At 32.3% G+C, this 144,179-nt stretch overlaps 3 protein-coding genes across 3 annotated transcripts; 1 reads left to right on the top strand and 2 right to left on the bottom strand.

The window, feature by feature from the left end:
- Positions 1-6,319: 6,319 nt before the first annotated feature.
- On the bottom strand, positions 6,320-7,234 carry LOC148273086 (uncharacterized). The gene is made up of 2 exons (XM_088239165.1): positions 7,124-7,234; positions 6,320-7,031 (listed from the first exon to the last, which is right to left on the bottom strand). Exon 2 carries the CDS (start codon positions 7,017-7,019, stop codon positions 6,366-6,368), a length of 654 nt encoding a protein of 217 aa, XP_088095291.1. The 5' UTR covers positions 7,020-7,031; positions 7,124-7,234; the 3' UTR covers positions 6,320-6,365.
- Positions 7,235-8,375: 1,141 nt separating this feature from the next.
- cm (AP-3 complex subunit carmine) lies at positions 8,376-21,838 on the top strand. Its single transcript, XM_088239162.1, has 10 exons — positions 8,376-8,619; positions 9,684-9,771; positions 12,357-12,500; positions 13,612-13,671; positions 15,196-15,317; positions 16,789-16,948; positions 18,251-18,364; positions 18,844-19,030; positions 20,328-20,479; positions 21,582-21,838. Exons 1-10 carry the CDS (start codon positions 8,585-8,587, stop codon positions 21,765-21,767), a joined length of 1,248 nt encoding a protein of 415 aa, XP_088095288.1. The 5' UTR covers positions 8,376-8,584; the 3' UTR covers positions 21,768-21,838.
- Positions 21,839-35,567: 13,729 nt separating this feature from the next.
- On the bottom strand, positions 35,568-133,463 carry LOC148273084 (arrestin homolog). Its single transcript, XM_088239161.1, has 10 exons — positions 133,432-133,463; positions 130,484-130,648; positions 118,689-118,812; positions 74,249-74,396; positions 44,926-45,067; positions 43,635-43,757; positions 42,714-42,791; positions 41,968-42,076; positions 40,317-40,461; positions 35,568-36,169 (listed from the first exon to the last, which is right to left on the bottom strand). Exons 1-10 carry the CDS (start codon positions 133,461-133,463, stop codon positions 35,568-35,570), a joined length of 1,668 nt encoding a protein of 555 aa, XP_088095287.1.
- Between the last annotated feature and the right edge of the window lie 10,716 nt (positions 133,464-144,179).

Genomic DNA, 144,179 nt, shown 5'->3' with positions numbered 1-144,179 from the left:
CTGTAATCAACTGTCATTATCAACAGTAAACATACTTTAATTCACAAATTTATCTCCTAAATCGAGAAAAAATAGTATCTGAAGTAAATATGTTGATGTAAGGTAAGTTTTTCAGTAACATAATACATGTGTCGGGACAATAAATGCCACAAATCAATGAAAATCATGAGAAAATATTCTAAATCAATCACCTGTGAAAACAGACTTTTTTAACACCCTTGATGCTCCTACTGCTGCAACCAAACATACTGCAATTCACCATAGTCGATTTTTATTTATTATAACATGTATGGAAGTGAAACATGGAACTGGCAGAGGAAGGATGAAAGCCGAGTGAACGCGGTTGAAATGCGATCTCTTAGACGAATGTGTGGGAAATCAATGTATGACAGGGTTACGAATGGTGAAATCAGGCGAGAGTGTAAATCTGAGACAAGTATAATTGATAAGATTAAGAAAGGGTCTGGAGATGGTTTGGTCACGTAGAACGAATGGACGACAAGAGAATGGTAAAACAAGTATATATGGCAAAAATGAACGGCGACGGTAGACGAGGACGACCAAGGAAGACGTGGCATGATCAGATAAACCAAAATCTTAAGTCTGGTCATGTCAAAAGCAGACAGAACCGAAGGGCATGTATGACAAGATGTATGAATGTGGAAGAGGCTAGGATTGTATGCCAGGATAGACGTGTGTGGCGGTCCATTCTCTCTGCCTACCCCTACGGGGAAATGGCGTGATGGTAGTAGTAGTAGTAGTAATAACATAAATATCTAAGTTATTTACAAACAAAGCCAAGAACATCAAGAAAAGCATCCGATCGAACCGTTATGTTTATGTTGTCAAACAAAACAAAATGGCTACCAATTGGATGCTAACCAACAAACCAACATTGCTTGCGATCTATGAAACATAATGATAGGGCTTCTCTATAGGTTCACGCATTATTACTCTGAGGAACTAGCACTGTTATTTAAAACATCCTTTCCATAGATTCATTTTCTATGGTTGCACAATGAATTATTATAATATGAATAATGATTATATTTTGATAAATTTAAAAACGCCTAAATGGAAGGCCTTGGTACATAATTTATTTTATTACAATAAACTAATGATAATTATTTCTGAATCGACCTAAATGAGATATTAAATAAAAGTATATTTTAGCTTAGTGCCAATTACAATGTAATAGTTTGAAAATGCAAGTTTATTATTTAGTAGTTACAAGTTTTGTAAGAAATATGTGTTTATTTTTATTTCTAGAAATAAGAGATGGGTTGAAGCATAGAAAAGATTGTCTTTCGAATTCAGACATTCATTTTTTATTGACTAACTGTAAAAATAATTAAGACCCTAGCAGTAGCTAATACAAATTGATTTTTTGTGACAGTGTTTAAATTATTGAAAATTACTGTTATATTTTTGTAACAATAAGTTTTAATGAAGCTTTTGTTAATGAGTGTGAGAATTATATAAATTATTTCACAAACTAGGCAACACCTGATAATACTTTTGAAAAAATGTACTTCTTCCACAAGATATTAGAAAAAAATTGCAAAAAAAGGAAAACATTTTTGAGAAGGGAATATGGAAGTCTAGGCATATACAGGGCTTATGTCCTGTCGTTGACTGATAGAAGTGGCCACGTGCTGTGTAACATTCACTTTTCTGCCTGTTATTTTTTAAATTATTTCCCAAAATGCTATCTTAAAAGAAGCAAACATAGTATTTTTGTTCTCGCAAAGCCGGGGGTCGTCTGCGGGTTACTTTTTTTCCACATTTCCTCAACTCTTACATCTGTTGGCTGAAAAATTGTTGCATTTTCGTCAAAATGGGTTATCATAATTATACATTCTCAAGAATCTCGAGCAACAAATTTTGTCTAACAATTATTTTACATTAAAGTTTCTGTGAAGAATCGAAGAATAGTCAAAGTTTTTTTTCTTTTTTATTTCAATATTTTTTGTAATATTTGCAATTTGCAGCCAGACTTTTAAATTACCCTGATTTAAATTCGATCTTCCCGTCCAAAATGCCCATATGATGCTGTTTTAAGATAAATTGAATTATATAAGATAGTTTCAATTGCTACGAATATACTAGTACAATTAATTGAACTAAGCTCACCTGTTTGAGTGTTTTCAATACAAGAATCAACAAATACATCATGGAAGTTGGGATGGAAGTGGGTTTCATATGATCGCCTTGCATTACTTTTATATTTTCAATACTTTTTATTTAGGAGAGTAATTTATTGAAATTATTTTTTCCCTCAAAGGAATAATAAGGAAAGGTTAATTGACTAAATTTTCATATTTCCTTTTTTAAATGTTCTTAATATTTGAGTTGATAAATATCATACGCCAGTATGTCCGCCCAATTTTTTTTGTTGATATTTCTACAAAATGTAGTGAAAAAAAAAAGATCATTTCAGTACTGTTCAAATTAACACATGTCCTCATTATTACAATTCAGAAGCTAGTAGGTCTAGATTGACGCTGTGGTGGATGATTGTGGACATACCTGCGTTTGATATTTATCAACTCGTTTGGTCTACATGAAAACTTTAATTCAGTTCAATTTCAAACAGTTCTTATTTTTTTATTCAGTTGCAAATGTTTCAATAATTTCTACTATTATTTTGTATCATAGCGATTTAGTCCTAAGCTTTTATAATTTGCAAAATTCCTAGGTGTCTAATGGTCTTTGAAAACATCTTAAATATTATTTTATATGCTTCAACCACAGTTTGTGAGTGTCATGAATGTAATAGTTATTAATAATAGTAATTTTATACAATAGAAGTAAATAAAAGGCCTTGGGTTATGGACGTAGGACCAACGTGCGACTGGTATTGGAAAGAGTAACTTAAAACAATTAATAGTTTAAATTAGTTTGTTTTCTTTGCGCCTTTCTTTAAAAACCACAGTTCATAATTTTCTATGATATCGCAGGGTAATTACTAAAACAAGGTAACTTCCAAATCAGCATTTTTTAATTACCTGCTACAAACACATGTTTGTGTCTTCCTCCATGAAAGCTACAAATAGACGAGCCGTGATTAATTATAATCATATTATGATGATTTTAATGCATGACTTGTCTATTTGTAGTATTTATGGAGAAGTATAAAAAACGTGTTATAACGGGTAATTCACAAATGCTGATTTTGAAGTTACCTGGTTGAAGTAATTACCCCGCGATATGTGAAAAAAATAAAACATCCGTGATCTATTAAATTATCATGGAATAAAAAAACTTGGTAAATTTTGTTTACTATGTTGTTACAACACTGAAAACAAAGATTATCTCATAATTTTTCTATGAAATATTATGGAGTGAATCCTAACTCATTAAATAAAGTTAACTAGATGCATTAAAAAATATATATACATAAAATAAAACTGTCTTCTTCTTTTTCTTACGCCGCTCCTACCGGAGGTCGGTAATTGAATAAATTATAAGTGGTTAAAAACAAAATTTATATAATTTATTTTTTCGTGCAAATGGCCATAGGGCAATAGTAATAGGTTTGAAATTGTGCGAAGGAATGTCACTATAAGAAATCAATTACCAAGACATTATTGTATTTATATATTTGCTGATATGTGTGTAACCATTTAGTAAATTATACACCAATAAATAGGAAAAATTCTATTGATACGTGTTACCTAAATGTATTTTTTTTATATTGTTGTGCCAAATACTAAATTGAAATTATTGAACTGTTATCATTCTTAGGATAATATTGTGCGAGTTTACAACTTTGCATAATCTCTAAATTGTATTTTAATATATTCTGCATATGTTATTATAAAACACTCGCTATGGTTATAAAACTGATTAATAAATCTGTTGCAAATGTAAGACTGTTGTTATTTTTCCCCATTTCAAAAAAAAAAATGTTTTTTTTTGGTCATAGAACTTTTAATTGGTAATTTTTCTTTTACATTTCTATGGCATTTAGATAAAGAAGTAAATAGCGGAGGTTCACGTCGCTAAACTCGAGACCACGAGTTAAGTATGCAACTATATAAAGGTCTAAAAAATGGTTTATTTGAATAACAAAATTGTTTAATGTCGTATAACTACAGTCCTATTAGGTAAACAAGTACATGTAACTAGTATCAAAATTAACTCTTTAACGACAAAAAAATAGCAAATATCAAAAGCAACACAATATGATTTGTACCGCTTCATCTAATTTATTCTTAAGTTTAAGCATTTAATAAAATAAATATAAAACTAAAAGAAACTGCAATATTAGAGTAAAAGAAAACTTAAGATGCCTGAATGATAATAATTTTTCTGGATTCGCAAACCATCTGATAGAAAATAATCGTAATTTTAATAAAGGCACTGTTCAAGTTCTTCATATTGAAAATAAAATATTAAAATAAGACATATCGGAAATCTTAAAAATTAAAAACGCGATTCATAATTAGAAAAAATAACCAAATAAACAATGTTTCCTTTAGCCCACTCCTGTCTAGTTTTAAAGATCGTGTCCAGCTTACATTACGCTTCCCATCCTTACAGGATAAAAATATTTGATTCTTAGTATTTAGTAAACATGGATAAAATAAAATAGGATAGAATTCATTAGTCAAAATTTATTTCAACAGAGGGAAAACATTTTTGAAAAGGGAATATGGACGTCTACAGGGCTTATGACCTGCCAGCCAGTCTGCAAGCATTTGGACATACTCAAACATTGTTAAAGCTTGTATAGCTTTGAAACCCGCAGTAGAAAGAATATAAAATAAGCGGTTAAAAACAAAGTTGTTTTTATATAATTTATTATAACGAATCACCACAAAGTTAGTGCTTCAAATATAAAATTTATCTTAAGTTCTTTTGTCATGCGCATGTGGATTTTTGCCATGGTGTGAAATGTGTCTGTCAACCATTGCATAGAACAAAAGCACACAAATGTTTGGTTTGGTTTTTAGTCTAACAACGTGTAATGGACGGTTTCAGTTTGCGCTTGCAATTCTCAACTCAAGTACTTATTGCCTGTTGTATTGCTGTAGCTAAGTTTGCGGTCAACAATCATGGAATGTTTTTTTTCCATATGGGCGACATTATTACTAAAGGCATAAATAAATGATAGCCAAGCATAAGGACTCTAGAATTTAGTCAGTATTTTTATCAGTCTCGTGATGTGATGGTCAGCGCGTTTGCCTACCATGCGAGAGGTCTCGGGTTCGATTCCCGACATGTTTGATATGAAATATTAATTTAAAATGGTGTTTTCGCACTTGAATATTTCGTAGTCCCTTGACTGGTACCTAAAGTGTAAGACTGATCATCTTACCTTCATGTAACAAAAAAATTATCAATATACGCTGCAATTGGTGCACCATTGGGTGCGGGAAGGGAATAATGATGATTTTTAGATAAAACGAAATTATCTGAATAAGTAGGGACTTACATATTTATAACAATGAAGAAGTTCAGAGCTACAGGAAATTGGATATAAAAAATGTTTCCATACTGCAGTAAAAATTAGATTATTTAATTGTATCGCAGTGTCTCAAAAACATACAAAAAATCTAAAAATGAACTACTCTGTCGTCACAAGTTCTTTAGAATCAACCGATGACTGTTGTGATAGATTTCCAGTTTCCACGAAGTCATTCATAAATCAGCAGAACTCAGACTAGAACTTGTGACATCACTGGCAGAGTAATTTCAAAATCATATCTGACATACAATCATGCTGATAATATGATACATGAAAAATTTAGCTTGGTTGGTAGTCTATAAAAAAACCATTTTAAAAAACAACTTCTTCATTAAATAAATATTTAACCATCATCAGACTGGATTTCGACTACGTCGAAAAACCCTGTCAGTAGGAAATCCAAAATTAAAGTATTTAGAAATGTTCCTGAATGTATTTCCTATTCACACAATTAACAGCCTAATTCTTTAAAATGTTAATGCGGCATTAAACGCCAAAGTCATACTTTAATTTTTTACTCAAATTCAAGAAATAATAGTGGAACATTGATCATTATGTCACTGCTCTATGAAAACATTTTAACTTGGCGGTGAGCTAAACGTTGCGCTATTGTTTTCGCAAATGAAAGTAAGTTTAATGACAGCGCGGATGTGTGGCTACTACAATTGAATTCCACTGGGAAATATCAAACGATAAGCTCAATATAAGAAGTTAGTTGGGTTAGAAATTCACTGCAGATTTTAAATTTTTCACGAGTGTCACAGTGACAGATGTATTTCAAACGGTTTCATGTTTCACTAAAGAAAACACTTAATACACAAAATTGAAATAATAGAAAAAACAAACTTACAGTGTGATCAACACTTTTATTATCTGGTAAAAATACATAAATTTAACGGTTGGACTTTGCCACTCTCTCGAGTTCGTCCTTCTTCTTGATGGCGTAGGAGTTGGAGGATCCCTTCTCGGCGTTGATGAGTTCGTCAGCCAAACACTCCGCAATGGTCTTAATGTTCCTGAAGGCGGCTTCGCGAGACCCGGTGCACAGCAGCCAGATAGCCTGGTTCACTCTGCGGAGGGGAGACACGTCCACGGCCTGTCTCCTCACGGTACCGGCGCGCCCGATACGCGTCGAGTCCTCGCGGGGCCCGGAGTTGATGATGGCCGTCACCAGCACTTGCAGGGGGTTCATCCCGGTCAGCAAATGGATGATCTCGAAAGCGTGTTTCACGATCCTCACAGCCATTAACTTTTTCCCGTTGTTTCTCCCGTGCATCATCAAGGAATTGGTGAGTCGCTCCACGATCGGGCACTGCGCTTTGCGGAACCGCTTCTGAGCGTAGCGACCGGCCGAATGCGGGAGGTATTTCGCGTGTTTATCTTTCACGGCGATGTAATCCTGAAGGGACATGTCTGATACTTCGACTCCGTCGCAGCTCCATCTGCCAAACAGCTTGATTTCTGGAAGTTCGGCGGGCTGTGCGGTTGCCACGGCCTCCACCGTCGAATCCTCCATTATTTCATTCCAGTTTTCTCCGTCCGCCATGGTGAATCGTACCTAAAATGCGCACATCCAATTAGAAAAAGGTTCCACGAACTCGGATTAACTTATTATGCCCGATTACACGCGAAAACAACACGAATACTCACTTGTCAAAGCGTAAACCACGCTGAATATCCACGCTGACGGGAGGTTAGTTAAAAAGAAAGCACATTTCCGTGCGACACGAGTAGGAAACACAAAACTATTGCCAGTATAACAAATTGATTTAACAAAAAAAGTACTTACGTACAATTACAAATTTATTGAAAAAAAAAAAATATTTTTGTTATCCAAAAGAAAAAACTAAGATGTTTTATGAAAAAATACGTGAGTTAAGGAAAAAAAATTTTTATGATAAAAAAGTATGACAGCTATAAAAAGAGTATTTGGGCTACATACCATCATTTGTGCAACAAATAAAACTGTCAATACTGTATTTCAATATTATCGCTACAAATACTTTGTTTACACGTTTATAAATAAAAATTTACCGCTTACATTTCTACTAACCGAGAGTATTAAAAGCATTATTTTGGTTAGAAAAAGTCTTGCTTGTATAAATTACAAGCCAATCACCATATTTAAAATACGATTTATAATGGAAAACATTTTTTAATTACAATCACTATTCGTCTTCTTATGGATAAAAAGACGTTAAATGATTGAGTTACAATGGTATTCCAATTGCAAAGTATCAGGAAACATATAAATATAAATATGTGAAAGTAAAATGATCAGTTTCACGCTACAGTCCCTACTCCAGCCATTTTAAAATATTAAAACTGAATTTAAAAAAAACACATTGACTTTGCCAGGAATTAAATACAATACCTTAGTCATGGTAGTGAACGCGTTATCTACATTTAACCACGAGAATGGACAAATCTCTTTTTGATTTCCCGTTTCAGGATTTCTGCATTGTTTTTTCTGGTATAAAGAAATCGCTCTATTAACGTGTATTTATTATGTAAATTCACATTAAAAATGCGTTTTCTACGCGCGTTTTTGCGTTCAAAATATTACCCCTGGGCGTTGATAAATTATTATACCCAGAGCTATATATTTATTTAACTTGGACGTGGAAAATATTATAAAATACAGTTACCTTTAATTGAGCACTATGCCACTATTAATTTTAATATTTGATAAATAGGACTAAGCATTATAAAATAATGCATTGGATTTCAAAAGTTTATTGTTAACAAATATAATATTACCTTTTCGTAGTAATAAGAGCGAAAAAAATGATACGGAGTATATTACAAATATGTATTATATTATATTATGAAAGCACGTATTTCTAAAAATTTCTGAAGATCAAAGTATTTTTTACGTTTGCGGAAGTATGGTAATGGCAACAGTTTAACTCTTGCAACGTCATATTGACAGTTCGTATGCAAAAATTTATCCATGGTTCAGTGTTCAGCAAGAAGTTGTTGATGTAGAAGTAATATTTCCAATGTTTGACAGAAGCTAATAATATTTTATTAAAATCATATTATTGCACCAATTATCACGACACTAACGTGATTCTTGTGTTGTGGATGATTTGAAACACACAAACCACAATGATTCACAGTTTGTTTATTATAAACTCCTCAGGGTAAGAACAAAATAAACATATTTTAGATTTTCAAATATTATTTTACGTTTTTTCTAATGAATATTTGATAATTTACAAACTATTTCCTACAAATATCTATTACTACTATCGATTTGGCATGTGTCTCCATTTGATTAAATATATAAATAATAATAAATTGCATTCTTAGTATTTTGCATCTGGTTTATTATTTAAACAAGATAATAAAAAAAATAAAAAATTGAGTGTTATGTAAAAATAATATCTCTGTCTGATTGTCTTTTACGTAGTTCTACGTCGTTCACCATGGCAAAGACACTTAAAATCCTTTACTGTACATTAGTGCAAAGCAACTTTGAATATGCATCACAAATATGGAATCCTATGTACAATGTGCAGATATCACGCATTGAAAATATTGAAAAGATATTCGCAAAGTACATGTATTTCCGGTTGAAACTTGAGTTTAAATCCGATCAATATATTCAAATATGTAAAAAACATCACCTTATTACCCCTAATTTAAAAAAATGCCTCTGGTTCAATCGACTGTCCTGAACTACTATGGAAACTCTCTATTAATGTTCCCTCTAAAGTTCTAAGGAATAACCTTCTTCTTCATATACCTATTGTTTCATCTAATTATAGCCAAAATTCATATTTATGGCGAACTTTCAATAATTTCAATGTAATAACTAAATCATTGAACATGGATTTATTTGTGAATAATCATAATGGCATGCGGTGTTTGCTTTCGAAATAATTTGTAGCGTTTTTTCTTTTCTTATAGATTTACATTAGATTACTGTTTATTTTGTGTTCGAGAATCTTTTTTAACTTACTGTGATGCTACTTGTGTAAACCTGTAACTGGCTCATTTGTAATTTGTTTTGTTTTATATTTAAGATAAATATATCCGTTGGTTATCCAAATAAAGAAAAAATAATAGAATAACTGTTAGAAAATGAGAAACAAGATGTGGTAGAGGGGAGTTGAATTTCGAACCACCTGATTTGGAGTCTGCAATATTACCCCTATACCACAACCCGACATTAGTTTAAAATTGTTATTTTTTTATGTTGCAGCGATGTTTTCCTTGAAAAGCACTGGAGGAGCTTTATATCTAGATCTGTATGTGATTATTTTCTGGAGGCTCAACGTGCTAATCCAAATGTAAGTGTTTAATAAAACATAAAGTTTATATTATTTTTATCAAAAACATTTTTCACTTTGTGGTATGACATTTTACACTTATTTATTTATACATTTGTATAAACCACTTTAATTTTTATAATTACACTTCAACCGGTTTCGAGGTTACTACCCCATCGTCAGGAATTTAACTAACTTATAATTACACGCGTTGCTATTTATATAATAAAATATTGTTATATAAATAACAACGATAATAAAATATTGGGAATTTATAAATTAAATTCTTTAAATTGCCCAAATTTCTATATTGGAAAAACTTCAAGTAAATTTAAAGTTAGAATCAAAGAACATATAAGATGTCTGAGTAATAATAATTTTTCAGAATTCGCAAATCATCTTATATCCGAAAACCATGAATTTAATCAAGAAACGTGTGTAGAAATTTTGCATGTCAATAAAAATGGTTTTCGTTTAGATAATTTAGAACAATTAGAAATTAGTAAAGCCATTAATCAAAAACTTCAAATAATAAATAATCAATTAAATTTAACTTTGAGTCCTCTTTTAAAACTATTCCCGTTATGATTTATTTTATCTTTTTTCTCTCTCTTTCTTTCAATTTTCTGTCTCTTTCATACAATATTTTATTATATAAATAGCAACGCGTGTAATTATAAGTTAGTTAAATTGCTGACAATGAGGTAGTAACCTCGAAACCGGTCGAAGTGTAATTAAAAAAATTAAAGTGGTTTATACAAATTTATAAACAAATAAGCATAAAGTTTATATTTGAAGCACTAACATTGTGATTATTCATTATAATAAAATAAATAAAACAACTTTAAATTCGTGGTTTTAAACAAAGTTGTTTTATTTAGTTTATTAAAACATTTAAGTTTATAATAATAAAAATACTTTATAGTTTTATTCCACTTTTATTTATAATTTTTTAAAAATATTTTTTTTACCAGTGACCGGGTTTCGTCGTGACCGACATCGTCAGACTGGCAAAACAAATTTGTAAAAAAAAAATTATAAATAAAAGTGGAATAAAACTATAAAGTATTTTTATTATTATAATTAACATGCAGTTCCACCAAGAAATGTCACTAGAAAAACTCAATACTTTTAAGTTTGTTAGTGATGGAAGTTCACTGTAATTTATTATAGAAATAAGTGTATTTACTTGGTAACAAAAAGGTTCTTCAGGCAAAAATAATTTAATATCTTTGATATAAGTTTAAATTTTTTACCTTATTTCATATATATCATCTTATTTCTTATCTATTTTTTACATAGGATTTGTAGAAACTTCAGCAAATGTCATCACTCTCAAAAAAGACCTCTCTGGCATGCGTTGCCCCGAACAACTCTTCCACACGTCTCATTCCGGTCCAGACTATTATGTTGTGCAGCTGAGACGTTTGCCTTCTGCAAGGTCCACGTTGTCCCTCGATCTCGCCCATTAGTATAAGTTGGAGGATTTTATTTGTCTCCACGCAGGATGTGACCCAGATAGGAGATCTTACGGACCTTTATACATTTCAACAACTGTCTGTTGTAATTAGCTCTCCTCAGGACCTCTTCATTTTTGACTAAATCTGTCCATGGTATACGAAACATTCTTCTGTGAAGCTACGTGATGAATGCCTCCAACCGGTTCATAACAGACCAAACATAAAACTTCACCATTCTTTGCCTAAGTTTTAAATTCAATTTATCACTGAAGAATATTGTTCTCATTTTGTTGAATGTGCTATGGGCTATTTTGATCCTGCATTTCACCTCAACATCTGGGTCTACAGACTTTGTAATAATACTGCCGAGGTATTGAAATTGGTCCACCATCTCTCAGAGTTCATTTCTTAGCAATAAAGTAATGCTAGAGTGTTCTGCTCTGCCAGATGCCATCCACTTCGTCTTTTTGACTACATAATTCAAATCAGCAATTTGATACCGAAGAACTCAAATCTAATGCCAAGCTGTTTTGTCTTCCAAATATTCTACGATCCTATAATAGCTCTTTTCAAATGGCCTGTACATGACAATACCTTTTATTATAATTATAAGATGGCTGATGGTTTTTTGAAGCATAGCCCGGAAACCGAGAACCTGGGAGTGATCTTCATTTGATACTTCATTGTTTCTCACAGTCACATTTTCAATGTGAGTCGTTCTGCATCCAAGATGTTGGGATTTGTAATACATAATTCTAAACACTTTGCAGAGTTGAATACCATCAAAATTTTGTATATAGTTTAAGTGCGTAGCATTCTGGAGAGTAGTGCGGTGATGTGTGGGCCTGAAGAAGCCATTTACTCACTAATGGTGGAGAGAATTCAGAAGAAGTTTCTTCGTTACCTGTACATGAGAGAGTGTGGATACTACGCATTGCAGTATCCAGCATTGTTCCTTTTAGGTATGCTTGGTATTACAAGTTTGCGGGCCAAAAGGAGCATTACCTAGCTTATGATGGCCTTTAAACTTCTGAACGGGTTAATTTATAAACTTCCTCATTGGTATTTTCAAAATTGGAACCAAATAATTTCTAGAGTTGCGATTTGGTATGTGAATTCGGTATAGTTGTTTATTTTATGATATAGGATGTGCCTCCAGTGATCGCCGCCCCCCACCACTATCTCCTGTCCATACAGCGCGGCGGGGTCAGCCTCGTTGCAGTGTGCAAGCAAGAGGTCCAGCCTCTGTTTGTAATAGAGTTCCTCCACAGAGTTGTTGACACATTCCAGGTAAATATCCCTGTTAACTAAGTACTATGATAATAATATTCAAACAATAACAACAATAATTATTATTGTTTGTATCCTTTTTTTTAAATCTTCTATTTATTCAAATAATTTATACAATTATTGTTTATTTGTTTTTTTTACAATTTATGCAATCTGCGTTTTAACAAATAGTCAACAATGATTAAATAACACAATAAAGATAAGGTTTCAACAGACCAGCAAAGTTTCTAAATAAAAATCATACTTACATATAAAATTGTGGTACAACAAAAGGGTGTGTTTGTGTGTATTTGTATGAGAGTAATACCCGTATGCAGAGACAAACCTTAAGGTGAGGAGAGTACATTCTATTGTCTTCACCTTCGGGTTATTCTCTGCATTTGAAATTAGAATGTACTTTCCTCACCTTAAGTTTTGTCTCTGCATACGGGTATAAGTGTAGAGTTGTGAGGGTGTGTATTTGTGTGGGAGTAAGTGTTTGGGTGTGTGTAAGCGTGAGCCTACACTTCTGTTTTGCCTTCTCAAAAGAGTTCTCTACTCCCGTTGATATGTCTAATCGAGGTATATCAATAAACACAAAAAAGCAGTTAATGGTAGCCCTGGTATTCTCCGTTTTCCTATATGGGGCTGAAACGTTGACAATGCGTGTCTACGAGAGGAAGAGGATCAATGCATTTGAGATGTGGTGTTGGAGAAGGCTGCTTGGACAGCCAGAAGGACGAATGCATCTATACTGGAAAAGCTCCACATTACAACTCGTCTGTCAGCGGTGTGTTTGAGGAGGTACGGTCTTTCTTTGGACATATTGCGAGACGTGAGCCAGACAATTTAGAAAAGGCAATAATGTCTGGCCGAGTTGAAGGTAGGAGAAGCTGGGGTAGAATCCCATATTGATGGACTGACCAAATAAAGGAGGCTATGGGGCTTAAATTTGATGTTTCGGGCTGAGGACAGATTGGAGTGGAACAGGCTAATCAGAAGTGTTCACGGTGGTCACGATCCTCAGCATTGAGGGACCGACTTGGAAGAAGAAGAAGTGTACAGTGGCACTGCATAACTTACCTGTATATAGCGCACATGGAATTATTAAGTGGATTTGTTTTGATTTCAGGATTACTTTTCAGACTGCACGGAAAGTATCATTAAAGAAAATTATGTTATTGTTTATGAGGTAAGTCCTTTTATTTTATAAACCATAAAATTCATTGCAATTACTGGCGTCGTAGCTAGGGGCTGGCTAGGCGGGCCGCTGCCAGGGGGCAACCCTCAGGGGGGCGTACTTTGCAGACCCACTGCCTTCTTTTCTCTTTCTCTTCTTTTTTTCAATAAGTCTTGTGGGGCGCAAAATTCAAATCTATCCCGGGGCGCTCGTGACCCTAGCTACGATGCTGATAATTACATTCATGTACAAAATTGTTTCACCGTTATAAATGTCAGTATACATCAGCGGCTTTCAATCTTTTTGCTTTTTTTGTTTGTTATTAGCAAATAACACCAATTTTTTTAATTTTAAATAGCAAATTAGCTATTGCAGAAACCTTTCAATAGCCTTTTAAATTATTCTTGAAAGCCAATAGACCTGTATATCCACCAGGACCTTTAAACAAGCCGCGGATGGTAGCAAAAAGTTCCATATAGTATTAAAAAAAGAGGGAAAGGAACTAGACCACAGAATATGTTCAGAAGGTTGATAAGGATATCCTCAACAGCATAAAGGGAATAAAAAATATCAACCATCTTTTGTCTCAATTGTGCATTTAAAATTATCTTGAAATGCTCTTCTTAATACTTGGCAATAGGGAAATATATTTTTTTTTTTACAATTATGAATTAATAAGTGTGATGAATGATGATCAATGAGAGACTTTTATGTATAAAAAAATTTTCTTACATAAAAGAAATTTTTTCTTCGTTAATAATAGTATTTATTGTAGTATTTGTCGGCCTCGTGGTGTAATGGTCAGCGCGTTAGCCTGCCATGCAAGAGGTCTCAGGCTCGATTCCCGACATGGTTGATATGAAATATTTATTTAAAGGGGTGTTTTCACACTAAAATATTTCATAGTCCCTGTACTGGTACCTGAAGCGTGAGACTGATCATCTTGCCTTCATGAAACAAAAATGATCAAGATACGGTGCGATTGGTGTACCAATGCAGTGCCCTATGCACCATTAGGTGCGGAAAGGGAATGATGATGAAGAATAATAGTAACATAAAAATATTTTTGAATTCCCTCAAAAATGCTTCATTGCATTGGCCATGCCCCTTTACATGTATTTTGTGACCGTCGTATATTATTTCATTCGCATTTATTTACAACTACAACTATTTTTATGTATAATGTCTGGAAGAAAAGGTTATAAAAACAGTATAATAGTACCCAGATGCACAGCAAATATATGATTCACAATGTTGAAATCCTTCGTAAAAAACATGCGACAATAATGACCCATACAAATAGTAAGAAAAAATGCCAAGCATTGTAGACGAACATGAATCTTGATGTCACAATCAATCATGGCGGATTTTCGTGAAGGCGTATTTATTAACAATTTTATTTTTTAAATTATGCTATAAGAAAATTCCCCAGAGAAGGAAGATAATCTTTGCTTTTTTTTTCTCTTTGCTCGATGACTCGGTCTTTATTAGGTCACGGTAAATTGAATAGAAAATTATGAATATTTCTGTTTTCAGTTGCTGGATGAGATGCTGGACAATGGGTTCCCTCTCGCTACCGAGAGTAATATTCTTAAGGAGTTAATCAAGCCACCAAATATTCTCCGATCCATCACCAATACCCTTACCGGGAAATCCAAGTAAGTATGAGTTTTGCAAGCATTATCAGTACAGTCAGGCTGTATTTCCGCTGATTAAAAAAAAAAAAAAATGTTTGAAAATTTGCCTAGTTGTGAAGCTAACTCTGTTTATTTATTGTAAAGAAAGAACAGATAAATCTATATATTATTATATTAAAACAGAAACGAAGAAAATTTTAGGGAAGGTAATATAGAAGCCTAGGCATCTACAGGGCTTATGGCCTGTCAATAGCTGGTTTAAGGTTGAACATCTATATTCCTTCAATTCTTTCATCTGTTGATGTTTGTGAAGTTAAAGAGCTGTATTACTATATTACCTTCTATAAAATGTTCTTCATTTCTGTTGTAATATGTTCATGTTAACAGCTCCCCAGGGAGTTAAATCCAGTCCTTGTCTACAAAAATTTGGACAAAATCAAAATATTGCTGATAAATCCACCTGGTCCATGAAGAAGTATAGAAATTGAAAAAATAAAATTTTCAGGCGTTGCCTAGTATGTAGGTGAAATAATTCAATTAATTGAATCTCACCCGCATAAATAAAGGTTTCAGCTCTTTAACTTCACAAACATCAACAGATGAAAGAATTGAAGGAATATAGATGTTCAAATATGGATAGAATGGTGAATGTTACACAGCGTGTAAAGTGGCCACTTAAACCAGCCAATGACAGGTCATAAGCCCTGTAGATGCCTAGACTTCTAAATTACCTTCTCTAAAATGTTCTTCATTTTTGTTGTAATATGTTAACGTTAACAGCTCCCCAGAGAGTTGAATCCAGTCCTTGTCTACAAAAATTGGGACAAACTTAAAATATTGTTGATGAATCTATATATATAAAAAAAGCAATGTTCCTATGTGTGTACTCAATATACTAAAAAACTACTGGACCGATTTACGTGCGGTTTTTAGGGAAATGATGAGCTTTGGGGTGGAAATGTTTATAGCTCTTAAAATCTTCAATCTGTTAAGTAGAAAAAAAGTTAGGGGCGTAAATGTTTTATTAATCTTTCACAAGGCCTGCATTTGATGAAAATGCATAGACTAAAAATTTGGGAGGAAGTTATTTTTTGTACACAAAAAAAGTTTGCATTTAAATGTTTACATCCAACATTTGATTTTTGTGGATCCTATTCAGATTATTTTTTTTAATTCCTTTTAATTCCTACACATTTATTATTTTCATTTTCGTAATTCCAAAATAATATTAACTGACGTAATACATTTTTGAAAATCACATTCCTACATAAAGTGCACCCCTGTTGGTAGAAGAGCAAAGTTTGACATTAGCAAAAATTATTCTAAATTTGAATAATTATTAGTTTAAGTTATGGAATTCAATCATAGTTATTGTAAATTAATGTAACTTGTTTTTGGCTGATGTTATCATGTTTTGGTAAACACTGTTGACTTGTTGGGTTCTTGATCATCTCTGTTTGTATATCTATCAATCATGTGTTTATGTTGATAGTTTATCGGTAACACTACCTTCTGGACAACTCTCCAACGTCCCATGGCGCAGAACTGGTGTCAAGTATACTAGCAACGAGGCATACTTCGACGTAATAGAAGAGGTTGAGGGCATTGTCAACAAAAATGGAGCCTTCGTCTTCTCAGAGATACAGGGATACGTGAGTCTATTTCATTTTATTGTATTTTGTGGCAAGGTCAAAAATGTATGAATTTGAGCATAGATGCACAATATGGTTTTCTGGGTTATTATGCCGTATGTCATTCGTATTATTTACCGATGTCGACGAATCCCACTAGAACATCCGTCATCAGGGCTTGATGTTATTTTTGAACTAGATGTTTAATCTTTAGTATTAATAATTTGTACCATGTCACAGTCGTTGCTGTCTACAGCTTGTTGTTGCTGTCTACAGTTTGTCGTTGCTGTAGACAGCTATAGATAGCTTGTCGTTGCTGTCTGTCCTTAAGCTCTATTGCCTAGAACAAAAGCATTCCAAATTTTTGGTTTAGTTTTAGTTTTATTTTAGTTTTTAGTTTAACAATAAACAAATGGACAGTTTCGGTTAGAGCTTAAAATTCTCAACCCAAGTATCTATGGCCCGTTGTATTGCTGTACTCTGCAGCTAACTTTGTGGTCAATAATCACATAATGCTTCTTCTGTATGGGCGACTCTATTAGGTAATTACTCTAAGGCAGTGGTCGGCAAACTCATAATTCAAAAGAGCCAAAGATTAGCATTACGACAATTAAGATTTATTTTGAGAGCCGAATTTCTTTTCGTTAAACTGTTTCCTCTTCAAAGCCAACGAACGAGCCTTATTATGCAGTTAAGATCTCCGTATTTACTCTCTGTTATTGAGTAAACATTCTTTAAATAAGCGATGTAAAGGAGATTTAACGACAATTGTGTAGACAATCTTGATCACCAAATCCATAACATTAGAAATTTTTCGCCTCTTGGTGAATGATGCAATGGTAAAAAAGCATCTCGCCATTAATTTTTGCTTCGAAATTATAAAAAAAACCATTCTCACTTCAGTCATAATTAATTATGATAATTGATCATAATATTATGTCATCATTACTCCATATGTTAAAATTGAAATAATTTCATCAAGTTTAATATGATGCTTCTCCATGCATTCGATTACAGTATTTGCAATATCCTCAATAATTCAAAAGGCAATAGTCCTAGAAGTTCTTCTGTAGAATCTGTAGACTAAATAATTTGAACAAAAAGTGTAACATGCGCTGTGTGAACCGCACTCGAGTGGCTAAAGAGCCGCATGCGGTTTGCCGACCACTGCTCTAAGGGTATAACATTTAGAATTTTCAAAACATTTGGTCCTAATTTTTAATTTGTAAAACAACAGACACAACTTACAATAACTGAGCTAAATTTCTCAAAGGAATTTCTGAATTTTTCTTTTAAGATAAATGTATTTTTTTTGTTCTGTAGATCGATTGCTGCATTAAACTCAGCGGAATGCCGGACTTGACTCTCTCCTTTATGAACACTCGCATATTTGAAGATGTGTCACTCCATCCTTGCGTCAGATTTAAACGCTGGAAGGTAATCTTTACTATCGTCATGATATGTCACAAATTATTATTATTATACATATTAGACTATTATTACATTATGAATGGTCAGTGTTCGGGCAAATAAGAATCCCGTTCCGTCTGTGAAATTGAACCGAAATATTTTGTTTATACATTATGTACTTGTATGTACCTACTTTTTCACCCGTTGGACGCGAAAAACTCACTCGTGAGTCGCCACGGTTTGCCCTGTACGCGGGTGACTCACATATGAGTTGCAAGTTTCTTCTGCGATAACTGAGTGAAAATGTACTAGAAGATGGCAACTTAAGCAAAAAAAATCTCTGTTTTTCCAGAATCGAATAATCTTTTTTATAGTAAGACTTTTTTGCTGTGCGAAGTGCGTAGTTACAGAGCGGCCGGACTAAGCGCGGCATGAAACGTTACAGTTCAGAAAATATTTTACATCGCACCTTTGATTTGAACGTTAGATTTTTGTATATTTTTCAGTCTGAGCGCATTCTCTCCTTTATCCCTCCCGACGGCAACTTCAGGCTGATGTCGTACCACATATCCTCCAGTGCGGCGAGCATCCCTCTCTACGTGCGTCACAGTCTCACCCTCAGGGCGGCCGGAGACCAGGGGAAGATGGATATTACTGTCGGACCGAAGCAGACCTTCGGGAGAGCTTTGGAAGGTAAGTTTAGGGCACAATCTACCCATAGAATAGTTTTTTGAAGGAGTTTACTGTTAGTTTGATAGAAAGAAAGTAAAATAGAAACCAGAGGCAATATTTTCTTCAAATCGGTTCAGCTGCTCGCCTATGCGGACGATATTGACATTATAGGAAGATCTCTCCAAGCCTCCCGTGATGCGTTTTTAGCGCTTGAACTGAGTGCAAGGAAAATCGGACTCGTCATTAATGAGGACAAAAGAAAATTGATGATTGCCTCCCAAACCTTCGGCATTATCTCCCACACCTTCACAGCGGGAAACTACAAACTTGAGGTGATAAAGTCATTTACATACTTCTACAGTCTTTTTCTACAGTCTTCTACAGTCCTTTCTACAGTCTACAGTCACCTTACAGGTCGCCATACAGGTTCTACAGTCACCTTACAGGTCGCCATACAGGTTCTACAGTCACCAGTGACAACAATACACAGGAAGAAATCATGAGGAGAATAATGGCTGCCAGCCGTTGCTACTACGCGCTTTAGAAACAATTACGGTCCAAACTAGTACAAAAAATACTAAGATAATACTGCGCAAAATTCTGACTAAACCAATCCTGAGATAATATGCAAAACCTGGGTTAAGACAAAGAATATTGAGGAAACCATTGCAGCTTTGGAAAGAAGAATCCTCAGTTGTCTATGGCCCTGTGAGAGAAAACAACCATTGGCGCCGTCGCTACAGTGGGGAGCTATATGAAATCTACGGAGCGCCCGATGTAATCAACTCCATCTTTAGGCGGTCTGGCCATATGATTAGAATGAACGACGAAAACCCCATAAAACGCCCAACTCTGTCTGTGCTATAAGGACGACGAAGACCAGGAAGGCCCAAAATTCGATGGATGGACTGCATCAGTGCAGATGCGACAATATCGGAAGTAAGGAACTGAAGATGAAGGGCAACAGACCGCAGAGTGGAGGAGACTCCTGGATTTGGCCAAGGCCCACCCAGGGCTGTAGAGCTTATTATGATGTACTGTTAGTATCAGAACGATTAGGGTTTTTGAACAGGATTGAGAGAGAATTATCCAAGGGTTTGAAAGGTTAGGTTGGGTTTGTCTCGATAATTTGATGTTTTGGAATTCAAATTGTATTTTTATTTGCATGCGTGTTGTATTGGAAAAAAACTGTGAATGTCTTACCCTTAAAAAGGTTTGAATTAATCATCAGCATAATTTTCTACGCTGTAACAGATTTCTGATTTGTCTTCTGGGCTGATATTTGATTTGATAAATGTGGATGATTGACTTTTTTTAGGTGTGCTATTGGAGATTGCCATGCCAAAATGTGTTTTAAACTGCTCTCTTATAACCAATCAAGGGAAATATTCCTTCGATCCTGTCAGCAAGATGCTAATTTGGGAAATCGGAAGAATTGATGTTATGAAACTCCCCAATATTCGAGGATCTGTAAGTACACATGTAAATTTAAATAAATGTTTCATGAACTTTATTGATTTATTTTAAGTTTGAGACCCAGCGTTCATTAACGCATTGTACCTACGCTTCCCTACAATTTAATAGATTAATGCAGCGGAAAAAAATCAGCATAACATGGAAAAAAGTACTCTTACCAAAATTGCTATTTTTTAATGAAATTTTGAACACACTACACTTTAAATTTATTTTAACAGAGAGGGAAAACATTTTTGACAAGGGAATATGAAAGTCTAGGCATTTACAGGGCTTATGACCTGTCATTGGCTGGTTTAAGTGGCCACTTTACACACTGTGTAACATTCACCATTCTGCCCATGTTTGAACATCCACATTTCCTCAACTCTTCCATCTGTTGACTTTTGTGAAGTAAAAGAGCTGAAACCTTTATCACGTGGGTGAGATTCATCCGGCTGAACCAAATCACCTACTAGGCAACGCCTGAAAACAATTTTCCATTTTTTATACTTCTTCTTTTACCCGTTAGTTAATTCAACAATGTTTGAGTCTGTCCAAATGCTTGCAGACTGGCCAGATTTCCTCCCTAGGGAGTTATTCATTGAAAGTCAACAGATGGAAGATATGGACAGATCTGATAAAAATATGGTATTTACAGTGTAATATGTCAATATCACTAAAACTGTCACTATAGGTAATCTGTATTCTTCGAAGAGTGCTATTTTTTATATAATTTGGTCATTGAGTTAGGAATGTCGAATAGTACAGATTGATGAGTTCTACGGTCATATTATTGCACGATCATAAACACTTCCAACGTTTTATTCTCCTGACGCCATATACAAGTAGGCGCTGGGGTCGTTTGGTCCCCCCGTTCGGATCATGTGTAATTTTTGGATGCTTAGTGAGGAAAAGGTTAAAGTGGATCCCAGTGTAAGGGTTATTTTTTATACCCTTTTGGAAAAATACTTTTCTCGCATAAAACGTGTTAAAAATGAATATGAATTTTTTTTAAAGTATAAAAGATAACATGATAATGAAAACACTTTGTACAAAATATTTTTTATATAGCAGGAATTAATTCAGGTCTGAACGAGTTTGTTATTTTGTCCACCAGGTGGCGGTTGTATCAGGGGCTGATACAAACGGGTGCGATCCGACCATCAGTGTGCATTTCAACATTCAACAGTTGGCTGTGAGCGGCCTCAGAGTCAACCGCCTCGACATGTACGGAGAGAAATACAAGCCTTTCAAAGGTGTCAAGTACGTCACCAAGGCCGGAAACCTGCAGTTTAGAATGTAGTCAAATTATACGCAAATAATATTATAATGTTATATTGTATCAATAAAATGAACAAAATTTTTGATGTTTAACATTCTTCATTTATTATGTTTACGGCAAGTACAAGAAACTGAAAAAAATAGAACATTCGAGGGTCGTCCGGAAAGTAGTACCCATTTGGGAATATTAAAATATTTAGTATGTATAAACAAATATGAATTGATTGATTTGGTGTTTATTTTGTAGAACTCCATATTTAAACTCATAATATTAGAAATCAAACACTGATTTGAGTCTACTGAACACTTTATTTTATTTTTACAAATATAAAAACAAAATTTCGTGACAATTATTTCGCCTTGTAAGGGCATTTTCAAACTAATGTGAAGATTGATGGATTGAATGTCCTTATTATCGGCCTCGTGGTGTAGTGGTCAGCGCGTTGGCCTGCCATGCAAGAGGTCGCGGGTTCGATTCCCGACATGGTTGATGTGAAATATTTATTTAAAAGGTGTTTTCCCACCAGAATATTTCATAGTCCCTGGACTGGTACCTAAAGCATAAGACTGATCATCTTACCTTCATGTAACAAAAATGATCAAGATACGCTGCGATTGGTGTACCAATGCACCATTAGGTGCGGAAAGGGAACGATGATGATGATGAATGTCCTTATATAGTTATATAATTCAATATTATATTATCTAAAGATATAAAACTATATAGCTTCATTAATTATCTCACAACACATACATGTATTAACATATTACAACAGAGATGAAGAACATTTAAGAAAAGGTAATATAGAAGTCTAGGCATCTACAGGGCTTATGACCTGTCAATGGCTGGTTTAACTTCACAAACATCAACAGATGAAAGAATTGAAGGAATATAGATGTTCAAATATAGGCAGAATGGTGAATGTTACACAGTGTGTAAAGTGGCCACTTAAACCAGCCATTGACAGGTCATAAGCCCTGTAGATGCCTAGACTTCTATATTACCTTCTCTTAAATGTTCTTCATCTCTGTTGTAATATGTTAATTGAAAAAATAAGTATTTTAATCAGTCTTTTATAACTATATAGGTCAGAAAAGCCTTTTATATTTAGTAATCTTCAAGATTTTTTGCAGTCAAGTCTCATTTATTAGTGAAAATAATAGGGTTGTGGTTATTTGAGGAAGATAATTCAAGTGCCAGTAGATGCGTATTTTTTTCTTGATTCCGAATATGTACTCATTTTCGAAAAAATGTTAGATGCTCTTATGACGGCAGTATTGTCTGTTATGTTTTTATAGTGTAAATATGGTAAATATATTAATAATTTAGAAATGAGTTCATTAATAAATAATCAAAGTTTTTTTTATTCAATACTATTTATTAAAATTCCATTCAAATACATACAATTGATTATAATTATTATATATAAATTCATGATTCGGTGCAATTGTGCTCTGTACAATATTAATACATTACCTCTAGTTTTATACAACATTATATTTAAATCAGCCAGTTATATAATGGTTTTGTCCCATTAGTAATTCCATGAGAAATTGACATGCTTTTTACAACTCATAGTGCCTTACAAACTATACCAAGCTTAATTTATTTTTAATATGTACATAACGTTACAATTAAACTTTTAATATAAAATCAACCACTGATTTGAGTCTATTGAACACTGAATTGAAATAAAACTTTGTTATAAGTCAAAAATATTTTGAGTTTGTCCAAATTTCTGTAGACAAGGACTAGATTCAACTCCCTGGGGAGCTGTTTATATTAACATATTACAACAGAGATAAATAACATTTAAGAGAAGGTAATATAGAAGTCTAGGCATCTACAGGGCTTATGACCTATCATTGGCTGGTTTAAGTGGATAAATCCATCTGGTCCATGAAGTAGTGTAGAAATTGAAAAAATAACATTTTCAGGCGTTGCCTAGTAAGTCAACAATATTTTGAGTTTGTCCAAATTTCTGTAGGCAAAGACTGGATTCAAGTCCCTGGGGAGCTGTTTATATCAACATATTACAACAGAGATGAAGAACATTTAAGAGAAGGTAATATAGAAGTCTAGGCATCTACAGGGCTTATGACCTATCATTGGCTGGTTTAAGTTGATAAATTTACCTGGTCCATGAAGAAGAATAGAAATTGGAAAAATAACATTTTCAGGCGTTGCCTAGTAAGTCAACAATATTTTGAGTTTGTCCAAATTTCTGTAGACAAGGACTAGATTCAACTCCCTGGGGAGCTGTTTATATTAACATATTACAACAGAGATAAATAACATTTAAGAGAAGGTAATATAGAAGTCTAGGCATCTACAGGGCTTATGACCTATCATTGGCTGGTTTAAGTGGATAAATCCATCTGGTCCATGAAGTAGTGTAGAAATTTAAAAAATAACATTTTCAGGCGTTGCCTAGTAAGTCAACAATATTTTGAGTTTGTCCAAATTTCTGTAGGCAAAGACTGGATTCAACTCCCTGGGGAGCTGTTTATATCAACATATTACAACAGAGATGAAGAACATTTAAGAGAAGGTAATATAGAAGTCTAGGCATCTACAGGGCTTATGACCTATCATTGGCTGGTTTAAGTGGATAAATCCACCTGGTCCATGAAGAAGTATAGAAATTGGAAAAATAACATTTTCAGGCGTTGCCTAGTATGCAGGTAAAATAATTCAATCATGTGAATCTCACCCGCATAAATAAAGGTTTCAGCTCTTTAACTTCACAAACATCAAAAGATGAAAGAATTGAAGGAATACAGATGTTCAAATATGGGCAGAATGGTGAATGTTACACAGTGTGTAAAGTGGCCACTTAAACCAGCCAATGATAGGTCATAAGCCCTGTAGATGCCTAGACTTCTATATTACCTTCTCTTAAATGTTCTTCATCTCTGTTGTAATATGTTTGTTATAAGTGTTACACAATTTTGATTTATTTATACTTTTTGTGCATAATTTTATTTGTACATTGGCAGGCTTATTGCCAAATGGAAATTTCTTCCAACCAACCAATAAAATAAAAGTTTTATTTTTACAATTCAAGTTACAGAACATATTCAATAGAAAAAAAATTATTAAAAAGCTAAAGATGTATAAAAATAGAAATAAACGTATTTGTTTATAAATTACCTTAAATCAAAACTATTACTCGATGGGAAAAAGGAAAAAAGAGGAAAAAGGAAAGGAGGAGAGATTAAGGAAGAGAAAGGAGATGTTTCTTCAGACGTGATTTAAACAGAGATAATGCAGTAACATCTTTGATGGTGGATGGGAGATGATTCCACAGTCGAGCCGCATGGACACTATATGAGTTAAAGAAGAAAGAGGAATTTTTATTTTTTTACAAGAACACTACTCTCATATCTGTACTTTAGATAACTATCCATTTATATATATTAACACCTTAGATAATTGGAAAATAACCCCCCTGCTCTAAGTTTCACTGATTAATTAGTTCATTTTTTGTTTAAATTCTATGACTTTGTGAACAATATTCTGTGTTTACTATATTAGTTTTATACCATCCGTCGATGGGAGGAGTGCTCTCCCGAAACTGTAGTAGTGTTCTTGTAAAATAATAAAACTTGTGTAACAATAATAACAAAGTTTTATTTTCATAATAATTTATAATAAAGTGTTACGAAGTGAATGCCGATTCAATTTTTAATATAACATAATTTTATTTTCACAATATAAAAACAAAAAATCTGTGACAATTGTTTCGCATTGCTAGGGAATTTTCAAACGAATGTGAAGATTAAATGGATTGAAATTCTTAAATAGCTAGGTATATAATAATTCTAGGTACTAAAGTAAATAAATTAATATTATTAAGTATGGCATGAACAGTAATGATTACTGTTCGTGTTAGTTCGTAAAACAAAGTGATAACTTCCCTATCATAATAATAGGGAAGTATGGCGTTTTTTTTTTTTTTTTAAATTAAAGTAATAAAGGTCTACGAAATGCTGTCCAGCAAAAAAACATTTTTTTGCTAATTATTAGTAGCATAAAAAGTGCTTTTAAATTTTGAATTTTGAATTCCCGCGAAAACGGTCATTCCATTGGCCACGCCCATAATACGTCACGATTCATGTTTATTTGTTCCTGCCATTGAAATTTGTGTAGAACAATTTCACGAAGCTTGACGTCACAACAACCAAGCACGTCGCGTTTTTCTACAAAAGTATTTTTATTGAATTTCTTTTTTACATTTATTTATGAAAATATTTCTCCACGAAATCCATATTGATTTTGAAAACACAATTAATTAAAAAATAGTTTATTACTCAACTGTACAATCTTTGTTACAATATGGTATTGTAGGATGGGGTGGTGCATATGCCAATACATTAAACCCTTTTAAAATAGTACAAAGATTAATTATTAAAGTGATTTTAAAGAAACCCTCAACATTCAATACGGAAAGTGTACATAAAATATTTAAGGTTCATACAGTAGACACTCCTTATAAAACAAATTCTATTATAAAAATTTATAAAGAAGAAAAAATAAAAGAATTTGAGATGAATAAGTCACTCAGATACCAACATAATATTATAATTCCTAAATTCCATACAAGTCATGGTCAAAATAGCTTTGTCTTTAAAGGTGTAAAAAATTATAATAATCTTACCGATGAACTAAAAACAATTAAAAATAATATATCAAAAAATAAATTTAAAGTTAATCTAATGAATTTTTTTGAAAACGTGTAAAAATAACATTAAATTTAAATTAGTATTATTGTTTTATGTTTTTTCCTATGTTTTAATTTTTCTTTTCCATGTACTCGTATTTAAAAATATATAAACTCCTATAAATAAACAACTAAAACAGTGTAAGTCACTCTCCAAGCACAAGAGTTAGTCTCTTGTTTTGGAGAGTTACAGTGATAACATTTACTAGATGTGTAAAAGTAGATATGTTTAGAATTTAAAAAAAATATTTTCTTTTTATGAAATTTATTAATAAAAAAAATAATTCTAAATCCATTTCATATGTTTTTATCGGTATTCGTAGTATGTGATATTTCCCTATTGTGGAAATAATATTAACAATATTATAATATGATTATATAATAATTATGATTACTGTACATACTTATTAATGATTAATTTATTTACTTAAGAACCAAAAATTATATAGCTATATAAAGACCTTCAATTCATTCAATCTTCACATTCGTTTGAAAATGCCCTAACAAGGCGAAACAATTGTCGCAGAATTTTTGTTTTTATATTGTAAAAATATAATAAAATGTTCAGTAGACTCAAATCGGTGTTTGATTTTTATATTAATAGTATAAACATGGAGTTCTACAAAATAAAGGCAAAATCAATAAATAAAAACAAATAATTATACCTTATATAATTACAATAATTTTAAAATACACACCATCAGTGAAAAACAGTGTTATTAATACGCATTTTGTAAATAAAATCAACTTAACTGTTACATCTTGGAACAGAATATTCATAATACTATAACAGTTAAAAATATCTACTCATTGTATCTACTGAACAAAAGTCGTTAATTAATTTGACTTATACAAGAAGATTTGGTCAGGGAAGGTTAGATTAGTTTTTTTAAATATTCATTTGGCGTTAATACAAAAAATTCACTAATAATTATTCCAGGGGGGCGAAAAAAGCCCTACCTTCATCAAAATCCATCGACACTGGATAATTTTTACTATCACTATCTCGGTATTACGAAGCCGGCTCTACCGACATGTCGAAACTTGTTTTCAGGAAGATATGGATATTGATGAAAAAAAAATGTTTTTCATAGTGGCAACATTTCTTCGGAAGTGTCTTAAATGTCGAACTGCATTTTTGCACTCTTTGTCAAATTAAAATACAGGTAAACGTCGTTTTGCGCCGGTTTGATTTACGCCGATTTACAATAATTACGCCGGTTGGCGCCGGCGTGGGATTCCCAGGTTCAGCCGACACCAGCCGACAGACAGCAGACACACTTTACACGTTGTTTTATTCTATTACCGTGTACGCGAGCAGCCTATTGTGTATGTGAAATTGTTTCCGAGTTGGCTTTCGTTTTGTTTTTAAGAAAAATAAAAAGGTATGATTATATTTTTTATTTTATTATTATTAAAATTAAAAGAATATTTAAATATTTGTAGTTCATGCTATGCTATGATTCTGCAAGAAAGGAAGCAACAATCAAAGCAAATGAAATTCGATGTTTTTTTTTAAAAAATGTGAGAATTTAATTTAGTACCGACGAACTGGTAATTTAGTATTTACTATAAAAAAATATTATTTATTTCAAGAGATTATTAGAGATTAGAATTTAAACTGTATTTATTAAATATATTTTTAATTTATTTTGAATATAATATAAATAGGATACGTATTAAAATAAAGATGTTAGATTGTTTATAGAATTTTGACACGGAACCTAACCTTAAATCTTCCATTATATTTGTGTTCATTTTACGCCGATTTTTTTTACGCCGGTGTCTCTCGGAACGAAACCCCAGAGTAAAACAACGTTTACTTGTATACTTATTTCTCTTACATATTTTTATTCGCAATTAAAACAAAACGTGTTTGCTTGAACATGATTTTTGTCACTTCCAGTGTGAAGATATATGTACCGTAGGATTTCTTCCTCTTCTTCAGCCTTCTGTCTCCACTGCTGGATATAGGCCTCTTCCATATCCTTCCATTTTTTCGGTCGGTTTCTGCTTGCAGCCAATTTTCCCCCAAAACGACTATGTTGTCGGACCATCTTTTTCAAGATCTTCGCTTATTCTCAAGGTATCTATCTAACAATTTTAGGGGTCCATCTTGTGGAGTCTTGTCTCGCAACATGTCCTGCCCATTGCCACTTCAGTTTTGCTACGCGATCCATGATATCCGCCATCCACCGTAGAGTATGGGTGTCCTTAATAGCTATCGATGTACTTACCTCGAAATTTGAAGATACAGGTGGATATTGTATCTTTGTTTTTCATAGTGAAGGTGTGGCTTCCGTATCTTCCGATTGTAATCGCCCCCCTGACCTTACTTTAGAAATTTAATTATCTATAATTCGGTAGCATTTTAAGGAAAAGGCAATGAAGATATTTCGAAAGACATATTTCTTATTTTTAATGCATAAATTTTCATTCATCTTTACCTCGATTAATTGCTCTAAACATGTATGTATTGTATAATATATAATTACCAGCAAAAGTGCAAAATATTAATACTTTACATTTTATTAATGTTTTTATTTATAAGATGTAAAAAAATATATTACAAATCATGTTTATTTTTCAGATTAAATTTATTGTTTATTTAATTTAATAATTACTTACATTTACTTTAATTTAAGAATTTAATTCTGGGTGTTGTTTTTTATTAATCTTTTGATGATTGTAACTGAAAAACTAACCTCGCTTTATTTCTACTTATCTTATTCGCTCAAGTTAGGCGGAAGGAATGATAAGGCAAATGCCTCGATTTACACGGTATACAAACGGTTTGTATACCGTGTAAATCGCGGGTTCCCAACCCGTGGGGCGCGCCCAACTTGGGGGGCGTAGAGTGACCCACGGGGGGGGCGCGACGGCTCTAAAAATAATCTGCATTTAAAAAAATACGTCAGTTATCCTACTGTCGGCAAAGAAGCACTGCGTGTCCTTTTGCCATCCTCAACTACTTATCTTTGTGAATGTGGTTTTTCATCTCTGGCGAAACAAAGAAATAGACTACATGTTAAAAATGATCTCTGCTGTGAGCTGATTACTGAACAAAGCCTTCTATGAAGCTAACAGGTCGAGATTAGAGACTAAAGAGTTATTCTTGATATAGATTGCTGTTCGGGTCTCATATAAATTCTATTGTTGAAAAAGCTTACCAAATGCTAGGCTTCATTTTAAGAATTTCCAAACCTTTTAAAAAACCAAATACATAAAAAACTTTAAACAACACTTTTGTACGTCATACTTTCATTTCTTAAAAAAAAACATCACATTTGATTTATCGACATTCATCAGCAAATAGCTTCCTTTGCATACATCGTAGACCTTTGTTACCAAGAATTGCAGTTCCTCTTTGTTGTTAGCATGCTGAACTGGCACTTGACGCGTAAGATGATCATAATGGTTGAGATGCGTTGCATTTACATTACCAATGATGTCCCCTATGCACCATCGGGTGCAGATAAGGGTTTAATGATGATGATTTTGAAGATAAATATTTATATCTCAAAGAGCTGAACGTAGATGTCAGACATTTAAAGTGTGTCCATCAGTTTTTCACACACCTCGCAAGAAGAGACGAGAATGGCCTTGAAAAATTAATGGTTGTGAGATTACCAAAAGTCTTGCAGCTACAAAGCGCATGGACGAGTGGAATTCTAGCAACCTAAGAATGATTTCAATAAAGACATAAAAATAAACATTGCGCAGAATAGCAAGTTTGTCAAGTGTTCATGATAAGAAGTAAACAATAAATAAAGCACTGTTTTAACATTATGGTTAACAAAATAAGGAAACCGATGACTGATGTCCGAAGGGTAGCTATTGCAAGTTACCGCAGACATGTGGCTTACAGGCTGGTTGCTAATCCCTGGCGGATGGCAGATACACATGTGTAGTTACGGAGGGAAGATGCCTATTGTTCCATCGACTTCAAAAGAAATAGCAAACAAGACACCTGAGGGTTATGAACTTCTGATTTATTACCGTATTTCTATCGGGTTGTGGTCCCGTGGCTAGTGTCTCGGACTCACAGACCAAAGGTCCGTGGTTCGAATCCCACTCTACCCCAACTTGATTCCATTTTCTAATAGTGAGAATGTTAAAATGGCCCTCAAAATTAAATATTTGGGTAAATCATAAGAACGCAAATGATTTTAAAAAAAATAATTATACTCTATTTAAGCAAATCAATCGTTGGTTATTATTGCCAATACTGAAAAAAAACTATTTGAATGTTTGGTTCAACCAGAGTCTTTTCTGGTCTTCTTTATTCATATTTTGGACATGATTGATCGCGCCACTTGCCCGTTAGCGGTGCGCGCTCGAAAATAGCTGATTCGTTGGATGCGGTATCCTTTGTTCACTTTACCACAGAACCCTAGATACGCTTGCAATTCCTACCTTATTCTAGGTTCTGGCACCTCTATTGCTGTTACTTCTGTCGCGGCAGTCAGGATCAGATCCTACCTTGGTGTCAGGGAGAAGGGGCACTTGACGAATTATACACACAGTAGATTTAATACTTATTGATGGCGAAATATCTTTTTGCAATCGCGATGACAATATGAGAAATCACATGTGCACACGGTCGGTTCAGTCGTTGTTCTGGCGCCGGAACAATAAAGGTATCCACGGTAGGAAAAATGCAACATCTTAACCAGGGTCCCGTAGGTAGCAAACAAATCCGAACGCCCCATCCCAGCAAATGTGCTAGATATATAATATATTTCAATGTGTGCACATGTGGCGTAACCATGATACATACACATTAAACCATCTCAGATCCTTTAAATTTTAAAATTGTTTCAATAGATGAGATTTAAAAAAAACATTACACCAGAAAACATTTTTTTTACAAGTTCTTTTAGCAGATGTTAAGGTATCTAATATTATACTGTTTTTGAAAAAGCTAAGTGAATTTCCTCCTTAAATACAAGTAGTCTGTTTTCATTAAACTAATGTTACTCGTATTTAAAGAGTTATGTATTTTTTTGTTTTTTAATCTAAATAAATGCTATGAAATTGGTATGGACGTGACATTAAAATAAAAAATATTACTAATCACATGTTTTATAGCTTTTCATTCATTCACATTTGGCCGAACTGGCAGGTCAAACATAGGCTAAAGCAGACTGTAACTCGATATAACTCGATTAATAATTCACTCACTACTGACAGATAATTAATATTTTGCTAGCACATAAACACCTGGAGAACGCAAGTGCAGAAAAATTACTTACACATTTAAAATTTAAATATTTTTTTTTACCTATTAACACAGTGCTTAAAACCAAACTCAATAACTTATCAAATAAATAATATAACTAGGTACTATTACGTTTCTGTAAAATCACCAATATAAATATAATCGACGGTTCCTTTGTCAAAGATTAAGAATAAACTAAAATTAAATAATGTTTGAAAATTAATAGGGAATTGAACAAATTCTCGCTCTTTCCCGATAGATCATCTTAGCCTTTTTTTATCAGGTAATACTACAGCCAACTTCATAATGAGGCTTTACCATTAGGCTTGAAATGACCAGTGTATGCAGCGTTGCCAGATCTACCGATTTTTCAGTAGATCTACCGATTTTAGTAGCAATCTACCGATCTACCGAATTCGATTGAAATTCTACCGATTTTTATACATTTCCTTGTTTTTTCCACAGAGCAAAATTTCAATGCAAATTAAACGAATTTATATTATAATAATTTATTGCTTGCTTGCTCACTTCGATTGCCATCAGTTGCTTATTTAAAAAACTGTTTATCTATCGTTCGTAAGTATACAATTATGTACAGTTAATATAATGATGGAATTGGCTAGTATTGTTGAATATAATATGGTAAAATAAATCATGGCATAGAATTTCAATTGAAAAATGTATATATGTCTATTTTATGAAGTGAAATGTAGAGGGATCACTTTTCATATTAAAAATAATATAAATGGTTTTATCTTCAGTTAAATATCTATTTAAATTTAATTGATCATTGTTTTAATAATTTGTTCAGTACTTCACCAGTTAGCAGTTTTTATTAAGTTTTAAGTTGCACTGAAATAACTTTAAAACGTTAATTATTTCGTTGCTTGACAATAAAAATACTATACATTTGGATAAAATTGTGTCATTCATTCAATAAAATAATATTTTGAATTTTAATCTATGTATTAAATTATTATTTTTTATAAGAACCAACATTGAAATTGAAATGAAATATTGTAATTTAGATTTTTTTGTAAAAAAAAGAAGACATTATTAATCACTATATTTTGGTGATTCACTTATTGCAGTCCTTTTGGTTTTCAATTGTTCATTTACCGAGCGTTTTCAACTATTTAAAGCAACGGCCTTAGGCAAAACGGCGCTTTAATTTCGAACAACTGTCAAATTTATTTTTGCCCTCCTCCTCCCCTCCTACCCCCTCTCCCGAATCTACCGAAATCTACCGATTTATTTTTCTGAATCTACCTTTTTTCGCTTGATCGGGTCTGGCAACGCTGAGTGTATGTTATTACTCCGAAGAGCAAGTAACACATTTTTTCATGGCGTTAAACATGTCGAATTTCGTGACAAAAAAGAGTATTCGCGGGGAATTTTACTGCATTACTTTGATTTTTTTTAAATCAGCAGTTGAAGCTCATAGTATTCTTGTGGAGATTTACGGTGATATACTCTAATAGAAACAACACGCAGAGATTGGTTTCGACGCTTCAAAAGTCATGGTTTTGATGTTGAAGATAAAGAGCGCTCTGGCGAATCGAAAAAGTTCGAAGACGAATAATTTGATGCATTACTCAATGAAGACACTTACGGATGCAAAATGAACTTGCAGAGTCATTAGCAGTTGATCACACAACAATTGCCGAACGTTTAAAAGCATTAAGAATTATTCAAAAGCAAGGAAATTGGGTGCCGTACAAGTTGAAGCCGAGAGACGTCGAACGAAAAACAGCGAGACAGTCCCAAATAGATAATTATGAAAATTTAGAAATCCAAATGATTGTAAACGGAGGAGAGTGCGATACAGAAATCGAGAGAAATGCTATGTCTCGCTCTGCTATGGAGAAGCTGAAAAAAGTTTGGCGACAACGAAGTACAACCACAAAAAAAAAGGTAAAAGTCTTAATTATTTCCGCATTTCTGTAGGCCGCCGAAACATGGACCTTTAGAGAAAGACAACGAAGATAGATAAACGTGTTTAAAATGTGGTGCTGGCGTAGAATGTTGCGAACAACATGGGCAGCTCATGAAACTAATATGTCTATAATCCAAGAATTGGATATTGAACAGCGTCTTTCTTCCACTGTAAATTTCGTATTTTCAGTTACTTTGACTACGTTACGAGGCAAAGAGAAAACGTGGAAAAATTTGTGGTACCAGGTCTACAAGGATAAGTAGAGGGAACTCGATCTCGTGGACACGGTCCTACAAGATGGACAGAGATGGTGACAGAAGCTACTGGCGTCTCTCTTCAGGAGGCGCTGAAGACAGAGGCAGATGAAGGCGGATTCTAACAACGTGCTTCTCTTTTGCCAAAGTGATCACGACTGCTCTGAGCAACCGAGAGCAAACGAAGAGAAAAAAAAATCCAAAAGTGTCAATAATAATTTTCTTATAATTAATAACCAAATTAAATAATCAAACAACAGTCCTTTATTAAAAATGTTTCTACTACTACTATTACTACCATCACGCCATTTCCTCTTAGAGGTAGGCAGAGAGATAGACCGCCAAACACGCCTATACTGATATACATTAGCTTCTTCCTCATTCATACGTCTCGTCATACATACCCTTCGGTTGTGTCTACTTTTCACATGACTAGACTTAAGATTTTGGTTTACCTGATCATGCCATGTCTTTCTTGATCGCCTTCGTCCTACGTTATAGTTTATTTTTGCTATATATATATATCTGTTTTACCATTTTTTCATCATCCATTCATTCTACATGACCAAGCCATTGCAGAGACCTTTTCTTAATCTTATAAATTATACCTGTCTCAGATTTTCACATTCACCTGATTTCATCATTCGTAACCCTGTCATACATTGATTTCCCACACATTGGTCTAAGAGGATCTTATTTTGACCGCACTCTATTTCCATCCTTCTTTTGCCAGTTCCATAGGTGTTGGGACTAAAACTTCTTTGTGGACTGCCAGTGTAGCTTCGATTGATATATTTTTATTAGCTATTACTGTGTTACAATGAGTACATCATTCATTTTGCTGCCCGCAATTGAAAACTAAAAATATTATTCAACCTGATCCTACTACTCATTCTTTTCTGAGAATTTGTAGCCAGGACTTGAAATATCAAATATTGAACTTATGATAACAGAGGATGTTTTTTAAGTATCTACTTGTTATTTGGTAAGATTTGAAATATTTAGTGTTATTTGTGTTGTTGAAGGAAGACGCAGTGCAGATAGAAGGTGCATTTCTTGGCTAAAGAACTTGCGTGACTGGTTCCATTGCAGCACTCGATCCTTGTTCAGGGCAGCTGCCAACAAAGTGAGAATTGCTACGATGATATCCAACCTCCATCGGAGAGAGAAACGATAAGAATAATATGTGTTAGCCTATTTTTAAGCCTTGACAAAGGAAATGTCATGCTCTGAAATCGGTAGCCATATTAAATTAATTTTGGTGGTTTTACATAAACTAAATACGTAGCTACAATACTTAACATAGAAAATCACAAAGTTAGTGCTTCAAATACTATTCTATTAATTTAACTTATATTTAATCATAGTCTCACTGGTGATTCAATATTAATATTAAAGGTGTAATACAGTTACTTGCATTTTACGAACACCTCCTTCCACTGGCGTTCAAACAACACACGACTTTTCTTATATTTGCTGTAAAATTATTATGTTCTATGTCTTCGGTAGTGATTTTCATAACGCCTGTAACCGTTTCATTATTTTTACCTGTCAGTCTTGATATAATATCCTTTTTTGTGACTTGCTTGCACTTTACTACTTTTCGATCGCCACGCGTTTCCGAGTATTGGTTGCATATGACTATATCATCTTTGGCGTCAGGAGGGAGGGGTATGTGTTCTTTGGATCATGTATTATCGCAATCGTAGTTAGTGATCAGGTTGAGATCTTCCTCCAGAGGATTTTCGTCACCCAGGTGGGTTTTCGTGACTGCTACGTCGCAATTTTCTTGAGAGGTGTTGCGTTCTAGTTTCCTACGATGAGCTTCTTCGCTCGGAGGTGGGTGATCTTCAACGCTGACTGTGATTTTTCCCGCAACCGATGCGGCGTCGCTCGGTGTTATGTGTCCGAGTACCAACTCGTCTGGTTCTCCTTTGGCATCCGTGTGGTAGCTTTTGATGAGCTGACTGCCATCCTTACTTTTGAAATTTTCTAGATTAGTATCGCGACATTCCGTTATGATGTCGTCTGTGATGAGTTCTTGGGTGTTGGCGTTGGGGGAAATGGGTTCCTCGTCTCTGCAGGAGTGCTGTAGGGTGAAAGGCAGTTTGAGGGAAAGCTTAGAGGCAATGGCGCTGAAAGACAACTTTACCTTGACGTAGTAAGACACGTATATAGCGAAGACATTTCTATCGTCGGTATTGTTGGAGTTACAGAGAACTGTAGATGCGAGGCTGGCTCCACTTTTGGCGTACGAGTCTTCTAAAGCTATCCAGTTTTTGGTTGTTCCTGAAAAAATATGATAATCAATTATGTACAAATCTAATTTACAAAACACAAATTAACTCAGGCACTCAAGGGGGGGGTTTTGGAGAATTTATATATTTTAATCTAATGTATATCAAATTAAAATGTATAAATCACCTAAATGAATTTGCGCACATACGTAATCATATTAATGCAATATTATATAATTTTGTATGCACTTGACACTGAGTAATATGATTTAATATTAACAATTATTTACAGTCATTTAGCGCTTATGCGCACATGCGCGGATAGAGTTCAAAACCAACCAATCAAGAGAAATGCTTTTCAATTATGCGGTGTACCGCGGTTGAGGCAGAATAGTTCAGGGCTGGTATTCCAAACGCTCTCGCGGGCGTATTATCTCGTGTATTTACACAACAAATACACGAGAAAGACTGTTTTCTCGTGCCGCGAGAGTGGTTCAGAATAGCACCTCAGAGCCGCGATTATCTCTATCGGTATATACTGTCTATATCTGTCATCGGTCTAATTTTCTTGCCTCCTCTTTCACAGTAGTAGCCGCTCGATTGTGGAATAATCTACCCACTAATGTTAGAGACGCCCCTTCTTTATTTACATTTAAGTCAAGATTGAAATGTCACTATCCAAATATTAAATTTTTTCCTTTATCCTTCGTCTTTCCTTCCCATCCCCTCTCCACTCTTCATAGTATGGTGTTAATTTTTATATATATGTAAATATTTTTTTGTTAATCTTTGCTTTTAATTTTTGTATAAAATTGTAAGATTCAATATGTCAATGTATTTATAATTTTCTCAAACTGAACGGTTTGGGAAGGTAAGAAGAAATTACCTTAGGGCAATATGCCCGCCCTTATATGTATATAAATTGTATATGTATATAAAGTGTCAAATAAATAAATAAATAAATAAAAATATATACAGAGACGGTATAAACTAATATCGATATTTATGTACGAAGGTGTGTATATTTGTATGAAAATTCAAAGAATCTTCGCCGGTAACCGGTAATTGAACATATTTAGAAAAAAAACGTAAACACATTATATTTTTGTACAAAAAACGTTATTTTACTTTGTAGATAAAATTGAAGATAAATTTTGACTTCCCATCAGAATACGTACCCAGGGGGTTTTAGATTACGTTGCAAAATTGATAACTACAAAACATTTTACGACACAAGTATTGTACAGTTTTCCTCAAGGAAAAAGAAAAAAACACAAATTGTTTAACAATGTAACATGATTTCGGATATTTTTCTTCAGATATAAAATACCATAATTTTGTATCAGATGCCGTGGCTTTAAGATGTATATCTGATATAATCTGCACTAACTGATTTTTAACAGAACATGAGGTCATGTTAAACTGACTTGCTATTTAAGTAGCTTATTCCTCAATGTTTTTACACGAAATAGAATAACGCATAAATGATATAGTATTTGCCAATTGACTGAAATAAAAAAAACGTATTTCGAATTGGCCCAAAATATTGAATAATTCTGCCTCATATGTGGCATTATATTTTTCTTATTTAATTTTATTTGGGAAATAAACAGTTCTACATGCATATTTATAGTAAACAAACAGATAATGTGTATAAACTCAGAACCAATAACAGATTTCCACAAAGTATACGAAGTTAGAAAAGAAAATAAATTACATATTATATAAATACATGTAAGTTTATACATATAAAAATGTTATTTTCATGTACTCATATATATTTTTCTATAATCAAAGTTTTTTTTTTAAGAACATTAAGTTATTGTAAATTAGGCGGGATTAGAACAATAATGCATGAAGAGAGGAGAAGGAGGTCAAGGGAGATGAACATATTTTTTATTATATTTATTTAACTTTTTGTGCTTAATGTTATTTTTTCATTGGCGGGCTTATTGCCAAATAGCAATTTCTTCCAACCAACCAATAAAATAAAAGTTTTATTTTTATAATTCAAGTTACAGAACATATTCAATAGAAAAAAATATTAAAAAGCTAAAGATATATAAAAATAGAAAAAAACGTATTTGTTTATAAATTACCATAAATCAAAACTATTACTCAATGAGAAAAAGGTCTTATGTTATGGTCTTAAATTATAATGTCTACTAAGTTACATAATGTATTTTTAGTGTAAAATTTAAATCTGACAGAGTGATATTTGTGTAGTCTGCGTCTTTAAATTTTGTATTGCACACTGAAAAAGTCCAACGAAAAAAAACATTTTTAACATACGATGTTTTACTTATTGGTACATAAAACAGGTGGTACCGTCTACAAATCCTAGCTGGCACATGTATTGTTATTAAACTAAGTAGTTCTGCACAGTCAACTATTCCTGTCATAATTTTGTAAAGCAGTAGTTGGTCCGCACACACTCTGCGGTATTGTAGAGAAGTGATTTCATGGTAGGTGGAGGCAGCGAGAGTTGATACATAAGAAACACCGGTTTTGTATTTTAGGTACTTTATAAATTTGTTTTGAATTTTTCTATTATTGTTATATATATTATTGTTATATACTGGGGATTCCATATCTGAGATGCGTATTCCAAATGGCTTCTAACAAACGTATAATATAATGAAATTAGGGCCTTTGGATTATCAAAGTGTTTACTCATTCGAATTATGAAACCTAAAATGCTCAATGCTTTGGAGGTAATTTTATTGATATGCGATTCAAAAAGTAGTTTCGAGTCTAAAACAATAATGACATTTATATGATATTTATATATTATATTTATATATAGTACAAATGTTAAACTACTGGGTGTTCCATTTAGATTCAGATCTTTATCTTCATTCTCAGGCCAATAAAACGGTAAGTGCTGGTTTCTTCCATCTCCGACAGATCAAATCCGTGCGGAGAAATATTCCTATAGATGCTACTAAAGCTCTTGTAAATGCCTATGTCGTTTCGCGTCTAGATTACTGTAATGGAATATACGCAAATCTCCCAAAATATCAAACTAATAAACTTGAATCTGTTTTCAATGCAGCAGCAAGGCTTATTACGGGAGTAAAAAAATATTCTCACATCTCACATCTTCGAGATTTGCACTGGTTAAAAAGCCCAGAGAGAATAAAATACAAGCTGTGCTGGACAGTATTCAAATCCCTTCATGAAATGGCTCCAAAATACCCATCGGACCTTCATGAAATGTCAAAGAAAATCTACTCTTAGGTCAGCATTTGATTCAGGAAGAGGAAAACTTGTCGAAATCCGGCGCTCCCCAAACACTAGATTTGGAGATATTGCTTTTGCCGTCGCCGGCCCCTTAGCCTGTAACCAATTGCCTCCAAACTTACGAATCATCGACAGTCCCAGTCAGTTCAGATCCCAACTAAAATCCCACTTCTTTAAACTATCATACCCTCAATTTTAAATCTGGAAATATAATATATCACTTAAGTTTAGTTAGAATGTAAGTTTAGATATACAATTGTAAAGCGCCTTTGCGGTGATTTTTCACAAAAATGGCGCTATGTAAATCAGCCAAATATTACTATTATTATAATTCAATTGAGAAATCCTCGCTCTCAAAGACGGAACATGTTTCAGATCCATTCTTTTCAGTTGATCTATCATAAATTGCAATTTACTTTTGAATGCGTTTACTGCGCTAATCATCTCCATAATAGTTTTGCCTTTACCTTGAAGCTCCAAGACAATGGTGTTTGTAAATGCATTGTGATGTCTGTCAAAAATGCCAAATCAATCAGCCATTTCCCGCTTTTCAGCATCTGAATGTCATCACCTCTTTCGTTCAGAAAACGTGGCTTCTCTTTGACAAGTACCGCGCGTTCCTTTGATAAACCTACCCTTTGCCGCTAGGAGGGGGTTATTACGATAAAAGAAAGTGCTGAGGGGGTTATCCTGGCCTAATTGTGGATCGAATAAATTTTTGTTGTTTATTCCTTACATTTTAGTTACTTACCTACCAAAACAAAATCTGTGAATAGTTCTATATCGGATAATCTAGATCTACTCAAAAAGCTCTCGCGATCGACCGTCTGAGCGCCCTGCCCTAGATTTTTGAGTTACCAGGTACCCAAATCAATGCTACGCTGTTGCACTTTTTGACACAATTTAGCGCCTGTAGCAAGGTTGAAATGGTTTTTATCGTCATACTAATAATTTACCTTTGGCTGGACGGAGGGTATAGCACGTAGTTACGTTGTTCCCAGGGCTAACAGGACACTCATCCTTGGAATTAGTAATGGCCACAACATTTTTGAATTTTCCATTGGAGAACATGCAAACATCCACATGTTGGACTACGAAAACCTAAAAAAAATAAAATATATAAAATTGTTTTTTTTTTTTGTTTTTTACAATATACATAAGAGGTAAAACAGAGTATTTAAAAAATAAATCATAATTACATAGCAAAGAAATACACATTAATAGTAAAAATAGTAACAAATTACAACAGGGATGGAGAATACCTTAATGAAGGGAATATGCAAGGCTTATGACCTGTCAATGGCTAGTTTAAGTGGTCACTTTACACACTGTGTAACATTCACCATTTTGCCTATGTTTGAGCATCCATATTTCTTCAATTCTTCCATTTATTGATTTTAGTGAAGTTGAAGAGCTGAAACCTTTATTGTCGTGAAGAGATTCATTTCAGCTCTTCAACTTCACTAAAATCAAATGGTTAAAAAAAAAGTGGGTCAAAATAGACCCAGTTTAAAAAGTCACTTTTTGGGCCTGTTTCGTGGTGTTTTTTATTTAAAAAAAAAATAGAAATATACTAAAGCAAGGGTTTCCTAGGACAGCCGCAGTGAACGGTGATGCGGTGGACAGCCGTCGTAACGGTGACTAGAGAGTGGTTTTCTAGGAAAACGGTTTTATCAACACCATTTAACACCGTTTTCCTAGGAAACCACTCTCTGATCACCGTTACGACGGCTGTCCACCGCATCACCGTTCACTACGGCCGTTAAGATACGGGCACTGCTGTCCTAGGAAACCCTAGCTTTAGAAGCAATGAGATGACATATCATAAGTTTTTTTGCGAGATTTATCTATTTTTTGTTGATAAACATAAAAAGCGACGGCCATCAGGCGTTATAAAATTCACGGCGACGATAAGCACCTATTGAAGAAAAAATATTTTTATTCGTGTTTTTTATTTTTTTATTTTGTCTTTAAATAGTACAAACATAATAAATGAATGTCCTAATATTGACTTATATCTAATTATTATTAAAACATATACTAATTATTAACCTCTGATAAATCTGGTCCGATAATTTTCATTTATGTCTCGAATTTAAGCGAATTTTTTTAAAAGATTAAACTGAACGAAATCACGTATAAAATGTATTACGTAATGGATAATTTTCGTATTCATAGGGTCTGAGAATCCCATCTCCGGTGGGTATGAGTTAAAGCCATTGCCTGTGAATGTTGCATTTTTCAGGTTTTAAATCCCTCATTTTTGTATGTGTATTGACTACACAGCACCGGAATGCGCGGATTTTTTTAGCACAGTGAGGAAAGGGTTAGTAAACGTTGTGAACCAGAACCCTGGACGAGTGTTTTAGACCAGATGGCTACTCTTCGCCAAAAATACTGAAAACGGAAAAAGTGTGAAGATAAGTCCGTTTCGTAGTTTAGTTCGTACGACTGATCACGTTATTTTTCACGTAAGAAAAATGATCAAGATACTCTGCCATTGGAATGCCATTGCAGTGCCCTATGCACCAGTGAGTGCCGATAAAAAAATGGCGATGAAGTAATACATTGTAATTGAATAATACTAAACTTAGAAAAAAAACTTACCTTCACTCTTCGAACAGTTTTGTGAGATCTGTTGTCGATGGTAACATTAACGTTGATCGGTTCTCCATGTGAGTAAATAGCTTTATCAAGTGATGCGTACAAGTCGACTCTGAAAATAAAATATTTTAAAGCAAACAGTATGATAATATAACAATATTCTGTAAAATGTCTAACACAAAATTCATCGCTAAACGTTAGTCTGACAAGACTTCATTCCTCCGACATTTTCGGTGTTTAAAGCAGAGTTCAGGCGAGGACAATACAAAAGACAGGATAATTCTGTCTTGTCCGAGCTCCGTAAACAGCCTTGACCCCGCAAGGCAGGACAGTGGGATAACAAAACAATTTGACCGTAGCTCAAACGAGAAGCGCTGGAAAATGGATACACGATGACGAGGGTGGTGATAAGGGCTAATCATTGTCCTGCGGAGATAGCCTGTTTGTCTGTCTCTAGGACAATGCCTCGGTTCACTGTCCTGTCGTTCATACTAATACAATAAGTCCGACTGCTCCGCTTGTTCAGTAATCGGTATACACAAAGTGAACGTTACCCACAATGTATCGCAAGGTAGTATCTTAGGGCCAGTCTTATTTTTAGTATACTAATTGTGAAAACGCGAATGTTGTAGTTATTTATTCGCAGACAAACCGAGAAAATAAAGTTTTTAATTAATTTAAAAACTACGAAAGTTTATGAATAAATAAAAATAAATCTTCAAGATTGAAGATTTATTATAATTGCTTACTTTCCTTCGGAGAGCATAAAAAGCTTTTCCACTGTGTCGTGTGGTGGCGGGGGCAGCATATTCAAAATGGTTTGATTTCTGTCAACTCCTGAAAATAGTTTTGGAACACATAAGGGAAAAAAGAAAAAAAACCGGCTATTGATTATACACCGTTTCTTACCAAATTTCTAATGATTTATATTTTTTGCAAGTTTATTTTTAAAATGCAACAACAACAGGAACAAAAAAGATGCTCAATTTTAAGGATAAACATGACAAAAATGTGCCAAAAAACGGTTTTCTTTGTAATGGTGTTTTTTTTTATAGTGATCTTTCGATTGGTTGTACTGTCTTTTACCAAACTATAATAATTAAGTTTTTTTTTTTTACATTTGTGCTCCGTAACAATAATAAAATTGATATTGGAACACCTTACACCCGAAAAACGTTTCCAAATTGAAGAAATTTGTTCAGTTCGCCAAAATTCCTTCGTGAAATCACGAATTTACTACGTGACAAGTTTGCCAGCAATGTTATTTCCAGAAATAGTTCTGTTGATCAGCCACCATAACGCTACGCTAAGCTCACGATCTTTGGAACAAACCAACAACCATTACTCGTGAAGCGTTATAAGCCAATATAACAAGCATCACTCCAGAAATAGAGCCGGATTTGTTGGAAAAAGTGGCAATAAATTGAATCGATAGAATGCGCTACGTAACTGCAAGGCTCCAAAGATATATTTTGTAGAATATCTTTTTCAAAAAAAGTATGTGTGTATTTTCATTCTTTCGAATACAATAAAAAACAAACTTATCCCAAAAAAAGGAATATTTGCTTCTATTATTTAAATTTAAAGTTTTATTAGGCTTAAAAAATCATCAGCTATCTAAAACATAGGATGGAGAATTTGTCAGTTTCTTTTGGTTGTCGATAGTCTACGTACCTTCTGAGAAACAAGTTTCCTGAAGGGAGTCTGTCTCTTCAGGAAGAACTGGAGGTCTGAGCTGAGTGCTTGGTCTTCTTCCTGGAGATGTAGATCCCTTGAAACTCTTGGGAGATAGTCTGAAACATTTCAAGTTTAGCTTTTTTAGTATTGCAAGAACAATGTCACTCTTACTCTAGCAGACGAATCATTCGGTTTTAGAGTTTATTGACAAACTAGCAGGCAACAGTCGGCTGCCGCTGACTGTTACATGCTGAGGTCGGGGGTCTGCGGCTTAGTTTGCCCATGTTGACCGGACGTCTAGCGGGCAAAATGCGCCCGTGCAAAGAGGACAGATGCAATCAATCCTTGAGTAATAATATATAGATACCCAAATTCAGATTACATACAATACAGTTTTGGGTATCAACAGAATGCTAGTAAAAATATCATGTTTGCATCGAAAAGTATTAAGTCGCTTAGGAAAGGAAAGCGAAGTATTTAACAAAATAATAAAAGCTAAAGTAAGTACTTTGGACATTTTATGCGGGAAGAAAAGTACGAAATAGTAAAAGTAGAAGGAAGATACAGAATAGGAAGAAGGCGTATCTCCTGGTTCAGATAGGTTCCGCCGTAACTTCAAATTTATTCGGGAGGCCGCGGCTGGGGAAAATTAAAACTGTCATGGTGTTAACTTTTGTATAATACCAGTACTTCTATAAGAGTACAAATTCTGGCACCTTACCAAAACTTAAAGCACTCATTTTTTTTTACTCACTGGATATTCCAAATTTGTGGATTAAAGTATCACTCGTGTTTTATTTATATAATAAATTACAATGAACTTCCATCAAGAATTTTCACTTACAAACTTAAATGTTTTGTTAAAGCACTCAGTTTATAGAATAAGTGCCTGTGGAAAATATTCGTTACAAGTCGTTTGATTATATAACCAACATTGAACCCTGAGAACGGACGCAACAGCTTCCCATGACGAGCTTTTTGAAAGTGCGGCGGTGGATTGGAATTGGCCACGTGCTGAAGATGCCTCAGGAGAGCCTTAACCCAAGTTGCCTCTTCTTCACACCTGCGGGTTCCTGCCGTCCTACAAGGCCATTGATGACAATTTTTAGGCTGTATTCGGTGGAATTTAGGAACGCGGGATTGACGTAGAAGGAGGCGAGAGTGCTGGCTGGCGGTAGGGTCTTCTGGAGGTATCTGGTGATGTGCACATGCTCCACTTTAAAGATGTTTGCGAACCCTTGCCGCGGAGTTATACAGTAAGAAGTGCGTAGGATAATTGCGTACCTCAGAAGTCTGGACTCCCTGGCGGGGTGGTTTGATAGAGTATTAGCGGGGTCAGAGTAGAGTGGACAACTTCCTCCCTGGACCACTCTAACTCCCATCCTTACTGTGGTCCTCTTTTCCAACTTGGCTTCAGTCGCTTCCGCTGTAACAAATAATTCTTATGTAATCGCTTTCAGGAGAGGTCTAGTGGAAAGCCTTTCTGCTAGATATATTTTGATTTTAACGCAGTAATGGTTTTAAGGGAATAAACATGATAAAAAAAACATTGTTATATAGAACTATTAGGTACTAGCTTCTCCTACCTATGAAATACAGGAGAAGGGCCGCCCTGTAGGTACTAAACTTCACATGGAATGAATCATCAACGTCTTGGCACTTATTGTCTAGAGTGTGAAGTCTATTGATGACTGCATTTTTACCATATGAAGTCAAAGTATTGTTGCCACAGTATTGGTAGGTTTGTCGAGTTGTCCTTTTCGGTACATTAAAATTAATTAGTAATAAAATTGCGGGGGTATCAAACATTATTTACAAAACTCCCCTCAGACCGGTTATTGCATATGGTGCCGAATGCTGGGCTATGACCAAATGATATAAAAACATGGCATTAGTATTTGAACGAAAGATATTAAGGTAGATATTTGGTGCTGTAAACCAAAACGGAGTGTGTAGGAGACGGTTTAATCATAAATTAGAGGCACTGTATGGCGAACTCAACATTGCACAATTCATAAAAATAAGAAGATTACAATGGATGGGCCATGTGCACAGAATGAATGATAATCGTACTCCAATTATGATTCTTTATACCACTCTGAAAGGTAGACGAAGCAGTATTAGACCAAAATTAAGATGGCTGGATAATGTGGAAAGCGACATTAGAGCATTTGGCCTGACGAACTGGAAAAGAGCCGCAGGGTGCAGAAAGGAATGGAGACAGATTCTGGAGGAAGCCAGGGCCCACAACGGGCTGTAGTGCCATTGATGATGATGATCAAACATGGAATTAATTATTTTATATAAATCTAGTATGCATATGTGTTAATTTTTTGTTTTTAAATACCCGTATTTCAAAACATGTCTTTTGCACACTGTAAGACGACGTTACAACACCGTCTCCAGTAGCTCAATCACAAATAACTTTCGACCTGCTTAAAAACATGCTAAGCATTTAAGAGATCACAATGAACAATAATGAACATGCTTAAGTTATCACAGTCATAAGTAAACGCGTATGTAATCTTTACGTCAACGCTCGTGTCGGTTTGTTTTTTGTTTTTCTCGTAAATAAATCCAATTCACTGGCTAAAAATCAGCGTTTACTTTAAAAAATAATACAATATATTGAATTTGCAAAATAGTAAGGAGTATTTAATACAAAAAAGTGAAAATTAAATTACAATTACTATGGCGACTGCTTTTCTTGACATTTAAAAAAAAAATATTTACTTAAAATTTTAAAAAACCCGTTAGGGTTACATTATAAATTTAATATTGTCTAGTCATTTTATTTCTCTTCTAGTCTAGTTAGTTCAGTCATCATGTGCTTTTTCAGATTTATTTTAAATTTGTCTCCAGTAAAAGTTTTCAAGTAGTAAGGTAAGTCGTTGTAGTGTTCAAGTCCATTATGTAGTATTTTTGACTGTCCTGTGTTTGTCTTTGCTTTTTCAATATGATAGTGTTGTGGTTGTCTGGTGTTATATTTGTGTATGTCAGAATTTTTGGCTAATATTAATAGTATGTTTCCCAGTGTTATTTTGTGCACAATTTTTAAGGTCTCAATTTTAGTCAAGTAGTTTATGTCAAACTGGTGTGTTTTTTTGTACAGTTCAGTCGTAGAGGTCAGGTAGGGTAGGTTGTATGTTAGTTTGAGAATTTTATTTTGTTGTCTTTGTATTCTTGTTATGTCTGTCTTGTTACCAGTTCCCCAGAAGGCGATCATGTAACTCAATTTACTTTTGACATAGGCTTTGTACATCATAATTTTTTCCTTTCTTGGAATAAAATCCTTAATTTTGTAGAAGAGGCTATGTAGTGATGCCATTACTTTAGTGAGTCCGTCTATGTGTTTTGTCCATTTTAATTGTCTGTCCACTGTGAGTCCTAGGTAAGTCACATGTTCTAGTTCTTTAAGAGTTTCGTTGTTTATTTTTATGTTCATGTTATGGTTCTTCTTTTGTGTTTCGAAATTTATTATATTGCATTTCTTGGCATTTAGTGTTAAAAAGTTTTTGTTTGTCCATTCTAATAGTTTTTGCACGTCATTGTTGATGGTTTTAGTCGTTTCAATGTCATTTTTGTTTTCAAATAAAATTCCTAAGTCGTCCGCATAGATTGTTTTTTTTCCCATTATGTCGTTAATGTATATTATATAAAACAATGGTCCTAATATTGATCCCTGAGGTACTCCGAATTGCATTGTTGTTTGGCTTGCCAACCGCCGGCTAAATGTAATAAAATAAAACGAAGAGTAAATAAATAGACAATAATAGCAGTTTTAGAATATTTTCCATATTTACACCGGTGAAATTCAAATATGTCGTAAAACGTAAATATTTTGACATTTAATATATATTAGGTGTTCACGAATGTTCCATTGTGATCGCAAATACGATAAACGATCATGGTGAGAAATTGTTATCACGTCGCTTATTAGCACGTCAATAGTTATTTGTGATGGAGCTATTGAAGGATTTTTCGGCAAAGTATTATTTTAAGAGGTAGGGTCGTTCACACTGTCAGGCAACCTCCGAGAATATTCTTGTCGGATTCGGCGCGTTAATCAAAATGTCCGAATGATTAATAGGCAACGTATTTGCGTCAACTGAGCACCTATAAAGGGACGTCTGTCGGGGTTTATGGCTCATGGCTTCTACCACTGGCTGGTATTAGGTGGCGCGAAACTTCAGCACTTAAATAATAATAACTAACCAGCTAATTTACGAAACGTCACTCCATTTCCCGGTAGGGGTAGGAGAATTTAAGGGAAATACGAGGAGGTACGGAGAAAAAACAAATAGTATATTTTCACGCCTAATTTAACACAATAATAGGGAAGCATCACATACAACGAATACAGGTAAAAACATGTGAATCAGATTTAGAAAAATGAATTGAATTTTCAATATGAAAATTGTAGAGAAATGTTTTCATACATGATTTTTAAAATAAAAATGTTAAAAACCATGTCTTCACAAAAACGTGTTACGTTTGGCCTTGACGACGAGGAACTTCAGTCCTACAAATTAGATACAAAAATTCTTTTCTTGCGCGCGGTAAAAAATAGAGCATTAAATTGTACGGTAGTATCTTGAAATAGTACAAAAAAAGAATATTTTTTAAAAAATAAAATCGCATTACTTTGAACGACGTCACTGGTTCATATGAATCTACAAATGATATGAGAGCTGTGAAGGATATCTGGTTGGCTTACCGTAAACGGACCGATCGGAAGAACTGACAGAGAAAAACCTCTGACGTCACGAGTTATTTCAGAAATACAAAGCTTTAAAAAATCATAGCGCTGATATATTTTTTTTTGTCTTTTTTTAATGGCCAAATAAAAAAAATGTTTTAAAAAAGGCACTGAAATTCCTTATTGTGATGTCAAGATTTGTGACGATGTTCTATTTAAATTGAAACGGTCACAAAAGAAGTTCGAAATTTAACCGAATCGAGGCGTGACCAATGCAGTTAATGGTTTTCTGGAATTTAAAATTAAAAAATATTTTTTTATGCTACTAATGAGTGTAAAATATTTTTTTTACTGGACAGTATTTTACAGACCCTTAATTATTCAAAACTGTAAAAAAAAACGAGAATTTCCCTATTCAATTTCTAAAAAAGAAAAAAAACGGGGGTTATGTCTTTCATTTGAATAAGAGTAGTTTTTGAATCTATAAGTGAGTATTGTTTTAGCGTATAATTGTTTTGGTGTCATAAGTTGTGATTTGTGGAATATTCCTTCAGTAGATGTCTGTATCGGGACTCTTGAGTATTATTTTAATTATGTATTTTTGTGCAACAAATGCACTATTTAAAACTGTGTCACTCGCACCACCCCATATGCCTATATACTTGAATTTTTTTCAAGCTGAACGGTTTGGGCAGGTAGAAAAGAATTGTCTTTTGTCAAATTCTTTTCTTCGTAACTTTAATAAGAGATCTCGGGGTGATTCTAGACAACAAACTAAATTTTCATGAACGCATTAACTATATCATTAACAAATCTCTTCAATTCTTTGGATTTGTTAATAGAGCTACATCCGATTTTGAAAACATATTTACTCTAAAAAAACTTTACGGCTCATTGGCTCGTTCCATTCTTGAATACACCTCCGTAATTTGGTCCCCTTCACATGTTACTCATACTCGTATATCAATATTACGATAAGGCATAAAAAATATTTTTATTATTTCGTAATATTTTTTTTTGCATATTTCGTGACGAAAAAATATTATTTGTATATTTCATGATAAAAAAATATATTTTTTGTATATTTGTGATGAAATTTTTTTTTTCGTATTTTTTGCGATAGACTAAACCGCACTCGAACGGCACTGAGCGGTGCGTCGCGGCAACACGAAATATTATTTCCACTATTTTGCATGAAACAGCTGATGTGCAGCGACGCTGTAGTGCTTTTTAACCTTTACGACGACGAATCATTTTATTCATTTTTAAATTTATAAATTTATTTATTTATTTATTTTTTACATATTTATTACAGCAATTTACAAGTAATTATTTATACACTAAATTAATTAAGGATTAAAAGTAAACATATATATATTTTTTATTTTTGCTGTTGGTTCATCTAAACTGCCTAACTAGGGATAGCTTCCCCGTTCTAAGGCAGCAAATTATGTATTTTATAATAATATTGATTGTTTGTACAGGAGATCATTATTACTTTATTGTTCGTAAATCTCTGCAGGTACAATTCGCTTAACTATAGAATACTGTAGACCCTGGATCATTTTAATATTAGTTTTAGTCGAATGTACCCACGACTTTATACCATATCTTATTATTGATTCTACTAAAGAAAAATAAATAATTTTAAGAGTGATTTTAGGCAAAATAAAAGATAACTTATAAAAAGTACTTACAAGAGTCCGCAATCGATCACAAAGTTTAAAAAGTAATTACAGTTTTATCATTATGTGTGCTTTTTCAGTCTTAAAAGTAAACAATAAATATCCAGAGAAAACATAAATAATACCAAAATCTCTATATCCTAAGTCATTACTAGTAAAACAAGAAATCAGCTTACGTCTTTCTACATTGGACAACAATTTCTCTGACTCCCTCATTGATAGGACTTGTAGGTTATAAGTATCTGTATAATAATTAAAAGTACAAATAATATAAAATACGATGTTATTTGTGTTTATTATTTTTATTTAAAAAAAACACAGAATTTTTGAAAAAAAATGAAGAGAAAATATAAAAATCAGACTCCCATTGAGGAAAAAGGCAGTCACAACATTAAATTTTAAATGAGACAGTTGGTTACGCCACATTTACTTTGTTGGATTTATTTGCGGCCTACTGGGCCCCGGTTAAGATGCTGCGCTTCTTACTGTGGGTAGGTACCACATTTTGTCTCCGGCCCAACATGTTCAATATTCAAAATTATTCAAATGCGTTAAACAAAAAAAAATTGTAAATATAACCGAACTGTCAGTATTCATGTGCTCGGATAATTTTCACTTCTCACCGCGATCGCGAACCAGTTGCTTTTAAGATTAATAATTAATTTAATCAACTGTGTCATAAAATAATAATAATCAAGAAACCATCTCAAGTGCCCATCCTTCGTGACCCCACGATCTGATCTGATCCTGACTGCCGTGAGAAAAGTTACAAACAATAAGGAACCTGAATTTGAATCACAAACAAACAAAGCATCACGCCGTTTCTCCGTAAGGGTAGGCAAAAAGGATAGAACGCCACAACACTCTATCTTTGCATACAGATCTCGCTTCCTCTACATTCATACATATTCTCATGCACGCGCGCCGTTTATTCCGACTTTTGACATATCCATCTTTAAGAATTTGTTGGATTTGGTCATGCCATGTCTTTCTCGATCTTCGTCTATTTCTGCATCCATCAACATTCGCATTGTAAATATTCTTAGCCGTTCTCTCGCTGTCCATTCGTTCTACATGTCCAAACCAGCGCAGAGCTCCTTTCTTGATTTTGTCGATAATGCTTGTCTCAGCCTTACATAAGGTACGGATCTCAACATTTGTGCATCTATCGTACATTGTTTTACCATTCGTCTGAGAGATCGTATTTCGACAGCATTCAGCCTTCTTTCATCCCTATTTTTCCAAGTCCATACTTCGCTCTCATACATCAGGGACGGGACCAGGACTCTGTTGTGAACTGCCAATTTTGGCTCTTGTGACAAACATTTATTTGCCAAGGTCGATTTAAGTGCACCGTTTACTCTGTTCCATGCACTCACCCTCCTTTCAATATCTTTCTCAGTCATTCCAACCCTAGTGAACATACTTCCCAGATACACAAAATCCTCTACTTGTTTTAGTATAATCTCCCCATCTCCCATCTCCCATCTCCCCCCCCTCCTTATCCTCTCTTCAAGCATTTTTGTCCTTATCCCGCCCAATTTACAGTAACTTAATGTTCTTAAAATTAATATTTAAAAAATCTTTGATTATTGAGTACTTGAAAATAACATTTTTATATGTATAAATTGTATGTATTTATTTGATTTGTAATATATATTTTCTTTATTAACTTTGTATACTATGCGGAAATCTGTTATAAGTTCTGAGTTTATACACTATATCTGTTTGTTTACTAAAAATATGTATGTAGAACTGTTGATTTCCCTAATAAAATAAAATAAAAAATAAAATATAAAATAAAATAAAAATAACTCCATTCACAGTGATTCCACATTTAGTCATACTTTCATTTCTTTCAAAAACCATCACATTCGATTTATCACAATCATTACAATTTAATTAGTATATGCCAGATTTATTATATTTATGGACTTAGTCTTTGTGATTTTTTAACAATTTTCGTATTTTATAAGTTATGTAGAATGCGGCTTTAATGTTTAGTATTTGAGTTGGGTTCTGGTCCTGTGGCTAGTGTCTCGGACTCACGGATCAAAGGTCCGTAGTTAGAATCCCACTCTACCCCAACTTAATTCCCATTTTGTAATAGTGAGTTATTTTTACAACTCGTTGAAAATGGCCCTCAAAATGAAATATTTGAGTAAATCATAAGAACGCAAATATTTCTTTAAAAAAAATATGTATATAAATATATTTATGTAAAACATGAGACGCGACGTTAAAAATTGAGACGAAAAAAAATGTGAACAGCGGTAAAATCCGAATGTTAGAACCTAAACCCAAAAGTTTATCTTTTAGGCCCGTTAGTTAGAGAGTATCTTATGTTTTGGAGGTTCTAATAAAGACCGATTACTTTATTACGATGAACGGTGGTAATCTGGTAATAAAGATTGATGACATGTGGTTGCTGTTTTCTGGGACTGGAAATGTCGTGAGCAGCCACGAAACCAACACGTGGAACCGTAGATAAACCACGAAACGAATATAGTGTATCGCCATAATATACAATTTTGCTACTGCTACCATAAATTTCCATAACCTTATTCTCCATAACAATAATAATACCGGGTGTTTTTTTTGTCATGATGGAACTTTTGATTGCTACTGTCTCTTGTCAAACTAATTATGGCATTTTTTTATACATAGATATGAGCTATGTCCTCAACTCAATTTTATTTTTTAATTTTTTTTTTTATTATCATTATATTACATACACAAAATTATAATTTTTGTAAAGTTGCTTTGACTGTCTAACTAGGGTTATTTACCCCGTTCTAAAACAATAAAAAAATATAAAAAAACAGTAATCAATTTATAGAAACAGTTATAAAGATACATGACAAAGTGAAAAATGGAGTAAAAACATGGTAAAAAATGTAGTAAAAACATAGTAAAATGTAATAAAAACATAGTAAAATTTTAGTAAAAACATAGTAAAAATGTAGTAAAAACATAGTAAAAATGTAATAAAAAAAACGTAGCAAAAAAATAAATTATAAAAAAAACTAATAAATGCAGTGAAAACATAGTAAAAAAAAAACAAAAATGGAACATTAAAAAATTAAAATGGAACATCTTACCCCCAAACAATTTAATGGGAGGGGCTAGGAAGCTGAAAGTTACACGATTGGTTAATTTTGAAATAAAATAATGGGCTTTATTGAAAACATATTTGATTTTAAATTACAGAAATATTATTTTTTAAAGCTTTTTAATATGAAACACCTCTATGTTTTTTTAATTTTTAGTCCTTTTTTAATATCTAAATGTAATATTTAAACTCCTGTATCCTTAATAAAATTCTTTTTTTTTTTTTTCTTTTTTTTTTTTTAATTCTTTAATGAGATGATTGGGAAACTCAGTAGCTCAATCACAAATAACTTTCGACGTGCTTAAAAACATGCTAAGCATTCGAGCAATCACAATGCTCAATAATGAACGTGCTTAAGTTATCGCAGTCATAAGTCAACGCGTGTGAAATCTCTAAGTCAACGCTCGTGTCGGTTTGTTTTTTTGTTTTCCTCGTAAATAAAAACAGTTCACTGGCAAAAAATCGGTGTTTACCTTAAAAAATAATACAATATATTGCATTTGCAAAATAGTAAGGAGTATCTTATACAAAAAAGTAAAAATTTAATTATAGGTACAATTACTATGGCGACTGCTTTTCTTGGCAATTGGCTTGCCAACCGTCGGCCAAATGAAATAAATAGCATGACAAATAATAAATAAACATAGCAGTTTTGGAATATTTTCCAAATTTACACCGGTGAAATTCAAATACGTGATTGCGCAGCAGGATTATACAACGTGAAATGCGCATATTTTGACATTTAATATTAGGTGTTCAAGGATGTTATATTGTGATCGCGAATACGATAAATAACCATGGTGAGAAATTGTTATCACATCGCTTATTAGCACGTCGATAGTTATTTGTGATTGAGCTACAGGCTTCTTATTCCATTTATGTATGTACTAAAATGAACAGGGTTCTGTGCTCGGGTGCATGTACATAAAAACCTGCCAGTACTTGTCAGCATGTACACAAGCAGTGACGCTGCGGCTACATCTGCAAACCAAACGCTCTTTTATAGAGGTCGCCGTTTCTGCTCTCTTTTAAATAGAGCTCAGTTCAGATAGAACGACTCTTTTACTTATAGTTTTCCCCGTTCTCATTTATAAAAAAATTACAGAAATAATCACACCGGTGAGATTAAAATATGTGATTGCGCAGCAGGATTATACGTCGCGAAACGTAAATATTTTGACATTTAATATTAGGTAATCACAGATGTTCCATTGTGATCGTGAATACGATAAACAAACATGCTGAGAAATTGTTATCACGTCGCTTAATAGCACGTCGATAGTTATTTGTGATTAAGCTACTGGAACATTATCATTATTTAACCAACCCGTGTGCTATTTAATGCGAATATTAAACCTACGCGGCGTGACTTACTAAAATGCAAACGTGTCCATCGAGGCATATTGGGAGAGCTAACAGTATTTGAAGTTAATGATTTAAGAATAAAAAAAAGCAAACAAAATGGCTGGATTTATCATGCGGCTGTGTAAATCTTTTAAAAACTTAGGTTCATTTATAACGCTATACATAACATACGTACGTATGTCTGTCAAATTTCTGAAACAAGTAGAAGACAAATTTCATTTGCATTTTCCAAATTATATAGCTATTTTAAAATTTCATAACCTTGATTCATTAGTATACAGAAGAGATCAGTAGCCTTTTGCTGGAAAGATGTGACATTTTGTCACCCACTCGACAATAGTCGATTGGGCATCTCCATTGCTTTGTCATAATGCTATTCTTGAAAACCCTCCGACAATTTAATTACAAAGACCAATAAGAAAGTGGCAACACTAACAAATCCGTATTTATCTATGGCTCCCCTGCCACACGCCACACGTAAACCTTTAGAGTATATATGTATATACTCTAAGCGTAAACCTTTACTGTTTGTTGTCAGACTTCTTCCATTGTATATTTTGTGTATGGAATATTATTTAAAAAATATGAGAAAATGTTTTACTGAGACACTGCAACATTGATAATTATTATTTGCCTTTGACATAACACACATCTACATGTTATTAGAAATATTTCGTATTTATTTAATGGATTTTAACAACATATTGTATAATATCGCATAAATCACATTGAATCAGTCCAACATCGCTTGCTTCGAAAAATAGCATGGATGCTTGGACTAGAGAGAGATAATTATTCTTATGCTGAAATAGAGTCAATGTTAAATATTTCTAGTCTACAAAAACGTAGAACTAATATTGACTCCATATATATGTTCGGCATACTAAATGGTATAATCGATGTTCCATCATTACTGGGACAAGTAAAATTCAATATTCCGACTCGTAGATTGAGAAACAATGAAGTACTGTTCATCGATCAGCATAGAACAAACTATGGCCTAAATTCTCCAATGACCCGCCTTTGTCGTATTGTTAACTCAAGACAGGATCTGGACTTTTTTGGTTTAAGTTTACAACGATTTAAACGAGCACTAAATAAATAGTCCAGATCTTGTCTCGATGTCCCTTATGTTTGTCAATGCTTCTTTCTTTTTTTTTTTAAATGTTTTAAACTATTCTTTTATTGTAATATTTAAACCTTATAAATTGTATACATGGACAATGTCCGTTAATAAATAAATAAATAAATAAATAAATAAATAAATAAATAAATAAATAAATAAATAAATAAATAAATAAATAAATAAATAAATAAATAAATAAATAAATAAATAAATAAATAAATAAATAAATAAATAAATAAATAAATAAATAAATAAATAAATAAATAAATAAATAAATAAATAAATAAATAAATAAATAAATAAATAAATAAATAAATAAATAAATAAATAAATAAATAAATAAATAAATAAATAAATAAATAAATAAATAAATAAATAAATAAATAAATAAATAAATAAATAAATAAATAAATAAATAAATAAATAAATAAATAAATAAATAAATAAATAAATAAATAAATAAATAAATAAATAAATAAATAAATAAATAAATAAATAAATAAATAAATAAATAAATAAATAAATAAATAAATAAATAAATAAATAAATAAATAAATAAATAAATAAATAAATGAATGAATGAATGAATGAATGAATGAATGAATGAATGAATGAATGAATGAATGAATGAATAAATAAATAAATAAATAAATAAATAAATAAATGAATAAATAAATGAATAAATAAATAAATAAATAAATAAATAAATAAATATCTCAAACACGTATTTTGACATTGACATTGAATTTTGAAATCATGTTTCTAGTGAAACGTCATTTGATAATGGATTGACAATAAGTACAGTTATATTTGTTGCACATTTGTTGATACGCCATCATCATAACATTGATCAGTGTTGTAAATTTAAAGTTAAAATACAACAAAAATACCCACTCTTCTTTCAAGCAGAATGCCGAGCGTTTTACAAGAAGGAAGTTTGAAAGCTGAAGTTACGAGGTCGCATTCGATTGTCGAGTGCTTTGGGGCATTCGAGATAAAGCCGATTGGTTTTCGACCGACTGCATTCGTATGGGTGGTTCAAGAATGCTGTCACTCGTCGAATTACGGAAGTCGCATACGATTCTAAAGACGAATGCGCCCAGCATAAGGCCCCAGATCCTGCTCTACAAAATTGTAAATAATAAATATGATTCTCCAGAGCTCATTCATCTACTTGCTTACCGTGTCCCCTCCAGACCAACTATTCTGTCGAATATTTTCTATATTTGTAATATTAAAACTAACCATCGGAAACATTCTACGATCCCTCGTATATGTAAAGGATTTAACAAGAATTTGAATAGTCTTGATATATTTAACACTTCATGTAATACATACAGAAGAGAACTTACAGGCTTGATTCAGAATAACAGAGAATAGACGTTCTGTCTCTTTTCTTGCTCTTGATCATTAAATCAAATGCAATTTTCCACTCCTACTTTCCTTCAATCATCCTTAATCACTCCTTATTAATTTCCTTTCCACTATCTCCTTGTTTTGTCCATTTTTCTTTTATTTTAAGACATAGTATATTTATGCTTTATATTGTTTAAATTTTAAGCCGTGGTCGCTTTATTAAAGTATAATTTGGTGAATACATATAATTGGATGGCAGGCCCTACTATGTTTATATATATTTTTTTGTTTTAATTTATATCAATTTAACCTGTACATCATTCGAAATAAACAAAAAAATAAATGTATTTATTTTTAAGGCATGTTGCGACGGCTTTAACTTTTGTAATATGGGCAAACTTTTCATGCGCAAAGGAATTCCAGCCTTTATTAAACCGTATACCACAAAACATGTCTCAAATCCTTCGAAAATTTGTGAATATCGTCTTCAAAGGTCTCCATTGTTGAAGGTTTCTTAGCGCGTCTTATTAAATTTATTCATAATATGCAGAGCCGAGTTCTAATTAATAATTTCGTCGCGTCGGACAAGAAAGGCCCAAAGAATGGACAGGGTTATAATATTGGGGTGAAGGTTAAGAGCGAACAGATGAAGAAAAACGGGTAAAAACGCGAATGCGATATTCTTATTGTTTGTTTGAAAGGAAAGTAGAACGAGGACGTCCTAAAAAGATGGCGTCTCAGGAGGAACAAAAACCTGTTGAACACAAAACAACAATGGAAGCTTTTTAAAAATGGATTTTGCGAAGATGTAACGTCGTGTTACCACACGCAAAATACGTAATATTATCTAAAGTTCAGACAATTCAACAGACAGAATTCTAAATTTGAAAACGAATTTATTTACGTTTTGGAATTCAAACATAAACAAGTACTTGGGTACCTACTTAAATCTTCTTTATACGAAGGTATTCCCGTATTTTCTTTCTGGATTATGGCACTTGAACCGCGATTTTTAAATCGGTTCAGTTTTGAGGTGCGGAAAACGGGACAACGAAACGTCGATTTTGTCTATTCTAACCAAAGGTCTGACATGCAGTTGTCTTTTTCGCACAGCATCGGGAGGCATCTGCGAGACAGTGACAGGAAAACAATGTTCCGATGCCTATTTATCAAAATTCTCTGTCCTCACAATTTATGTAAACCGAAACCCAAAAAGAATAATGTATACGTACATAATTTTTATTATGGAATATTTCATAGTCCCTGGACTGGCCCATGGAGCGTCAGACTGATCATCTTACCTTCATGTAGCAAATATGATCAAGATACGCTGCAATGGATGTACTAATGTAGTGCCCAATGCACCATTAGGTGCGGGAAGGGAACGATGAAGATGATGCTTTCGTTTATTCCTTATTTAATTCGCAGTGAATAAAGTCTTATAAATATATTATTCACTGCAATTCTATCATTCAATCAAAGATAACCTACAAAAGTATTTTTCGTGTGGTAAAAAATACAAAAGGCATTCGTCGTTTGAAGATAAATTATTTAAGTATATAAAACTTGTTTGAACTTCCTCATTCTGTATTTCTGGATTAATTTCGTATCATATTACCTACTTTTGTACGGAGAAAACATAAAAGAACATTTCTAAGAAATCAAAAAGTCCCTATTCTTATTTCTTCAAGCTATGAAATGAATTATTGTAGAATATTCATATGTTTTTTTTTCATTTGAAATTTATTTATAAACCCTTACGGATTACATTCATTCAACAAAATATTTTTTGTTAATGATTGATCGCGCCACTCGACCACCAGAAGCTGATGAACGATCGAATATTGTTAGTTCGCGGATTTGCGTTATCTTTAAATTCTTTGCCACTGAACCCCGATACAAATAAATGTAATTACTTATCTTGTACTGGGCTTCACACGAAATAATTTATTTCCCTCTTTTCTCAATCAAATAAAGTGCATATTATGTACTTCTGGATTTTCTTCTTTCAGCAGAAATATGTTAAGGCTACCAAATTTATTTATTTATTTAAACTCTTTATCAAAATACAAATTTAACGTTCACTTTGCCCAGCTCACAAGGGTACATACCCCGTTCCAAGCTAGGCAATTACATTCTAATATATTATATACACATATATATACATATATACACACATATATACACACAAACATACATACACCCATGCGCATACACAAACATACATTCATAAAAACATAGACAATTTATTTATGCGAAACTTCGTGGTTGCCATCTATAAATATATATTTATTAATTATTCCTTCTTATTTTCAACGTCCAGTAAGAATCTCCAATCCGTGGCATGCATCAACTTTTCTGACTCCCTACGACCAATGTCATGAAAGAGCGAGGTCAACTCTTTTCGCAACTTGACAACACTCCCGTCTTTCCACGATTCTGGCAAAAGGTTATGGACCTTTTTGCCTACGTAAAAGTGTTGTCTCGATGCCAAAACAGTGTTGACCCCTTCCCTTAGTATCAGATTCCTATTGGAGTATCTTGTATTATGGTTGTGGTTAACGCTCGGGTAAATGTCTCTATTTATGTGTGTAACCACTATCGTTCTCAATATATACTGTTGAATAATATTCAGTACTCTGAATTCTTTGAAGAGCAAGTCACTGGGATAACGAAATGTGTTTTTTAAATAAATTACAGAGTACTCCTTCGGGCAGCTTTTCTCGTTCGGCAACAAGCAACTTTCCCGTGTATGTGGGCACCGCCAAGGAGACTTATGTCCTCAGATGCGGTGTGCGGTATGTAGTGGGCAAGCTGTACCTTGTACTGGGCTTCTTCCAACCTTAATGTTCGGACTTCTCTCGCGGCAGGCAGGATCAGATCCTGTCGTCGGGATCGGCACTTGTCAGTTTCTTAAATAATAATCTGCGATAACACGACACAATGCCTTATTGATCGCTGAAACAAATTATTTGCGATCGCGCTGGGAATACCAAAAATCACGTGTACACTCGCTGACAGTTTGGTTGTTATTAGGGCCGGAGAGAAAAATATTGTACCGATGATAGTAAAATCGTAACATCGAAACTAGGGCCCAGTAGGTAGCAAAAAAATTCATCGCCGCAACCTTGTAAATGTGCTGCACACAAACACATATAGTAAATGTGGCGTAACCAATAAAAATATTTGAAATATCTTTTGTTAAGGTTGTCTGAGTCTTTTGTTTTGTTTTGTCCGGTAGTTTATTGTATAATTTTAGTCCCTGGTTCATAAGTCTTAAGTGTCGTTGTCTCGTTTTAAAATGTTGTTAATAATATTTTTTTGATATTCACGTATAGTCTCCATTTTTAACATTTTTAAAAAGATTTAGTTCTTCGTTTACAATTACATCAGTGGCTAATTTATAAATAAATTTTAAGGATTCTAGTTTAAAGAGTTCAGTTATATTTAGTTGTTTAAAGAGTTCTTTAGTGGCCGTTACATGATGGAGGTGATAAACTAACGCTGTCTACGTCGTCTGCTTATGTCATTTTGATTTCCTTTTCCCCATAGTAGATGCATATAACATATTTTAGTTTTTACATAGGCTTCATACATTACAATTTTTTCCGTTTTTGGAACAAAATTTTATATTTTGATAAAAAGACCCAGCAATTTCGCCACTTTATTAATTCAATTATTGATATTTTATTTTATTTTATTTTATTTTATTTTGGAAAGCCAACAGATTACAATATTTATTAATTACAGTGTAGGTTAAATTATATATTAAGATCCAATTACAGGCCTTCTCGTAAGCTAAAAGATAAATATTACTAATAAGAAGTTAAGAATAGATATTAAATTTAGATATGTATGTACATTTTACAGTGCGGATAACATAATAATAAGTATACATACATATGCAGCGAGTATAACATTTGCGATAATTATCGAGCCTTATAAGAAGAACAACTTAATTGAAGAAAATAATAATTATAAAAATAAAATAAAAAACTCAAAAACTAAAATAAAATAAAGTGTTTATAATAATTAACCAAATATCAAATGAAATGTCCATGTCAATGGTCTGTCTATTGTAAGTCCTAAGTATTTAACATGTTCAATTTCAATTCGTCGTTCGTCATTCATGTAAGCATCTATTGTTAATTATGCTTGAGGATGCAAGGGAGCTCCCACCTGAGGAGGTTGACAGAATAAATCGATATTGATATTTCGAGCGTGTTTATTACATGTTGAATAAGCAGAATAACTGAGTACTGATAATTAAACTGACTGTCAGACACTTGAAACTAACTAGACGAACTAGCTGTATGCTTGAACAAACTTGACAGACCAAGTAATTAAGGATGCTATCGCTTATACATTTAAATTATCCAGCGTTCATTTTACTTCCTAGTGGGAACTTGAGGTCGTGTACTATTTATTTCCATAGTTCTCAACAATTCAATTAAATTTTCAATTCAATTCAATTTGATCAATTTATTTGAAATAATACATACATTACAAATTAAAATTTAATACGTTCATATAAAAAAAGACAAAAAATACATAAAGAGACTCTTGTCAAATTAGTAAGAGAATTCTGCTCCAGAAAACCCCTTTGGATACATGGAACAGATCAAAATCTAGAGCGATGTTGTTCAGTATAGCGGTAGCCCTTTAAACGGGTAAAAAATAAAGGAAATAGAAAAAATCTAAATATTTAAAATTAATTTGAAAAAATATGTTATTGAGAAATTATGATAAAAAAATTGTAATATTATTAAAAGTTTATATTCGTTCTTAAGATGTTATGAACTAATTTAATAAAGCATAAATAAATAAATAAATAATCATCGGCAGGTTGGTCCTGTATATCGGAATATGAAACAATCTATGCTGACGCTGTCTTAGATAATTATTAGGAACATACAAACCAATGCTAATCATAATCTCAGAATTATCGATCATACCGCGCAACAATCGATAAAAATGTGTAGTCAAATACATATTCCTTCTAGTCTCTAAACTGTTGTAGCCACGCATACTGATACCAAGGATAATAACCGCACTCTCTTATTATTTATTTGACACTTTATATACATATACAATAAATATACATATAAGGGCGGGCATATTGCCTTAAGGCAATATCTCTCTTATGTAGAGATATCTAAGAAACTTATTTTTGATTTTCTCCATCATAAGAGAGTACTTCAGTTCATGTGGCTCCCAAATCGTCGAGCCACTCTCGAGTCTACGTCGCACCGAGGAGTCGTAAAGAGTTCTCAGCACGCAGGTATTTTCAAAAACCCTGGCAGTATGCAGAACAAATCCTAACATTTTCAATGCATTACAATGTTCATGAAATGTTAGAGTGCTCACAAATCTAACGCCCAGGATATGTGACATTTTATTATGAAAAAATGTGACATTTTGTCACGCTCTCGACAATAATCGATTGGGCATCTTGATTGCTTTGTCATAATGCTATTCTTGAAAACCCTCCGACAATTTAATTACAAAGACGAATGAGAAATTGGCAACACTAACAAATCCGTATTTATCCATGGCCTATGGCTCTCCTGACACACGTAAACTTTTATGGTTTCTTGTCAGACTTCTTCCGTTGAATATTTTGTGTATGGAATATTATGAAAAAATATAAAAAAATGTTTTACTGAGACACTGCAACATTTATAACTATTTTTTGCCTTTGACATAACACACATCTACGTGTTATTAGAAATATTTTATATGCATTTAATGGATTTTAAAAACATATTGTATAATATACGAATATATCTCAAATACGACGAGCGATAAAATAATTTTAAAATAATGTTTCTAGTAAAACTTCATTTGATAATGGATTGAAAATACGTACAGTTGTTTTTTCTCCCGCGATTTTCTTAATTTTTTTTCATAAAACTGTGAGAGTAATTTTTATTTTAGGCATAGCATAAAGTTTGAAATCAACAGTTTGCACCTATATGCACAACATCATTATACTTACAGAGGAATATTTTTCTTTAATGAAATGAACAAAGATAATAAAAAGTACAGTCAGGAATACAATATATTTCAGAGAGAAGTAAAAAATTACATCTATAATTCTTCTTTATGTAACACTGATTGAAAACATCGTTTGTATCTTTTTTGTAATTTATTTATGTTTTTCTAAAAATATTATTGATTAAAATAAAATAATCTATTGTAAGACGTCACTCCCCATTATGTTCACGAGAATTATTTATTTCTTTTACGTAATGGGAAACGTTAATGTAAATATATGTATTTAATTATTGTAAAAGTTTTGTATTTAATTGTAATATTGTATTTTTATTTATTACCTGAATAAAATAAAAAAAATAAAAAATGTACCTTAAAATATCAAATAAACGCTGCTATTCAGCACTGAAACTGAAAATCGTAAAAATCGAAAGAATATTCATTGTGACAATGAAGACATATCGGGATTTTTTTTTTTAACCTTTTTCTTACTATCCCAAAAACATCCACGCGTCACGGTGCTGTGTAGTCATGTAAAATTGTATTTGGTTGTAATATTGTATTTTTATTTGTTATAAATAAAAAATAAAATATTAAACAATATTTGGAATATATAAAGACCGTTGACTTAATGCATTCTGTCAGTATAGCCTGGATATTCCATTCCAGTTTAAATATCCATTAATAAATCAATTTATTCATCGTTAATAATCTTTTAAATCCGAAGTTTTCCACAAAATTACGATGGATATTTCCAGTATTACTTTTATCTCACCACCCCATTTTTATCCAATTGCCTTCTATCCTAAGTCTTTGCCCATGTAAATGCCAAAATTTGTCAATCTGTCAACAGAGATTGAGTGATATTAGAATCGATCGATTTCGCTGACGGTTTTAGATTCAAAGGAGTTAATATCACTATTTGAAGTGTAAAAAACTTCCCTATAAAAAGCTTACATTGAATGTAACAAGACCCTTTAAAAAAAATGTTAAGATGGATTTGAGTTAAAATTCCTCGATCATTTTCAGAGATTTAAATTGGTGTTTGGTGATTTTAAGATTTTTAAATAAAATAACGTATACATGTTCACATTTTTTTTAAAACACTTGTTTGTTTATATATACGTATTTAATTATTTCGTAAAATTACGCAAATAAATTATTATATTTGTTAATGAACTACTACCTAACTAACTAACTAACCATCACGCCATTTCCCCGGAGGGGTAGGCAGAGAGGATAGCACGCCACACCACTCTGTCCTGGCACACTTCCTTTGCTTCCTTCACATTCATACATCTTCTCATGCACGCACGTCGATTATTCCGACTTTTCACATGACCTCTCATGACTTTTCACATGATCTCTCTCTTAATGAACTAAAAAAAATATAATTAATTAGCAGCCCTGGAAGTTGAACTTTGAGAGCTAAAATATTTTTTTTTCAAACAGAGTCATATGTTTTTATGCTCCAACACTTATTTTAGTTTTTTTTTATAAATCTAGCCAAATAATGAATACTGTATTTACTAGAAATTCTGTGTCGTAAATCAAGATTCGCGCAAAATCATTTATTTTTTATATCATTAAAACTGTTTCATTAAAAGATGAACTATTTAAATTTGTTTCAATTGATTTTTAAAAAATTATGAATAAAAAAAATTGAACTTGTTTTTTTTCTTTATGGATAAAAAATATTTTGATGTACTATTTTATTTTATTTTTTATATACGTTTTAATATAAGTACATTAAAAAAATGATATCCATAGTATTCTTCCACAAGCCTTGAAATAAATTAAAAAATATATATATTCTGATATAACCCATGCCTCTGTGGGATGTTTTTGTTCATGTAATAGTTTATTTTGTATTTGTATCATACATTTTCTGTATGAAAAAAATAAATTGTCAAAACATTCAAATAACGAATAATAAAGTGCTGAAACGAGCGGATATAAAATCGCTGAGAAATACGTTAGAACACGACTTCAAGCTCCAACTTGGAAATAAAATGATTGCTGGAAAATTACTATGCATAAGTAACTTATGTTTGTCAGTTTAGACATTCACACGGTTATTTTATAGAGTTAGTTCCCATCATGTAATCCAAGTTACTAACGTAAAATGTTTACGCAGTTACTCTTACTGTTATTTTGTTTGTACGACATGTAATAAACACGCATCGAAGCGAAACATTGTTTTCTTCTGTCACCTCCAACTGGGTAGGAGCTCACATGCTTTTATCAAACAATGATTCCTACTTATTTATTGTAAAAATCTAAACACTATGATAGTAAAAATAAAATAATAAATAAAACAAAAATGAATGTAACATTAAATTTAACGACTTTAATGAATTACAGCAAAATTCTGATTGCAAAGTTAAATAATGTCAGCATATTTCACAGCCAGAAAAATTTATAGGATAGTAAATAAAAGCCATGCACTTAAATAAAGCTATTAAGAATTCTAAGATGATTTTTTATGGCCCAAAATAAGGTCTGCAGAGAAAACGGGCTAAGTCAGAAAATCAAAAATATTGCGTTTTAATATCCAATTGTCTGGTGTCCAAGGGTGCTATTCTAAACCGCTCTCGCGGCACGAGAAAACCGTTTTTCTCATGTATTTTGTATGTAAATACACTAGATAATACGGCCGCGAGAGCGTTTGGAATAGCACCATAGGCGAGACGGGTGAAGAATACATTGAAAGCCCCTTAACTTATCCGGATCGTTTCTAAAGGTCTTTTGGCCTCTTTTTAAATCCACACTTTGCAACAAAAAAAATGTTTCAATGTAAGGATAATTACTTTAAATTACTTTTTTATATATTTCTATACCAAGTGCATTTCTAAACTCTGTTCTATCTTTTATTTCTTTAACCTGTATATTTTATTGTATGTAAAATCCTTATGGGCGTTAAAAATTAATAAATAAATAAATTAAAAGAAATTAAAATAGAGCAAATCCAGCCTGTCTACAAACATTTGGTTATCCTTTTTTGGGCGTTGCCTAGTAGGTGAATTGGTTCAGCAGGATGAATCTCACCCATATGATAAAGGTTACAGCCCTTTTATTTCACAAAAGTCAACATATGGAAGAGTTGAGAAAATGTGGATATTTGAACTCAAACCACGCAAACCAGCCAATGACAGGTTGTAAACATGGTAAATGCCCAGATTTCCATATTCCCCCCCTCTCAAAAATATTTCCCTATCTGTTGCGATAAATTTAGATCTATTTTTTTTTGCACCACAACAGGCTAGGAGGCCTAATGACAGTGGTAAATCCAGCCTGTCTACAAACATTTGGACATGATCAAAACATTGTTTAAAAAGTAGAATCGATATAACTCGGTTTTCTAAATAATTTTACACTTGTACTCGAAGCAATAAGATATGTCATATATTTTTCAAGTTTATCGTCAAATTTCTGCTGAAACATCTTTTATGACGCTGTAAAACAGTTTTTAGGAACCTCATCATTGTATACATTTTATTGGTTTCAGAAACGCGTCATTCGTGGAATGGAAGGGGAAATTGGCTTTTCATGCGTAAAAAAATGTTTTTATTGTCATTTCTATTTTTCAATGTGAAGTCAATTGGAACGAAATGTCTAAAATACCTAACTGACAAGCAAAGGCACCCAAGGGTAGGAACTCGAAGTAATATAGAATTATTACAATAATTTTTGCAGTTGACAGTTTTCTTGTAGCTCGAGCCATTTTTGTAGAAAATTATGAAAACCACGGACAGGGACATATTTAGGGGGGGTGAAGCGGACACCCGAGAGGTGGAGATTTAGTAGGGGATACTTTTTTTTTTTACATTTTATATACATATACAATTTATATATCTATATAAGGGTGGGCATATTGCCTTAAAGCAATTTCTTCCTACTTACCCAAGCCGTTCAGTTTGAAAAAATTACAAGTACATGAACATATTTTAAAAGAATTTTATAATTTTAAACAACAATTTGAAACAAAATCAACTAAAAAATACACTATACCATGAAGAGAGGAGAGGAGACGTGATAGGATGGAAAAAATAGAGGAGCAATTGAAACATTTAGATAGTAACATTTCAATCTTGATTTGAATGTGAATAAAGAAGGGGCGTCTCTCACATCAATGGGTAGATTATTCCACAATCGAGCAGCTACTACTGTGACAGACGAGGCAAGAAAATCAGAGTGGTGAAGGGGGATTAATAGGATTCTCTCGTTACTGGAGCGAAGAGATGGTCCATGTTGTGATAGAGGTTGGAAGAGCTCTCTCAGATAAACAGGCGAAGTGGGACTATTCAAAATGTTGTGAAGAAGTGATTGAATGTGAATGTATCTTCTATGTATTCGATTATGTGGTAAGATATAACGTATACAAACATTCTGCAATCGTTCCAACTTATCAAACAGTTGAGAATTGCCATTTGGGTAACATCTGCATAATCAAGAAGTGGGAGAAGTAAGCTCTTGACTAATATTTGCCTAACATTGATTGGCAAGAAATTATGCAATCTTTTAAGTGAGTGCAAACTGCCATAAAGTTTACGACTAACTTTGTTAACTTGATCGTGCCACTCTAAATGGTTATTAATGATACTACCTAAGTTTTTGACGGAATTCATGAAAGTAATTTCTGTGCCATTTATTTTGAAAAGGGTAGGATACTTCTAAGGTCCTAAGGAATATTTATGCCAATTTTTTTTTTTTTAAATTGAGGATTGGGTGCAAGCCACTTTTTGGTCTAAATTGACCAATGAATGCAGTTTTGTAAAAAACATTTGTTAATATGAAATAGAAAAACAAATAGCAGAAAAAAATTATAGTCAATGAAATATTACCACTTAAAATATGGCATGAATATACTTAGATTATACCAAATGTTTTTTAATGCGAAGTCTTTTAAGTTTAAAGAAAAGCTCGCGAGTCAGACCATTTCCTTTTGATGTCATTGAGGCTGGTATATCCACTTTCAGATTAAGGAAAACTCTTTTATCATCGTGAGAAAAAAATACATTTCCCAATTCGCGTATTGCAAATTGAAAAAGAAAATCCTAAATTGATATCTCATAGAAGTCATTAGCCATTTCCTGGAAAATAAAAGTTGTGATAGAGATTGAGAAATAGGCAAAGCACTGAAGATTTAACGTTAGTACTGGAGAATTCATCTTGCATAACCAAATACAAACATATAGATACTTTAAAAATCGCAAAAAATATATAAAGATGTTTTGGATGAAATACGTACGTAGGTTTTTAAATGTATATTTTTTTGGTGATCCATTGTAAGTCCAGGCTATCGTTACAGTTGCCACCTTCAGGGTAAACTGTGTGTTTTGTAGAAAAAAATATGTGTTTGTGTGCTAGTAATTTGTACCGTGTCGCAGTCGGCAGCAGGCGCATTCCGTGTCATTTTTGTAGTGTGTAGTGCCGGTAACCATGTTGAGTTTAATTTCAGCCCGTCATCTTTATTTACGTTATTTGGGTGTTAGTGTATTTCGATTGCCTCTTCTCTTATTCGTGCACCAGAATTTAAGGTTTGCGCAATATATTTTTATTTAAAAATCATATAACACAAAGTATTTTACAAGTATAATACGTTTAATTACATCCCCAGGAGTTACAACAACTTGATTCGGGACATAAATAATATTAGCATTTAGAAAATAACACATATTGAGAGCAACAAAGAAACAAAGCAAGTTTAGCACCTTTATAACTAAATATACAACAACAATATATATGCTTAAAACCTTTTCTTACACAAGCAGAATAAATATATATAAAAAAACGCTTTTAAGAATAAAAAAAGTGGTGAATCTACTAAGGGAGATAAGGTCATTAACATCACATGCCATGCAGATGATGTTGCCATAGTGATGATGAGAACATATCCATCTCAGTTAGTAAACATCTGGATGCCTAAGAAATGTCGTATAGTACAATGAACACATGATTATTGGAAACATAATTCGGATCTACAAAATGTGTGTCAGACCAAATCATGGTGTATACAACAGAGGCGAGGATAGAGAGAAAATATAAAATACGAAAAACCAAGTAGAAAAACTAAATAGAAAAACCAAATAACTGCTTAGATCGTCAGAGATGAAAGCACTAAAGGCAATCGCAGGGAAACCCAAAAGAGACAGAATCTAGAGTCAAGAAGTTAGACGGATTTGCGATACCCATTGCATAGTTAATAGATTATGGAGAGATTCTGTCAATAATTCCATTAATCGACAGCTCTAAAATCCCCTTTACTATTGCTCACGAAATCCCGGCCGTTCGCCGTCTGCCCGGAAGACCACCGAGGAGAGGGAATAATAGCTGAAACTCAAAGTCTCAGGAGTTAGCTTAGCGGTTCGAAGGTGAAAAGACGTCCTGTGTCTACAAAAAAAGAAAGATTTTTCAGGATGCTCATATTTACACGTTCTTTTATAATCATCATTTTTTTATTTGCTGTGCGCCTTGTTTGTCCAATGTACACACTTGATAACACCCTCAGGCATCTCAATTTATAAACTGCTTCAGTTTCCAGGAGGCTCTTGTCTTTCAAGTTTAATAAGTGGACCTTTATTTTTCCCACAGTCTTTTGGATTTATCAAAGTTTTGCAGCCTCCTAGCAGACATGTACATATTTAAAAAATTCAAAAATGTTTTTTTTTATTCGGGAATTTTACAGCTATAATATAAAAATAACTAGAAATATATTAACAATACTAGAGACAATTAAAAAAAATCCACCGCTAATATTATAATACAAAATATAAAGACATTAGCCCAATTCATATTATAGTACAGAATAATCGGATGGGGTGGTGTTTTAAAACCAATATTTTACCGGTCAAAAAAATACAAAAATTAATTATAAAAGTTATTTTTAAAAAACCGTCTACTTTTCTCACTGTTCAATTATTTAATAAATTTAAGGTTTTAGATATGAAATTATTATACAAAAGAATTGTTTGCTAAAAAATGTACATAAATACAAAATAAATAGTAGTGTTTCTACGTCGTAAAACGTAAATACGCAACCTAAAACAAGTGGTTACATCTTAATTCCTAAATTAAAAAAAAACACAGCACATCATTATACTTATAGAGGAATATTTTTCTTTAATGAAATAAACAATTAAAATAAAAAGTGCAGTCAGGAAAACAACATATTTAAGAAAGAAGTGGACATTAATATTTATAATTATTTTTTTGTGTAGCACTGATTAAAACCACAGTTTATTTTTTTTCTTAACTTATGTGTTATCCTAAAAATATTAATAATTAAAAATAAAATAAACAAAATTATGTAGGAAGTCACTCCCCATTATGTACACACAAATTGTTTTTTCTTTTACGTAATGGGAAACGTTAATGTAAATAAATGTATTGAATTAACATAAAAATTGTATTTGATAGTAATATTGTATACTTAAAAATATTTGTTATCTGAATAAAAAAAGAATATAATCTGGAACTAATGAGATGCACCGTTTTTTCCTTCAGTAATTCGGCTTAAGTTGTTTTGAATGACTAGTACATAATCACTGTTTTTTTTTTCTACGTAACACACAGTTTACCTTGAAAATGGCTCCTGCAATGGTAGCCGAAACGTCGGAACGAATCTAACATACACGGAATTATCGAAAAAAAAAAAAAAACGGTTTTTGTAAAAACCTACGCATTTCTTGAAGGTGTTTTGTTTTTATTTTAGGTTTACGTACTAAAACATTAAAGAAAAAAATCCATAGAAAAAATATATTTAAAAAACTGAGTATTTTTTACTCTCTAAAGTAATAAAGTAAAAACTTAAACTTTAAAAATGAGTTATTAAAAGCTTATATTCAATGGCTTATATCTCTTTTTCGTTTCGTTCGTGGTCGTCATATGCTCAAATTGTTTGGGTACTTTGTTCGCCATAACTTCATGATCTTTTTGCAAAAAAAATAAAAGTAGCAGTAAGCAATCGATTTTGAGAGATTTATTTATTTTTCTGTGTTTTTTAATTATTTTTATTTATTATTTCAATTTAAAATAAAATGTATACACAAAGACCATACACTTGTGGGATTTTTTTTTGTGTCACTGTAATGTTTTTTTTTGTATTTGTAACTTATGTATACCCATTATAAAATGCAAAGAAAAAATATAAAAATAATAAAAAAAAGTAAAATTGAGGGAAAAGGGAGATTAAAAAATGTAAGCGTATTTCTGGGAGAATCTCGGAATAGTAAAAAATCGCATATTACTAATCATGTAAAATGATTTTTTTTTAAATGATTGTATTTTCAAAATCATTATGGATATCGTGGAAAAATGTTTTCAAACATAAATTTAAAATTAAATTGTTAAAATACGTGTCTACAAAAACGCGATATGTTTGTTATATTTAAATTTAAACGGTCACAAACAAAGCTCAATATTTAACCGAATCGTGACGTGTTAGGGGCGTGGCCAATATAATGAACCGATTTCGCGGGAATTTGAAATTAATACCCGTATGCAGAGACAAACCTTAAGGTGAGGAAAGTACATTATATTGTCTTCACCTTCGGGTTATTCTATGCATTTGAAATTAGAAAGTACTTTCCTCACCTTAAGTTTTGTCTCTGCATACGGGTATAAGCTACTGATAAGTACATCTTTTTTTTCTCGACAGTATTTCATATTCTTTTTTTTGTCGGGGAGGGGTCGGAAGAGATGCTAGTCCGAGATATGAAAGATTTACTCCATTTTAAAATTATTATTATTTTTTTTTTTTAATGACTTTTTGGAAAAATGTTTCGCGGTCTGACCCTGGAAAACCGTGTATAACTTAAAAACAACACTTTTTTTCGACTTTTCTTTGCTCTGTTGGCTTTATATATTATTCTACGTGAATATTAAAACATCATCATCCCTTGCTCATTTAAACGGAAGAAATAGGGAATATATAATTCATCGTGGATATGAAGTAATTCTGTAAGGTTTTCGTAAAACTTATTACTATGCAGAATGTTGTCGAGAAAATAAACATCAAAAACATGTTATTTGGAAAATGGATATTGGGAGACTTTAACCTTTTAAAAATAAAAAAATAAAAAAATAATATTTGAACAGTTTTACTTATTTAGGAAAAAATATCAATGAAGAAGTTCAGTGCTACGGGAAATTGGTAACATAAAAAAAAAAGGTAAAAATTATAGCATTTAATGTTTCTGGAAAATGTACGAAAAACTTCATAAAAATGAACTACTTTGACCAACGTCATTAGTTCTCCGAAATCAACCAATGAAAGCGTTGTGATAGATTTCCGGTTACCTGGAAGACAACTCGCCAATCTGAATAGCTCACCGAAAAGAATTTGTGACAACAACTATGGGTGGCTTCAGTCAGTTGACAGACTTTGATTCAGGATACGGCACTACCCGATGTAGGGAGTACCGCTTTACCCACCGTTAAACTACTGGGAGTCTTCCTTAATTCTGACCTTTCTCTTGACGCTCAAATTAGTAGAACGATAAGTTCATGCTTTTGCCAGCTGAGACAGATTCAATGCATACGCAAAATTTTGCCAGTTGATGCCGCCCGTCAATTAATAAATGCGTTTGTAGTGTCTAGAGTCGATTATTGTAATGGTATCTACGTAGGTCTACCAATGAACAAAATGACTCGCATACAGTCTGTATTGAATGCCGCAGTGAGACTTTTTTTGGAATCTCTAAGTTCAGTCATATCACTCCACTACTTCGGGAATTACACTGGCTACGTTTCCCACAGAGGGTGGAATACAAACTCTGTTGGCTTATTATTATTAATTTATTTTTGCACCACAACAGGCCAGGAGGCCCAATTACAGTGGTGAATTACATCACAGAACACCCAGGCTTGAGAAAAATCACATTTTTAATGTTTGTGTTCTCACCGGGAATCGAACCCGGAACCTTTTGTGTGTAATTCAAGCGTCTTGACCACTACACCACGGAGGCCGCCTTATGTATAAGTCACCGCCGCTTATGTATAAGTCACCGCACAACTCTGCTCCGGAATACCTAAGGGAACTATGTATTCCAGATGAACTAGCTGACAGGCGTCTTACGCTTAGATCAGCTACGTCTACGGCGAGAGAAAAAGCTTTTATACCTCTACGCACACAGCGCACTAAATTCGTCGAACGCGCATTTGCGGTCGCAGGCCCTATGGCATGGAATGCTCTCCCAGCAGAGGTGCGAAGCTGTGAAAGTGAAGTGATGTTTCGGAAAAAGCTTAAAACCCCATATGTTCTCTAAATCATTTGAATAAATCCGTAGCATGCAATAATAAAATCAATTGTTTTAATAAAATAACAAATTTAAAAGCTTCAATTAAATTTATTTATCTATGGAATCATTATGTAAAGCGCAGTGGATGATAAAAATTATTCCTTAATAACATTATCATCATCATCATTATTCCCTTTCCGCACCTAATGGTGCATAGAGCACTGCATTGGTACCATAATCGCGGCGTACCTTGATCATTTTTGTTACATTAAGGTAAGATGATCAGTCTTGATATTTCTTCACAGAGTATAGAACATCTGTTATTTCAGTGCCCATTTTTCAGTTTGCCACGCCATAATCTTGAAGCAGAATGCAGGAAAGATGGAATATCCTTAACAGATATCCACACTGTAGTAAAAAGTAGTTATCACGCGCCATTGTTCTTGAACTTTGCAACAATGGTGATTGGACTCATAAAGGTAATAAACCAAAATCAGTGATCGAACATCCCATTTCCAAGACAAACAAAAACTTTTTTTTTTCCCGAGTACCTTAGCCTTGTACATGACACGTAAGGCTACTAAATACAGGGGTCCAAATATATTTAAAAAAAAAAAAAAAAGATCAGTCTTACGCTTCAGGTATCAGTCCAGGGACTATAAAGTACTCAAGTGTAAAAGCATCCTTTTGAATAAATATTTCATATCAACCATGTCGGGAATCAACCAGAGACCTCTTGCATGGTAGGCAAACGCGTTGACCATGACACCATAAGGCCGACTAATAATGAACATTAAAATCATATCCAGTAGTAATATTTCACTGTCCCTGGATCGGCCTCTGAAGCGTAAGACTGATTACCCTACCTTACCTGCCCGAAACACATGATCGAGATACACCGCATGTACTTTTCCAATGCAGTGCTCTATGCACCATCAGGTACGCATTAGGGATTAATGATGGTGAATGTCTTCCAACCAAACTTAAGTCGTAGACAATCAAGTGCCGGTAATACAGTAATCAACTTACCGACATACGCTCTGACGTCATACGATGTGCCGATGGGGGCCCCGCGGTACTCCTTTGCAGGAACTAATTGTACGCTGGGGGGCGCGAGGGGCGTCAACTCCATGCTGAAGGCGTGCGCCCTCGGGCCGAGCCTTTGAATAAGGGCTTCCTGAAAAAAAACAGAAAGTAATAAGATTAAAATTTTTTTAATATATTTTTTTAAAATTTATATGAAGATACACATAGCAAAAAAATAAAAACGTACCCCTAAATCTACGAGGCCAAGAGCCCTGTGTTGAGTTGGAATACAACATATTTAAGAATACTAAATAAACATAAATTTTAATAAATATCTAGAATACTTTATAAATTTAAGCAAAGTCTTGCAGCAGTCTCTTGTAATGGTCTCTTCTCATATACAAAATCCAAACTTGTGCACTTTTTCTGAAAATGGCTTTCGTTTTGGAAAACTTCATATGTGCATCTAGGACATTGAACATATTGGCCATAACGTATTTATTTTTATTTATTTTATTTATTTATTCATTCAAAATTACAAAATTAAATATTTATGAACTTATTAAGGCTTTTTAGGCTATGCCCGTGTCAAGCCACAATAAATAACAATAAAAATACATAGTAAAATTAATTAGATCAAATTATTTATTTATTTATTTATTTATTTATTTATTTATTTATTTACGGACAAAGTCCATTATAAACATTACAATTAAAAGAAATTTTTACAAAGGAATAAAAAAATATAAGGAACAGAAATAAGCAGCAAAGACAGATGATAGATTTTTTAGATTAAGTAAAAAGCATAGGCTAACTATACAGATTCTTTAGCTGATTTGTAAAGAAAGACATCCTTACACCATAATAATCAAGATCTTGATGATCGTTCACCCGCCTGATCATTCTGGGCAAAGGCGACTGTGCACCATAATTGGTCCTGTAGTGACCGAGGAAAAGCATTTCATTATTTCTTAGTCTACGGGTGGGAACGTTAAAAAGAATCTTTTGCAAAATTTCAGGGGCATCAATGAGACAGTTCATAATTTTATACATGCAGATTATATCTGCAATGCATCTGCGTTTTTCAAGACTTGATATGCTTAAAAACCTCTCCATATCAGAATATGAATAGTCTCCTCTTTCCAATCCCATCTTCCATGCAATTTTTCTTATAAAACGATGTTGAACTGATTCAAGGCGCTTGATATGAACAGCATAATGAGGGGACCAGATTACAGATGCATATTCAAGAATAGGGCGAACTAAAGAGCAATAAAGTGTTTTAAGTGTAAGCATACTTTGGAAATCAGACGTAGTTCTATTAATAAAGCCTAAAATTTTTAAGGATCTGTTTACTATATTATCAAAGTGTTCCAGAAAAGTTAGTTTATTATCTAGGATCACTCCAAGATCTCTTATAGAGGTGACAATCGAAAGAACTTGGCCATTAAGTTTATAATCAAAAATAAAAGGATGTTTACATTTATGGTATGAAATAATTTTGCATTTATCGATGTTAAGTTCCATGTTATTAGTTTTGCACCAAGTATGAAATGCATTTATGTCTTCTTGGAGTCTGATTATAATGACATAGAACCACAATCTAGAAAAAAAGGTAAATGTAATAAATAATCAAATTCCAAAGAATACAATGCAAAAAAGATATTCAGAAATCATTTTTAAAATATAAATTATACAAATTAAGAATCACACATAATCAAATATACAAAATAGTGGTATCATTAAAATCAACAAAATAATAGTAAAATATAGTAGTATTAAAAAAATAACACAAAATAAGAGCATGATTTAAATCAACAGAAAAATAATATATATATATATATAAAAGCATAATTGAAATGATAATTGAGTTATGTTTTATAGAAATTCACTCAATTATAGTAAGAAATATAAGGAATAGAAGCAATAAATCATATGCCAAATAACAGTACGCACTAAATTAAATTATACAAAAATACGTAATAAAAAAACATAAAAATTATCAATATATATAAAAAGCAAATAAAAGTAAAAGAGTATGGAAGGAAAGCAGATTTGTATATTTTTGCTAATTTCGTACTTTAAAAAAATTGACAACCTCGTCCTTATCGATGTGTAGCAACCAATTGCAAACATTTTTCTTAAATACATTGGCACTTGTGGAGTTTTTTATGGCTGCCGGAAGTTGATCAAAAAAATTCGGAGCCAGGAAGGTAAAGTTTCTTTGAGCTAGCTTCAAGTGAGTGGTTGGGCCAAGGTAATTAATCCTTAATAATAATGCTTACGATCCAAATATTAAAGATAATATTTTAAACAAAAAATAAAAACATATTATTTAACATCAATTCCTATTATCAAACAATATGAATAGAACGTTCAGGCTCAACGATAGTCACGAAATTTTTGTTTTTCAACAACAACAACAACAAACAATCACGCCTCACGTTTCCCCGCAGGGGTAGGCAGAGAGGATAGAACAACATAACACTCTATCTTGGCATACAGACCTCGCTTCCTCTACATTCATACATCTTCTCATGCACGCACGCCGATTATTCCTACTTTTGACATGTCCATCTTCAAGTATTTGATGGACTTGATCGTGCCATGTCTTTTTGTTTTTCTATTTGTAAAAATAAAATAAAGTGTTCAGTAGACTCAAATCAGTGTTTAATTTCTTATATTATAAGCTTAAATATGAAGTTCTTCAAAATAAACAATATATCAATAAAAAAACTAAGTTGTTTTATTTATTTTATTTTTAGTAATATTTTTTATTTTATTGATATCTGTAGATAAAAATCTGAAATGCATTTCTTGTAAGTATATGGACTGAATGAGTCCGTAAGTAAATAAATAAATATTCTCGTCCAGGGAATTTTCGTGAAAGTAACAAACATTTTATTTTCTTCCCTCGGAAAATGGCCACAGTAAAAAATTAAGGGTGGTTTAACGTGGGTTAAAAATGAAAATATGATTTTATAATCAGTGGGGTTTGTTGATAAATAATTCATGGAAGCAAAAGCCAAGCAACGAAGAATTTAAAGAGTGGATTTAAAAATATTGTGCAGAATTTCAAAATTAATTAAAGAATTTATCTTTTCAAAACTCCCGCGGTAAAACGAAATTTTTCATATGGGAGATTTTACTAATAGGAAAATTGCACGAAATTCAAATATCTCCTTTGATTTAGTTTTTTGTTTGAAACACCAAAGAGATATTGCAAATTAAGGTATTAAATCAAAAAAGTACTATGCTTTATTAAATAAATTGTTATTCGTATTAATAAATTTGTTAATAAAATAAACACTTGCGTTTTTATGATTTCATCATTATTCCCATTTTGGCACCTAGAGGGAGACATAGAGAAGGGAATATAGTCTAGGCATTTAGAGGGCTTATGATCTGGCATTGGCTGGTTTAAGTAATATGTGAAATTATTTAATCAGTTGAATCTCTTTACAGAAATAAAGGTTTTAACTCTTTAACTTCACTCAAATCAACAGATGGAAGAATTGAAAAAATATGGATGTTCAAACATGGGGAAATGGTGAATGTTACACAGTTCGTAAAGTGACCATTTAAACCAGCCAATTATTATTATTATAGATAACTTATATAGCGCTATTTTCGTAATATAATACCTTAAGAGGGCTTTACAAAGTGACTATGTAAATAAATAAATTTATTTTAACTATTTTAATTTGTATTAATAAGAAAAAAAAAACTTTGTTATCACATGCCACGGATTTATTCAAACGATCTAGAAAACAAGTGGTTTTTTTAGTTTTTTCCGAAACATCAATAACTCTCACAGCCTCGCACCTCTGCTGGGAGAACATTCCATGCCATAGGGCCTGCGTCCGCAAATGCGCATTCACCGAATTTAATGAGCTGTTTGCGTAGAGGTATTATAACTTTTTCTCTTGTCGTAGATGTGGCTGATCTAAGCGTAAGACGTCTGTCAGCTAATTTATCTGGAATGCATAGTTCCCTAGGATATTCCGGAGCAGACATGTGCAGTGACTTATACATAAGCCAACAGATTTTGTATTCCACCCTCTGTGGAAAACGTAGCCAGTGTAATTCTCAAAGTAGTGAAGTGATATGACTGAGCTTAGAGATTCCAAAAGTAAGATTTCCAGCGGAATTTAATACATACTGTAGGCGAGTCATTTTATTCATTGGTAGACCTGCGTAAATACCATGTCAATAATCGATTCTAGACACTACAAACGTATTTATTATTTGACCAATGACAAGTCATTAGCCCTGTAAATGCCTAGACTTCCATATTCCCTTCTCTAAAACGTTTTTCACCCTTGTTGTAATTTGTCAATCCCGAGTGTGTTGAATTTTATTTATTTATTTATTAACATAAATAAGGTTATTGTACATTTTTTGAGACAATAAGTCCGAACTCCATGGGACTAAAAGTCCTGTGTTGAGATGGGACGAGCAATTATATGACACAGACACATGAGTATCCACCACAAATATAGGATTAGAAACATAAAAAAATATATATGGCACATCAATATCAATTTGGACAGTTAACTCTGATGATGGCTCCTGCAATGGTAGCCGAAGCGTCCGAACGAATCTAACTTATTTAGGATCACCCAAAAAAGATACATGTTGTACAAAATTACGGACAATGTCCAATTTAAACAGATCCTATAACGCAAAAAAAAACAATAATAATACAGCAACAAATAATAGAAGCAATACAATAAAGAAAAGAAAAAATAAATTAATACATTAGAGAGGCATTATGGAATCCAGGTTAGTTCTACAAATATACAGTAAGTTTATAGAGAATATTTTTTCAGTTTATTTGTTAAAAAAAACAATTTACGATCAAAATAATTAAGATATTTATATTAATTTACAAATCTAATCATTTTGGGTAGAGACGCATAAAAACCATAATTAGTCCTATGATGACCAAGGAACATAATTTAATTATTTCTGAGTCCACGTGAAGGAACATTTAGAAATATTTGTCTGAGAATAGTCGGGGCATCAAATAAACTATTACGTATTTTAAATATGCAAATTAAATCTGCATTGAATCGACGTTGTGAGAGACTGGATATATTAATTATATATACATTTATATTGTAATTTTTAAATATCAATGTACATGTTCCATATCAAATAGAACTTAATATTCTGTTCATATTGTATTCTATAACATTATGTACCTAGCTGCTTTAAACCTTTAACTGCATTTCTTTAGGTGTTTTTATTTTTATTTTTTAAAACCAACTTAACTTTTAAACATAGTTCTATATTTTATCACTTTATATTGTATTTTTTTAAATTTAGGTTTTTTTTTATACCAACTTTACTTCTAAACACTGTTATATCTTTTGTTGTTTTATATATATATAGTTGGATAATTTATAAAGCGCCATTTTTGTGAAAATCACCTCAAGGGCGCTGTACAATTAATAAATATCCCAGTACGTCTTGCAGCTACAGAGCGCATAGACGGTTGGGATTCTAGTTCCTCGTTTTCAATTAAGATCAATCAAAAATTATAATAGATAGGAGCTAGATTACAGGACGTCTTGCAGCTACAGAGCGCATAGACAGTTAGAAATTTAGCCCCCATTTACACATTTTAAAAATTGACAAATAAATTTAGTGTATTACAAAATAATAATTATATGAATAGTAAAAAGGAGTAAGATTACAACACGCCTTGCTGCTACTAAGCGCATAGACGATTGGAATTCTAGACCCCGTTTACAAAATTAAGGTATTTTAAAGTTGTAACATAAAAATTGACTATATAACTAAGAGTTTTTAATTTTTTTAAAACATTTACACATAGAATCTAGATTACATGTCCTGCAGCTACAAAGCGCATAGGCGGTTGAAAATGTTAATACTATTTACAGATGAAGTTTAAGTTAGAATTTTATTTTTGTTAATTTAATTTACATCATAGTTATGTAAGTTGATATCACCAAAAGTCTTGCAGCTACAAAGCGCATGGATGAGAGGAATTCCAGCAAAGTTAAAACAATATCAATAAATTTATAAAAAATAGAGTATAGTAGTTAATTGGTCAAGTGTTCATACCAAGAAGTAAGCAATAAAAAACTAAATAAATACAACACTGTTTCAACTCCATGGTTAACAAAGGGAGATAGATGTCCGAAGAGAAGCTTTTGTAGACAGTAGGTAGATATCGTCGCCATGTGGCCCGCTGGCTAGTAGATAGTTTCTGGAAACGCACGTGTGTAGTACTATTATGCCTTTTGTTCCAATGACTTGGTCGGGGCATAAAAAACATATAATTGTGTCTATGTAAAATTGTGTATTTTATGCATTAAATGAAATAAAATAAAAAAATTGTAGTCTATAATCACCTCGAGACCTCTTATTGAAGTTCCAACGGAAAGAATTTAGTCATTAAGTGTATAATCAAAGGAAATATTTTTCATTGTCAGAATCTATTATCCGCTACTTTTTATGGTGTAGTTGGCTTTATGCGAAAGGGCTGAGCATAATATCTTGATCTATATAAAAAGTACAATTTGCGACATCCACTCACGTATTCAATTGCGCGTACGTGTATATATGTTCTATAGGGTGGTATTTGTATCGACCTGTTAAACCAGCCGAGCCACCATGACCTCCAAATGTGGGTCAAGTCTACAACGAGGTAACGCAGAACTAGAGGTCAAACTCGATGCAGTAAACGAAAATGAACCAATCCACCTCCTTTTAAATCATAAACATAAGAAAACACGTGTTCATGATTTGCAAAATTTTAGGGCCAATTTCTCCCATTGACTCTCAAGGAGGAAATCCAGCCTATCTACAAACATTTAGACACACTTAATTTTTTTTTAGTTTTTACCGTTTTCTTTTTGTGCCATGGCATCATGTACGCTTGCCAAACTTACGACTGCTTTGCCTTTGTAAACCTTTGAAAATCATTTTCAAGTTACCAGAATTCCACTCGTCCACGCCCTTTGTAGCTGCAAGACTTTTGGTGATATCAACTTACATAACTATGATGTAAATTAAATTAACAAAAATAAAATTCTAACTTAAACTTCATCTGTAAATAGTATTAACATTTTCAACCGCCTATGCGCTTTGTAGCTGCAGGACATGTAATCTAGATTCTATGTGTAAATGTTTAAAAAAAATTAAAAACTCTTAGTTATATAGTCAATTTTTATGTACAGTGTAAATGGGGGCTAGATTTATAAACGTCAGTGAGCTCTGTAGATGCAAGACGTGTTGTAATCTAGCTGCTATATATTTTTTAAAAAATGAACTTAATTGGAAATGAGGAACTAGGATCCCAATCGCCTATGCGCTCTGTAGCTGCAAGACGTGTTGGGATGTTTATTGTACAGCGCCCTTGAGGTAGATTTTCACAAAAAGGGCGCTAGGTAAATTATCCGAAATAAATCAGTAAATTCCTCCTTTCAAAATGTTACTTTTCTTCTTTGTAATAAATCAACTTTAATAATTCATTAGGCTCAGGGGATTGAATTTAATCCATGTCTAAAAAACTTCGGACATATTCAAAATATTATTGGCAACTGTGTTAGGAAAATGGGAACCAAGTAGTGGTAAAGCGGGGTTCGACTCTCGGACTTCTTTCTTTAATTCCATGATGCTATCACTGGACAATAAACCGGTTTAATATGGAACCTATGGAATAGTTGGCTGAGGGGGTTGTGCGGCATCCATCTTAAAGCCTCTTGAGAAAAATATACCAGCCCCCTCCAACATACCCGTCAGAACAGTTCTTGCAAGTAGCTAAAAGAAGCACTCGCACACTTCTGGTCGAACAATAAAGCCGAGCCCTTACCGGGCACTGTAGATTGAACAAACACCTTGCTAAATGAACCTTTCCGAAACTTCAGATATAAATTAGTCAGTGCAGATGAGGAAACACCTATTTTATTTATTTTTTATTTTCTTTTATTCAGGAAACGTACAGTACAGTTACAAAGTTTAATATTTTACACAATTAGACTTAATTATAATGGACCAGTGAAGTTTCCATATTATAAAGCAATTATATGTAAGGTTAATTATGAAAGTATAAAAAAGAGAAGGAAAAAGAAAAACATAAATGAAAGTTGTTTAAAAATTAAAATTTAAGTGAAAAAAAGATATTTTAAAGTTTGTAGTTTGTAGTGAGTATTTACAAATGGAAATAATATTAAAAATGAAGAAAATTTGTAAGAGTTATAAAAAATTGAGAATTGAAATAAAGAATGAAAAACATGCTCAGATGTAAAAATAAAATAAAATAGTAATAACATTTTTTAAAAAAAAGGAAAAACAAATATAGACATATTTATTTTAAGGGATTCAAAGAAACGATGAGAAGAATCTTTAAGTGAAATATAAGACGATAAATTTAGGTCAATTTAAAGAACATCCTTAAAATTAATGACACATTATAGTAAGAGTAGCAATATATTGATTTTATTTACATATATAATATAAGTAATTAAAAGTAGTTTAAAAGTAGAAAAACATGCCAATGCAGCAGAGAAAAAAGAAAAAATAAAGAAGGAATAACAAGTATAGCAAGTAATCTTTAAAATTTGAAAAAGCAATATAAGAAGAAGATTTTAAACCAAGAGACGTAGATAAAATTTCATTAAAGCAGTAATACAAATTTCAAAAGAGAAATTTGATTTATAATAATAATATTAATGTATGTAATTTGGTGTAGGTATATAAATTATAAACTTAGAATCGGTCATTAATTTTTAAATTACGATTTTTTACTAAAAACATTAAATTTGTTAAAACTTAACTATGGGAATAAAATTATAGACCCTTTAAATTTATTCGAAATTGTAAATTCAATATGGGATTGCCCTAGACTGTTATCTCTCATCAACTTCAGGGGGCCTGGAAGAATGATTAGACAGGTGCTACCGTTTTGTAGCAACAATTCACGGACAGTGTATGCTTGTAATGCCGTATTAAACAGACTTCATGAACTCGGCAATAGTTATTCCCACGTATCTGATATATTTAATGTAGGGTATTGTTCCTATATAACAAACCTTTTGAACTTTTCAAAGATGGTGAATAGTAATTATATTTATTTATGCATTCCATAATATAAACAGTTTTTTGTTCACTTTGCCCAGTTGTACTTACTTTCACGTTACATTTATATTATTATTTTTGATTACTAACCTTTAAAATGAAATTTCAAGTAGACAAAAGTAAGCATTTTCGACACATCCTTCTGTTGGCGTTCAATCGAGAAAATAAAGCTGCCAAAGCTTCTCGCGATATTTGCGCAGAGTACGGCGAAGATGCAACAAATTAATGACTGATTTATTGTAAAATAATGAAGGAGAATAAATTAATGACTAATTAATTGTGTTTTTTTTTGTTGTGTCTGCTTGTTCTCCTCGTATCCAGCGTTATTAAGCGCCATTTTCTTAATAAAATATCATACAACAGCAATGTAGATAAATGAAAGCTAAAACTGAAAGACGTCATACGAAAATGTACCTTTTGAGTAAGTTTCACTATTTATTTTATGCAACAGGACCTCCACTTAATTTTACAATTATTATATTATAAATGAAACACGACTTTTATATAAAGCGCTTTAACTAAATTGCTTTTTTTTCATCTATTGATATATTTTACGTGCCCTAATTTATTTTACGTGCACTAATTTATTTAAAAATAAATAAGACTCACTATTTCTAGCTGCGATACGATCCCACTTACTATTTAATGATGCTCACACTTACACACACCTGAACACTTACTCCTACACTAATACACATAAACACACATCTACACGTACTCTCATACAAATACACATAAACTCACCCTTTTGTTGTAACACAATTTAATAATATGCATGATTCTAATTTTTTTTTTTTTTTTTTGAAAAAAGAAATATTTGCGTTCTTATGATTTACCCAAATATTTAATTTTGAGGGCCATTTTCAACGAGTTGTAAATAACTCACTATTAGAAAATGGAATCAAGTTGGGGTAGAGTGGGATTCGAACCACAGACCTTTGGTCCGTGAGTCCGAGACACTAGCCACAGGACCACAGCCCGATTTCATTGCTGGTCTGTCTTTAAACTGTATTTTTTTAAATGTTACTATATCATTGTCGACTGTTTGTTTCTTTAAAATAAATAAAAATAAAAACATAAATCATCATTATCGTCATTCCATTTCCACACCTTATGGCGCATAGGGCACTGTATTAGTACACCAATTGCAGCGTCTTGATAATTTGTGTTTCTAGAAGGTGAGATGATCAGTCTATTGGTTCAGGTACCAGTCCAGGGACTATGAAATATTCTAGTGCAAAATAACCCTTTTAAATTAATGTTTCACATCAACCATGTCGAGAATTGAACCCGAGACCTCTTGCATGGTAGGCAAACGCGCAACTCCCTACGGAGTAAATAAGTAAATCCAGCCTGTTTACAAACATTTTTGAGACAAACATTAAAAGTTTATTGATTTGTATATTTTGAATTTGGTGTCATAATTATGGTAAAATTCCTTTACTGCATTACGCAAAGTCTTTAATATTGCGGGTTGAATCTTTTCTGCCCAATGCAGGCTGATCGGGGAAAAATAGGAAAGCCAAGCTTAAGGAGTTTCAAAGTAATTGGAAAAATGAGGCAGTATCTAGAAGATTCTAGAAAATTACAAAGAGTAGCGTAGTATCCACCCTAGGGACCCTGTCAGGGTTGCATTCTACGTATAAAATATATAAATATACATAATACAGTATGTCCGCCGGCAGATTTGTCATTAAAATTAACAAATATTCTAATAATGGTACTTTCAAAGCAATTTTATTTTCGAAATAAAAAAAAAATGCCGTCAGTTTAATTGCAAGAACTCTTGCAATCAAAACCTTATCTTTGAAAAAAAATATACATCATCGGTTCAAAGAACCGTTTACTAAAAATGTTTACAGAAATAATCACAGCACTGAACAATAATTAGATAGTACATAATATAAAATATAATGGAATAAATATAACTCAATAATTTAGTTAAAATAAAATTTAAAAAAAACAAAAAAAAAAAAATGGAAACATAAGATTAAAACACTGTAAAATGAAACATTTATCAGTGTGTAATAAGTTTATGTTCATTTAAATATGTTTATTTTATTATGATATCAAAATTTTGAATTGGTCAACTATATTATGAAAATCTTTTTCCTCCACTCCTTCACTCTATTTCCTCATCCCTTAACCTTCTTACGAGCTCTTTTTTTTTCTCATGTCTTATATAATATATTATTTTTCTCTTTACTGTGTAACATGTTCTCTCATTATATTTGTATTCTTATATTAGAACTTTTGTTTTCTTAAATAAATAAAAAATAACATCTCTAAATAAACGATAACAATTAACACGAGAAAATCTTATGTTCTAAATACATATACAAAAAAGTAAAATTGAAAATAATTTAAGATAAAAATAAAGTATCAAACAAGGTAATAATAAAAAAGAAAACTAATGCAACATTAGAACTTTATAAATAATAAGTTTTTTAGGGCAATAATAAAACTTAAATTATCTAAATAACACCTTTGTTTTATCAGTTGGTAGGAAGAAGTTACCATTTGGCAATAAATCCACCAATGTACAATTTATATTATGTCCAACACGTTAAAATAAAGGAAATAAAAAACACGTAATCAAGGAAACAAAGTTAAATTTAATAATATATTTTGAAATGAAGCCACTACTTTTGTGAAAACAAACGGGTGAGATTGCATTTTATTTCATTAACTGAATTAGTATTAAAAATATCGAATATTTGTTCAAATTGATTTCCATATCTCGCTTTCCATACCGTTTGGTAAAAACTCACTCGCAGAGATCTGGTCGGCGATTGCAATGGGAAGTTAAGGACGTCATACCTTATCCATGTCGGTATGGTAGAAGATAAACCCTCTCGAGCGATTACGAAGATACACTACCGACTCCCCGAAGTTTTGAGGTAGGTACATCGGTGTCTACCGACGGATCAAGTACCCCATGGTACACATATCTATCTACTCACTAAAAGTGACAACAATTTTGTTCCAACAAGAAATTTTTGTTTTAATCATAATTTATCTAATTTTTAAATAATTCTGAAGGGACCAATTTTTTTCTTAAAAGCTTAATGAAAATACGAGTAAGAAATAAGTGAATTTTAAAGTCAAGTAACATTTTGAAATAAATTTCAGTTTTGAATTCGAAAGGCTGGATGCAGTGGCTAGACTGGATAAATGCTGTCCCATTATCATATAATAGCATCTAGCCGTTAAAACATTACCACCATAAAAAATATATTTATTTTTTCCATCTGTTTAACTATCTTCCTGAGTAGATGTTCAAAGAGCCTGTTTTATAATACCTCAGTAGGTAATTACAGACTGAGTTGAGCATACCGTCTTGGTAATTGTCAAAAATCATAAAACAACCATGTTCAAGTGAGCATTTTTGCTAGAATTGGGATTTATTTAAGTTTATAATAGATTTGATGTGGCCACTTTTTAGCACAGATGCCTATTTAAAATATGAATGAGAACTATTTTAAATAAGTAAAGAACGCGCCTTCCTTTAGTGTACTAATGTTCTATGCATCATCGAGTGCGAATGAAGGTACGATGATGGTGATAGGTAACGCAACCTTAGTTGAGGCGAACACAGTATTCACACAAATTAATAGTTGGTACGGTGAGTTCATTTTTGGTTTTTTATTTCTTCGAATTAGTATAATTTATAAACATCAGCCCCTTATTAAAAAAAACCTATCCACCTCGTTCGTAGTAGAGTTCTTTTTTATTTAATTTTTTTTTTGCAAAATAAGTACACAAAATTACAAATGTTTCTCGCACAAATCACATCTTTAGGGTATCAAATTTAAATAGTTGAAATCGTTCTTGTACGTTTCAATCGATAATTTAATATCCAATTTAATGAGGCGAAGTATATTAGAAATTACAAGCTTTATACTTCATTTGCTTCCAACGAACGCGAACGGCAGAAATTTCATGAAACACGATACTAGAACCCATTATTCCGTTTTCGAACTTCCGGTACGCCGTGAAACAGTTCCGGTTCGCGCTCTTAACGTTCCGGTTTCCCCCGAAACGGAACGAATCCAATATTCTATATGGTTTTCATTATTCTTAAGTGTTAAGAGCTTTGCCCCGTTGTGGAGATAGAAGGTATTGTGTATAAAGCGAGGGTTCCATATATTTTGTGCTAAGTTGTTCCATTGTTAGATTAAAGTGTTTTTGATTGTGAACTCTCAAAGTGCATCGAGAATACTTATTATTTACGCGAACAAACTACTATTTCCTCAGAATTGTTCTTAAAAAATCACTCTTTCTTCTCAGGAAAAAATATGTTTTATCAATTGATCACAGTGTTGAATTAGATGGAGAGGTTCTTGAGAATGTTGAAGGCATAAAATATCTAGGAGTTTGGATTGACTCTAAATGATCTTTTTCAAAAAATGCAGACTGTACGAGTAAGAAAATCGCAAAAAAGGTATCCCTCTTAGGAAGGATAAGGAATAAATTAGACATTAAAACCTCTCGGCTGATATTTAAAAGTATTATCGTTCCCCACATTGATTATTGCTCCAGTATTTTATATTTAAGTAATGAAGGAGATCTAAAGAGACTCCAAATAATACAAAACAAAGCTACGAGGATAATATTAAGATGTGGGAGACGAACAAAAGTTAAGAAAATGATTCAACTTCTAGATATCACGACAATTGATCAAAGAATCAAATTCGCTGAATGTTGGTAATGAAATAAACAAAATTATTAAAGGAATAGTTCCGAGATATTTTCAAAATAAACTAAAAAATAATGAGTTCTTTCATAGAAACTATGCAACAAGAGGATCTAAAAATATAAGACTGGAAAAGACATCAAAAGCAATGTCCCAGAACTGCCTTATGTACAAGGGAATACAATTATTTGAGGAAATGCAAAAAAGCATAAAAAATGAGATAAATGTAAAATGTATATATGTGAAAAATATAAGGTAATATATAGTGTAAATAGTGAATATAATTAATGAAAATGTACATATAAAACAGTTAATATTATAAATTAGGATATTAAATGTATAATAGTGATAAATAATGTTAGAATAAGTATAGATGTAAATATTGTGTAAATATATATTAGACTATGTTAATCATAGAACTAAATAAAATAAATAATAATAAAAAAAAAATAGCCATAGAAATAATTTGGTGGCATTACATAAAGAAGGCTGGAAATCACTGCACTAGACGGTTACTGTTCGCGGCGGCTTTCCCTTATGACCATTGGATCAATGACCCCCCAAGTTTTGCTACTAATTAAAAAAATATGTAACTAAAAGACGTAAAAATGAATGTATATAATATAATGTAATTAGGTTTTTTAATTATTATTTTTTTAAATCATCCATTCAAATATATAAGTACCTTTTAATTTTTACATTTCAATTCATGTTATCTAGAATATTATTAAGAGGAGTCATTGCACGCGCGGGTCATTTCTGTAACTGTCCCAAAGCTAATGTTCTCCCTACATTTTCGCATGAGAAAGAAAGCGATAAAACGTATCGTTCGTACATGAATATCGAAACATTTCGCCCAAAATTAGTTGGAACGCGAGCATTGTCCCGGTAGAGATTATAATATAAAACAAGGAAGATTAGAATAAGATTTATAATAATAATTGTAATATTAGCATTGGTCTAGACTAAAAGATATACGATGAAATATCAATTCCAATGCATTTCCAATATATGTAATCAAAAATTAAATCGTATTGATATTAATAACATATCTTTAACTTCCTTTAAAAATGAAATTTCCAAAAATAATTTAATTTATGATGTTGCGTCTTGAATCCGCAGCCTATATTATGCAGGTTATGTGCAGTTCTGTATGTAGGCATATTATAAACGTAAACTGTATGGTCAACTATATTTGTATTATATATTATAATGTGCAACGGTGTGACCAATATTTAAAAGTAGATATATTTTTAATAATATGTATTACATTTACATTTTTAGTAATATTGTAAGTTTGGTATTTATTTTTTATTTTTTTCATAGAGTCTTTCTTCAATAAAATATACACATTATTACAATATAAATACATTACGAAGAAAACGAAGTATAAAAATATATTTTGTCCCGATAAACTATTCAATAATAGTTTTTCATCGGGTGCTCGAACATTAGCTTTAATTAAAAATCAAATAAAAAGAGTACGGACATAAAACTGTACACGTATAAAATAATAAACGTAAAATAAAATAAAATAATGAACAAAAAAAAATTATTAAAAAAAAAAAGTAAAGTAAGAAAATAGAGTAAAATAATACAATTAAAATTAAAGAAAGGCAATTTACTTGAATATATTTTAAATATAAGAAAAAAAAATTAACACATATGTAAACAGTGTGTGCTCATGAATGTAATCAAAATAAGATAAAAAATAAAACAAAGTAAATCGAAAATTTCAATTCATATCTACAGAATATGATATGATTAGTTATTTTATGTTATGTATAATTTTTATGTGACAACATTTACAATAAAAATATTATGTGGAAGGCTCTAGTTGGACTTTGTGATATATATTTATAGTATAATTGTATCTTATAAATTAATAAATGTCTGTTGGCTTTCCAATGAAATAAAAAAAAAAAAAAAAAAAAAACATACCTTCACTAAAAAAGGACAAATTCGTTATTAGTTATTAAGTGAGTATTGAGACCAAAAAAATAGTTGAATCGTTAAATAGTATTTTGTGTATTTTATTGGAAACATATATATAGACGTAAAGTAAGTATATTAATGTATTTTTACAAAAAAAAAATTGTGAAATTAAAATGTTTTTTGATTGGTAAAAAAAAATTGACCCCCTCCCCATTTTAACCCGTTCATCCGCCACGGGTTACAATAATTGATTATTATTTGGGTATAACCGTTTAAAATATTGTTAGTAAAATAGATTATTCTAACATTGGGAGATTTTAACCCCCGAACCTTAAAGTTCTCGCAACTTCTAATCAAGGGCTTGTGTACAGTGATTATTTCTACCGGACAATTAGATAAATGGTTTTCATGTACACGTATGTTAGCTTTATTAACTTATTCATAATGGAGATGGGTCTAATTAGACCCAGCAGTATTAAAAATTATCGATTACGTGAAAAGTAATTTTCCTTAATTAAATCATGAAAAAATGTGCACAAAACTTTACCACGTGTATTTTCATGATTCAGTATTTTGTGATGATAAAATAATATAAAGAAACCCACAAAAAATGCCAAAAAGGCCACATTTAAAACTGAGTCTCATTTGACCCAACACCGCCACGCAAGTATTTTTTTAGCCAGCGAACTTTAAGAGTAAATCACATGTGTAAAATGGAATCAAGACCCAAACGAGTGTTTTCGACTCTAAGGCTACTCTCAGGTAAAAATCATTTTGAAAAAAATCGAGCGGAGATAGTCCGCCTCGTGGTGTAGTAGTTAGTGCGTTCGCCTACCATGCTCGAGGTCCTGGGTTTGACCACAAATTCGACTGTTTTTTTAAAACAGTTTAGTGTAATGCTGTTTTTTCAAGATTTGAAATTCAAGATCAGAGTTGAGGAAACGTGGATGTTTAAACATAGCCAGTATGGTAAATGCCTAGACTTCCACATTCCCTTCTCAAAAATGATAACCTTCGGTTGCAATAATTTTGTTTTTCTTCTCCCAAGTACATTTTTTCTATAAAAAAAATTAAGATTCTTTATTTCGCTCGCCACACTTGGGTCCTGGGTTCGACCACAAATTCGACTGTTTTTTTAAACAGTTTAGTGTAATGCTGTTTTTTCAAGACTGGATATTCAAGATGAGAGTTGATGAAACGTGGATGTTTAAACATAGACAGAATGGTAAATGCCTAGACTTCCATATTCCCTTCTCAAAAATGATAACCCTCTGTTGCAACAATTTTTTTTATTCCTTTCCAAATTCATTATTTCAACAAAAAAAATTAAGATTCTTTATTTCGCTCGCCACAGCTTGAGTATTTTGTAGCAAATAACAGTAATCATCATTCAGCAATAGATTCCGGGAGATTTTAGCTGCAGTCGGGAGATAAAAAAAAAGAGGGATGCTTGGCAACCCTGGTCACACAATTCCGTTGCGTCATGAACGTAGTCCCCAGTATGCAAACCTACCCGTACATATAGCTTGTGGGATTTTATTTTATATTTTTAAATTTTGTTAGCTTTGAAGAATTTAACTACCAAAGCCTTTGTCACATTTGAGAAATAAATCTTTCGATGTTAAAATATTGGAATTTTAAGCACAATAGACGATTGCAGGGAAGATTACTCAAGATTCCAAGCGAAAATATTCTTAAGCTCGTATTACATGGGTCAGAAAATGTTACGAGATCGTGCGCAAGATCTTCTGCAGTGCAATTTCTTGTGCCAAATCTAAGGCCATTCAATTGCTATGATTTCAATTGAATTTTTTGAAGTAGAGCACTCATTAAAATATCATTGAGTACTCTAATAATAATATTGTACATGTACGAGGTAAGTCCAGTACGACATATGAAAAAACAAGGAGATAGTGGGAAGGAAAAAAAGGAAATGGATAAGGAGTAGTGAAGGATGATTGAAGGAAAGTAGGTGTGGAAAATTGCATTTTATTTCATGATTAAGAGGAAGAAAAGAAAAAAGACAAAACGTCTATTCTCTGTTATTCTGAATCAAGCCTATTAGTTCTCTCTGTACCTATTATATGGAGTGTTAAATATGTCAAGACTATTAAAATTCTTGTGAAATGCTTCACACTTACGAAAGATCTTAGAATGTTTCCGATTATTACGAATATAGAAAATATCAGAGAGTCTAGTTGGTCTGGATAAGCAAGTAGATGAATTAGTTCTGGAGAATCAAATTCATTATTTACAATTTTGTAAAGCAGGATCTGATCGAAAATATCTCTTCTGTGTGCTAATGAATCAAGGTTATGAAATTTTAAAGAAGCTACACAATTTGGAAAATACAAATGAAATTTGTATTCCACTGGTTTCAGGATTTTTTTGAACACTCTCGATTCTATTGACGTTATAAAAATAGGACCGTGGGTTAATAAAATGACACAACTAAGAATAGATACGCGTTGACAGTTGAAGTTGACGGTTAACAGCATCACAGCTATGGAGTTAGCGCGCAAATTGTTTATATGCGCGCAGATTTTAAATCAAATTTTCAATTTATTTCGAGTTTAACCAAAGGTTTCACCTTATTTGCGTATTACAATATTGAATCCTACTCTAACCCAACTTGATTCCCGTTTTCTCATAGCGAATTATTTACAACTCGTTGAAAACGGCTCTTAAAATGAAATATTTGGGTAAATTTAATAATTCGTTCTAATGAACGCAAATAAATCTTTTTTCAAAAAAAAAAAATTAATTGGTTTAAATCTCAAACAAGATTTTGTACCATTTTCTGACCCATGTAAAGTAAGCTTTTTACCATTTTCCTTTTTATCTCATAAAACTGTCATTGAATAGAAAGTCTTGAATCAATAAATTAATTTAGATTACTCGACAACATTCTGAGTGATTGAAGTTTGGACACAAAGAAAAGAATTATCGAGGATCAAATTGAAATATATTTAAATATCCTTTTCGTTTGTGCTTATAAGAAAGTCTAAAAATAAATTACCATTTGCTACGATTCAATGTTAAATTATCTTTGATTTTGTGTCTGGGCGCGCTTTATTAAAAATTTTATTTGGAGAAAAATACAAATGGTGGCGATTTCTAAGAAATAGCAACTATTTGTTTGTTTTTCCGTAAATAAATTCACCGTAAAACATTATAATGGATAGTCAAATAGAATGGTAAGCAGCGCATAAACGCTTATATACACGATATTCGCCCCTGTAATGTACACTACCTTCAGTTTTTATTTAGGTAGCTGAAGATAGCTTCAGTTTTTATTTAGTGTTGCAACATTTTTAAACAAAAAACGGGAGAATTTTACTAGTCCCGAAGGTAAAAAAAGCACAATAAGACATGACTTGCACACAAACTTACTAAAATGTCAAAGGTTGTATAAGTAGCACTGTCTGTATATTTAAAAAAAATGCAAAGTCATCCATTTTTACCGGCTTTTGTAGTTTTATCCTTCTAAGCATAATACTCGTATTTACAAAAGCAGCTAGAATAATCGTTAAGGGCAAATTTGTATTAGATTTGCGTAGGGTTACAAAACACAAAGCAGAATTTATTGAACTGGAAAATATTGGCAAAACATCGAATGATGTTTTGCCAATATTTGGACATACTCAAAACATTGTTGATAAAAATAAGTGGCACAAGAAGTACAAAAATTAAAAAATTATTTTCAAGTGTTTCCCAGCAGGTAAAATGGTTCAGCCGGATGAATATTACCCACATAATAAAAATTTCAGCTCTTTTACTTCACAAAAGTCAACAGATGGAAGAATTGAGAAAACGTGGATGTTTTAACATAGGCAAAATGGTAAATGTTTCCCCGTGTGTAAAGTGGACATTTAAATCAGCCAATGACAGGTCATAATCTCTGTAATTGCCTAGAATTGCATAGTTCCTTCTCAAAATGTTTTCCTTCTCTGTTGCAACATATTATAAAAACATATTTATTTATTTCTTTATTTATTTTGTACGTTAACGCCCAAAAGGCATTTACAAAAAATAAAAATGAAATACATGCTAACATACTAAATAATAAACACAGAATATACAGAAAAAATATGTGAAATTAGTCAAAAAGGATTTAATAAAAAGTTTTACAAAGTAAAAAAAAAACAATAATAACAAAGGTATGCAAGGAAAAACAGTAAGCATATAAACAGAAAATGCAAAGATATAAGCTTGTGAAATAAATTCTGTAAAGCAAACAATAAAGTAAGTGTTACGGTCAGCAAGAAAGACATTTTTAAGTTAAATCAATAAACAAGCAACTATATATTATCACGAAAAAATAAGAAATAAAAATATGTATCTATGAAATGCGTATTTGCCAATACTACAATGCAATTTGATATAATAGTAAAAAATCAAAAACAAGTATATGGTAATAAAAATAAACAAGTTAGTATTTTTCTTTTTAATGGAACTGAATCGTCAATAATATTGTTACAATATAAATTAAAAACAATTATAAAAGTTTGTTAATTTGGTTAATTGCAGTCGGATAGATGCTGATCCAGGCGAATGTGTGGTAAAATCCTCACTGCCACTATGGCTGCATCGTATGCCTCGTATGTGATGTTAACGACCTTATCTCCCTTAGTAGATTTACCACTTCCTTCATTCTTGAAAGCGTCTTTATATATTTTTTCTGCTTGTGTAAGAAAAGGTTTTTGGCTTATATACTTTGAAATAAATAAAAAATAATTTCGCGAGTTTGGAGAGTCCGACTGCCATTTTTTTTTATTATATAGGTACCAGCTAATAGCAGGCAAGCCAACGTTTGGGCAGGACAGCGTCTGATAGGTCTGCTAGTTATATAGGTAAATAAATAAATAATATAAATCACTGAAATTACTTGGCTTCATTAACAGAATATCCTCTGATTTTACTAATGTCCGTACAATCAAAACTCTTTATTGCTCGACTGTTCGCCCTCTTCTAGAATATGCCTCCGTAGTCTGGTCTCCATTCTATGTCAATCGCATAAGTCACATTAAATCAGTCCAACATCGGTTGCTTCAAAAAGTAGCGTGGATGCTTGGACTAAAGAAAGGTAATTATTCTTATGCTGATATAGAATCAATGTTAAATATTTCTAGTCTACAAAAACGTCGAACTAATATTGACTCCATATATATGTTCGGCATACTAAATGGTATAATCGATGTTCCATCATTACTGGGACAAGTAAAATTCAATATTCCGACTCGTAAGTTAAGAAGCAATGCAGTACTGTCCATCGATCAGCATAGAACAAACTATGGCCTTAATTCTCCAATGACCCGTCTTTGTCGTATTGTTAACTTAAGACAAGATCTGGACTTTTTTAGTTTATGTTTACAACGATTTAAACGAGCACTAAATAAATAATCCAGATCTTGTCTTGATGTCCCTTATGTTTGTTAATGCTTCTTTTCTTTTTTTTTAATGTTTTAAACTATTCTTTTATTGGAATATTTAAACCCTATAAATTGTATATATGGACAATGTCCGTTAGTAAATAAATAAATAAATAGGTATAAAAAGACTAGCAGGCAATAGTCGGTTATTGCTGACTGTTAAATGCTAGAAAATTTGTCCAAAAATTAAAAATATTATTTAAATGAGTTTAATATTTTCTTGGACCGAAAACTGTTTCGTTTTTATTTATTTAATTGTATAAAAAATCCATAAGGGTTAAATGAATTAATCTGTCAATTAGTTCAAATAATAATTAATCACGCAAAGTAATAAAGAAAAAAATCTGAATATATTATGCAAGATAAAGTTTTTCACGCTTTCACGGTTACGATGTTTCTTAATTTTCAAACTTCCGTTGCGTGTTTTGAAGCGATTATTTTCGGCAAACAAAACATACCTTGAACCTGTACCCGACACTTTAAATCATATTAATGCATTAGCAAATAAATAATTTTGATTTATAACAGTCAGCGAACTACTTGACAATCTCGAGCGACTTCAGAATACATCAGGTTAATATTCATTTGGTCTAAAACCACGTATCTGATTACGTAGGCAGCTGAAATGGCTCAAAATTCGACAGCGGATTAACACACCCTCTCACTAACGCCCTTACGTTCCACTATACCTTTGTGACAAAATTCAACGCATATTGGTTTATGGTTTACCCTTTTGTTCTTATACTCAAAGCACCCTCTTAATTCCTATACACAACTCCCCTTTCTTCTCTAACTCATATAGTGTTCATTCGACTCGACTGTGGAATTATCTCCCATCCACTGTTTTTCATTTTGAATCTTGAAAGAGGGCACACAAAATCATATTCTTATGTGTGGTCTAATAGTAACAATTCACATATATTTAATTTATAAATTGTTTATCACATATGTCTTGACCATTATTTTAAATTTTGAAATGTTTTTTTCTTCATAAATATTTTTTTCCATTTCGTAATACTTTTTAATTGCTTTAAATAAAATTGAATTTTGTGACTTTGCCTTTTTCCTAAATGGAAGTCTAATTTTGTTCTTTTCTCTAGTTTCTTTTTTTATGTAAAAATTGTGTAACACATACCTTAAATAAACCTTAAAAAAAAATCAAAATCAATTTTTTTTCTTCATTTATGTTTTTTTCCATGTCGTAATAAAAAAAAACAAATAAATAAAATTTCAGACAAAACAAAAGGCTCTTGTATAATACCAGTACTCCTATATGTGTGCAAATCTTGGCTCCCTACCAAAGCCCAGAACATCAAACTTCTGAGTTTTGAGAGTAAGAGCTCAAAGAAAATATTAGGCATAATGTGGTTCGATTTCATAATATGTATGTAGAACTGTTGATTTCCCAAATAAAATAAAATAAAATAAAATAGATCGTGTTAACTGCCGTCAGATGCCATTATTTAAAACACATAAAAAGTTGAAATCTGTTCTTTATATCCTGTGCCCTTCACATATAAACGTACAAAAATTATTAATGATGTCAGACTTCGTATGTTCTGATAAATAAGGCAAAACCAATTTATTATGGGAAAATATAATACTGTAACACGTGAAGAAAATTATTGAGGTATATGGCGGGAAATTATTCAAAATTACTACTTAAGTGTTCTGTTTTTAAAATTATAGGGTATCAAGTTTTGTTCTATAATTGAAGCGAAATAAGCTACATACAAATTCTTACCAAATTGAATAATTTTGTTGTTTGCATAAAAACACGACACTTTTTTGAAATACTTGGAAATGCCTAAAAATGCATTAATGATATATTTTTATTTCATAATATCAACGATTAAAGTATGCCTTTATCAAATATGAATATTTAATGTTACTACCTTTGTCCTTGATGGACTCAATAACTACCGGACCGGTTTACGTACGGTTTTCAGATAAATGTACATCTTTGACACGAGAAGGTTTATAGCTCATAAAATCTTCAATTTATTAAGCACAAAAAAGTAAGGAGCGTGAATGTTTTTTTTATCCATCACCAGGGTTGCATTAGCCAAGAATACGTATACAAAAAAATAGATGGATGTTATTTTTTGTGTGTAAAAAAAGTTTGTTTTTGAATGTTTACTGACAACGTTCGTTTTTCTATGGATTCCATCAGATTATTTCATTGACTTCCTTTTAATTTCTACCCATTTATTTCTTTTTATTGGATTTTTGATTATACTAAAATAAGCTACATACAAATTCTTACCAAATTGAATAATTTTGTTGTTTGCATAAAAACACGCCACTTTTTTAAAATACTTGGAAATGACTAAAAATACATTAATGATATATTTTTATTTCATAATATCAGCGATTAAAGTATGCATTTATCAAATATGAATATTTAAAGTTACTACCTTTGCGAAATTTACATAACCTGTAACCAGTGGTGGCTGAAGGGGTTTAAAATGGAGAGGTCACATTTTTTACTAAATAGGTACATGTGTATTTTACAATAATTTTAAAACATTTTTTTTGTAAAAATACATGAATTTATCTATGTCTATATAGATTTTTCTAATACGTTACACGAATTTTCGAAATACCTAACAAAGCGAGTGCATTTTATCTTGGCTCGTAGAGTTTCTTTAAAAGGTCTTAATTCGTTTTGGCGTCAAAAAATATCTTACATTCTCAACTGTCATCGGAATTCATCAAAAAAAATTTGTAGTACATTTGACTTTTTAAACGTTAACAAATTACTAAAAAAGTACAGGATAATTTTTTTACGGTCAATATGAGTTTAGTGCATATAAAACAGGACCCTAACAAACACTAGGTAATTGGACACGTGCAAGAAACAATATTTTTAAAATAATATTATTTCATAAAACTCGTTTCAATCTTGTTAAAAGGGACTAGAAAATATAAACTTGTGATAATCTTTTCCAATACGAATTGGTCCTTTTTAAGTGTAGGTATGTAAAATACATAGGAATACATTTATCATCGTAATTCTTCCAGGCTAGACCAATGCCAATATGACATTATTATTATCAATCTTATTCTTATCTTCCTTGTTTCATATTGTTATCTCTACCGGGACAATTCCCGCGTTCGAACTAATTTTGGGCGAAATGTTCCGATGTGCATGTGCGCATGGGACGTTTCATCTCTTTTTTTCTCATGAGAAAATCTAGAGATAAGACATTAGCTTTCCACGCATTTGACATAACATGAATATTTGACGGCGCATGTGCTTATTAGTATTCTAGATAACATCTATAAAAACATGAAGATTAATTGGTCCACATTTATTAATTTTTATTTATTTACACCTTTTATCAAAAATCCAATTTTAAGTTCACTTTGCACAACTAACAAGGGTACATTCCCCGTTCTAAGCTAGGCAATTACATTCTAATAAATGATAATAGTTAACGAATTAATAGAGAGAACAGACTAATAAAATATAAACCTACTCGTATACACATTTTAATACATGTACATTCACACATACATTTATATACACATATACATATATATATATATATACACACATGTACAATGTACATACACACAGACGTACATACACCCATGCGCATACACATACATACATTCATAAAACATAGACAATTTATTTATAATCCGAAACTTCATAGTTGCCATCTGAATTTATATATTTTAAAATTATTATTTATTTTCATATTTTATTTTCGACATCCAGTAAGAATCTCCAATCCGTGGCATGCATCAACTTTTCTGACTCCCTACGACCAATGTCATGAAAGAGCGAGGTCAACACCTTCCGCAACTTGACAACACCCCCGTCTTTCCATAGGTCTGGCAAAAGGTTATAGACCTTTTTGCCTACGAAATAGTATTGTCTCGATGCCAGAATAGTGTTGACCTCTTCACTTAGTATCAGATCCCTATTAGAGTATCTTGTATTATGGTTGTGGTTGACGCTTGGGTAAATGTCTATATTTATGTGTGTAACCACTACCGTTCTCAATATATACTGTTGAATAATATTCAGTACTCTGAATTCTTTGAAGAGCGAGTCACTTGGATAACGAAATGTTTTTTTAAAAATTACTCGGATTAAAGATTTCTGTGCAATTGCTACAGGTTCAAGGGCGGTTTTTGTGCAAGCTTCCCAACCAATTAGACCGTAAGTCAACACAGAATTTGCCAGTGCATGGTATAGGTGTTTCAAGTCCGGGACTTTAAGTATATTTCTAAGTGGGATGAAAAAATGTATCAAGCGCTTAATTTTTGCAGTTATAGTTTCAATTTGTTTATCCCACCTCAAATACTGGTCTATAGTTATTCCAAGATATTTTATACTTTGAACACTACTAAATTTTTGCATTTCCAATTCACTATCACTGAACAATTATGTAGTTGAAGTTCGTAAATTTCATTAGGTTGTCCGGCGGAAGTTGCATTAAAACGCATGAACTTTGTTTTATCCGAATTTAAAGTCAACAGGTTTTCGTCTAGCTATCTTTTATTATAACTTAAATCATTACTTGCTTTTTTATGAGTTTCTGACCAAATTGATGCGCTATAAATTAAAGCTGTATCATCTGACACAACCGACTAGTTTCGGCAACAACACGTTGCCCTCTTGAGGGTTATTTAACAACTATAGTTGGTGGTAGTGATGCTAAAAACATCCTAAAAAAAGTATGAAAGGGTTAGATCTGAAAATTTCTTTTCCAAATACTACTCCAAGCCATTACTGATTTAGGTAAAACTTTGTTGGATATTGTTTTATTATAAGTGTTTGCTTTGTTATTTATTGTAAATGCGGTTACGCGTAGCAACTCTATTATCCTAGAATACTCCGAATTGATCAAATCTTTCAATAAAGGTATTTACAAAATTTCTTATTTCTAAAGATTATTTGTATACTGTAGAGTTTTTATAATATGATTCGAAAGTTTATTTATAGCTATTGAATCGTCGACTTACAAGCAAAAGTAAATTCTCCAAAAACATCATTTTGAGAAATCTAATTTTGAAAGTTTGGAGACGAAGGAAAAATAAAATTATTTTATTTTAGGGGTTTTTTGTATATAAAATTATTCCTTCACGTCTTTTTGACAATTTTCATTGGTAGTTTTTTCTTCTGAAGCATTAAAAAAAATAATTTGTTTAGTGACTTTTGCTCGTTCATAATCTAGAGGATGCAAGCTATGAGAGTTAGTGAAAAGAGGAAAATATTTTTAATATTACAACGTTGCGGTAAAAAATAATTTTCATTTAAAGAAATATTTTGAAACATGTTTTTTATTCATGGTTATAGAAGATACACAGTTAGAAAATTAGGATTTGGAACAAAATAAACAAAATTTTGACATTACATTAAATTCCTAACGTACATAAATTTTAAACTAAAAATCAGTCATGAATTTTTAAATTACGATTTATTACTAAAAACATTAAATTAGTTAAAACTTAACAATAGAAGAAAAATTATAGACATTTTAAATTTATTCAAATTGTTAATTCAATATGGGATTGCCCTGAACTATCTCTCATCAACTTCAGGGTGCCCGGAAGAGTGACTAGACAGTTGGCACCGTTTCGTGGCAATAATTCACGGACAGTGTATACTTGTAATGCCGTATTAAACAGACTTAATGAACTCGGAAATAGTTATTCCCACGTATCTGATATATTTAGTGCAGGCTTTTGTTCCTATAGAACAAACCTTTTGAACTTTTTCAAAGATGGTGAATGCTAATTATATTGATTTATTTATGCATTTCATAATATATTTAATTTTTTGTTCACTTTTTCCAGCTGTATAAAACAGTACTTGTTATTTTCTTGTTATATTATTGAAAAATATTTTTTTAGTTTTTTACATTTATTCTTGAATCGTTTAAAATTTCTACTGAATATTTTGTATAATTTTAAGGTTATTTTATTTATAAATCTTGGGTAAAAGGAAATTTATGTTTAAAAAAAAAAGTATATAAAGCCAAATTAAATTTTTGTAAAAGGCAGATTTGTCGTTTATGTTAATAAAATAAATAAAATTACATCACATTACACAAGAATTCCTGGAATTTGTTGCGCGTCCGTGTGCAAGTTTTTTTTCATCAAACAAACAAACAAACCATACCGCCGTTTCCTGACTCTATCTTTGCATACAAATTTCGCTTCCTCTACATTCAAACATCTTCTCATGCCCACGCGCTGATTATTACGAATTTTAATATGTTCATCTTCAAGCATTAGTTACATTTGGTCATGCCATGTTTTTCTCGGCCTTCCTCTATTTCTGCATCCATCAACATTCGCATCGTAAATATTTTTAGCCGTCCTTTCGCTCTACATGTCCAAACCAACGCAGAGCTCCTTTCTTGATTTTGTCGATGATGCTTATCTCAGCCCTACGGATTTCAACATTAAAAAAAATAATTAAAGCGGCTGAACTCGAAGAAGCCGAAAAATGCGTAAAAGAAATTTAGCGCGTATACATTTTATTGTATCACCATTGGCCAGTGCAGATAGGAACACGATGATAACGGATCATACGTATTATAACTTTTTATTTATTTATTTATATATATAAAAGGCAACGTTCGAATGGTTGTCCTCGATAGACTGAATAACTACCAGACCGATTTACGTGCGGTTTTCAGATAAATGTACATCTTTGCCGCGAGAAAGTTTATAGTTTATAGCACAAAATCTTCAATTTACTAACTACAAAAAAAGTTAGGAGCGTAAATGTTTTTTTTATCCATCATCGGGGTAGCATTCGCCAAGAATACGTATACAAAAAAATAGATGGATGTTATTTTTTGTGTTTAAAAAAGTTTTTTTTAAAATGTTTACTGACAACGTTCGTTTTTCTATGGATCCCAATCAGATTATTTTATTGACTTCCTTTTAATTTCTACCCATTTATTTCTTTTTATTAGATTTTTGATTATACTAAAATAATATCAACTAACATTCTAGAAATTTTTAAAAATCGCATTCCTGACTAGAGTGCATCCCTGAGCAGAGTTTGACATTGGCTAAAAGAATTCTTTATTTGAAAAATTCAAACACAAAAAAGTACTTGGGTGCCTATTTAAATGAAATATTTGAATCTCTATTACTTTTAGATTTGGAATTCTTACCAATGAAAAGTTACAACATCTTTTTTACGTTTATCCGAACGGTTTTTACTAAAGATTTTTACTAAATTTTTGTAAGTATACTTAATTATGTTTAATTTTAAGAGGAAACGCGGTCTGACTTTTCTTCATACAAACGTATTCACGTATTTTCTCTCTGCATTATGGCACTAGAGAAATGTTTTTTTTTTTACAAAAACAACAACAACAAACTATCACGCCGCTTCTCCGTAAGGGTAGGCAGAAAGGATAGAACGCCACATCACTCTATCTTTGCATTCAGATCTCGCTTCCTCTACATTCATAGATCTTCTCATGCACGCGCGCCGATTATTCCGACTTTTGCCATATTCATCATCAAGTATTTGTAGGATTTGGTCATGCCATGTCTTTCTCGGTCTTCATCTATTTCTGCATCCATCAATATTAGCATTGTAAATAGTTTTAGCCGTTCTTTCACTGTCCATTCGATCTACATGTCCAAACCAACGCAGAGCTTCTTTCTTGATTTTGTTGTTAATGCTTATTTCAGCCTTATACAATGTACGTATCTCAATATTTACGCATCTATCGGATATATTTTTAGGACACATTCACAGAGAGATCGTAATTCGACAGCATTCGATTTTGTTCATTTAATCTATGTACGAGTATGAACTCAAATTATGCAATAGCAAAGCATTGCCGGGTCCAGTTCGTATACTATAAATAAAAGACGATTGATACTTCCACAAACGCGGGATAACCAGTGACCAGTTTATCGCTTCCGCGACATCTAGACCACCAAAATATGTTGCGGTTTTTAAATATACAATTTTTATGTTTAGTTTACCCTATAAAATTTTTATGCTCAACTCCCTTTCCTTTCGGTCCGAGTACCATATAATTCTCATCAGCTGTAAGGGCTGTTAACTCAAAATGGGTCTTACCCAAAAGGCTTCTAAAACAATAACTTCGGAAGGGTTTGCACCGATACAAGTAAACTCCTATGCAAAACTCGAATTTGTTTAAGATCGTTCGTTCTGACGATCGTGTCGGAAAAATCGGATCTAATTGAATTAGAAGATACTTTATATTAAAAGGTTTTGTTTATTAAGACATTTTGACGATTATAATAAGAAAGTTCAGTGCCTTTAAAAAAAAAAAATTGTTGAAAGACTGTTAAACTAAGCCAAAAAAAATTATTTTTTTTTACTTATCGTATTATCAGAGCTATGATTTTTTTAAAGTTTTGTATTTCTGAAACAACTCCGCGTGAGACGTCAGAGGTTGTTCCTTGTTAGTTCTTCCCATTGGTTCGTTTGCGGTAAACCAACCGGATATCCTTCCGAACTCCGGTTGGTTGGTTCATATGAACCAGTGACGTCAATCAAAGTAGTGCGTTTTTATTTAAATATTTTTTATTATTTTTTTAGTACATTTTCAAGAAACTTTGCCGTACAATTTAATTCTCTAATTTTACCGCGCGCAAGAAAACATTTTTTGTACCCAATTTCCCGTAGGGCTGAAGTTTCTCATTACGGTTCTTTGAAACTTACTTCGGTAAGCTCTTGCAACAGCTAGGTTAATTTGTTTTGCACTTAAACTTACATGCTATGCTTTTTTTTCGAATAAAAGAGTAACCCGCTAAGCCTCTATTTAAGAGGCTTGTCACTAGGCGGGAAAAAGAAAATATGGTAGGAAGTTATAAAAAATTCGCGACCACGAGAGTTCTGTGGCCTTATTCTGTAACTAATTCGTTTCGTTAATTCATTCGTATTGTACGAGAGGAAACGAGGGCAAAATACGACTTTGATTGCGCTAGAGTAAGATGGATATATGACGAACGAACGAACTTAAGAACCGAAATTGTGACAGATTAAGTCTGCTGACTGAATAATCGAGTTTTTTTTTTCTTTTTTGTATCTGGCGGAAACCGCTCGAAACCGCTTCCAGCCCACTTTTAAATCCCATGAGAAAATAAAAAAATACTAAATGCATGAAAAACGAAGGTGTTTACGATCGTGATGGCAAACTTTTCTTAGGTTTTTTTTGCCTCACAAAAATAATAAATTGTTGTGTAGTTTAAAAAAGATCCGTTATTAAACACGTCAAGTTAAAAGTGTAATGCAAAAAAATTAATTAAAATTTAGAAACAAATAAATAACCGTAAATTTCATACACACTTTGCGTAAGCTCAGATTATTTTTATTTTTAAAGAAAGTGTTTTTTTTTCATAGAAAACGCAACCCATTATGTTGGTAAATACTTGCAAATATTGAATGTATTAAATTGCTATGAAAATTATCAATGTGTTTTTAAATAGGATGCATAATTTATAAGGAGCAAATATTAATTTGTTTATAAACTGTTACAAAAAGTATTGAACATTCGACAATATTTTGAGTTTGACCAAATTTTTGTTGACAAAGACTGGATTCAACTCCCCGGGGAGCTGTTAATATTAATATAAAACAACAGAGATGAAGAACATTTTAGAGAAGTAATATAGAAGTCAAGGCATCTACAGGGCTTGTGACCTGTCATTGGCTGGTTTAAGTGGTCACTTTACAAAATGTGTAACATTCACAATTCTGCTTATATTTAAACATCTATATTCCTTCAATTCCGTCATCTGTTGATGTTTGTGAAGTTAAAGAGCTGAAACCTTTATAGGTCATAAGCCCCGTAGATGCATTGACTTCTAAATTACCTGCTCTAAAATGTTCTTCATCTCTGTTGTATGTTCATATTTAAAATGAATTTTTAAGTTCACAAAAGACCAAAAGATATAGAAATTTCGCCAAGTAAACGTCCAATATATTAACATATTACAACAGAAATGAAGACCACTTAAAATAGAGTGACGGCGGAGTTCAAAAATATTAATACCATCAAAACTCTTTATTGCTCACTAGTTCGACCCCATCTAGAATACGCTTCTCCTATTTGGTCTCCATTTTACAGGACTCATATTGACCATATCGAGTCTGTCCAACACCGTTTTTTAAGAAAAGTGGCATGGTTGCTCGGATTACACAGGGGTAATTATTCTTATTTTGAAATAGAGCAATCTCTTAATCTGTCTTCATTGGAGAGACGTAGAACTGAGATGGACCTTGTATGCATTTTCAAAATACTTAATTCTTTAAGTGATGTCCCACCTCTGTTGCAATCAATTTCTTTTCATGTTCCCAACCGTGTCACGAGAAGTCAAAATCTGCTATTTATAAAATCTTCTAAGAGCAACTTTGGTTTTTATGCCCCAATGTCCAGAATGTGTAAATTAGTCAATTCATCATGACTTGAAATTTTCTGGGATAGATCTTCCGGCTTTTCGTAGATCTCCTCGCGACTAAACAGTGTGGGATGAAGTTGGATTGGCATGGTTTAGCTCAAAGTTTTTTGGTCTTTCGTTTTTTTTTAATATATTGTATACTATTATTGTTTTGCCCTTGTTTGTCTTTGCTAAATAGATGTATGTTCTTTTCGTTCAGTTTCTTGCATTTATGTTTCTTCATGTAACTGTTGTACAATTACAGCCAATTGCATTGCCAAAGCCAATGCTTAGGCCATATATATATATATAATAAATAAGTTAATTCACAAACATTAACAGACATCAACAAACATCAACAGATGAAAAAATTGAAGTAATATATATGTTCAAATATGAGCAGAATGGTGAATGTTACACAGTGTGTAAAATGGCCACTTAAACCAGCCATTGACAGGTCATAAGCCCTGTAGGCCTAGACTTCTATATTACCTTCTCTTAAATGTTCTTCATCTCTGTTGTAATATGTTAAAATAATCAGCTTCCCAGGGAGTTGAATCCATTGGTGTAGTGGTCAAGACGCTCGACTCACACACGGAAGGTTCCGGGTTCGATTTCCGGTTAGAACACAAAAATTAAATGTGATTTTTCTTAAGCCTGGGTGTTCTGTGATGTAATTTACCACTGTAATTGGGCTTCCTGTTCTGTTGTGGTGCAAAAAAAAAAAATCCAATCCTTGTCTACAAAAATTTGGACAAACTCAAAATATTGACAACTCACTTCGACAAGATGTGGCAACGTTTAAAAAGCATTAAAAAATAATATTTTACTGTCATTTTGGATCGAATATGCATCGAAACTTTTTTCCTATGGCAAAACGAATAAGCGACATGTTATCTAATTGACATTCGTATTCGTGTGCCTTGTCGGCTCCACACAAATCGTTTCTGAGTAAACCTGTGTGCTAACACTTCTGACCTAACCTTCTGGCTTCGCAAACTACATAATATATAACTTTAGAAGGGTTTAGTAGGAAACAGCCTTCCAACGTAATTTGATAGACTTACAACTTTAGCTTTATTCTTTCGCAAGTCGTTTTTTTGCATATTTTCATTTGAAAATTTTATGCGTGTAACCCTTGTAGACCTTTAACGCAGAAAATAGCTTATCGTGCTATTTTTAAAAACATTTGTTTTTTTTTTTTAATATTTTATTTTGAACCTTGAAATAAGGCACACATAAACATATTTTTTTGTGTGCTCTAATAATAACAACTTACATATATTTAATTTACAGGTTACTCAACATATATTTCTTAACCTTCGGTTTGAATTTTGATTTTTTTTTCCATATAAATGTTTTTTTATACAAATTAATAAATAATAAAATTGATTCCCCTAATCTACTTGAATGACTTTCATTTCGTGTGCCATCTAGACCGACAAGACAAAATCTTCTGTTTTACACAGATAGCTCGTCAACAAACTAAAGGGTTTTCCAATTGGCACGGGTAGATTTTGACGGCCCGTGGCGGCCATTTTATTTTGATGACACCTGTCAAATATCTTTTTTATTATTCAGTTACGTATGCTAAATCACCATGGCAAGTAACACAATTGACAGCGCGTTAAAATGATAAAATTTTATTATCAAAATAAGTGTTCGTTAGTGCAAACGTTGCGCGCATTGCCCCCATTTTACGGTAGACGTGGTGGCCCTTCACAGTCAACTCTTCTACGTTTGGTGGCCAAATTTGAACCGGTTTGGTAATCAATCAATCAACACCCATACGTTCAAGTAACGCAAGATCGGCCGAGAACATCGTCACTGTCCGTGAAAGTGTATAGCAGAACCCGAGGCAGTCGATTCCTCGCCGAACACAAGAACTTGGCCTTTCGCAGACTTCAACTTGGCGAATATTGCATCAAGATTTAAGCTTACACCCGTACAAGATCCAATTGAACCAAGAGCTAAAAGTTCATGACCATAGATAACGCCATTTGTTCGCTGACTGGGCTTCGAATCGTTTGGAAGACGACCCCAATTTTTGCCAAAAAATCATTTTTGGCAACGAGACGCATTTTTGGATAAATGGCTGTGTTAATAAGCTAAATAGTCGTATATGGGATGACACCAACCCATGCAAGGTTCACCAAGTGATAATGCATCCTCAAAAAGTTACCGTTTGGTGTGGATTTTAGGCTAGCGGCGTCATTGGTTCATACTTTTTCGAAAACGACGTTGATGAAGCGGTCACCGTCAACGGCAAGCACTACAGAACGATGATAACTTATTTCTTATGGCCCAAATTAAACTATATGGACCTACACGACATATGGTTCCAGCAGGACGGCGCTGCGTGCCATACAGCGGACGCCACGATTGACATTCAGCATGAACGATTTAAGGGTAAGGTTATCTCTCAAAGGGGTGATCTGGATTGGCTGGCCACCAAGGTCATGCGATTTGACCCCGCTAGACTTTTTCTTGTGGAGTTTTTTAAAATCACAAGTCTATGCAAATAAACCACAATCAAACGATGCTCTAAAGGTGAACATAACACAGGCCATAGCTCAAATTCAGCCGGATCTACGCGGAAAAGTCATTGATAATTGGACCGCTCGGATTCGTGCCACCGTAAGAAGCCGAGTTAAGCATTTTAAAGATGTCATATTTCACACTTAATGACACATATGGGCATTTCAAATAATAAAAGAATTTCGTTAATACCTTACACACATCTTGTTTTATTTCATTTTAACATCTACCCGCCCTAATAGTAAAACCCTTTATTTGAAACAATCTACAATACCTAAAATATGCGACCAAACATAGATTTACCGAGGCTCATATTTTTTATGATAATGTATGTAAATTTAAGTAAAAAATCACATGAATATTGAGAGAAGCAGATATTTTATTAACTTCATTTCTTCTTTAATCTTTTACATTTGGTATATTTAACATAATTCAAATTATTATATTAAGTGTAAACATTTTTTGGTGGGAGCATGAGTGTCCTATACTAATATACAAAGAAATTGACAATATTTGTTTACATACTGTTTGTCTACCCAATAAAACAAATAAATAAATAAATTTCTATTTCATAATATTGTTTTACTTTTTTTTTCTAAACGGGAGACTGATTTTTATCCTTTCTCTCGTACATGTTTATGCTATTTATTTAATCACAATTTTATTTTATTTACGACGAGGAAGATTGGGAATTTTAAAAATATTTGTTAATAGACTATTAAACTAAGCAAAAAAATATATTTTTATGTATCGTATTATCATCACTTTGATTTTTAAAACTTTTGTTATTTTGAAATTACACTGCCCGTGACGACACGAGTTTTCGTCGGTGAGTTAAACTGACATTTAGAAAGAGAACCTCGTACGTATGAAAGCATTATTTTTACATTAGAAAGTATATTACTTTTGAGTATAATTTTCATCGCCTTATTTTGATGAAATTGTGTATTGTAAATTTCATAAATTGTGATGATGTAATAACTTATAATTGTCGTACAATTGTTTTATAGATAAGAGCACTACTCTTTATATAGTTTACATTTCGTAAACTTGCCATAAATTTAAATATCTATCTAAGTAAATTCCACGATGCTTTATTTAATCCACAGAAATTTTATTTAAATTATAAATATTGATATCTGTACCTCAGAGGCAGACGGATGCAAATCCAGATTTCGATGAAATGGCATTTCGATATTTGTATCCAGTTTAATATTATGTCCATTGATTTTGAAGAAATGTAAGTCTTATAATGAAAAAACCAATGTATTAAGATACTGAAAATACAGATCAATGCTATAAATTAAAAGAAATCACTTATAGAAAGAAGATTCGTTAGGCTTTGGTTGAACATTTGACGTTTGGATTTGCATCCGTCTGCCTCTAAGGTACAGATATTATATCCTAGGGTATATTTTTTCTGTCAATATTCATAATTATTCTAATGTTTCCTATATGTATTTGGGTTTCGTGTCGTTGATTGATTTGTTTGTATTACTACGTTCTTCTTCCTTTCCGAGGCGGGATCTGGAGCGTGCGGCCGCGGTCTCAATTTTGAACTAACACTGTATTCCTCCACTGTCACACTGGGAAATTAAAAAAAGGTGATTGTGCTGACCATGTGTATTTGATTGATCACAAACTGAGAATACTGTAGTGAGGGGTACAATTAAAGTTTTTAAAGTTTCTTTGTTTTGTTATTTTCGCGGTTTGATTGTAAAGAAATATTAAATTTTCGCTTAATTAGTTTAAAAAAAAATTATATTGGTATGCGCAACTGAAGAAAGACTCAAGTCTTTTTGAACAGTTTCGGGAAAAGGGTGGATGCTTTCATTGTAATATTCATATATTTTATTTTTGCGATGTATAATTTTAATTTATTCACTTTTAAATATTTGAATATATTTTTTAAATCATATTTAATCGTATTTATCAATTTGTCATAATTATCTCCTGATATGTAAACTAGTGCATGATCGGCAAAAAGATGAATTTTGCAATAATTTAGAGATTAACCGATGTCATTTATATTTATGATAAACAATATAGGCCCTAGCACTGAGCTTTTGGGTACTCCTAAATTATTTTCTATTAAATCTGAAATAATATTATTAACGTTCGTAATTTGAAATCTATTATTTAAGTAGCTTTGAAACCAATTTAAGGCATTTCCTCTTAATTTTTATTTTATAAATATTTTTGTTCTATCAATAGTCTCAAATACTCTTTTAAAATCTAGAAAAACCACTAATACATATTTGTTTTTGACAATTTATTATTTCCAGTCATCAATTACTGTATTAAGAGCTGTTTCACGCGATACAAACTGTCATTTAAAGCCAAATGGCGAAACTTTACTTTGATAAAGTTGGCTATAGTAATCCCCGATGTAAAAAGGCTAAGATGACACTATCTGTTGGGAAACCTTAAAGAATGAAACAAATATCTAAAAGATATTTTCGATTCGGCACGTTTCGTTACCTAGAAAAAAATACTGTGTTTTTCTTCTACAATAAAGGTATTTTTATTGGAATTAGTGAAGGGATGAAACAGTTTAGGGAAACAATTTATCTTTTGAACTACTTTTTGTGAGAGAAAAGTCTGACCTCAGGGGGCGAAGTTGAGAAAAAGCTAGACGAAAAACAATTAGCTCCAAATATATTGTGCGGAAAAATATTGTAAGCCTACGATCTGTCCAGAGAAGGTAAAAAAATAATACGAGATTTGAAAATATACATTTTTACTAGAAGTTGTGTCAATAGCACTTTTTCAACATGATTCCTTATAAAATATTTATTTATTTTATTAGGTAAACAAACAGTATGTACACAAATATTGCAAATTTCTTTGTATATTAGGGTAAGACACTCATGCACACACCAAAAAAATTGTTTACACTTAATACACTAATTTAAATTATGTTCAATATAGAAAAAGTAAAAGAAACGAAATGAAAAAATATGCATGTAATAAAGTTAAATATCTGCTTCTCTCAAAATTTCTATAATTTTTGACCCAAGTTTACATACATTGTCACAAAACATATCAGCCTCGGTAAATGTATTGTTATATTGATCGCATATTCTAGGTATTGTAGATTGTTTAAAATAGTTTGTAGACGCGTTTTCTGTGTAAAACAGAAGATTTTGTCTTGCCGGTCTAGATGGCACACGGATATTAATGTGCCATATAAAATTAATTTTATGTTTCTGATCCTATGTTTGTGGTGATATACTCATGTGTCTGTGTCAACTAATCGCTAGTCCCATCTCAACACAGGACTTTTAGTCCCATAGAGTTGGGACTTATGTCTCAAATAATTATTGTTCATTTTTGATACTTTCATTTTTTTCGCTCGACCAAAATAACTTTCATCTGAAATTGAACCCAGAACTTTGCGTACGAGAGTCAAGTGTCTAGGCCTATTACACGGCCACGTAGGCCGCCAAGAACTACGTCTTTTTCTGGTGGCCAGGTTAGGTCAGAAGAGGATTACTTAAAAAATATATATTTATTTTAAAGTAATGCCTAGTAGGAGAAGACCCGAGATAAGGCAGACTAATAAATATGTTAATTTATATATTGCCATATACATACACTCACACGTGTGCACCCTTGTAAACATTCATACACATACACACATATACATCCATAAATACATACATATATGTACACATACATATACACATACCCACATAAATATTTATTCATATATACACACACATAAACATAAACACCCTTACATACACATACATACATATATTTATATATATATATATTAAATTTTATCCTTCTTGTCTTTGTATTATTTTTAACTTATTACTTATAAAAAAATATGAAGATTTCCCAGTAAGTAAAATGATAAAAAAAAACTTTATTCACGAGAAGGTTTTTTACGCTACGCAGAAAATAAACTTTTCTTTATTCAAAGTATCTCAAATGAGTTTCAAAGTTGCTATTTTTTCGCTTCAAAAACTTTGAGTATATCTGAAACATTTTGCGCTAACTTTTCAAGGAGACTCGCGTCTTCATCCCCAATATTCTTATTTTATTCTGAAATATTTTTTCTTGCGTGGAGTTATTCAGAAAGATGGAAAATACGAAAAATATCATACTTAAAATGGTTCAAAAAATATATTTTATTAAATAATATATTTTATAAAATAATATAAAAATAGATCGCGTGCTTGAGAGGAAACGTCGTCCGACTTTTCTTCTTACAAACGTAATCCCCGTATGTAATTTTGGTAATGTATCCAAAATAAAACATGGTTATATATTATACCTTATATTTAAAAATATACTAGAGAATATATTGTGACGCGTTTCGCCTTGTTAGGATATTTTCAAACGAACTGAAATATTTACAAAGTTTCCTTGTATACTAAAAATAATCCTGTTACATGATTGAGGATTTCTATACGAGCCAAGAAAATTAAATTAATTTTTCTGAATTCGCAAATTATCTGATAGAAAATAATCATAACTTTAATAAAGACAATGGATTAAAAGTACTTCATATTGAAAATAAAATATTAAAATTAGACAAAGTAAAAATCTTAGAAATTAAAAAAGCGATTTATAATAAGAAAACAATAATTGATAACCAAATAAACAATATTTCTTTTAGTCCTCTCCTATCTAACTTTGAAAATAGTGATATCAAATTACCACCCGTGTAAGGAAAAAATGACTTGATTTATTGGGTCCACGTGCAGTATTTAGTGAACATGATAAAAATAAAAAAGGAATCATTTCATTAGTTACGTAAACCTTGACGAAGACGCTTGTTTGCGTCGGTGGAAAATAAAAATTAGTGGTTAAAAACAAAGTTGTTTTATTTATTATGAAGCAAATGATATCCTTTTGAAACGTTAATACGGCTTTATAAAACTTTCTAATAAAAAAATTGCAGCATTCAATTTTGTTTCATCCGTTCAGAGTTATCTCGATAAAGGCCTTTACACTGCGGCTATTTTTATAGATCTCAAAAAAGCCCTTGATACATTCAACCATAAAATTTTATTTAAAAATTGGATTATATTGGAGTTTGTGGCACTTTTCTTGATTAACTAACCTCGTTTTTAAAAAATCAAAAATGTTTTGCTGAAGAGGGAGGTGAGCATAGTGAAATGGGGGATATTACATGTGGTGTTCCACAAGGTTCAATTCTTGGGCCACTACTCTTCCTGATCTATATAAATGACCCACCGAACTTGAAATTCATGGGAACAATACAACTCTATGCTGATGATACGATTATTTACTTCAACAGTCCAAACCTTGTGGATTTACAAAATCAAACGGAACATGACGTTTCCCAGCTTACATGGTTAGAAATCAATAAACTAACATTAAATGCAAAAAATTGCAATATTTAATATTTGGAAATAAACTTAATATAAATTTGAATATTGCAATCAGTTCAGATCATCTTGAAAAAAAAGATGTTACTAAATATTTAGGCCTAACCATAGATTCAAAACTAACTTGAAATTTTTTGTTTGATCATGTCAAATCTAAAATTGCGCCAATTGCTGGAGTCCTGCATAGACTTCAGAACATGCTTCCAACAACACTTCTTCTGGCCGTAAATTTTGCTTCACTTTCATCTATCTTATCTTACTTGTGTCTGGGGATTTTCGACGAAAAGGAGGATTGCGGAAACACAGGTTTTACAAAATAAAGCAACAAGAAATGAATTTTATTTTCTAAGAGATAAAAACGTAAAAGAAATATATTCTGATATAAATGTAATTCCATTGAGTATTTTAACTTCATATGAAATAACAAACATTTTTTTACAAATATTGCAACATTAATTAAACCCAAATTTAGCGCTTACATTCAACAGTGATATACATAACCATCGCGCACGATCTCATAACTGTCTACATTTATCCCCTGTACACTCCTCTAAATTCGGATTGGGGTCACTCCTCTACATTGCCTCTACTCAATATAACCTCCTGCCTATTCACCTTAAAACAATTTTTTACCAGTCTACGAATGGAAAACAAATAACATAAAAAAATCATTTTCTTAAATTAGTTCTCGATAACCCTTGACCTAAGTTAAGTTTATGTCAAATAATATATTACAATTTGTTATTAACAAATTACAACAGGGATGGAGAATACCTTAAATAAGGGAATATGGAAGTCAAGGCATTTACAGGGCTTATGACCTGTCATTGGCTGGTTTGAGTGGCCACTTTACACACTGTGTAACATTCACCATTTTGCCTATGTTTGAACATCCATATTTCTTCAACTCTTCCACCTGTTGATTTTAGTGAACTCAAAGAGCTGAAACCTTTATTGTTGTGAAGAGATTCATCTGACTGAATTATTTCACATACTAGGCAACGCCTGAAAACAATTTTTCAATTTTTAAACTTCTTCTTGGACCAGTTGGTTTAATTACAATATTTGAGTTTGTCCAAATGTTCATAGACAAAAGACTGGATTTCACCCCCTTGGAGGTCATAAAGATTAACAAATAACAACAGGAATGGAGAATACCTTAAATAATTTGTTTTAAAAAAGGTGTTCGAGATTTGTCCATTTTTGTTTTAATTATGTTCAACTAAATGTATTTGTATCTAGTAATCTTTAATTGTATCTATCCCAGAATGAGTTTGTTAACTCATGGAAATACAATTAAATTTTGTACATTTTTGTATTATGAAATAAAAAAATAGTCTACATACACGTCATACATCTACATACATAAAGTGGCCACTTAAACCAGCCAATGACAGATCATAAGCCCTGTAAATGTCTTGACTTCCATATTCCCTTATTTAAGGTATTCTCCATCCCTGTTGTAATTTGTTAGTCTACATACACAATAAATAAAGCCGTATGTAGTATCCAAAAATCCTTTAGCTGTCGTCTTCGAAAAGTTTTATCGTCTTCGGACGTACAGTACAGAAATATAATAACTGTATTTGAAAAACGCAAAAGGATACAAATATGTTTTTAAATTATTTTTTATTTGTACCACAATAGGCCAGAAGGCCCAATGGCAGTGATGAATTACAGCACAGAATACCCAGGCTTGAGAAAAAACACATTTAAATTTTGTGTTCTCACCGGGAATCGAATACGGAACCTTTCATGTGTGAGTCAAGCGTCTTAACCACTACATCACGGAGGCCGCTATTTTATTCTGATAACCTTTTTAACTGTCGAAATGCGATCTCTCAGGCGAATGTCTGGCAAGACTATATATGATAGATGCACAAATGTCGGGATCCGTACATTATGTAAGGCTGAGATGAGCATTATCGACAAAATCAAGATAGGAGCTTAGCGCTGAATTGAGCATGTAGAGCGAATGGACAGCGAAAGAACGGCAACAATATTTTTCCAATTCAAATATTGATGGATGCAAAAATAGAGGAAGACCGAGGAAGACATGGGATGACCAAATCCAAGAAATACTTGAAGATGGACATGTTAAAAGTCGGAATAATCGGCGCGCAAGCATGAGAAGATGTAAGAATTTAGAGGAAGCGAGATCTGTATGCGAAGATACAGTGATGTGGCGTTCTATCCTGTTTGCCTACCCTTACGGGAAAACGGTGTGATGGTTTGTTGTTGTAAATTAAGCAATGTGTAGCAATAGTTGGTAGACTATTTTTATTTACTCCCCTAATATTTCATATCGAACAAAGCTATAGCGAAGCGTTGCCGGGTTCAGCTAGTTAACTATAAAGGAGTTACAAAAGTATCCGGACTAAAAACTAAAGATCAGCCATAAAATGCATCCGAGTACAGTCGAACGTAATCCGATACATTCCGACCGCAGGTTTCAGCGGAGCCAAAGTTTCGAAATCGAATCTGCTCTGAAACTGGCCAAATCCGAAACTGAAAATCGGCTCGGCCACTAGTTATTTCATTATTATTCAATGAGTTTCATAAGCTCCAGTATTTTTCAGTTTTCATGATTTTTCCAGTTCCCTCGTGTGATATTTCGCCCAGTTTGTCCAATTACTCAAAATTTACGAGCGTATTGCCCCGAAGAGCCTTTTCGTTATTTCAACGTATTAAACACAAACAATCCAATTAGGAAATTGAATTTTTATGCCGAATAGAAATTCGCAAGCATGAACACTCTAACGAATTTCTACGCGATATTTTTACAAAATGAAATTCACAATGAACAGAGTTAGAACCATTATTGTCTGTTAAATAACACTGATATACAAAATAGAACTTTTTCAATGTAACATGAACTAAATAAGGTGATTCTCATTTATTAACAGTGACGGGTATAATGGGACTTTGTCTTATTGTTCACAGGAAAAAAATACACTTTCACAACACCAGAAATAAAAGCAAATAAAAAACTCCATTAACGAAACAATCATTTAAACAAAGAGGGCCCGCATGCATGGCAGCAAAAATATATAATAAGCTCCCCAATAAAAATAGGGAAATAAATTGTGTTAAAAAATTTGCAGGTGTGTTAAAAGTGTTTCTAACCAATAAATGTTTCCATACTATAAATAAGTATTTGGAAGATGTAATATAATAATGTAAAATATGTTAAATATAGTTAATGTAAGCAATAGACATCGAAGTATTGTGTAATGTTTTTACTGTTTGTCTTTTTCTAAACTTTTTCATTTACTTGTTTTTTATTTAAATTTTTTATTTATTTTTTATTTTTGAAATTAATTTTTATTCTATTTTTTTATTTAGTTCTGGTAAGACTAAAAAATTTCAAGTGGTAATAAGTCCGCCCCTAGAAAATCCTCTGCGGGCGCCCATGAATCGGACCCATGTTCGGTGAGTGTAAATTAAGAAACCATTTATGAAGTCGCGAAAGCGGTCACTGGTTATTCCAAATTGGTGTATTTAAAAATAAATCGTATTTTTTTTCCATAATAAATTATGAGAAAGCCTTTTGCACATCTGTTAATTTAATTGATTGTTAATTATTTACAAATTAGGTATGTTTGCTTTCCTATAGAATACTTTGAATGAATTTGCAAAATTCGTTCTAATATTTTTATCTTAGATAAATTCGTAAGCAAATTTACATAAATTTTTGCCACCAAATCACTAAAGCCGTGACTAAGATTTTGCATTTTTTTTTTTTTTAAATAAAAGAAATATTTGCGTTCTTATGATTTACCCAAATATTTCATTTTAAGTGCCATTTTCAACGAGTTGTAAATAACTCACTATTAGAAATTAATTAGAAACATATTTACTTTATGTATAGTGGTAAGTCATAAATTATAATGATGCTTTTTGTTTATATTTATATTATTTAATTCTATCAAACGAGCGCATATTGTTATCATACAGGATAGTCTTTTTACATGGTTTCGAAAAAATACAGCAAAAAAATTAAATAAATTTAAAATAAAATAATTTTATGTATCAATGCGTAATCCATACTAATATTATAAATGCGAAAGTTTGTTTGTTTGTTTGTGTTTTTTTCACGTTGCAGAGAAGAAACCGATCAACGTGATTTTTTGCATAGAGATAGCCGGAGAGCTGAAAAGTATCATAGGCTTTTTAGCCCGAAAATATATCACACCTTCGTCACAAATTCTTGGTGAAAATGATTTAATGTTAAAACAGAATAACGTCGCCATAGACGGAATGACCGTCGTGCTTTTTGCATGGCGATAGTTAGAGGACCGGCAATTGAAACAGGCTAGGCTTTTTATCCCCAAAAATATAATATAAAATTGTATATAACGGTAAATATTTTTTTTTGTTGTTTTTTTGTGTTAATTTCGAAAATAATTTAAATCCAATATTTAAGGTTTTTTTAATAGGGAAATGTCACATACTGCGAATAGCGATTAAAATATATGAAATGAATTAGGAATAATAATTTGTATTTTCAAAATCAATATGGATATTGTGGAAAATGTTCGTATACATAAATTTAAAAAGAAATTAGAAAAAAAATTAAGTCACTAGAAAAGCGCGACATGTTTGGCATTGATAATTGTGACGTCAAGATTTGTGACGATATTTTATAAAAAAAATAATGGTTAGGAACATAGTTTAAATTCAACATGGATCGTTATTTATTAGGGGCGAGGCATGGCGTTTTTGCGAGAATTTAAAATCAACAACAACAACAACAAACCATCACGCCGTTTCCCCGTAAGGGTAGGCAGAGAGGATATAACGCCACAACACTCTATTTTTGCACACAGATCTCGCTTCCTCTACATTCATACATCTTCTCATGCACGCGCGCCGATTATTCCGACTTTTGACATGTCCATCTTCAAGTATTGTTTTCCGACTCAACTTTGTTGCAACAAATTTGAATAGTTTTAAAGTCTTACCTGTAGAGGGGTGTTGGGTTCCCCTCGGCCGTAGGAAGTCATGGGGGGGTATATCTGGGCGAGGCACATGACAGCTTCATTGCAAAACTTCAGGCCCATCACCTCCTCGTCTTCCCGGCCGTATCTGGAAGTAAACAGATCTAGTTAAGAGGGGAAGATGCTCACACAACTGACTGACTTGACGAAATAAGCAATGGCTTGCCCTGGGGGTAGGCGTAATAATTATTAATCTATCTACGAAACGTAAGTACGCGACCTAGAACAGGTGGTAATATCTCAATTCCCAAATTAAAAACAACTACAGCACGGCATCATTATACTTACAGAGGAATATTTTTCTTTCATGAAATGAACAAAGATAATAAAAAGTACAGTCAGGAATACAATTTATTTAAGAAAGAAATGAAAAGTTACATTTATAGTTCTTCTTCATGTAACACTGATTAAAAACATCGTTTATATATATTTTTTTGTAATTTATACATGTTATCCTAAAAATATTATTAGTTAAAATAAAATAAACTATTGTATAACGTCACTCCCCATTATGTACACAATAACTGTTTATTTCTTTTACGTAATGGGAAACTAATGTAAATATATGTGAAAAAATGTATTTAGTTATAATATTGTATTTTTATTTGTTATATGAATAAGAAAAAAATATATTTATTAAAATATCAAAAAAACGCTGCTTTGCAGCACTGAAACTGAAAATCGTAAAAATCAAAAGAATCTTCATTGTGACAATGAAGACATATTGAGAAATTGCCTTTTTTTAAACCTTTTTCTTGCTGTCCCAAAAACATCCGCGCGTTACGGTGCTGTGTAGTAATTACACACACAAAAAATGGGAGATTTTAAATCTGAAAAATGTAATATTAATTGGCAATTACTTTAATTCTTTATATTATTTATTGGTTTTTATTTATTTATCAAAAGCATACAAAAATTAACATATAAATTATCAAGTCATACAGAACTGCATAAAATGATAATAGTGTTAATCCAATTGCTAAGAACATGAAAAATCATTAGCAAAAGCTTGTGCAGCGCGGGCGAAACAACTACCCGCGATTAAAGTCGGGAAGCTACTGACGGGCGTCTGGGAGAAGTACTAGAAACATTGTTGTTCGCGCGTGTGACGCGTAAAATCGTCTTTTTCGCTCCCGAGTATACATGTAGTATCGAGAGTGAGACGTAAAGAGTGTGCGAGACAATTCAATTTAACTTCTTTATGAAGCTTTCTATTGTATTAGTGATTTTTCTCAGATTTTTGATAAAATGCTTTTTCTGTTCCCAATATGAATGAATTATTTAATTAAAAAATAATTTAACCTGTACGTAAATGTAAAAGCGGAGGAGTACAAAAAATCCAAACCCATTTTTCATTATATTTATGGAGATATTAAGGTTATTAGATGCAATATGAACTAGCTACAAATCACCGCACCGGGAAGGAAGAGTTAAAATAGGAATAATTATCCTTTTTTAATCCGATGCAATGCAAGTAAAAATGTCTGCCTTATAACAGGTTGTACCAAGTTAGGCGGATTACACACAATCTAAAGTAGTCTATTGCCTCAAGAATGAAGTAAATTTTAGGAATTGTTATTAATTAATTTATTTTTAATTATTTTCTTTTATTTAGTACAGTTACAAAGTTTAATATTTTACACAATTAGACTTAACTCTAATGGACCAATAAAGTTTCCATACGATAAAGCAATTATATGTAAGGTTAATCATGAAAGTATAAAAAAGAGAAGAAAAAAAAAACACAAATGAAAGTTGTTCAAAAATTAAAATTTAACTAAAAAAAGATATTTTAAAGTTTGTAGTTTGTAGTGAGTATTTACAAATGGAGATAATATTGAAAATAAAGAAAATTTGGAAGAGTAATTAAAAGTTAAGAATTGAAATGAAGAATGAAAAACATACTCAGATGTAACAATAAAATAAAATAGTAATAACATTTAAAAAAAAAACGATGTTTGTGAACATGTATTATTATTTCATTTTAACTGCATATTTGGTCACGACTTGTGCGAAATACACACTCGTCGAATGGATGAATGCGGCGATTCATTTATATAAATATATGTATATGTAAAATGCAATTTATGCCGTTTATGCAAAAATAAATGAATACGGGTTTTATTAAATAAATACAAACAAGAATAATGGAAAATGAATGTTAACAAACGAACAAGATAAATCAAAACAAAATGTTGAAACACTCTATTTGATTCGTACCGTTTCATTTTAAATTAATGCGAATCTTTTATTCGTCCGAGTGATTCAGGAAATTAAACGAAACCCCCGGAAATAGCATCCGGGAAAGGTTTCACGCACAGCGTGATGGCTGTTGCGCCGTCACTTCCGGAATCTCAACATCCGGTCCGCGACTTGGCCATTATTCTCTTTTAGGATTTTCTGTCCTTCCGTTTCCGAGTCCCGCGGGAAATCGACTTGTGTGAATTGAACCAAACGAAGTGGAAACGGCATGATGTTTTCTTATTATTTATAAGAAAATGAAATTGAATTTACCTTTGGAGACAAGAGAGTACAAAAATAATATTTCAGGCTTATTTTCATTATTTATTAGCTTCTAAATTGATACAACAGAAAAAAAGGCACCTCGACGAATAAAGAACATCAAAGTTCTGTGTGACAACCTTGCCCTTACTGCGCCAAAAAATTGCATGAATTATTTAAAATTGAAGTCAAAAGTAATAATACTTAAAATTTAATTGCTAAAAACATGAAAAAACCATCAGCTCATGCTCGCAACGCGAACGAAAGGCCACCCCTGGTGAAATTTGAAGAGCTACTAATTGCTGTCTAGCAAAAGTACTAGCAACTTTTCAAGCTTTCTTGTGATGACACTACTACGGAGAACAATAAATATATTTAACTGCGATCAACAACTTTATATAAAAAAACATTAAAAGTAAAGGGCAGTGACCCGTTTTGGAATAAAATAACAATAAAAATAAGCGCTTAAAGAAAACTTTTTTGTAGATGTATTTAGGGGAGACTGGGGCTAGTTGGCAAACGTCTTAGTTGTCACAATAGCCGTATCACCGGATAATAAAAGTAGAACAAACTTTCTTCTACACAATGTTTTGAGTTTGTCCAAATTTTTGTAGACAAGAACCGGATTCAACCCCTAGGGAGCTGTTAATATAAACATTATTGCACAACATTAAATTTAAACAAATAAACAAATAAACAAATTATGCAACAGAGATGAACAACATTTTAGAGAAGGGAATGTAGAAGTATAGTTTAGTCTATACATAAATGGCCACTTAAAACAGCCAATGACAGGTCATAAGCCTCGTAGATGCCTAGACTTTCATGTTCCCATTTCTAAAATGCTATCCATCTCTGTTCTTCTGTAGTTAGAGAAAGCTTACGAACTTCAGAAAGTGGCATGGCCGCCCTACTCACTGCGTTGTGAAATATTTTCCGAAAGATGAAAACATTGATTTTAAGTGAAACTTAAATCAAATTAGGATTTTAAATTTATTTTTACAAGTCAAACATTATTGAGTTAAATTGTTGCATTTTATTGATTTCGTAAAAAAAAATACACATCAAAACATTTTATATAAGGCTTAAAGTGTAAGAGCTTGTCCACAAAGGGCGAATTTGTTGCGATTCTCTTGTGCGTAATACGCGCGACCGTTGCGTCTAGAAGGAACGCACCGACGCGCGAGTATTTGGGGATGAATTATGTCAGTAGAAAACATAAAGTTGAACGAAGCGCACTTTATATGTGCACTCGCTCTGGAGTTCAACTGGACGCAACTCGGCGTCTCTAGTATCTCGACTCACGCGCAATACGCGCGAATCAAGCCAGATGGCGAAGTGCACCCGATTAACGCGGGTATTTTGAATTCGCGCGATGCTTGTGGACGCGATGTACTGGCGCCTAGTATCTCGCTGACGCGCAAAACGTTTTGCGGAAAATTCGCCCCTTCTGAACAAGCTCTTAGTAAATTTGGGGCGAGTTGTCACTGAGACGGTGAAAAATAATCACAAAAAACCGAAAACACTTTTTTTTACAAATTTTACAGATGTAGGAAAAAAATACGACGAAAAAAATCATCCCTGGGGTTAGTTGTATCAACATATCAACCATCCCATCCCGTCGCAGTGACATGATTTTTTCATTGAAAATTTATAACATATTATTACAACGTTTTAACTTTGTTAAAATGTTTGTAGACAAAAGACTGGATTTCACCCCCTAGGGAGTCAAACAAATTACACCACAGATGGAGAATTCTTTGGAGAAGGGAATATGGAAGTTTAGGCATTTACAGGGCTCATGAGATGTTCAAACATAGGCAAAGTGATGAATGTTACACAGTGTGCAAAGTGGCCACATAAACCAGCCAATGACAGGACACAAGCCCTGTAAATGCCTGGGCTTCCGTATTCACTTCTCTAAAATGTTCTCTATCTCAATTGCAATTTGTTACATCACATTTAAAAATAAAAATGCGTAATTAATAATCGCTGAAACTAAATAAATCAACAATATTTTGAGTTTATCCAAATTTTTGTAAAGACGAACTAGATCAACCTCCTAGGCATTCACATGAATATACCGATGGATAAAATGAAGACACATATGTTGAAACATAGGCAGAATGGTGAATGGCACAGTGTGTAGAATTGTCCCTATGTAAATGCCTGTTATTCTATAAAATGTCCTTAATGTCTTTTGTAATATACTAACTGTAAGTATATGTTCAAAGCCATGAAATTGGCAATTATTCTTTAATTTGTTCAGTTACAAGAGTTCAATTGATGTTTGTGACTACTGGCCCCAGTCTCCCTACCTAACATGCGAAAGGTCAATAGCATAGAAATGATTAAAGTTGTAGGAATTTTTTTCAGACACCCGTTACGCGTCCTTAGCAAAAAACTTCACGATAAATTTTATCATTTAGCTTTTTCAACTGAGCCTGGAGTTTCTAGCGCATAAAAATAAGTACATAAATAACACTTTAACCAGCCAATGACAGGTCATAATCCCTTAAATGCCTAGACCTATGCAATATTTCGTGGGTATACAAGGAAAACCAGCTAACTGCAAAAAGCCAGTTGTGCGTAAATTGAATTTTAAAGTTTGGTTATTTATTAAAAATCAAATTTTGTTTTTTTTTTGTAATACTTATTGTTTATTATTCATGAAACATATTTTTATACGTATCAGATTTTATATGAAATAAAAAGCAACGGAATTTTGAGAAAAAAATAATTAAGTAAGATAAGAAAAATAAATTCCGCAATTAGCTGATTTTCCTTGTGAAGAAATTTGTGCTGGTTGAGTTAGCCGGCGACATAGATAGTCTAACTGAATTTGTGTTGTATCAAATTCAACACTGTCTTTATCATCAGATAAAGCATCTATCACATCAGTGGAAGTGGAAATACTCTTTTACCAATGATGGAATTCTTCGGGAATGACTCTTGTTTTGTATAACTTTAATAAAAACTTTGGATGAACGAAAACCAGACAAAGACACTTAACCGTTTTTCCTTCTATATTCATTATTAAAAACATAAACAATTGAAAAATAATCACTTAAGTGATTTTCTTTGTAAAGATTTGAGAAGAAATTCTATATATATGTTTTACTCGTTCAACAATTGTATGAAACTCAGTTAATAGCGGTAATATCATTTAACTGATTTTACCTGTAAATAGAGGATATAAATTTGAAGTTAATGGTATTCATAACTCAAATATGCCAAAAACGTAGTTAACCGGTTTTCCTTGTATACCCACGATTTCTAACAAACAACCCATCACGCCGTTTCCCCGTGGTGGTAAACAGAGAGGATAGAACGCAATTTCACTCTGTTTTTGGATACGAACTTCGCTTCGTTTACATTCACACATCTTCTCATGCATGCGCGCCGATTATTCCAAATTTTGACATGTCCGTCTTCATGAATTCGTTGAATTTGGTCACGCCATGTATTTCTCGGTCTTCCTCATTCTCAATATCCATCAACTTTCGCATCGTAAATCCTTTTAGCCGGTCCTTCCTCGTCCATTCGCTCTACACGTCCAAACCAATGCGGCGCACCTTTCTTAGTTTTGTACATAAAGCCTTACTTAATGCACGAATCTTGACTTTTGTGCATCTATCGTACGTAGTTTTACCACACATTTGCCTAAGAGAGTATTTGGACAGCATTTAGCCTACTTTAGTCCTTGTTCTCCAAATTCCTCGTTCCCATACGTAAGGGTCGGCACCACGACTCCATTGTGAACTAATAATTAATTGATATTCTCATTTCTAATATGTTATAATTCATCATGTTGTCATCTTTGTTGTTTTTCGTTAATCTTGATAACTCCCCAAAGGGTGGAAATAGCTTTATTTATTTTTATTTATTTGTTCTTTTATAATTCATGTATTACTTTTTTTACATTAAAAATAAGGTCTCCACACTAGGGTGTCCCGTGTCGACGGAGACATTTTATATAATTTTGAAACCTGTTTTATTAAACATAATCTTAACATCTGAATGGATAATAATAATATCTCACCTCCATTATCCATTTCTTAATAGCAATTTTATGACTGTATTTACTTACTGTCCTTACGGATAATGAAAGTAGGTTGTACACTTTGATGAAGGAGTAGAGTAATCCTCTTCGACCGAAAGTTGTGTTAATTTTCGATTGCTTTTGCAGCATCAGGGTGGAATGTCTAGTTTTGTCTACGAATTAAATAAAAAAATACAACATGCGCAGAATGGCAAAGGTTACAGCGTGTGAAATAGTCACTTAAACCAGCCAATGACAGGTTAGCCCTTGCAATTAGGGCTTTTAATCTTGCAGTCTTTTTGTAATTTCGGTATTTCTGTATTAAAGATTTTTAATCCCGCGTATTTCAGTGGAGAGCTAAAATAATTTGTATTTATTGTTCAGGCATCGTACTTTTTATAAAGATCATTAGAGCAAGACAAGACACCCAAGACGGCCCCTAAAATTTTAAGATGGAGACCTTGGGAGAATAAGAAAGGCGTCAGAAGACCTTAAAAAGATGGTCTGACGAGATAGCCGCTGTGGGGGTAAAAATTGCCTGCAAGCAGCAACCGACCGAAAGAAATGGAAGGATATGGAAGAGGTCTATACCCAGTAGTGAAAGACAGAAGGCTGAACAATGAAGAAGAAGAATATGGCGTTGGACGCTTATATCGTCAATGTAATTCTATGTCCAAGGTATTGTTAGAGGTATAATTAAGTATTTTATTATAATATAAACCTTAATTACAAAAGTATTACTATGAGATTGCACCACCATAATATATTCACACTGCCCGGCGAGGGCGTCTACCACGTGATCTTCTTCGTGACTTCTCCTCGTCGCCACTTGGGGGCGCTGCAGGAACGATAACTAGTACCACGTGATCTTAGCGTTCACAGCGCTACAACATGCACTTAATAGTATATATTATATATATTCTTCACTTAACTTCTGTAACATCTCTATCTACCTCAGTATGTTCTACCGATTTGTTATCTCGACGTCATATGATTAAATCTAACCAATGAATGACTCCGAAAATTAAGTCCGCATTCCCTATCTACGAGTTATTAAAATTTGAAATAGCTCTCATTTAAATTTTACGAAGACTTCTTCAAATACTTAAATTTTTGGGGCCATTTTCAACGAGTTGTAAAGAACATACTACTAAAAAATGAGACTCAAGTCGTGGTAGAGTGGGGTTCGAACCTCAGTCCTTTGATCCGTGAGTCCGCAACACTAGCCAGGGGACCACAACCCGGTTCAAAATTATTATTAAAAATGATTATCGACAAAATCATGAAATGAGTTCATCGTTGGTTTAGACATGAAGAGCAAATGGACCGCAAAAGAACGGCTAAAAGGTTTTACGATACGATTGTTCATGAATGTAGAAATTAAGGAAGATCGAGAGAAACATGGCATCACCAAATCCTAAAAATAATTGAAACTGGATATGTCAGAAGTCGGAATAATTGGCGCGCGTGAAAGAACAATCTGTATGCAAATACAGAGTAATATGATGTTCTACTTTCTCTGCCTACCCTTACGGAAAACGGTTCCTTTTTTATACAAATCACGACTGACAACCCTGCTTTAACATTGATTTAAAATAAGATTTTGTTTATATTTTCGTTACATCGTCATGTCGTTCAAAACGAAATCTGGTCACTGGTGAAAATTATAAATAAAAGCGAAATTAAACTGAATACATGTTTCAAAAATTGTAATTAGAATGCAGAGAAAAAAAATTCAGTAGAAAAACTCAATTTTTATTAATTTTATTTAAAAACTAACGTATAGATAAATCGTGTTGTTCAAAAGTAAAATAATAGTCCATATATGTGAGTAGCTAAATATAAGAGTTAATATTCGTTAATGTACTAAATAAACTTAAAACAATTGAGGACCGTTCACAAAGTGAAATTTCTAAAAAAAAAAACAAAACACGTTTTTTTTATTGAAATGGGTTCTTCTATGTGAGCTTTATCGATTGGTGATGAAAACTTTAGCAAAACGATATATATGCGAAGTTGTAGCGGTTCAAATATCGTGATTTTTTACAAAATGAAATAACTACACTACATAGAGTTTTCACTAAGCGAAATAATAACATTATTTTTTTTAAATCGAAAAAAAATCGCAAACGAAACATGATTTCGGCTAAGAAAAAAGAAGTATAATAAAAATAATAAAATAATATTATTTGAAATATATTTTGTTATCACTTTATTTGTGTTATTATGTACGTAAAAAATATATAGCAGGTAAATACCTAAATCTGTATATTTACATAGGTACTTAGATATATAAGTATCCTTTTACCTAATTACAAAGAAAGCGCCACAGTCAATAAAGTGTTGCCAGTATTAAAATTGTTTATTTATTTTATAAAAAACAATAAGGATGAATATACCTTAGTTAGTTACGTAGGTACCGGAAGTATTTAATTATAAACATCACTAATGCATATTTGATTATCGAATAGCGAAACTCATATTATGTCGGCAGCTATAGAAAATCTGACGGCTTTTCCAAAATGGCGATGTTAATTTACTGTTGTTTATTCTACGGATAAATTTGTGGAGTTATAAAACAAACAATGGCATTAAAGAACTTTACTTCTTATTAAAACTGTCTTAAAACCATTATTTTAACATCCTTGCTCGGGTTCTGAGATTTAAAATCGTAAAAAATATTTTACTGAACATTAATTTTTAATGAACAATTACGAAAACATGGTTATTTTTTCAAAGTCATCTGTACGCCTTTAATCTCAGCATAACTGTCATAAAATACACAAAACTTATTGTAACAAACGTTAAATTTATAACGGGAGTATGTTAATGTACCATTTTGGTCCCGAAGTTTTTATTAAGCGAAGTTTTTTTACAACTTTGCGACGTAAAACATGGACTCCACTGTTTCGTGTAAACTTTTGAACGATTTACAAACATTTGTCCATTCTAGAATGTTGATTAAAAAAGTTTTAGCTCAACAAACATAGGTACTTCTTTTGAAATGCTATATTCGTTAAAATTCATACATAGATATTTAGGGCCGGTTTTATAAACAATCTATCATATTTCCGTCAGCGCTACAAAATCATCAAAAGTTCACCGTAAAGATATGGTTTCCTAAAGCTAGGGTTTCCTAGGACAGCGGTGCCCGTATCTTAACGGCCGTAGTGAACGGTGATGCGGTGGACAGCCGTCGTAGTGGTGACTAGAGAGTGGTTTTATTTTTTAACGGTGTTATCCACACCATTTTTATAGGAAACCACTCTTTAGTCACCGTTACGACGGCTGTCAACCGCATTAATGTTCACTACGGCCGTTAAAATACGGGCACCGCTGTCCTAGGAAACCCGAGCTTTAGAGAGCGGTGATGTTATCTAGCGGCTGTAATTTGATTATCAACGCTAAGAAGACCAAATTAATGCACATTAGATCACCAAATGCCAAATTTGATATGGAGCCCTGTATAAATTCTCACGATTTTCACTGTATCCATCAGAATATTATACAACCCTGCAGTTGTGATATATTAGAAAATATTAGTGAGTATGTATATTTAGGATTAACTATCGATTGCCATTTTAAATAAGATGCTCATGTACAAAAATGTGTCTTGGACTTGGGTCAATAGTTGGTTTAATGTGTATATTGAAATATTATGTCCCTGGTAGTTCTTTTAAGATTAAATCATTTGTCACTTTCAGAATCAATTATCAGACACGCTTTAACCTCATGGGCTTTTTCCAGTAATACCAACATAAATCTTGTACAGAACTTACAAAATTCAATGATCAAATTATTCAACAATATTTTGAGTTTGTCCAAATCTTTGTAGACAAGGACTGGATTCAACTCCCTGGGGAACTGTTTATATTAACATATTACAACAGAGATGTAGAACATTTAAGATACGGTAATGTAGAAGTCTAGGCTACTACAGGGCTTATGACCTGTCAATTGACAGAAATTATTCGAATTTTCAGGTCCCTGAAAAGCAAAATTAGAAAATATCTTATTCGTCTTTTAGCCGTTGAGGTGTTATTTACTCATTATGAATATACGCCTGGGCCTCGATTATGATGGGAAGATAATGACGTCATACCTTCACTTTGACGGTATAGTTGAAGATAAATTAAGGTTTAAAGAAGAGGAAACTTGGGTTTAGGTTCTCCTGAGCCATGCGCAGCACGTGTCCGAGCCAGGTCCACCGCCGCATCCTCGAGACGCTCGTTATAGGAGGCTGCTGCGTCCGTTCTTGGACTTCAATGTTAGTAATAAAATCGGACCACCTCACACATAATATTCTTATGAAACACCTATACATATTTTATGCGAATATGATGCTTTTCCCAAAAGAAAACGCTTCATCAGTGCAACATTGGTTAAACCTGAGTTAATTTTGTCATCTTGGATATTAAGTTAATTAATATTATAAGCTTGATACGGTAAACAAGAAATAATAATTTAACAGCCCGCGCATCGGCACCAGGAATGCCAAATTCACCATTGTTTTTGTTTGCTGAGTGCTTATACGTACTAACATTATACGCACATTATACGTAACTAAATCAAGTAAATCTGTTTCATACAAATCTGCGCATGCGTTGGCAATACCCGGAGGTACATTGTTTTCTCCCTCGAACGTACGATATACCGATATGAAGCGTAGTCTATCTCGCTCAAATCACGGTTTTAGCAGATATGGTTTGTTTCATACAAATTCAGGGTCAAAAAATGTAAAAAACAAATAATACGCGGTAACGATTGCGCATGCTTAGACAAGATGAGAAAATCGTCCGCTAGAGTCGATCTCGATAGATCCTTGGACGCTAGTGTTAAATTTAATGTTGTACGAATATAATGTTGCACGGAATCCCTGTTTCATTGTATGACATATTTATGCTATCAATTACTATTTTATTTACACAAAAAGCATAAAAATAATTATTGTTTGAAGCCTCTGTAAAAATATGTTATATAAAACTACAATGTGGAACAGGAAATCAAAATGGCATAAAAAGACTCCAAAGACAGCCGAACAAAATATTAAAGTTGTAAATGACCTCCCTTATCTAACAGCTCTCACTAAAAAAAAAAGCGTCTCACTAAAAAGTATCTAAACTTGGTGGGTAACAATAATTATAAAAAGTTCCATATCACGAATAAACGCATTTTTGGAGCGCATAAATTGAAAAATTGAAAATCAACCACTCACCTGAACGTTAAAGTGACCTGTCCAAACACCTTTTTATTTTCCAAAATGTCCGGATCCACACACAAAACTCCTTGAAGCTTATCTATCACTCCGTTTTCGATCACCAAATCACGGGAGCACAGGTACAAAGTGAGCTTATTGTTTGGGGAGGACTTTTTAAACACCCTGCAAAAAAACACACAAAAAATCAATTAGGTTACAACCTGCACGCGTCGCGAAAATTCAAATACCGAAATAGAACGTCGTAAAAAATATTTACTCTTTGTATTCGATATTCAAACGGTCAACCATTCTCGCGGACCAATCACGAGCGCCCTTGCGGCAATACTGAGTTGACAACTCCGTAATGTTGAAATTTAATTCGCATTCTTTATTTGGACATAGAACGTAGACAATGGAATTTAATGACAGCATAGACAAATTCAATTATGGAATCAGAATATTAAATTATTTATTTTTACAAATACGCAAATAATTACCTAAAGATAATGTTGAAACAGTGCTCTATTTAAAAAAAAAAATAATTTACACCCTTTATCAAAAATACAATTTTACGTTTACTTCGCCCAGCTTACAAGGGTACATACCCTTTTCAAGCTAGACAATTACATTCTAATAAATGATAATAGTTAACAAATTAATAGAGAGCACAGACTAATAAAATATAAATGAATTATGAATTTTTGGTAATACTAAAATAATAATAAATTCAATACATTTTTAAAAATCGTATTCCTACATAAGTACACCCCTCTGTTGGTGAGAAGACCGGAGTTTGACTTTTGCAAAAAGTAAGTACCATTTAAAAGAAAAATAGTCCTTAAGAAACAATGTTTGAAATATTGTTTTTCAAATCAAGAATCTTCAAATAATTTGTGTAATCTGCAAGTTTAATCTAGGAGAAACAACCCGCACTGGGGTTAATACATTCAAAATAAAGTGTACATATTTGTATGAAAAAATAAGCTGGAATAATCGGCTAGTTTCTTGGCTCACCGCAGGCGCTGGGCACGCTGTATTAAAATTTATATTTATATTAGAAAAAAAATACAAACGGTGGAAATGATTTAAAATAAATGGTAATTATTTATTTGTTTTTTTGTAAATAACGTTACAATAAAACATTATTATGGTTAGTCAAATATAATGGTAAGCTGTGCATAATCGCTTCTATACACGGTTCGCCCCTGTTGAAAACATGTAATATTTTTCATAATATAATACGACGTCACAGCATCGTACCCAGAGGATTTTTTAGCACACTATTTATTTTAAGAGTTAAATAAAAATAATCCCAAAATCAGAATATTTGGATAGGTCATCATCATTCATATATCGTCGATGAAAATTTGAAATGCTGTATGTGGCAAAGCATAATGAGTTAATTTAGGTTATTACACCGTGTATCGTTCATACTGTCTTTCGACGTTTTGAATCGTATTACAGCGTTATCATTGGGGTTGATTTTATTTGTGTATGTATTTAGGGTTTGTACCGTGTCGCAGTCGATGCTTTACACAGCTTGTTGATCTAAAATCTGCGTTATTTCACAGTGTATGTTTTTATGTGATTTCTTTATTCTGAAAATCAAATTTTATTTTTATTTGTTCATTTTTCCATACACATATTATTTACATAGAAATATAATTACAAAAATACACTTTAGAAAAATACATCTTAAAATTAAGCTATAATGAATTGGAAAAAATGCCCACAAAGACTATAGCGTCTGATCGTGGGCCATTCCTTTTTTAATTATTAAAAAGTTTATAGCACATATACAAGGTATAACATGACCATAAAAAGGAAAGGAAAGACAAGAAAAGAAAAGAAAAGAAAAGAAAAGAAAAGAAAAGAAAAGAAAAGAAAAGAAAAGAAAAGAAAAGAAAAGAAAAGAAAAGAAAAGAAAAAAGAAAAGAAAAGAAAAGAAAGAAAAGAAAAGAAAAGAAAAGAAAAGAAAAGAAAAGAAAAGAAAAGAAAAGAAAAGAAAAGAAAAGAAAAGAAAAGAAAAGAAAAGAAAAGAAAAGAAAAGAAAAGAAAAGAAAAGAAAAGAAAAGAAAAGAAAAGAAAAGAAAAGAAAAGAAAAGAAAGAAAAGAAAAGAAAAGAAAAGAAAAGAAAAGAAAAGAAAGAAAAGAAAAGAAAAGAAAAGAAAAGAAAAGAAAGAAAAGAAAAGAAAAGAAAAGAAAAGAAAAGAAAAGAAAAGAAAAGAAAAGAAAAGAAAAGAAAAGAAAAGAAAAGAAAAGAAAAGAAAAGAAAAGAAATAAAAGAAAGAAAAAAAGAAGAGAAAAGAAAAGAAAAGAAATATAAAAGAAAAACCAAATTAATATATGCTGAAATTACGAAAATATGATTTATTTGCAGTAGGTTTGCATTTCTTTTTAATTTTTAATATATATTTTTTTAAAAGAATGTGTCTATCTGCTCCTTCCATGCTAATCCAAGACCTCAAAAACCTTCTTTAAACAGTACCAGTGATTTAATGCTTTGTAGTTCCTTGGTTAGAAGATTGAAGGATCTTGGACCAACATGTAAGGAGTGCCTCTGTGCGAACTTAGTTCTGCATCCTGGAACTGACAGTACACTATCGGATCTATTACTAATCGATTTAAATTATAACTAAACAATTCCCTATTCAAGTAAACATATTTCAGGCACTGAAATATTTATGATTTTTTAAAACTAAGGAGTCTACTATCTACGTATAATTTATAATTAGGAAATAGTCTATGTTTTTTGTAAATTATTTTAATTATATTTTTCTCTGCAATTTCTATTGAGCGACTATGCGCGTCCAAGACTCCTCCCCACGCTATTATATTACATGTTATCGAAGACTGGATTAAATCGTAATATACCATTTTTAATTTTTCTTTGGTTAAGATATTTTTCAGTCTTTGGAAAACGTAAGATAAATGCACTTCTATTTTATCATAAAAATACTCCTTACCTTTGGCAATTTAATGTGTCTATGGCAGCCATTTTGTAATAACACTTGAATGTTGGCTTATATCACTTCACTTACGCTTCACCATCTGTAACAAAGTAAAAACAATTTGTTATTTAAATGTGCTGTACTTAATTTGCGGGATTTCATCGTATTTACAAATACAGAAAGTAATTTGAGTTTGACGATGGAATGACTGAGAAAGATATTGAAAGCGAAGTATGGACTTGGAAAAACAGGGATGAAAGTAGGCTGAATGCTGTCGAAATGCGGTCTCTCAGGCGAATGTGTGGTACAACTATGTACGATAGATGCACAAATGTTAAGATCCGTACATTATGTATGGCTGAGACAAGCATTATAGACAAAATCAAGAACGGAGCTCTGCGCTGGTTTGGACACGTAGAGCGAATCTACAGAGAAAGAACGTCTAAGAATATTTACAATGCGAATGTTCCTTTCTCTTCCTTAATCTCTCCTCCTTTCCTTTTTCCTTTTGTTTCCTTTTTCCCATTGAGTAATAGTTTTGATTTAAGGTAATTTATAAATACGTTTTTTTCTATTTTCGTTAGCTTTTTAATCTTTTTTTTCTGTTGAATATGTTCTGTAACTTGAATTATAAAAATAAAATTTCATTTTATTGATTGGTTGGAAGAAATTGCTATTTGGCAATAAGCCCGCCAATATACAAATAACATTATGTACAAAAAGTTAAAAATATAAATAAATAAAAAAATGTTGATGGGTGCAGAAAAAGAGGAAGACCGAGAAAGACATGGTATGACCAAATCCAACAAATACTTGAAGATGGACATGTCAAAAGTCGGAATAATTAGCGCGCGTGCATGACAAGATGAATGTAGAGGAAGCGAGATCAGTATGCAAATATAGAGTGATGTGGCGTTTTATACGCTCTGCTTACCCCTACGGAAAAACAGCGTGATGGTTTGTTGTTGTTGTAATTTGAGTTAGTGTTTTGTGAAGTTTTTGTTAATTATACGACAATTTTCGTATTCCCACCCAGTTGTGGATCGTTTCTACCCCCTCCCTAGAGAGTGATTAATTTGAAGTTCTTTTTTTGTGACGACACTTTGCTTTATATATGGTCACACTGATGATTAAACGTCAAATGATGTTAAGAACTGCTTCAAAAACGGCAATAAAACTAATACGGTTTGGCCAATTCAATCTGGTTGTATTTTGAGTAATGTTTAAGGTCGCAATAATGTTCTAAATAAATATCATCATGTTTGGTTTATTTATTGATTTGACTGACTTTGCAGTCTATTCTAACGATGGTAAATACAATTTTTTATAATAAATACAGGCACGAATAAAATAAAATACAACAAAATAAAATAAAAGCTAGGACAAAAAAAAATACCACGTCAAGACAAGATCCGGTCTATCTTAGAGATTTTTTAAATCTTTAAAGACTTACACCAAAAAAGTCCAGATCTTGTCTCGAGTTTACAATACGGCACAATCGGGACATTGGTGCATGCACGCCATAGTTTGTGCTGTGTTGATCGAGGAACAGCACATTATTATTTCGCAACCGGCGGATTGGAACATTGAATGCCACTCGTTCCAGTAACGATGGTACATTAATTAAGCCATTTAGTAAATTAAACATAAATATGGAGTCAATGTTATTTCTGTGTAGTCTCCCCTCTCGAGGCCAATCATCCATGCTACTTTTCTTAGCAGACGATGTTGCACCTTTTCGAAATGATTTATCCGGCCTACATAGAAGGGAGACTAGATAACAGATGCATATTCTAAAAGAGGACGAACAAGTGAGCAATATTTTTTGACGTTGAATCATCAATGTGGCCATATATGTATGCATAAAATTAGTCGCATGGAAAAAAAATATCCCCAAATTAACCACTCTCTAGGGGATAGACAAGATTCATAATTGCACCCCTGATGTGGGTGCATAGTGCACAGAATTGCAACTCCAATTTATGGATAATTTTTTTATCCGCAATTATCTATAAATTGAAAAACATTTTTCTGCTTCATTGAATTCATCTGCTCAATCCAACAGTAAAAAAAACTCCAATTATCCGGAACGATGAGAGCAAGATTTTATTGCTTTTCAAATAATACAGCGATTTGGAATCACATTAAAAACATATTTAAGCATGTCTAGCAAAGTAATAATTGCACAATTAAATTAAAATTAAAAACATTTCCGATATTTTTTATTTTCTGATAACGATTTGGAAATTCGGCGATCCGGATGACTGGAGTTCGAATAAATGAAATCTCACTGTATTATGTTTTTTACGATTCTAACCAATTATGAAGTTCAGCTTGGTTCAGATTGGTTGTTGGCCTCGTGGTGTAATGTTCAGCGCGTTTGCCTACAATTCACGAGGTTTCGGGTTCGATTCCCGACATGGCTAATATAAAATATTTATTTGAAAAAGGTTTTATTTACATCGTAATATTTCAGTCACTGGACTGGTACCTGAACCGTACGATTGATCATCTTACTTTCATGTAACAAAAATGATCAGTGCTCTATGCGCCATTAGGTGCGGAAAGGGAATGATAACGATGAAGTTCAGTGTTTTAATTTAATCTATTTTTTTTGTTTACAGACTACCAAACGAAGCCAAAATTAAAGTATGTATTTTTTTAATCGTATTGTTTTTATCAAAGCTTTGATTTTTCAAAGTTTTGTAGTTTTGAAATAATCTTCATTGGATTGTCCTAACCTTTAAAAAAAGAAAACTTTACAAATGAAAACACGCTAAAGATGGCTTCCCTGAAACCGGAAATATATTAAAACACATAATTGATAGGTTATGTAACCCTTACAAATCTACCTTTTTCCGGCGGAAACCCATCTCGACAATAAAATAGTAAATTGACAAAAAAAACATTTTTAAGACCAACGACACCTTATAATTTGCACGTTGTAATTTAAGTCTTGAAAATAAAGACTACATTTTTAATTTTTAAATTTACTGTACGTATTTGATGTGAAAAATGACTATTCGCTCTCAGCCTCCGTACCGGCTAGGCGTGAATTATAGTTTCTCTCTCCAATCGTAGCTTAAAATTTGAAAATAAATTGTTAACTGTTAAACAAACATTGTGTTAGTGTTTATAAGTGGTCGATGTGTAGACAAAACGTGGAAAAAGAAGACTATTCAATTTAAAGCGTTATTTTGCGCTTTGATCTTACTAAAATATGAGACAGGTAGTGAATAACGGAAACTTTCAAACAACAGCGCGCATACTTTAAAATCATAAAAAAGTACATGAACCCATTAAAATCGTTTAAGAATGTATCAATTTGTGATGCGAATGTACCAAGATTTAACTATCTGGAATACTATCTCCCACGATAAATTACAACAGTGCTACTGAAAATGAACTTATTGATAAATACTAAATAGATTTACAATATTCTTTCCTATATACTCGTACATACAAAATGATACGTCAATCCTCAAACCACTCTCATACGCATGTTTGTGTAATAATAATGTAAAAAATTTATAAAATTGTGCGGGAATTTTATATTCATTTTAAAACGAAATAATACAGACTAAAATGGATACAAAGTCGTTAAACAATAGGCTTCTTTCCCCCCAACGGCAACTACACGTGGACCGGACCATCTTCTAGGAATTTAGCATACAGCATGTGTTTGCACTTGTGCGACACTGCGACAGTGACTAGTGACTACCCAAAATCTACGAAAGCTACCCTTCGGATATTTTTATCTGTTATGTTATATATAGTGTTGAAACGGTGCTTTATCTGTTTAGTTTTTTATTGTTTCCTTTTAAGCACGGACTCTTTATAAATTTACTATTATGCTCAATGTTTGTTTTTGTAAATTTATTGATAATTTTAAGATGCCAGAATTTCACTCGTCCATGCACTTTGTGGCTGCAAGGCGATTAGTAATCCAGCTTCAATAGGTAAATGATATTAACTATCAAATATCCAAATTTAGTAAATGAGGTCTAAAATTCCAACCGTAGCTGCAAAACTTGTAATCTAACTTCTTTTTTTATAAACTTGTTATTTTTTTTATTTTTTTTAATATCTCTAAATCTCTAAACTTTATTGTCAAATAAAAAATGTAAATAGGAGCTATAGATTTCTTATTGTGTAAGCGCTCTGTAGCTGCAAGACGTGCTGTAATCTCCAACCTACCCATCTGAACCATTATTTTAATTGTTAAAAGTTCTTGACATTCGTCAAATTTATATCAAGAATGTATTGACAATTTTCTGGTCAGGCGACTACGGAAGGAGGTCCCAACAGAATGCCCCTACGAAGGTTTTCGCGTAACCTAAACTACTTAATACCGAGAACGCGTACGATGTTTGCTCGGAGACACTTTTCATATATAGCTCCAAGAGTGTTCAACGTCTTGGATGAACATATTAAGTTCTCCAAAACAACGTCTATATTTAAGATGAAGATCTGTAATTGGATTGTATCGAGGGGTAGAGACCACTGTATGAGATTGCTTCGGGAATAAATATATATCATCGCTGCTGTCTTTATTATTATCCATAAAAGTATATGTGTATATCATCACTATAAATAGTCATACGTATAATTATATAACTTTTCTAAATTCCATTTTTCGACATTTATAAATTTTTATAATTTATATTTTTCTATTATTATTTTGTGTTTTGTTTTATTTAGCATATTGTTTTGATTACTTGTATATTGTTTTAATATGTAAATAAATATTTTCGATTTATATATCGAAGATTCCCAACTTAACACGAAATTTTCTAACAAGTCGAGACATAAAAAACATATAACTGTGTCTTTGTAAAATTGTGTATTTTGTGCATTAAATAAAAAAATAAATAAATTTAAAAAAATCTTGCTTCTATATATCATAATTGGAGACGAGAAACAAGAATCCCAACCGTCCATGCGCTCTGTAGCTGTAAGACGTGGTGGGATATTTATTTATTGTACAGCGCCCTTGAGGTGATTTTCACAAAAACGGCGCTATATAAATTATCCAAATATATATATATATTTGTTGAAACCCCCACGACCCTTTCACGGTACCCCAGGGTTCCACGGAACACTTTTAGGAGCCACTGTTCTATCAACTGTTCACCAGAACTAGTAGCTACTTTAAAACGTAGCATTTTCATACATTTAAGAAAAACTTGTACTGTAATTTTTACCGCGTGTAAGAAAATAAATATTGCATCCAATTTGCTGTAGCACTAAACTTCCTCGTTGGTTTGATAACCAACCCGTGGCTGGTAAAATTACCATTGGCAATAGAATTCAGATAATAAATACCGTAATAGTATTAACAAAGCATTAACAGAAACTAATTAAATGATGTTTACTAAGTAATTCTAAAATAAATGGGCAACATTATTGATAATTCGTTCAAGTACAATGTAAATAAAAGGCTCACAATATTGAAAGTACACTGTTTGATGTTTCACTACCAAATTTACAAATATTAATAAGGCTTTTGTCATGAAAGGCAGTATTTTATACAAAATGGATTATCAACATACAGCCATAGCTGATTTGAGTGCTTTGTCGATTTCATAATATTCACATACAGGATGTACTGCAACTTTTTAACGCATTCGTTTTTTATCAATATTGTTCATTCCGTGGTTATAAAAACACAACAATTTCTGCGTTTCTGTTGAAATATATATAAAGTTATTTATTTATTTACTTCTAGTATTTAATTTTACAGAAAGCGATGGTATTTGAAAGGGGAAATGAGATTACTGATTGCATAATAAATGTAAATGAGTTCTCGGCACGGGTAACCCCAGTTAGGTCACATTATTTTTATAATTAATTATAGTTTGTAAGAGAAACAATATGAATAAATAAACAACGAATGTCTCGAACAAGTTTAAGTATTTGTGTACCTGGAAAAAATGTTTTCAAGAGATGGAAGAGTAGAAAAATGTGTTGAAAGGAGAGTGAGAGCGGGCAGCAAAATAAACCGCAAAGAAAGGAGGAAAGTCGAGTGAACGCGGTCAAAATGCGATCTCTTAGTCGAATATGTGGGAAACAAATGTGTGATATGTTACGAATAATGAAATCGGGCGAGAGTGTAAATCTGATTCAGGTATAATCAATAAGATTAAGAAAGTGTCACACCTGTGTTGCCTTTTGTAGAGTGAAAGTGAGTGGATTTACATGGCATGTGTGAAAAGAGCCTTACGCGTAGATAAGCTTTTTTTTTTTTACATATTTTTTTGCACCACAACAGGCCAGGAGGCCTAATTACAGTGCTGAATTACATCACAGAGCACCCAGGCTTGAGAAAAAATCACATTTTAATTTTTGTGTTCTCACCGGGAATCGAACCCGGAACCTTCCGTGCATGAGTCAAGCGTCTTGACCACTACACCACGGAGGCCGCCGGCGAGAGCTATATCGACGGCGAGAGTAAAAGTTATTATACCTCTACGCAGTCAGCGCACTAAATTCGATGAACGCGCATTTGCGGTCGCAGGCTCTATGGTATAGAATGTTCTTCCAGCAGAAGTGCGAAACTGTAAGACTGAAGTGATATTTCGGAAAAAAAACTTAAGACCCACTTGTTCTCTAAATCATTTGAATGAATCCGTAGCATGTGATAACACAGTAAATTGGTTTAATTAAATTATATTAAAGTAAAGAGACCTCGAGGTATTGTATTACAAAAATGGCATTATGTAAGTTATCCATAATAATATTAATAATTACTTTCCTGCATTTTTTTTCTATTTCTTTGATATTTTGTTTATCACGTAAAGCCCTGTATATGGCGGAATATGAATTATAATATGTAAGTCTAATTCTCAGACATACAATAAAAGTCTCTTGTATATTGTAAGAAAACCTCCCCTAAGAGTTGAAAGCTCTTCAATACTTCCTAACATGCAAAGGTTTACTTTTTAAGCTGATTAAATTACTTGCTTTAGAAGTCTTAATATAATTTCGTATAATAATAACTCATGAATTTAATATATGTACATTTTTATTATTAGAGCACACATATGAATATGCTTATGTGTGCCCTATTTCAAGATACAAAAAATTGTTTTTATGGAATTGGTGGAAATTTGGTAAGGTATCCAAAATAATATACTTTTGTTGGATTAAATCCTACTATTTTTTTATATATATATATACAAGAGTATATAATGTGATACCTTTCGTCTTGTTAGTACATTATCTTGCTAATTTAAATATTTAGAAAGTTTTTTTATATATTAACAATAATTGCTGTTTAATGATGCTAATAGTTTATGGAGGGGTATTTAGCAAGGATTGCGATTTTTTTTTATGAACCAAGATAAGAAAACTAATTAAACATAAATCGGGGTATACTGCGTCCATTTTATTAGGTACATTATGAGTATATTGGAATACCCTTTTATTATTAATTAATATTTTTAGGGGTACAGCTTTAAAATTAATACAATAATTATAATAATTAGATGTTAATATTGATTTAAATTAGAAATATTAATTTTAGTTAATAATAGTTAAATTTGTCGCAACAGAGAGAGAAAACTGTTTTAAGAAGGGAATATGGGAGTCTGTAAGCATTTGGACATACTCAAAAACCTAGTTAATTCAACTTTGCTTTAAAAAAATAAAAACTTTATTATTTCTAATTGTTATCTTGTAACTGTATAGCAATGAGGAATTCTACTGTTTTCTAATAGGTTTTTTTTCTATTAGCGTACTATTTAACTAAGCAATTTTTTTTTGTGCGTTATTTTCAAAGATATGATTTTTTAAAGTTACATTGATCAAATACCGCGCCAAATGACTGTAATCAGTGTGTCACTTTTCAGTAGTGATGTCATGAAACGGTTGGCGTTTTTACTTTCACTGACCGCGGTAAGTTGTATTTCTCGTGCCAATAACAAAATTGACAAGAGTCTATGGAATATTGCTTTGATTACTTCATTTAGTTGATCGTAATTTGCTCATTTCCATGTTATGGTTGTTTTTACGAACGTTTCGATTTAGAAAAACCTAGAAAGTTGACATAACCTCTGGTTAAAAAAGAGTATAATGAAAATTATACTCTTTTTTTTCTATAGTCAAAACGTTCCTTACAAGGTGCGGGGGCTTTAAAGCGGAAACCGGAAATACTACACGTAGATATAAGGAGTGACGTCATTATTTACGATTTAAAAATGAATACTATTTTTAATATTTTTTATTTATTTTGTGTGCGTTTTTGAAATATTTCATCCTACTCCAAATTTTTTAAATATTCACGTGTACACAAAAACATTTTTAAAATTTAATTCCGGGTTGGGCTAGAATTCCTCATTGTATAGTAAGCATATTTATACCAATTTTACTTTCCAATTTTGATGTCAAAATATCAATTTAAAGATTACAAAAAATACAACTTCGTCATTAAAAAAAATAAAAGACATTAAGACCACACAAGAGATGATAAAATTTAGTCCATTTTAGCAAAAACGCAGAAATTAATTAACTTTTTATTTATTTTTAATTTGGTGCGACTGGCTCTTAATCGTCTACATGATTCATTCACATTATGAAATTGGCTTTAACATTTCCCAATAAATTAACCTAATAAATCGTTCCGACGTTTTCCACGGAATATTTTCTTACTTACTATAATAAATTTAGAATAAAACGAAATCTAAAAATAACGTTTACTTTATTTTAGCAGAACGTCGACATTTGACACACTTTTGCCCCATGAAAACATTATTTGGGCGGGAGAATTAATAGCCAGAGAATAAAAGGATTCATATTTTGAGGTTATAAAACCAGCGTAAGTGGCATATGCGTCCTATCTCTTTCAGCACTAAAAAAATAACGGCATTTTTACAACTTCATTCGCTAAAAGCCGGTAAATTTTATCGCATTTACCATAAATAACTGCAATTATTTGACTAGTAATGTTGGTCATTATGTTACTTTACATTTTTTATAGTCGGCGTCAAATATCAAAACTTAGTAAATGCTAAAAAAAATGTCCAGGAAGGCCAAAAACATATTAAAGCGTGGCCTAAATCTATTCAAAAACAATCTGTAAATTTAAAATGTAGGGAATTTTTCGGAAACCTGGATGTACAGTAGGGTGAACCGATATTTTTTTTTCTGATTTTCAAAATGAAAGGGGTCTAAAAAGTTGCCTTTTGCATTATTCGGAATGCAAAAAATATTTAAAAAAATATTCCATACTCTTTTTGGCCCTCAACCAGAGCTTGAAGTTTTCGAAAAAGTCGATTTTTTGCGCTAAATCGGAGGTCATTTCGTATTTAAGTAAGATAATCAGCCTTATTAAATTTTATAATGTGCATTAAATTACATTAAAAAAGAAAAAAAGGGCGTGAGTTGCTCTTTATTTTGTTATAAATGGGTAGCATCGTTTTAATGAGCCATTGTTTTCGTTTATATTAACCAGGCGCTCAACGGAATCAGTTCCGCGGCACTCCGCGGACTTTACACTTAAAATTTTTGCATTTCGGTTGTTTAAAAACGTGTTCGAATTTGTAATGTGATAAAGTTATATCTTTACTAACGAAAAAATAATTTAAGTAATTTAAATAAAATAATTTAAGGTCCACGAATCCGTAATTAAAATAATTTAAGGTCCATGAGTCCGAGACACTAGCCACAGGACCACAACCCGATTTCTTTCTTCCCGATTTAATTTATTGAGGGCCATTTTCAACGAGTTGTAAATAACTCACCATTAACATATTACAACAGCGATGAATAACATTTAAGAGAAGGTAATATAGAAGTCTAGGCATCTACGGGGCTTATGACCTGTAAACGGCTGGTTTAAGTGGCCACTTTACACACTGTGTAACATTCACCATTCTGCCCATATTTGACCATCTATATTCCTTCAATTCTTTTATATTTTGATGTTTGTGAAGTTAACGAGCTGAAACCTTTACTTATGCGGGTGAGATTCATCTAATTGAATTATTTCACCAACATACTAGGCAACGCCTGAAAATGTTATATTTCCAATTTCTATACTTCTTCATGGACCAGGTGGGTTTATCAACAATATTTTGAGTTTGTCTAAATTTTTGTAGACAAGGACTGGATTCAACTCCCTGGGGAACTGTTTATATTAACATATTACAACAGAGATTCTATATTACCTGGTAGAACGGTAATATACAATCTCTGTTGGTTTCGGTCAACGGCTGGTTTCTATATTACCTTCTATTAAATGTTCTTCATCTCTGTTGTAATATGTTAATATAAACAGCTCCCCGGGGAGTTGAATCCAGTCCTTGTATACAAAAATTTGGAGAAACTCAAAATATTGTTGAACTCACTATGAGAAAATGGGAATCGAGTTGGGGTAGAGTGGGATTCGAACCACGGACCTTTGGTCCGTGAGTCGGAGACACTAGCCACAGGACCACAACCCGATTTTAAATGTATCTTCTTATGGATTCTCCCAGAGACAAATATAGGTACTAATCTAAGTGTGGAGAGAGGAACTAAAAACTTTAATTTGTGCAGTTGGCTGACTACGGAACTTAACCGTTTGCATGTTTTTATAACATGAATATTCACATATTACAACAGAGATGAAGAACATTCAAGAAAAGGTTATATAGAAGTCTAGGCATCTACAAGGCTTATGAACTGTCAATGACTGGTTTAAGTGGCCACGTTACACACTGTGTAACATTCACCATTCTGCCTATATTTGAACATCTATATTCCTTCAATTTTTTCATCTGTTG

The sequence above is a fragment of the Micrasema longulum genome, unplaced genomic scaffold (genome assembly GCF_059751315.1).
Source record: "Micrasema longulum isolate JH-2025_06_02 unplaced genomic scaffold, ASM5975131v1 h1tg002084l, whole genome shotgun sequence".
In the NCBI taxonomy this organism is placed as follows: domain Eukaryota; kingdom Metazoa; phylum Arthropoda; class Insecta; order Trichoptera; family Brachycentridae; genus Micrasema; species Micrasema longulum.
The sequence above is the reverse complement of the archived record's forward strand: the minus strand, read 5'-3'. Positions and strand labels throughout refer to the sequence as shown.

Coding starts and splice junctions, on each gene's coding strand:
- LOC148273086 (XM_088239165.1), bottom strand. CDS start 7,019: ATGGCGGACGGAGAAAACTGGAATGAAATAATGGAGGATTCGACGGTG.
- cm (XM_088239162.1), top strand. CDS start 8,585: ATGATTCACAGTTTGTTTATTATAAACTCCTCAGG. Junction 8,620..9,683: donor TTTATTATAAACTCCTCAGG/GTAAGAACAAAA, acceptor TTTATGTTGCAG/CGATGTTTTCCTTGAAAAGC. Junction 20,480..21,581: donor TCCCCAATATTCGAGGATCT/GTAAGTACACAT, acceptor TTTGTCCACCAG/GTGGCGGTTGTATCAGGGGC.
- LOC148273084 (XM_088239161.1), bottom strand. CDS start 133,463: ATGGCTGCCATAGACACATTAAATTGCCAAAG. Junction 118,813..130,483: donor CAGGTCACTTTAACGTTCAG/GTGAGTGGTTGA, acceptor GTTTACTTCCAG/ATACGGCCGGGAAGACGAGG. Junction 42,077..42,713: donor TTTATGCTCTCCGAAGGAAA/GTAAGCAATTAT, acceptor TTTTATTTTCAG/AGTCGACTTGTACGCATCAC.